Below are 141,466 nucleotides of genomic sequence, written 5' to 3'. Positions count from 1 at the left end.
TGAAATTTTATAATATTATACTAGTTTCAGGGGTATAGCATAGTGATTTAAAATTTTTAATAGATTTTACTGCACTTGAAGTTATTACAAAATATTGGCTCTATTCCTTGTGCTGTACAATATAACCTGTAGCTTATTTATTTTATGCATAGCAATTTGTACCTCTCAATCCCCTACCCCTGGATCTTGCTCCTCCCTGCTTCCCTCTTCCCGCTGGCAAACACTGGTTTGTTCTCTACATCTGTGAGTCTGTTTCTGTTTTGTGATATTCAATTATTTGTTTTATTTTTTAGATTCTATGTGTAAGTGATAACGAAACAGTATTTTCTTTGTCTGTCTGACTTATTTCACTTAGCATAAATACCCTGTAAGTCTATGCATGTTGTTCCAAATTATAGAATTTCATTCTTTTTTATGGCTGAGTAATATTTCCTGAGAAATATATACCACATCTTTTTTATCTCTTCATCTGTGATGGACACTTGTGTTGCTTCCATATCTTGTCTAAATAATGCTGCTGTGAATATTGGGGTCCATGTTTCTTTTCAAATTCTTTTCAAATTAGTGTTCTTTTTTCTTCAGATATATATCCAATAGTTGAATTGCTGGATCATATAATTTGATTTTTACAATTTTGAGGAATCTCCATACTGTTTTCTCTAGTGGCTGCACCAATATTTGGTGCAATACATTCCCACCAACAGTATACTGGGGTTCCCTTTTCTTCACATTCTGGCCAACATTTGATAAGAGCCATTTTGACAAGTTTGAGATGATATCTTATTGTGGTTTTGACTTGCATGATTAGTGATGTTGAGCATCTTTTTATATACCTGTTGGCTGTCTGCATATCTTCTATGGAAAAATGTCTATTCGGGTCTTCTGTCCATGTTTTAACCGTTTTTTTTGATACTGAAGTGTTTGAGCTATTTATATATTTTGGATATTGACTCATCAGTCATATCATTTGCAAATATTTTCTCCCATTCAGTAGGTTGTCTTTTCATTTTGTCAATAGTTTCTTTTGGTGTGCAAAAGGTTATAAGTTTAATTTGGTCCCATTTGTTTATCTTTGATTTTGTTTCCTTTGCCTTAGGAGACAGGTCCAAAAAGGTATTGCTACAATTTGTGTCAAAGAATATTCTGCCTGTATTTTCTTCTAGGAGTTGTATGGTTTCAGGTCTTATATTTACATCTTCAGTGCATTTTTTTTTTTTTTTTTTTTTTTTTGGTGGTATGCGGGCCTCTCAGTGTTGTGGTCTCTCTCGTTGCGGAGCACAGGTTCTGGATGCGTAGGCTCAGCAGCCATGACTCACGGGCCCAGCCGCTCCGCGGCATGTGGGATCTTCCCAGATTGGGGCACGAACCCATGTCCCCTGCATTGGCAGGAGGACTCTCAACCACTGCGCCACCAGGGAAGCCCAGTGCATTTTTTAATTGGAGTATAGTTGCTTTACAATGTTGTGTTAGTTTCTGCTATATAGCAAAGTGAATTAGCTATTTGTATACATACATCTGCCCTTTTTTGTATTTCCTTCCCATTTAGGTCACCACAGAGCACTGAGTAAAATTCCCTGTGCTATACAGTCAGTTCTCATTAGTTATCTATTTTATACATAGTAGTGTATATATGTAAATACCAATCTCCCAATCCATCCCACCCTGCCCCTTCACCCCGTGTTACCCATACGTTTGTTCTCTACATCTGTGTCTCTATTTCTGCTTTGCAAATAAGTTCATCTATACCATTATTATAGATTCCACATATATGTGTTAATGTACAATATTTGGTTTTGTCTTTCTGACTTACTTCACTCTGTATGACAGTCTCTACGTCCATCCATGTCTCTGCAAATGGCACAATTTTATTCCCATTTATGGCTGAGTAATATTCCATTGTTTATATGTACCACGTCTTCTTTATCCATTCTTCTGTTGATGAACGTTTAGGTTGCTTCCTTCTCCTGTCTATTGTAAATAATGCTGCAATGAACATTAGGGTGCATGTATTTTTTGACTTATGGTTTTCTCCAGGTATATGCCCAGGAGTGGAATTGTTAGGTCATATGGTAGTTCTATTTTTAGTTTTTTAAGGAACCTCCATACTGTTCTCTATAGTGGGTGTATCAATTTACATTCCCACCAACAGTGTAAGAGGGTTCTCTTTTCTCTACACCCTCTCCAGTATCTATTGTTCTAATGCAATTTTAGATTTTTTGGTATATGGTGTGAGGAAATGTTCTAATCTCATTCTTTTATGTGCAGGGTGTCCAATTTTCCCAGCACCAAATATTGAAGAGACTGACTTTTCTCTATTATATATTTTTGCCTTCTTTGTCATAGATTAATTGACCATATGTGCATGAGTTTATTTCTGGGTTCTCTCTACTCTTCCATTGATCTATGTGTCAATTTGTGTGTCATTACTCTGCTGTTTTGATTCCTGTAGCTTTGTGGTATTGTCTGAACACAAGGAACACAATAGCTCTAGCTTTGTTCTTTGTTCTCAAGATTGCATTGACGATTAGAGTTTTTTTGTAGTTACATACAAATTTTAGGATTACTTATTCTATTTCTGTGAAAAATGTCACGGATATTTTCCTAGGAATTGCATTAAATTTGTAGATTGCTTTCGGTAGTATGGACATTTTAACAATATCAATTCTTCCAATCCATGAACAAGACCTTTCTTTCTATTTATTTGTATTTTCTTCACTTTCCTTCATCAATATCTTATAGTTTTCAAGTATAGGTCTTTCACCTTCTAGGTTAAGTTTATTCCTAGGTATTTTATTCTTTTTGATGCAATTGTAAATGGGATTGTTTTATTAAATTCACTTTCTGATATTTTATTATTAGTGTAAAGAAATGCAAGACATTTCTGTATATTAATCATGCATCCTGCAACTTTATTGAATTCATTTATTAGTTTTAATAGTTTTTTTTGGTGGAGTTTTTTGTATCATTTTCTGTATATAGTATCATGGCATCTGCAAATAGTGACAGATTTACTTTTTCCTTCCAATTTGGATGTCTTTTATTTCTTTTTCTTGTCTGATTGCTGTGCCTAGGACTTCTAATATATGTTAAATAGAAGTGATAATAGTGGGCATCCCTGTCTTTTTCCTGGTTTTAAAAGAGACGCTTTCAGCTTTTCACTGTCAAGTGTTATGTCAGCTGTGGGTTTGTCATAAATGGCTTTTATTAAGTTGAGATATGCTCCCTCTATACCACCTTTATAAGAGTTTTTAAAAAAATCATGAATGGATGTTGAATTTTTTCAAATGCTTTTTCTGTGTCTATTGAGATGGTCATGTGATTTTTATCCTTTTTTTTGTTGCTGTTGTTAGTGTGGTGAATTATATTCATTGATTTGTGGATATTGAACCATTCTTGCATCCCTGAAATAAATCCCACTTGATCATGGTGCTTGATCCTTTTTTATATATTGTTGAATTCAGTTGGCTAACATTTTGTTGAGGTTTTTTGCATCTATATTCATCAGAGATATTGGCCTGTAATTTTCTTTTTCTGTAGTGACCTTGTTTACTCTTGGTATCAGGGTAATGGGGACCTTATAGAGTGATTTTGGGAGTGTTCCCTCCTCTTCAATATTTTGAAATAGTTTGAGAAGGATAGGTATTAGCTCTTCTGTGTATGTTTGGTAGAATTCCCCTGTGAAGCCATCTCATCTTGGACTTTTGTTTGCTGGGAGTTTGTTGATTACATATTCAATTTCAAGACTAGCGATCAGTCTGTGCAGATGATCTATTTCTTCCTGATTCAGTCTGGGAAGATTATATGTTTCTAGATATTTATCCATTCTTTCTTGGTCGTCCAATTTGTTGGCCTATAACTGGTTGTAGTATTCCCTTATGACTTTTTGTATCTCTGTGATATCAATTGTGATTTCTCCTCTTTCACTTCTTATTTTTTTTATTTTGGTCCTCTCTCTTTTTTACCTTGATGAGCCTGGCTAAAGGATTATTCATTGTCTTTATCTTTTCAAAACAGGTCTTGATGTGCTGGGGGATTGATTACTTCATGGCTTTGCATATGAAGGGAGAGGTTACCATGCTTCCATCCAGGTCTCTCCCTCCACTTGTCCACTTTGCCTCTATCCTTACAGTGTCTACAGTGAGTGGGCAGCAAGGGCTTTGACGGCTTGGTTGGATGAAGGGAGTGCAGTGTGTTGTGTGATGTTTCTTACCTGGAGGCACCAAGCAGGTTACTTACCATAGACTTTGCTGAAGCCCAACTCATATCTGCAAACAATTTCATCCTTTCTTTTTCGATCTAGGCCAGTTGTAAAAAATGTCACTTCGTAGGCTTCTGCAAGGGTAACATCCAAAGGTCTGTGTTAGGAGGGGCTGAGTGCTGTCTTCCCTCTGATCTCACAGTTACAGAAGGTCATCCAAAACTGAACTCCCAAGTGACTCCTATGAGGAAGCAGCTCTGTCTGAACCAATATCTGTGTACCTCCTGTGCCAGATCCTCTCCTGGTGTCACTGAGGGTCCACACTGAGGCTGCTGGACTGGGCTTTGAGCACTCAGGTTGCTGCCACAAACCTCTCTGAACTGTTGAGCACATTAAAAGACACCCAGTCTCCTACCCTCCATAGGGGCAAACCCAGGCTCTGAAGTACCACAGTCTTCCCTAAGAGGTACAGGTAGTGCTCTCCACCCTAAATGAAAGAGGAACAAAGACAACACAGGCTGAAGACAGTCCTGACACTTGTCTGAGCTGAGCCCACAAGCCTGGGTGCCTGTGGGGCTTTCTCACACTAGGGGGTCTGCTCCTCCTCCTTGTCTCTCTCTCTGCCTATGGAAGGCTGGAGACCCCAGGAGCAAGGCCAGGACCTGGGTGAGGCAAGGAGGAAGCGAGGACCCTGCCCCGGAGAATCCCCCATGGAAGGTGAAATCCTGTTTTAGCTGTGGTTCTGAAGTCTGCAACGAGTGCTCTTCCCCTCCCTCTTCCTGCGCCTTCATGTGCCTCATACAACCCCCCATGCCCACCACAGGGATTCACCAAGCACTTCCTTTGGCCCAGGTGGGAGACACTGATAGGCAGCTCTGGGCCGCAGGGTCTCCCCAGGCTTCTGGTTGCCCACTGATGCTTCCTGACAACTGAAACAAATACTAGGGGATCCAGAGAGGGCAGCTAGTGGGCCTGGCCCCTGGAGCTGGCCAGGATAAATTCAGATTTTCCTGCTGAAAGTCCATGGTCTTTAGCCTCCACCCCTGCCTCCTGGCCTAGGCCGGCTAATGCCAATCCCAGATACTTGATTTGCCCAAGGTCAAGTAACTTGAGCAATATTCCTCAGAAATGCCAGCACAGCCTTGGACCTGGCAGTGCTGATTCTTTCTGCTTCAGATCTTCCTGTGGTCCCCTCAGATCAAGGTGGAGTTTACAAATTCTCTTTTGAAGTAAACAGATCCTTGGGCTGTGGGCTGAAGCTAGCCTGCTAACATGTTTTGATAGGCTTTTGGAAGCAGAAAGCCCCCACAGAGGACCTGGCAGCCCCAGCCTCATGGTGGAGATTGGACTCAGCCTCCTCTTCCACGTAGCTGACCGGAGGGAGGGTGGCAGCCGAGGGCAGGACCGTCTGATAGCCCAGCGCACAGCATGTGCCGCATCCTCAGGAGCAGCGCACGCTGCCCTCCGCCTGGACACCCTCCTTCCTCCTTGTGTCTCCTGCTGCCCTCAGCCCCACTCGGGTGCTGCTTCACCCCCTGTGCCCCAGGCACTGTGCCCCAGGCACTGCCGCTCCCAAAGGGGGGCTTCTGAAGTCCGGCAAGTCTCCAAAGTGGAAGGTAGGGTGATGGTTTCAATATTTCAGCAAAAGACTTCCAGGTAAATGATTTTTGCTTTGTCCAGAAAGCTGCTCCTTTTGCTTCCCAAACCCCTCCCCCTGCACCCCAATTCCTCCAACAGTATCAACCACAGGAAGGAAATGAAGTCACAGGAAGGTCTAAAATTGGCTTGCGGGGCTGCATGTCCCATGTACAGTCCACTGTCCACCAGCTCTCAGGCAGCAGGACGAACAGTCCCAGGAAGGGAGATGGATCCTTTCTGGAACAGAGAGCTTTCTCTCTGGAAGAAAAGTTGTACACCAGGCCAGCCGGGGGCTCCAGAGAGAGGAGCTGTGGAGGCAGGCGTCTCCCTGAGACGGCTGGTGGAGCTGAGCATGAAACGGGCATCTAGCCTGCTTGAGACTGACACGGGCGCACAGGTGGACATGACCTGCCCTGGGGCGGGTGGGTCTGGGAGCACCACATGCTGCTTGGGACAGTCACTTTGAGAGAAACTGGACACTGACCAATCCCTGGACCAACTGTGACCAGGGATTGTATGGGAAGGGAGATGAGGGGACTTTCTGGGGGCAAATGTAGTGCTGTGACTCTCCATGGGGTTTTTGGTTACACAGGTATTATGTGCATCTGTCAGAACTCATCAAATGATACACTTAAGTTTGCTGAATTTCAAAAAGAGAAATCTTAACAAAAATTGTTTCCAAATTCAAGATACATGGTGCGGTTGCCTGATGACTATAATTTATTTTGAAATGCATCAAAAAATCAGATCGACTGATGAAGACAGTGAGACAGAGAAAGAGAGCTAGATACATTCATATGAAAGAGAATACAGTCAGATATTAAGTGCGAATCCAGGTGGTAGAGATAGGGGTGCCCACTGTACAATTGTTTCCACTTTGCTGCAGGTTTGAAATTACCCATAATAAAAGTTTGAAAGAAAAAGAATTTACTGATCAATAAAAATAAAGACATGGACACAGCTAAGCAGAAATCATGGTTCCTACTGGGTGACAAGTGACTAATGACAGGAACAGAGCAAAGGCTGTGGGACGCCAGGGGGCAAGCTGACCAGGAAAGACTTTGGGGTTGAGGTGCTCTGAGGGTGAAGTCTCAAAAGGCTGGGTAGGCTGGACCCTGTAAAGCTGAGGAAGGTTTTGCAGGGAGCCCAGTCCCCCCAGCCCCCAACCTCTGCAGCAGGTGGGATTAGAGTAGAGGCTGGGCCTTGGAGGGTCTGGTTGTCTGGCTCAGGGGCCTCAGCCCCATGGTCAGGCTGGGGTAGGGAAGTGGACTTCTCTGCCCCTCAGGCCCTGTGCAGAGGATGGCTGGAGCACAGGCCTGGAGGCAGGGAGGCCAGCAGAGGCCTCTGCCTAGTCCTGGAGGGAGGCCGAGAGGCTGAAGAGGCCACGTGCCTCATGCTCCCCACTCCCGGCTTCCTCATACCCGGCGCACTGACTTATTCATAACAACAGCCTGATGAACAGCTTCTTCTACTTTATTTGGGGTCCAGGTTCCTGCCTTGAGCTTTCCCTCCAAGTGACAATCATGCTGTGTGGCAGCTTTTGACAAGATGACAGCAGCTGTAAAGGTCAGAGCAGCAGTGCTGGGCCACGCCTGCAGGGGGTGTGCAGTGGGCACCTGTCACCTCAGCTGGGCGACCACAGGGCATGAACGACAATGGGCATCTTCCTCTATGGTTTTACAGGCCTGTGTATGTCTCAGGGACATAATCAGAGAATTGAAGCTGTCAGGGTGCTGCACGGCTCAGACGTGACACCAGAGAAGCAGTGACCCATGTCCCCACTTCGCACTGCAGGTCACAGTGTGGGATTCAAGAGGAGTCACACAGCTGCCACCCACAGGGGGCTCAGCTGGAGACGCTTTCATCCTGATGTTCTTTAACCACTTCCCTCCCCACCTTGGGCTCAGCCCGGGGGTGGGGGCAGCACCAGGGGTCAGTGATGGAAGTGTTAGTGTCAGCTCCTGTTGGTGAGTGCCATCGGCTTCTAGATCCTGTGCCAGTCACTGTGAGCTCCACTGCATCTACTTCTCACTGCAGACCTGATAGTGGGTGTTGCTGTTTCTACTTCTTGGCGACAAAAGTGGAGCTCACAGGTACTCAGCATTTTGCGCCGGTTTCATGCTCGTGGGCAGCAGAGCTCAGATATAAACACTGCTCTGTGTGACCCCATGGCCTATTGCATGGTAGCCTTGCAGTTCAGAGCACCGTGGCCAGGCCCAGCTTCCTGGGTCTGCGTCCAGCTGCATCCAGCTGTGTGCTGTTACCAGTGGGAGCGTGTGCTTATCCACCCACCTCAGCTCCACAAATCCCAGTGATGTGGACTCATGAGCCGGCACGCACAGAGCTCACTGAGAGAGAGGGCTTCTTCCAGAAAAGCAACTGCACAGGATCCTCCCCACACTGATGGCAGGGACCCTTCTGGGGGAGAGAGGGCATCTTTGTCAAGTTCCAGATCTCAGTTAGAGGCCGACCCCATTGAACCAGTGGGTGTAGTGTTGGCTGTGAGTATGTGTTGGATGTCTTTGTCAGACTTGAACTGTGTCCAACTTTTTTCTTCATCCATTGATATAATCATGTTTTCCTTCTCCATCTTCCTGATGTGGTAAATTACATTGATATTTTATATACAGAATCAGACTTGCATTTCTGGCTTGATCTCTAATTAGGTTTTTTTTTTTTTTTTTTTTTTTTCCGGTTCGCGGACCTCTCACTGTTGTGGCTTCTCCCGTTGTGGAGCACAGGCTCCGGACACGCAGGCTCAGCACCCACGGCCCATGGGCCCAGCCGCTCTGCGGCATGTGGGATCTTCCCAGACCAAGGCATGAACCCTTGTCCCCTGCATCGGCAGGCAGACTCAACCACTGCGCCACCAGGGAAGCCCCTAATTAGTTTTGATGTATTATATTTTTTATGTGTTGTTGGACTTCATTTGCTAAGTATTGTTGAGGGTTTTAAAGTATATATTTAATTTTTAAAAGAAATTTTTGTTTTAGTTTTATAAATTAAATTCATTTTGGTCACCTTTTTGCAATATATGTATTCAAGTCAATACCATTATGTGGTATACCTTAAATTTATCCAGAGCTATATTTCAAATACATGTCAATAAAGAGGGATGATAAAAGTAATTACACATGCCTATCCACACACAACTCCCAACATGCACGCGTCATACAATGACACACTGACATATATCTGCACACTCATGTGTTGGACAGATTTCCATACAATCACCTCGTACACACACACAGACACCACACTCATAGACACCACACACACATACCATACACACTCACTCCACTCAAACCACACATACGTCACACACACATAATCACACCACATACAGAAACACACCATGTACATACACCCCACAGTCAAAACACCCACATACCACCCAAATGTGTCACACACACACACACATAGAGACACAAATTTCTGTATAGATATGTGACTCTGGCTCCTACCTCCTAAACAGACAAAGTAAGTGTCCCCAGCCATCACTTCCATACAGGAATTTTCCACCAGCTGGAACAGACAGTGGGGTGGCAGGGTCAGGGAGACTGATGGCAGAGGCATAGGGAGAAGACACCCCATCTCCCCTCTCACGTTTAGCCCACACTCACCGAGGTAACAAGCTTTTCTAGGGACTTGAATTCGTCTATCCCATACATTTGGTCTTTTCTTTCTACAATATCATGCAGCTACAAGGGAAGTGGAGATGGTTGGCACACAGCCAGGGCTTGAGGACACAGCAGATCCTGTCCCAGGAGACTGGCTCTTGCCTTCTACTGTGTTGGACTCCAAGGGCCACATCCTGGTGTCTGCCAGCAGCCCACCCTTAGCAAGTGGAAAGCTCCTCCATCCACACCTCTGGTGTGTAGGTTTACACAACACTTGCTATTCATTGGCTGTGGCTACGTGTTCTCCAAACACCTGGGGTGGGTAGAGGGCCATCCTCTGGAGGTCTCTGGGATGGCTGCCTTTGAAAGTTTTCCCCATCTGGGCTCAAGAGTGGCACCTGCTTAGCTGAACACCTGTTTAGCTGTTCTGCATTACCTGGCCTTTCTTATAGTCTTTCACACCCAGGGAGTAAACTTTGGCCCCCATATCCCGAGCTTTGTCAGCCTAAGAGGGAAAAAAAGGTTTGAGTAAAAATACCCCAATACATGGAGCACAAAGCTGGTAATGATGGACAGGACTCACTTCACTCTTAGTTCTCCGTAAAGTTATTGGCAGCAGTGGTCCAGCGGTCAGAGTGATAATCAGACTGGAAGCACTGCTGTCTGCAGAAGAAGCAGGGAGTGGCCTGGTCAGCAAGGCACCTGGAGTGACCTGCCTCAGGCTGCCAGGCCCACAGCACTGCTCCCACACTTCCTCCTCCTGGGGAGAGGTCACCCTGACCCGAGTACCCACCACCCAGAACGCCTGGAGGGAGAAGGGGCCTCAGCCCAGGACCCACTTGACAGACGAGGAGCCTGAGACCAGATCAGAACCCTTCCTAGTGGACCCTCACTATGGGCAGGTGGCACAGCGTTTGCCCTGAAAGGCAACTGCAGCTACTTCACGGGACGAGGACAAACCCCTCAGGTGAGCACAGGGAGGAGCAGCCAGAATGACTGTCAAGGTGCTTGGGCAGCAGCCCCCGCCCAGCTCCCCGCCTTTCCCCAGCAGCCCATGCATCCTTCCTGACAAGGGCTGCAACCCTACAGTCTCGGTGCAGGGGGTCTGGGCCAAGTACAGCCATTTCCACAGTCGGAGGCACAGTCACAGGATGAGAGTCAACCGGAGGGAAGAGGCTCAAGGGAAAGGAGGCAGAGCCAGAACTGTGGTGGACAAAGTGTGGACAAAGTGTGGGCAGCCAGGGGGACAGTCTCAGGAACAGTCTCTGTTCACTAAACTGAACCCTGTCTGCTCGCCGTCCCTGGAAGTTCTCTTTTCTTTTTCATGCACCCCAAACATAGGTCAAGCACTTAATATCTAGTAAGAACCAGGAATGTAATGCATGATGCCATGTGGTTCTCGGAAGCATCCCTGGGGGTGGTTTTCATCCTCACTGTGCAGAGGAGGAAGCTGCAGCACAGAGAGGACAAGGGACTTGCTCCGAGGGTCAGCGCTAGGAATTGGCCAAGGGGGTCTGCACCAGCCCTCGCTGAGGCCCGCGCCTGGCTCTGTCCCACCTGAACACAGTGACATCAGCAGGCAGCTTACTTTGGGAGTAAACCCTTTCAATCTGGTCATTTGCCTGCAACAAAATGAAGGAGTGTTGGGGGAGGGCAGTGAGATGACACAATAATACTGTAAGAACTTCATAAAGCAGAATAAAGTCTTAGAGCTGTAGGATCTGTACCTTTTTCAATCCTTCCTGCATGTGTGTGGCTCCTGTAGGTACTATATTCTGAAGTCTGCTAAGACCATCACGAATTTTATTTCTGAAAAAAAATAGTAAAGGAGGTTGAGGAGGAATGAGGGTCAACTGTTACAAAACAGACCAGCTGTCCTGGTGCCATTTAGCGCTGTGGAGACCTGCCTAGACCAGAGAGGACACACGTGGCCCTGTGGTGACCTTTCTGCCTGTGTCTTTGACACTGACAGGCCTTTGTCAATGCTTCTCTGTCCCCTATTCAGTGAGCGTGGAGGATGCTGCTTTGCTGGTCCCATGGGTAGGGCCTGACTTTCAATGTGCTCATCTCTGTCTCAGGCATGCAGACCTCGGGGGACTCAGCAAGGGCCCTGCCTTGACTGTCCGTGGTGAGGGGGGAGCACCCATGGATGCACACCTGTGAATTCATTACCCCCAAAGTGATGGGCGGTACTGCTGGCACCTAAGGGGTCCCTGCTGAGGGCACATCACCTTCCAACAGGCAAGGCTGAGTGTGGAAAGGTACTCTGCTGATACCCCTGCCCTGTCCCCTCCTCCTCTGCCACAGACCCCTGAGGTGGACTTGGACCCTCCAAGCCACTTCCCCTTCTGGATCGGTGCTAAAGGAAGCAGTCAAGCTGCTCCGTTAAGTCTAGGGCTCCTTGGCTTCATGTGCTCCTGAAGAAATACACCATAAGCTGGAAAAGAGGCCCGAGATGCGTCCATGTGGGAGGAAGAACAGTGACCCCCGGCTGCCATGGGGATGGGCAGTGGGCCTCTGTTAAAGCAGAGAGCAGGGGATGGGACTGGGACACACCAGGGGTGGGGCTTAGGTTCAGGCTAATCCAGTGTGATGGGCTGAGCAGTCACAGCAAGTCTAAGGACAACGTGGTCCCTGAAGGCTGGCTCTCGCCTTGCGCAGAAGGGATTCTGCCGTGAGGTGCAGTCTGAGAGCCCCAGGTCCTGCCCTGCCTGACCCAGCCCAGGAGCTGAGGAGGCTGTGACCCAGGGCCAGTGGAGGCCAAAACAGGCCCTGCCCACCCCAGCACAAACAGCCTCCCCTCTTCCTGACACTTTTGGGAAGATTTCTGTTTCCTTGACAGCACCCCCAAACGTGCTGGAGCTCTCATCTCTCCGCAGCCTTCGGCCCGGGACTGAGCTTGGCCAGGAGGCTTCACTCCTGCCTGAGCGGGCCTTTTTCTTGGGCTGCCCCGCCCACATCCTTACTCCCAGCTCTGTGCACTAGGCTGCTTATGCCCTCATCAGGCCCTTCACTTCTTAAGATTCCATCCCATTTTTCACTCCCCTGAGCCCACTCCCACTTATGACACCTTCCCTTGAGGAAGACATCATCACCTCCACTTTCCGGAGAGGACCCCGGAGACCCTCAAGAGCCTCCCCACAGCTCCCTTGGTTCAGGCTCTGAACCCCTGTCTTGGAGAAGGCAGTGATCCTCCTCTCTCCCACGGGCAGCTCCTCCCCCAGAGGCCGCCACCCAGCCCCCGCCTCTCTTTCTGCCACCTGCCTGACAGCCCCCCACTGACTTGCTGTCTTCCACCACAACCTCACTCATGTGTCTCTCTCTGAAATGCAGAAGCCAGGGATATACAGAACCACGCCTTCCCCTAGCTCACCTAACAGGAAGCACAGCCCCTGCTCCCCCTGGGAGCCAGGCATGGGGAGTGCCGTGTCCATGCACTGGCAGCAACACACTCCCTGGGCTCCGGTCATTTGCATCATGAGCATAGCAACCTCCCAGCTACTCAGGAGCTCCATATCTTCCCACCTCCAGGGCTTTGGGCACATCGCTGGGCCAACTGAATGGTCCACGTAGGATGCTGGTGTGTCATGCTTCCCTCCTGCACCCCAGCCCACACTCATGGGCTCCCTTGTCTCAGACCCTCCAAGGCACCAAGCTCCCCTCCACTGAAGCTCCAGCACTTCAGCACTGCCCACCCCTGCCTCCTGGTTCTGACTGTGACTCCCCTCTTCCCCCACTGGCCCAGAGCAGAGAGTGACACACAGAGCAGGTGCCCAACACAGGCCAGTGTTCACAAAGGGCCCACACATCTGCTCCAGCACATCCCAGGAGTCCTTGCAGTGAGCCAGTTCTCAGAAAAGGGAAGAGCGCTGAGAGGACACAGGCCAGGCGGAGGGCAGGGCTTAGAGGGGGCGGAGATGGTCTAGCAGTATGGGGGTCTTCCAGGGCCAGCACAGCCAGGGGTCAGTGGGAGCCAGGTAGCCGGGGCTGGGGTCAGAATGGACACTGAGGGGAGCCCAGGACGGCCCAGCCTGCACCCAATCGGTCCGCATGAGGTCTCAGGGAACCCCTCAGTTCCCTGTTTTCCCTTGTGGCCACTCCCACCCGGCCTGCCTTGGGGGATTAAAGCAGTACTTACCTGTCTGAGGTGAGTTTCATGAGGGTTTGACCCTGTGTGGAGTAGGTGATGAAGGACATCCGCAGGTTAGGGCTGGAGAAGTATAAAGATGAAGTCAACAAGCAACCAGGAAGGGGGTGCATGTCAATTTCCCTGCTCCCATTCCAAGTGTTTTGCTTTGGGGACCCGTTTCCTGAACACTGGAAGTTCCTATAACTTAGTAAAGGATTCTGAGGCCTGTGGAGGTGTGGGGCCTTCCTGCTCCCTCCCTATACTTCCAACCCCCCAAAATCACTCTCTCTCTCTCTCTCTCTCTCTCTCTCTCTCTCTCACACACACACACACACACACACACACACACACACACACACAGAGGCATGCACAAGAAGATAGATACTCATGCACTTCTGCAGGAGGCTCCCAACTGGCCTCTTTTCTACTATAAAATTCTTTGAGACTCACCCCTTTTCTCTCCTTGCCCACCTCCCCATGTCCTGCCCATCTCAAAGAAATTATTCTACCTCTTTTCAGCCTTTCACACATCCCTCCCTTTTCTCTCCCTCCACTGTCTTCTGCTCCATTGACCCTCATTATTTTTTCTCTTAATTGCTACCATAGGTCCCTAGCTGTGCTCTCTACTGCTCTTGGCTCTTGTTACAAATCATTTTAACCAGTATTATCAGACTTTTCTACCTGGAGGACCTCATGTATCATAGTAGACACTTGCTCAAGAATCATCTATAGCTCCCAATTACTCACAGCGGAAGTCTAAGCCTCTTGGCCTGGCATTATGAGCCTCAGTGGTTTCGGCTCCACAGTGCTCTGTCTAGACTCATCTCTCACCTTCCCTGAGTTAACGCTACTCTCCAGTCAAATAGACCACTCACTCCACAAGAAATCTCCTTGATCGTTCTTCTACCCTTTTTTTCCCATTCTTTAGGCTCTAGTTCAAAATCCCACATCCCTTAGAAAGTCATACTTGACTTAAAAAAAATAAGAATACTTGCTTTTTCCTTAAAGTTACAAGAAATTCTTTCTCGGTTTTCTTTTAGCCCTTGGCACAATTTAACTCGGTGCTTGGTTACTGGTTTGCCTGTTTATGAATCTTGCGGTCCTGAAGGGCAGACTGTGTCCCCTACAGTGTGACCTGACCTCAGGCAGGAGCCAAGAAAGCTGCTGAGACCTGATGGAACCAGTGTGATCTGTCCTTTCTGCTTCAGAACACCCCCCTGGACTTTGTGCTCCTTACAAAGGGACTTCTGTGACCACTGAGTCTAAAGAGCTATGTACCCTGCCCAGCAGAAGAAAACACTAGCCGTACTTTGTGTACTTCTCCACTATTTCATCCACTAATTCGTAAATGTCCTTCCAAATATCATTCGCCTTCTGTGACCTGAAAACAAAGAAGACCTGAGTCAGAGGGATGAGGCGCATCCATCCAGTGGGCAGAGTTTCTCCCTCTCGAGCTTCCAGCAGACACTTTGGCAAATTCCGTGGCGAAAGGCTGCCACACTCCCTCAGTGACCTCGGTGGGTCACCCTGGTGGTGACTTTCATCCTTGTGAGTGCTGGGGAGGGTAAACAACCAGACCCACATGCAGGGGGATGAGGGTCTTTGGGTGGCAAACCAGGATGGTTGATCATTTTACTTGGGGCTTTAAGACAAGGAAAGAGGGAGAATTCGTTGGTTAGAAACACCTCCAGCGATTCTGACACGTTGTCTGTCGTTGTCCCTCACGTATGGACACGCAGAGGTACCCTGGCCTCAGGACAGGGAGCAGGTGTTACTCAGATTGTTTTATTACCATTTTTTTTTCTCATCAACCTGAAAACTAGGCCTGGGACACTGCTGTCGTGACATCATGATACCCACCAGCAGGGAAAACTGAGGCCCTTCTTGGTCTCCTTCAATTTTTTTGCTCCCATTGTCTTTAGCTTTAGTTCCAGGATGGAGACTGAGGAGCCTGAAGGGGGTGAGGGTGAGGAGTGTGCTGTGCCTTCAGATAAGCCTGGCCTATCCCGCTGTAGCCATGCTCTAGGCTTACTCCTCACTGATGGCCTGGGGACGGGAAATGGGTGCATAAGGCCCATTCTTGGAAACCTTCAGCTCCTCTTCCCCCTTGCAGAATCCAGCAAGACTCAGTCCTGTCACACCCACTAGCCTCTGGGCTACTTCATCCAATGTCTAGGAGCTTTCCCCCTTTCCAGTTGATGGCATAAGCAAATACCTTCCCTACTCTACCTCCCAGAATGTTTTGAGGATGACAGACGTGCAGTAAAGGGCTCCGGGGACCGTAAAGTGCTTCAGTGATATTGGGAGCCATACCACTGTTACTACTGAATGAGCAAAATTTATCCTCAGCCCCACGGAGGAGTTGAAAATGGAACCAAGGCAATCTGTCCAGTCTGAGGACACGCCCCTCCCTTTCCTTCCTTGAGGGCCAGAAGGTACAAAATGCACAGCCCTGGTTTCCCAAGGCCACATGCAGACAGACCAAACTGTTCATCATGTGCACACAAACTGTAACGTGGGTCTCCAAGTTGTTAAAGAAAGAAGCAAAACATTTAGAACCGGCAAAGCAAAGGACTTTCTAAGCAGTGAGACTATGAGAATGCCTAACAGATGACATAGCGATCTCCGTGGGGCCCAGGAAAAATAGAGGTCATTCGGGTAAATAACAAAACAAAACAAACACCAAACAAACCCAGAAATCACAGTGAGCTTCTTCCAAGTGCTGACAGGACAGCTCCTAGCAATCACCTGCCCCTCCAGCTGTTAAGGGACGTGCAGGTCACAGATCCAGGTCAAGCTGATGGAGAGACTGACAACCATCCAGAAACTCTATGGTGTTTTGTTTACTTTCCAAACATAAATGTTCCCGGGAACAAAGGCCTGGGGCACTAATTCTAACTCAGGAACAAGGAGGCCACAGAGGTGTACTCCACTCCTGGGGTCTAATCAAGACTGTTCTTGTCTCCACTATCTCAGAGGCTGGGTTCCCTTGGACTACTTCCTGTCATCAGTGGTCCTGTGGACAGAGGTGCCCTGAGGAGCACCCGGGCCAGGCGCGAGAGCCACTCACGCGTCCACTATGAAGTACATGTCAAAGGCACCCTCGCAGGATTTCAGCTTCTCCCAGTTGTTTCTGTGATGGCTGGTGCCCAGGTGAAAGCTTCTGTGGTTTGGGAGGTGGTGCAGGAATCTCCCTGGGCTCAGCTGTAGAAGCTGTAGCACCACCATTAGGAAGAGCATGGAGCCCAGCATCCCGGGCCCAACATTCCCCATATTCTTGGCCAGCCCCCGTGGTCCCACTGGACCCAGGCCACTTCAGGCCACCTCAGGCTGGGGCATGTGCTACCTCCGCTGGTTCCCAGGGACCACCACTCCTCCAGCCCTTTCACTAAGGTGCACTGGTGCTGTAAGCCTCCACTGGTATCTGCCCTGAGGGCAGAAGAGGCAAGAGGCTGGCCTCGGGGGATGTCCTCACTACCTGCATAATCCTCCCCTGTGATGTCCCTTATGATGGACAGGAAGGTTGGCATGGTGACTTTGTGACCCGCAGGTGTCTGCTCAGTGTCCTGCTGTTGACAATCCCAGTGGGGAGGCATGGGTGGGAGTAAGATGAAGTGTCCATTTGTTCTTTATCCCAATCCCTCTCAGGTGGCCATTAAATTCCTCGGGAAACCCTGCCTTTCTGTCAACTGAAAGAAGGCGGCTGAGGTGGCTTAGATGAGGACATCACTGTTGGGTCAAGGAATTGGGAACCTAGAGTGCTGCAGTGGTCACTCGTGTGACCCAGTGGATGGAAGGGTCTAGAAGTGGAAGAAGGCCTGTAAGGATGTCAAAGGCCTTTGTGAATGAGGGACATTGCAGTTATGTTCTTCTGTGTAGCAAATCACCCCAAACTCAGTCGCATGAAACAAGAACTATTTTATTATTCTCCTGGGTTCTGTGACCAGAAATCAGAGAAGGCTGAGTGGCGATGGCTTGTCTCTGTTCTATGTGGGCATACACAGCTCTAAGTCAAAAGTGATTAAAAAGCCAAGACTGTGAATGTAAAACTTTTTAGAATACCTTAACCAATTGATTTTATTACCTTCATTTTTATATGCATAAAAGAAGAGTGATATATGCTAAAATCCTTCTCTAGTAAGTTTAGATATTTCAATATGTAAAACATAAATTGGAAGTGGTCAAAAGCATTTTGGGAGTGGTATTGAAATAATGGAATATTTTAAATAAGTGGTGTTTTGGAATTGAGACAATCTGGTGTACTTCTCCCAATAGCCTATGAGGTTTTCCCTGCTTCATATGCTTCATGACTCTTGGTATTGTCCTCTTTTTATATATTTTCCTATCGATTCATCATCTCTTTGTGGTCTTAAGTCACATTCCTCTCATTACCGATGGGATTGGTCTTCTGTTCTAGAGACTTAGGGTCCTTTCTGAAGGAGGTAACAGGTGTCAGGGCCTGTTCCAATTAATTCTTGAGGTTTATGTGCTTGGTGAGCTAGGAATGTGAACCTACATGTGGTCAGCAGCCTTTGACAGAGAATGTTCATGTATAGGAACACCATGTCTTGGTACCCAGAGTTCAAAGTCCCAGTCATGACTTTTCTTACACCCCTGTCCTCATCAGACACTTCTTGATGATTCTGAGAGTCGGCTTCCATCAGAAGAGCAATTGCACAGGATCATCCCCACACTGATACAGGGACCTTCTCGGGGGGAGAGAGGGCATCCTTGTCAAGTTCCAGATCTCAGGGAGAAGCTGTCCGCATTGAACCACTGTGGGTAAGGTTAGCTGAGAGAATTTGTGCGGATGCCTTTTGTCAGGCTATTCCTATTATGATGCTGGACTTGAACTTATTCCAACTTTTTCTTCATTCATTGAGATAACCATGTTTCCCTTCTCCATTTTGCTGATGTGGTAAATTATATTGATATTTCAAACCTGAATCAGACTTGCATTTCTGGGGTGATCCCTAATTGGTCTTGATGTATTGCCCTTTTTATACATTGCTGTATTTCATTTCCTAGTATTATGTTCAGGGTTAAAAAATATCTTTTCTTATTTCTTAATTATATTTTTGGTTTCGAGTTTTAAAAAAGTAATTACTCCAGCTTCATCCCAGCTGGAGTCATACGCTGGTAGATTTGGAAAGGACCGCGGAGGTAATTTAGCCCAACCGCAGTTTATTGGTGGTAAACTGAGGCTGAGAGAGATGAGGTGGTCTGTTCAGGGTCACTCACTGGATCGATATGGCCACTTCTCTCTCTTCTAGGAACATTGGCTGTCATTAATCTCTCATGTCAATGGCATCTCCTTTGAGGAATCAGTTTGGAAAGGATGTTAGGAGAGGCTCAGTAGTCCCTGGTGGCACAGTGGACATCCTTTCAGGATAAAACGGCAAATGAATCCCAGGGTCACACAGGAGTGGGATGAAGGGTAACACTGGCGTGTGTTTCCTCAGGAGCTGTTGAGAGCTCAGAGGTTAGACAGAGAATCTGACTTTTTGATGGGGTAAAAGTTTGGGAGAAGTTGGAGAGGAGGCAGGAAAAGGAGACCTAAACCCTCAACATGCCCTCATTTGGTGTTTGGGTCACATGGTTGACTTGGTGTTTACCTCTGGGGGCTCTGGGAGGGCGACATGGCCAGTGCAACCAAAGCAGGCTTGGGGACACACACTTGGGTTTCAATCCCATCTGCGCCTCATCCTTGCAGGCGACATGGGGCAGGATGCTTAGTATTGCAGGACATGGGTCTTCTTCATCTGTGAAAGAGGGTGATGACCCTCCAGGTGTGTTGAAGATGGAAGGAGGTGACATATGCAAAACATGTGTGACAGACTCCTGTTGCCAAGATAGCGAGAAGGAGGGCAGGCACCTGTGCTTCCTTTTACAGGTGGGTCAGGAGGCAGGGCGAGAGGGACGAGCTAAATTGAACTCGAGTGATGTTCCTGTGAGGAAGGAGCGGAGCTATACCCTCCTCACGGTCCTCCTGGGCTCAGGATACATATCTGTTAATGATGAAAACTCGGAACGCTCAGCTGAGTGTGGTCCAGCAAACCTCTCACAAGCTGAGGGGGCGCTTGAAGATGGGTTTGCAAGCCTCAAGAACTTGCTGGTGGAGCAGATCAGGGAAGGGCAGGGATGAATGTCTTCCAGGAAGTGCTGATGGCTCCCTTTCCTCCTGGGTGCCACCCTCAGTTATGGCCATTGTGTGTCTCCCCTGCAGCCGTGAGCACCTCAAGGGCAAAGCAGAGGCTGATTCACCTGTTAGTGCCCAACAGGTTGTCACAAGAGGGCATTTGACAGTTGACAGGTGAGCAGAGGAGAAGCAAGTGGATGAATGTGTGAAGAGAAATTGTGGTCACTTCAGGAGAGTGGAGAGGGAGACCCACACTTGGTGCAGGGGCAGGGCCTGGTGGAGAGATGGCTGCCCCCAGGTGTGGGAGCAGGGAACAGGAACAGCTCCAGACCCAACCCGCCATGTCTGGATGTTACTGTCCAGCTTTTACCCTCTGGTCACCTGTGCTGCAGCAGCTCCCGTGTCCAGGGGTTTAAAGTGTCCAAGCACATCTGATGATTTGTGAGGAAAGCTGGCATGCAGAGCAGCAAGGAAAAAAATCTGCTGTGAATCAGTGTGCAAACATACTAGAATTGTCAACCAAGTCAAAACTGACTGGTGGAAGCCTTGTGTCAGTACAGCAGCTGCTGCCTGGATGCTGACAGAGGGGGGCAGTACTGAGCCTGGCCTCTGGCTGGCAGAGTTGTGCGGTGTGGTCCCTCCTCTGTGATGGAATCCTGAAGGTGAAAGCAGGTGGCATTGCGCTCTGAGTCAGGGTGAGTTGCTGCATCTATAGCACTCTGGGTTCTTTAGATACCAACAACAAAGACCGGCTCTGGCCACCTTAGTCAAGAAGATTAGTTAGAAGGTTTTGGTGAGGGTGAGAAGCGATGGGGGAGGAGAGAATAGATCCCGGCATCAAAGGGAGGACTGGAGAACTAATCTTGGAAAAATACAGGGATTGAGCTGCTTCAGAGAGTCTGGTAATCCCCTCAAACTGAAATTAGGTTTGCTTAGGAAGGATGCTGGCAGCATAAATTCAAACCAAACCATCGGATGCCTGCTTTACTCTCATAGTCATCAAGTAATCCTGCCTTTCCATTTGCTGGTTTGAGAACCTGGGTACAAAAGAGTGCCCTTAAGTCCAGTGCAGCCAACACTTCCTGAGAGTGTGCTACTTGCCACCTCATGAAGTCCTGTGGGATACACAGATATATAGACACGCAGTCTTTCTCTAGCAGGAGAGGGTCAGGCTGGGTAATAGCAAGGACAGTGTTGGGGCCCCAGCAGGCTCCACACACTCTGAGCTTTGGCTCTGCAACCTTGACAGCAAACCTGGAAGTCCTCACACAGGATAAATTTGCTAGCTGTGGAAGGGCATAGCACTGGATTATAATTTCTATTGGGGATAAAAGTAGTCCTCTCTCAGCCTTCAGTTTAGGTACTGGCCCCCGGAGTGTGGGCAGAACTTCTGTGAGTCTCTGCACTGGGGATCAGGACCCCTGACTTACACCCCTGCTCTACCTGCTCTATCTGGCAGGCGGGGCAAGTATGAGTACCTCAGCCCACCATCTGGACTGTGACCCGGGCAGGGCATCAGATGGGGGGGGTGGGTGCGTGCTCCCACCTCCCAGGGTAGCCTGAGGACATGAGGGTTAATGAAGGTAAGCTGTTCTGAGGTCTATAGAGAAAGGAGCTGTGCAACTTGATGGCTCTTACTGTGACCCTCTTCCTTTTCCCTCCCCTGATGCACTCAGTGGGGATGGAGTCACAGGTGGGTCTGGATGGCTTAGTATGAATAGAAGGGTATCATTTAGGGGTGGCTCTGCATCCTACTAAACTTGTGTCTCTCAACCTTTTCCTCATGACTGGAGGATGCCTAGACCTTCTTTGCCTGTGCTATTTTCACCATTGCTTCTTGGAAAACTCCTATTGATCCATCAAACTCCAGAGCTAATGTCACCTCCTTGATGAGGCATTTCTTAGGTAGCACATGATTAGTGACTATTCATCCCTGATCCTGCAACAGTTTTCTCACACCATTAACACAGGCTTCAACCAAGTAGATCCTAATATAACTAGGCTTTCTTCCCTCTTACTGAATGTGCAGTAGTGGCTCCACTGTATTCATCTTTTTATCTACAGGATGAGCAGAGGTTTGTATTTGTTGAATAAATGAATGAAAATCACCCCTAAGAGATATGGAATGGGTTTCTGTGTCTAGACCATATGCCTTGCTCATAAACAGTCCTTGCAAAACACTCCTGATTTAATTCTTACTTTTTAAAAACTGCGTTGCACCTGCTTTTGCAGTTCCCTCTGACTTCTCTTTTTGTATTCTGTTTTCTTCCTGCCCTTTGGAGGATTTCCTGCACCCTTTCCAACACCAGAAGGGTGTCTCTGGTATTCCAGTGCCCAGAATTCCAAAGCATTTGGGTCTCATGGGTGGTGTGCTGGTAAATGTTTAATAACTGGCTCTCAGCATGTAGTTCCAACAGGAACTACATGGCAGATGGTATTTTCATTTGCGGTAAAGTTAACATGAAAATGAAACAATGAAGACAGCTGTCTACATTTCACTTGTTTCTCAGTGTTTTGAGTGATGTCTTTTTCAAAATAGAGAATAGTTTAACAGTTGAAGAATATTCTTTCAAATTTTTGCACTAATCACAATGGAAAGAATTCAGACAGGACGTAATTTTTAGTTTAAACTGAATTAACTTTTCCCCTCACATTCTTATGTCCAGATAATCAGTGAACCAAGAAATGAAGCCCCGATTTATAGCATATGCTATAGATGCCCCCATCATGGCTGACTTGATGTCATTAGATGTGGAGTTGGGCAGAAATGCACAGGAGCAGGACACCACGGCCCACATACAGACCCAACAGTTGCGGTTCCATCCGCAGCAAGATATTCAATAGTGAAAACTAGTAAAAGAATTAGGAAGTGCTGAGTTTGGGATATTTATTGAGTTTATATAATTTATTAATACTTTACTTAATATGGTTTTTGATGATGGCTGTGTTAAAACAGCTAGCTCACAAAATTCCTGAAAATCTCACAAGGCACTATGAGCTGGCTCCGAACCACTGCAGACCACATGCCACAAAAAACTCTTTACTCAAAGAGAGTTGAGTGGAGAGAGGACACTTTTGGGGGACAGAGTTGCATGTATGTGTCCCCTCAGCCTCTTCATGTGGTGAGCTGTACTCAATGCCACAGTGACAGGTTCTGTCTGTTGGTTCAATCAACCTCTGTATGTCACCCCTTCTACTTGGCTTTCCTGCACTGTAGTGGTGGAAAAGCTAAATGTACATTTGTAGACCCCTTGCAGTGAGGACATGGGCTTTTGACACGGATCCCTCCAAGCATCTCCACCCATCAGTGCAACTGGATAGGAATTCTAAAAGGTGTGAGGTGATATCTCATTGTGGTTTTGATTTGCTTTTTCCTAATGAGTAGGATGTTGAACATCCTTTAATGTATTAATCTATCACATTTATTGTTTTGTGTATGTTGAACCATCCTTGCATTCCAGGGTAGAATCCCACTTGATTATGGTGTATGATCCTTTAAATGGTTCACCAGTACTTTGTTGAGATTTTTTCCATTATATTCACCGGGAATATTGGGCTATAGTTTTCCTTTCTTAAGTGTCCTTTCTGGCTTTGGATTCAGGGTAGTGCTGGCCTTGTAAAGTGTCTTTGGTAGTGTTTCTTCCTCTTCATTTTTTGCAGAAAAGTTTGAGAAAGATTGTTGTTCATTCTTCTTTAAACACTTGTAGAATGTATTAGTATAACCATCTGGTTCTGAGCTTTTCTTTGTTGGATGTTTTTGATTACTAATTGAATCTCCTTACTCATTATTGGTCTGTTAAGATTTTCTGTTTCTTCAGGATTTAGTCTTCGTGGGTTGTACTTTCTCGTACTTTCCCCGTTTCTTCAATATTGTCCGATTTGTTGATGTATAGTTGTTAAATAGTGAAGTTTTATAATTAATTTAATTTTGGTAGTATCAGTTTTCATGTCTTCTCCTTCATTTATAATTTTATCCATTTGGTTTCTCTTTCTTTTACTCGCTTAGTCTAACTAAACTATTGTCAATTTTGTTTATGTTCTCCAGAAAACGAACTCTTCATTTTGTTAATCTTTTATATTGTTTTCTATTTCGCTTATTTCTGCTCCAATCTTTATTAGTTTCCTCCTTCTACTAACTTTGTGCTTTTTAAAATAGTGCCATAGGTTGAAATATTTTTTTCCTTAAAATATGCATTTACTTATATAAATTTCCTCCTTAGAAATGTTTATGTTGCATACTGCATGATCTGGTTTACATACTGTGTTTGCCTTTTCAATTTTCAAGATATTTGTTTCTTTTTAGAAAAGTCTTCTCTGGTCCACTGGTTGCTCAGGTATGCGTTGTTTAATTTTCATGTAATTTAGCATCTTCCAGCTTTCCTCACGATATTCATTCCTAGTTTCATACAATTGTAGTTGGAGAAAATGCATGGCATGATGTCAGTCTTCTTCAATTTATCGAGACTTGCCTGTGGCCTAAAATATGACGTATCCTAGAAAATGGTCCATAGGTGCTTGAGAAAATTGTATATTCTGCTGCTGTTGTATGAGATGAAATGTGTATATCTTTTAGGTCTCTTTTGGTCTATAATTTTGCTCAAACCTGCTGCTTCCTTATCAATTCTCTATCTGGATGATCCTTCCATTGTTTAGAGTGGTTGTTGAAGTCCTCACATATTACTGTGTTATTTTTTTGCCTTTTGTTCTGTTAATAATTGCTTTATATAATTAGGTGCTCTGATATTGAGTGCATATATATATGTGCAATTGCAATGTTTTCTTGATGGATTTTTTTTATCATTATATAATGACCGTCTTTGTCCCTCAAGCATTTTTAGCTCAAAGTCTTTGTCGTCTGATGTAAGTATAGATATCAATGCTATACTCTGGTTACCATTTACTTGAGTATCTTTTTCCATTCCATGACTGTCAGTCTTTGGGTGTCCTTAAGGGTAAAGTAATTCTCTTGTGGGGAGCATATTTCTGGACTTTTTTTTTGTCCATTCAGCTATTTTATGTGTTTCTATTGAATTTAATTTTTTTTATGTTTAAAATAATTATTGATATGTAAATACTTACAATTGCCATTTTGTTAATTTTTTCAAGTGTTTTTTAGGTCCCTTTTTCCTAGCTCCTTATCTTGCTGTCTTTTGTTAGCAGATGACTTTTTGTAGCGGGTATGCTTAGTTTCCTCATTTATAATCTTTTTTCTATCTACCAGAGGTTTTTTCTTTGTGGTTATCATGAAGCACACCTAAAATATATTTATAACATCCTATTCTAAGCTGATAACAACATTGATGGCTTACATAAATTTTCCCTTTATTTCTCCATCCTTCACATGTTAGGTTATCAATATGACAATTCATGTACTTTTATGTTTCATATCCAATAAGGTATTATTGTAGTTATGGTTGTTTAATACATTTTAACCTCTTAACTAGTGTTCTAAGTGAATTACACACCAAAATTACAATATTACAGGGTCTGATTTTGACAATATGTGTCATTAGTGGTGAGTTTTACAAACTTCTTATGTTTTCACAATGCTAATTGTTATGCATTTATTTCTGCTTGATGAAATTCCTGCAGCAATTCTTGTACAGCAGGTCTTCTGGTGATGAACTCTTTCAGTTTTGTTTGTTTTGATGTATTTTCAATCTCTTTCTTCATTTCTGAAGAACAGATTTGCTGGGTACAATATTCTTCTTTGACAGAAAATTTTTTTCTTTCTGTACTTGAATACATCACCCCTCTCTCTCCTGGACTACAAAGTTTGTATTGGGAAGTCCCTCTAAATTCTTATGGTGGTGACTTACATGTGGTGAACCGTTTTTCTCTTGTTGCTTTCAAAATTCCCTGTGCCTTTGACCATAGACAATTTACTTACAATGTGGTTTCCCATAGCCATTGCAGATTCAACTTATTTGGTATTCTTTGTGCTTCATGAATTTGGATGTACATCTCTCATTCCATGTTTGGTAAGTGTTCGACTCTTTTGTTTCAAGCATACTGTCTTTTTCTCTTCCTCTTCTCATATGGGACTCCCATAATTCACTACTGTTTGTTTGTAATGTCCCATAGTGTTTCTTCACTGTTAAATTAAATTTTCTTTTCACTCCTGTGGCAGGATAACTTAAAATGACCTATCTTTTAGTTCACTGATTCTTTCTTCTGCATGCTCGAGTTTGTTGTTGAATCTCTTTATTATATTCTTCATTACAGTCATTGTATTCTTCAGCTCTAGTTTCCAGTTGTTCTTTTGATGGTTTCTATTACTTTGTTGAACATCTCATTTTGTTGATACATTTTTTTCTTGAATTTCATGAAGTTGTGTGTCTGTGTGTATTTCTTGTATTTCACTGAACTATTTTAAGAGGATTATTTTGATTTCTCTCTACAAGAGTCGATAGATCTCTATTTCTTTAGAGAGTTTATTCTTTTCATCATCTCATGTTTCCTTGATTCTTCATGGTCCCTGATTTGTTGCATTGGTATGTGCACTGGTATTTGAGTAAGCAGTCTCTCCTTCCCTTCTTGGACTTGTGGTCCATGGTGTTGCTTCATCTTCACATATATAGTCTGTGATTTTCACAGTGAATTCTTGCCTATTGACAGTTCTCTAGCATGTAAGTGTGGAAGGAAACCTGATCATGTCTTCAAAGTATTCTTTAGGAGGGATCTGAAAAATTGGGAGGTCTGTCTCTGTCATCAGAGGAGCTGATGGGAAATTGGGACCCTGCAATTAACTTAATATTATGAGAAATATTAAGGTACAAGAAGGGAACTTACATTTCTGAAGGAGGTAGTAGGTTTGAGGACCGTTTTTTGACAGTGTCTTGGAGATTACATGGGTGGTGGCCTTGGATGTTAACCTACATGTGGTCAGCAGTTTACAGAGAATTCTCAAGTGTGGCAACCCCATGTCCTGGTATCCAGAGCAGAAACGCCCAGTCATGATTTCTTCTAACACCTTGGTCCTCACCGCACAGTTCTTGATGTCTCTGAGCTCATCATCCTCTCCCTCCCTGGGGCAGAGGGAGAAGACATTAACTACTGGGCCCCTGAGTCTTTACAAGTGACCTGACCCTGTTCTGAGCATACTGTAGCAGTTACTATCACCCTCATGGCACCCTGTAGAGGAGACACCATTATCCATCTTTTCAGTGAGAAATTGAAGCACAGGGAGATTAAGTAACTTGCCCAGGTGATTATGTAGCAGCAAGTGAGTAATGGACACCAGACTGTATTCATACATCAAAGATATCTTGGGCTTTTTGGAAAGAGCCTATTTTGGCTAAAACCCCACGTATCTCAACCCATGGTGACAGATGAAGACCTGTCTGTGGGGAATGAGACTCACCATGTCTACATCCACAGGACACCAGGGTGCTTTGTCCTGGCAGGAGCAGTATAGCTGCATCTCATACAGTGGAGCAGTGCTCACCAGGTAACAAGCTCTCTTGCTAATCAACAACACATCCCAACTCCTTTTGACTGTAAACCAAAACACAATATATGTGTCCAAATCAGTACAAAAGGGGCTCTTAACAATTTTGTGTTTTTGGTGCTTTAGATGTTGGGCTATGGGGGTGGGAGTGACAAAGTACTTCTGCAGAGCTTCCGGGCAGTAGGAGGGATCAGCGGCAGCATCCTGGGAGTGACTGAGAGCATATGGGTGGGAGATGTTGACCATGTGAACAGCAGCTACTGAGGGGGAAGCACTCCTGGCTGGGTTGAAGGCAGATCTTTGGGCCACAGAGCATTTGTGTGCAGTGTGGATTCATTAAGGTGAAGTTGATGCACCTCCCCTGTGTGAAGAAGAGTAGAGAGAGAAGGTCACTGAGAAGCCATTGGAATTGGGAGCAGAAGGCTGTGGTTTCCTTGGCTCAAGGGGATTAGGCTCAGTACCTGTCAGGATCCCCAGGGTGAGCCTTTGTTGATGCCCTTCCTCTCCCTAGGTGCTGGCCTCCAGCCTGTGCTCCTAATTCTAGACTCTGTTCAGATATTGGACATCTGCCCTCCCTTCCCTATGGAGCCCCGTTGTTCTGACTCTGGACTCCCTTTACTCTGGTGTTGAACTTGCCTGCTCCCCTCTGCACTGGGAGCCTGGTTAGCAAGGACAAGGGCTTATTGCCACTGTAGCCCCAGCATTGCCCAGGCTCTCTTGATGAGTATGTGCCGAAGGGATGAGTTCTCACTACAACGCTCAGGCTGGGGTTGAGTCCACAGTGCAAAGGCAGGTGATGGTGCCCTCAGATGGGTCACGGGCTCTGGAGGCAGCAGCACATACGGACCGCTTGGTTTGGGTAGAGATTGATGCAGACCCTTTGGGACACCATAATCTGTCTGCAGCACCACAGGGAGGGTGGTGAGCACACTGACCAGCTGAGAGCATCTCTGGGCAGCCCTGGACTGGATCTGTCAATGGGACTCCAGGACCTCTGGATTTTGAGTTATTCGGACTCACCTGGACACTTTCTTAGCCTCACCAAAAATTGACCTAGCGTTCTTCATAACTGCATTGTTTGTTCAGTGGCATTTTATTATTTTATCCCTGTTTTTGTTAAAAAGAAAGGTAAGGCCTGGAGCGTCTCAGAAACTAGACTAACTTCGCAGATTTAGTAACAGGTTGAAGTCAGTACTTTCCTACAATCACTCCTGAAAATGGCAAAGGCACCTCTCCCCATCCCTGCACAGTGCCCTGCAAAGCAGATTTTTCTGTGCCCTATCTTGTCAGATCCAAAATGCCTCCTTGTGTCACGGAAATGACCTAAAGCCTCCACGCAGGAGCACGTGTAACTAGAAGTGCCCATTCATTCATTCATCATCAGAGGGCTCAGTGTGTGTGGACCACATGCAGTGGAACAACTGGATTTGGTGCCCTTGCAACACTCTGACCTGCAGGAATGGCGTGCCTCTGTCCCCCGCACCCTGTGGGGTGACACTGGGTATCCTGTGAACATCTTGACCATTGGATTGATGCGGACAGTACTTGATTTCCAGCCTTTCAATTCACCAAGCCCTACAGCCCCAGGGCATATGCACTGGCTGTTTCCTCCGTTTGGAAGGACTTCTCTGGATTTATTTGTATCAGTTATTTCTCAGCTTAACTGTCACTCTCTCACAGATTCTGATCTGGCCAAACAGGCACTCACTGAGATATTCATGACTTTCAAGTGTCTAGAGAGCTGTCTAGAGACAAGTGGAGAATGGGCCTTCCGTGCAAGCAAGGCTGGGACTCAGAGCTCGATTCAGACCAAGAGCCGGGAGCCCAGCTGCAGAAGGAGCCCCAACACCACTGTCACCAGACAATGTCTCTGCTTGGTGTGAGCATGCCTCATGTGTGTCACCAGCAGTGTCCAGAGGCTTTCAGGCCTATCCAGAGCTTCTAAATGCCCACCTGCCCAGCCACCAAGAGCCAGTGTTTTCCTGATTCTGTGAACGTGGTCAGTACAGACCTCACTACAGATCTTGGGACTGCAACATCCTCCAGACTCCTGGTCCGGTCTGTACAAAAGGTCTGATAATAGGGACACTCGGGAATATGATGCCCAGGCAGGTGCTTCCCAAGAGAACAAGGAGCAAGGCCCTCCTCGGATCTGGAGGCCTGAGAAGGGCAGCTCTGTGATGGTTTGGGGGTAACCATCATGAGACCATGAGTGCTGAACCGAATGGGGGGCAGAGCAGTGAGAAGGGTGGAGCCAGGCTCAGAATTCAAGTCCCGCTCTGCTGCTCCCATCCTTGGTGAGCTGGGACAAGTCACTCAGCCTCTCTGTGGGTCAGACCCGCCTCTATAAAGCTGGGATCTACCAGTACAGTAGTATCTACCTGTACATTTACTGGGAGGATTAAAGCAGTGAAAACATGTAAAGTTCTTGAGCAACTGACCCACAGAAAGGACGCAATGAAATTATCTATCATTATTATTATTAAATAACAAGGATGACAAGTGGAGAAATTGGGCTTCTCCCCACTGTCACAGGCACCAACACAAGGAGGGCATCTTTACTGCCTGGTAAAACCAGTCAGTGTTGACCAGACAACATTGGGAAGGGGGTGTCACCATGTCCTCCACCACTCCTGCAGCTGAGTGAGCAGCCCAGGAGGGTCTCATGGTTGGGGTGCAGCCAGCAGTCCCACAGGGTCAGGTAGGCAGTGGGGAGGGACCATGGACGGGAGTCCAATAGGCCTCTGCAGCCCTTTTCGCTTAAGATTGGAATTGCTGGGCATTGCTCTGGAGAAGAAAGGTCCTGACATCCTTGAGACAAGGACGCAGGGGAAATGCACAGGCGCCATGTTGAGAATCGTCTGGAGGCTCATGAGCTCCAGGCCTCCACGCCTTGCGCGTTCCTCTCGACAGACGCCCAGAGAGGGCTCTCTGACCCACAGTCCAGGGGGCAACTGTCACGGGCCAAAGCAAGACCCCAGCCCACGGGGAGCATCGCTGTGCCCTGCTTACCATGTCCCTGGGCGGACACCACATCAATGGCAGCTGGCTGCAGTGCTGGACAAAGTCGTACAAAGTATCCAGTTTTCCCTGAAAAGCAGATGTGTTTGTGAGGAAGCTACAGGCACAGACGCTGCCTCCAGATGGGTGGTGTCCCCTCTGTCTCCCATGGCTTCCCAGGGCTGTGTCCCCACAAACTGGGTGAGACAGCACTGCAGCCATCACCTGGGGCAGGGACCTTAAGAGCCTTCTGTGTTTGTTGGGAGCTCGTCACTGTGGGTCACAGATTGTTTGGATTCTGGAACGAATCAGTACTTCTGGTGTAGGAGAAGTCAGGGCTACTTTTGAAAAAAGTGTCAAAGTTTGGAGGAGATATGCAGTAGCCAAGGAGAGGTCCTCAAGGAGAAAGGTGAGGCGGGCATGGGGACTGGGCAGGAGCTTGAAGAAGAGGGAAGAGGGCCTGCTTTTGAGGGGCTGAGAGGGAGAAGGCAGAGAAGAGACCCAGTCCCTGCTCAGGGGGAAGGGTCCTGAAACAGGGGGGTAAGAGAGTGATGAGGAAACCAGAGAACCGGTGAAAACGTGGACGTGATGTGAGCGGAAGGTGGGGCCGGGCCTGCGGCAGGAACGAGCCCCTGGCAGGTGCTTCCTCCCTCTGTGGAAGGTGAGCTCTGGCTTCTCCGTGCCCTCACACTGACTCTCAGGGGAGATGCGGGGCCGGCCCTCCAGCTGCCATTTGAAGCTCCCAGGAGGACCAATGGATCCCACAGCGACAGAGGCAGGACCAGGGGGAGGAGGGCAAAGCTGCTCCCAGAGATGGTGGGGTCTTTCTTCCTCACACCTGCCACCTGCGGCCCTCTTTGTGCCTGTCATCTCTCAGCTCCCTTTCAGCTGGGATCTCAGTCACCTGGGGGAGGAAGTGTCCTCAGGCCCCCTCCTCCATGTGGCCCTTGTCACTCCATCTCAGGGGCCTCAAGGACAGTGCAGTGAGCTCTCCCTCCCTCCCTGAGCAGACGGGAGCCATAGGACTCCCGGGTAGCTTAATGCTGGTAAGATCTTGGCTCAGAAGTTTCTTTTCTTTTTCATTTTTTTTCCCCTGACTGGTGTGTGTCTGTTTGTCATTGTATATTTTCAGTCATCAGTCACTGGCCAGTGAAACCCAGGACATTGCCAGAGCTGACGACAGCCTCTGTGAGAATCAGGAATTGGCCGGCTGTGAGTCAGCCCCCAACATCCCGAATCCTGGGCCTGTTCCAAGGGGAGGTCCCTGGTGCTGGGACTGCCTGGAGGCAGGGGGCACCTGAGCCTTCAGCTCTTTGTCCTTCCCTGGGCCATTAGGGTCGGGAGGGCCTCTGGTTTTTCTCTCTCACTGAGGGGTGGGAGACCAGAGCCCATAAAGCTCATCTCCACCCAAGGCAGGTGTTTTAGGCCCAAGTCTGTGTGCATTGAACTGGCTCCTCCTCCTCCAAACCCCCAGCCTTGAGGGGCTCATCCCTCCCTTCCAAAGGGTGCTTGTCACCTCCATTTGTTTTATCCTGTCTTCTTGGCACCCACAGCAGGAGACAATCACCCTGGTCTGTACAGGGCATGGCTTCTAGAAAGAGAAAAAAATTGTAGGCTTTCTTGTCTGGCAGCTCCTGGGTGCAGACACATGACATCTGTTGCCTGGGCTCCTGTCAAGTACTGGCCTGTCAGCAAATGTTTCTTGGAGAATCAAGGACAAATGAGCAGCACCCGGCACTGTAAGAGAGTGGCCTCCATGTGAAAAACACACCAACTCCTTTTGGTTTACAAAGATGGCTCTTTTCCAAATAACAACAAACTCTACCCTGTCCCCTTGGTTCCTGGCGGCCACCCTTGTAGGAGAAGCTGGGCGTGAGGCTGTGCCATGTGACGGAGGCTGGCAGGGGTGCGGGCATTAGCAGGTGACAGGGCTGTATTCACCCGACTCTGGCAGATCCAGCCTCCCCAGGTCACAGTGCAGCCAGTGTAGACGTCAGCCCTGGCATTGATGCTGTTTCCCACCAGATCTGAGGCCCAGGTCCCCCTGCCTCGGGACATGGCACCCCCGCTCTAACTACTTCTTATGGGCCCTGGGTTGGGCCCCACCCCAGGTCAGTCCGGCCTCCCCACCTGACCCTTGCCCTGTGATCACCTGCTCTGCGCCTCCCTCAAAGCTCAATGCCCGGTAGGAGTCCCTCCACCCTCCTCAGCTCCCCAGTCCCTAAAGGCCAACCCTGCCAACACCCTCTCCTTGACATGCGTCAGGGATGAAGACCAAGGTGATGGAGCCCAGCATACATCAGAGCCCGGGGAGGGGCACCAGGTCCCTGCAACCTGAGGATCCTGTTCCAAATGCTCGCACGAGTCCTGAGAAGGATCAGTCTACAAAGAGTCTTTTGGGAATTGAGAAAAAGACCATTTTTATCAGGAGGGATCATAGCTGTTCCTGAAATAGGCTACCCCATGTTGCTGATTCAGTGATAAAGGCCCTGGTTCAGGCTGTCTTCGGAGGTGGGGAACCCCTCCGTGTTGTCTGGGTGACATTTTGTGAGTCTGAGGTCCTCTCTGGGATCCCTCCCTGCCCTCTCTCACCCTCTTTCTGCCACCTCTCTCTGCCCAGGTAGGTAGGAGCTGGAGGGGCGGGGGAGGGCATCTCCCCATACACGTCAGAGGGCGTCTCTGTGCAGGTCAGTGTGCGCATCAAGTATGTGACAACATCACAACAAAACACACCACTCACTTTTTCTGGTTTCTGCGCTGGTGGTGGCTCCTTGACGATCTAGGATGTTAAAGAGACATAAACACTGGCTGGAAGGGGCATGGAAGGCTCTGGCTCAGCTATGCAGACAGGAGGGGACCCTGCTCGGCAGCAGTAAGGGATCAAAACATGGGCTTTGGGGTGTCAACCTAGGTGCCCGCATCCTGAGGGTGTGTGGCCAACAGGCTCCACCTCCCTGAGCCTCAGTCTCCTCAGTCAGCAAAGGGGAATCGTTACCTCCGTGGAGGGTCAAGGGGGAGACAGGCAGACTGAGGCCCCTGGTCCCTGGTAGAGTTTTCAGCAGCAGCCCTGACATAATATGAAGACAAGAGAACACTCCCCACATCCCTCCTCCTCTCCCCTTCCCCCCGCTCCCTGCAGCCTTCCCTGCCTCCCAACCCTCAGGGATGACAGTCCACCTCCCTCTCCCCCACCCTGCTTTCTCTCCTCACTTCTCGCCCTTTGCAGAAATCTGACCTGCTGGCTTCTATGCTGCTTTGCTTGTCCCTTCTCAGCTCTGCTTGTTCCTCTTCTTCACCCACCTCTGGCCTGCGTCCTTGCAAACCCAGCCGGCCAGCGCCTCTGCCTTCCCTCCCACCCGGGGCCAGTCTCTGTCCTTTATCATTATCAGGGCACCTGCCGCACCCTCTGAAGGTGACATTTACCCTCAATGCCCCACAGCTACCAATACCAGACCAGACACCAGATGGTGAGCGCCTGTGGGCAAGGGTGGCGGCTGCTTCACTTCTGCCCCTGTGTGCCCAGCACGGGGCCCTGCACATCCTGGTGACTTAGTGATGACTGATGAAGGAATGACGGAAGGCACCAGAGATGGACAGGGATCCATGCTGTTTCCAAAGACGCAGCTGCCCCCAGGGTTAGCGCCCTCCCGGTCAGCATCCTTCTCCGTCTGGACCATCAGTGCCCTTGCAGACCCCTCTTTGTCCCCCAACAGCAGAGACTCTTGGGGCCTTGGTCCACCTGAGTCCTTCGGAAGCCTGACTGCTGTGGGGCAGCCCTGGTCTCAGGAGGCCTGGGGTCCTTTTGCCCCAGGGGCTGGGACAGCCCATAGGCCACCTCCCTGTGAAGGTGAAAACACGAAGCAGGTGGCCCCCTAGAAGCCCAGGCTGTGTCTATGCCCGGGACGGGAGGACAGAGTCTGTGCCTTGTTTGCTGGTGTGAGGACCCCAGAACTGATGGAACCTGCCCACAGGCAGAATCATGGGGCAGGCATGGGGCTGGTCCCTCAGGGGTCGGTGAGGGCTGGATGCAGGCTGTGCGGGCAGGGGTCACTCACCCTCTTGCAGCAGCAGATGCAGACAAGCAGCAGCGGTATCACGACCAGGGACGGGATGAGTGTAGGGTAGAAGAGAGGATTGTTGGGAACTGGGCTCTGGGTGACAACCATGGGCACTGTGGTCTCCTCCTCTGTGACAACTGTAGTCACTGTGGTTGTTGTGACAACAGTTGTCACGGTAGTTGTTGCCATGGTGACGGTGGTAGACACTGTGGTCTTCGTTGTCATCGTTGTTGTTGTCGTCCTTGTTGTCGTCCTCCTGGTACTGAGAGTGGTAGGCCTTGGGGTCGTCGTCGTCCTTGTCGTCCTTGTCGTCCTCCTGGTACTGACAGTGGTAGACACTGTGGTCTTCGTTGTCATCGTTGTTGTTGTCATCCTTGTTGTCATCCTCCTGGTACTGACAGTGGTAGGCCTTGGGGTCGTTGTCGTCCTTGTCGTCCTTGTCGTCCTCCTGGTACTGACAGTGGTAGGCCTTGGGGTCGTCGTCGTCCTTGTCGTCCTTGTCGTCCTCCTGGTACTGACAGTGGTAGGCCTTGGGGTCGTCGTCGTCCTTGTCGTCCTCCTGGTACTGACAGTGGTAGGCCTTGGGGTCGTCGTTGTCCTTGTCGTCCTTGTCGTCCTCCTGGTACTGACAGTGGTAGGCACTGTGGTTACTGTGGTTGTAGTTGGGACAGCTGGGGGCTCCACAGTCTCTTGCTGTACAGGGCACACATGCCAAAGTCCTGGGGTTGGCCTGGGTGAGCTCTTCCCATGAACCCAATATCCACTTCCCACACCAGACCTCACAGTTCCCCTTCTCCTCAGGTTGCCTCATCCAGAGGGACCACAGTGGGGTGAGGAGATCATGGCTGGTACCCAGAGAGCCACTGTGGAGCCCTCGGCCACAGACCCCACCACTGGCCCTGCTCAGAGGCTCTCCCCAGAGCCCTGTCAAGGAAGCTCAGTCCTCCAAGGAGTGACAACCCAGCCCTCACTGCCTGCCTTGGCTGAGAGCACAGGGGTTTAGTGAGGACCACAAAATGCTACGACACACAGATGGGTGCGGGAGGGGCTCTGGGGGCCCAGAGAGGTGAGGGTGCAAGAGCAGAGGCAGGACACCCTGCTCACCTCCCAGTAGCCTCCCTCCCCTACTTCCCCGCTCTGCAACCTCGGGCCAAGCTGCCCCCTCTCTCGGAGGCTCCGTTTGCACATCTGGAGTGAGGAAGTGAGCGGGCACTTGAGAGCATTAGAGAGCGGCTATAGAGAGCCCACACACAGGCCAGGTCCACGTGGGGGATTAAGGAACGGGCTCTGTTCTCTTGTTGTTGTGCATAACCAAGGGCACGTGTGCTGCATCCGTGGACCCGTGCTGCCCAGCCCTTCCCTACATCCAGTCTCTGCTTGAGAGAAGCAGGGGGGGAAGGGGGCAGAGAGAACCTGTGCCCAGGAAACAGGGAGGCCGAAACGAGAGGCTGAGTGGGGCTGAGGGTGACCCTGTGCTGGGCCTGGAGCCACGGGCAGCTCCCGAGTTCTCAATGTGCCTGTGGACGGGGGCCGTCCGTTGGTGGGACTCCTGCTGGGAAACGTGGCGGTTAATCTCGGGTCTTGAGGTGGATGTGCAGGGACCAGAGAGATAGACACACAGGGGACTGTCACGCTGCAGGAACCCTCACCAGCTGGGACTGGACACAAGGGCGGTGGCATTAGGCACACGCGTCCCTCCTCCCAGGGAAACCTCACTCCAGGCTAACACTCTCTGTCCCCCATGGCGGGCTGCCCCAGGCTAAGGGGCCCGTATGCTGTGGAGCTGGGAGAAGAGGGTCCCTGGGAGCAGCACTTTGTTCCCAGCTTCCTCTCCCTGAGCTGAGCCCCGCCCTTCCCACTGGCCCTGCCAGCTTCCCAGCAACAGAGGGGAGAGTCCCCCTGCAGAGGTCAGAGCCAGTTAGCGGAGAGGGGCAACTGAGGAGCACAAGAAAGGAGGAGAGGCCGTAAGGAGGTTGATGACATCTGCAAAGTGACAGCCGGTGTTCCCCAAACAAGCGTGGGAGGCCAGGGCTGTGATAGTCATGAGAGGGTCCAGAGCCCTGCCTGCTGCTACACCAGCGCAGTGCAAACACACTCTGACTAAGCACGGCCACAGCTGCTCCCACCCTCCTGACCCCTGTGCCGGGGACCCCAACTTGGAGGGCCCAGGTGTCCCAGAGGCCCTGGACCCTGTCCCCTAGTACACAGTGCCCCAGCCTCTCCCGCTCACCCCGGCTGGAATCCAGGATGGAGCCTTGAGTTCCCCACCACAAGGCTGGGGCCCGGGGAGGTGGCATGGTGGGTCCAGGGTGGGCTGAGCCTCAGCACTGTTTCTGAACTCTGATTAGATCTCGAATTGGTCCCTTCCACATACGTTCAATGATACCTTGGTTCACAGAGAGGGCAGAGTTTCTGCAGGACCTGGGCAGCTGGCTTTACCCCAAGTCTTGTAGAAGCATTCCAGTGAATTTCACAAACCAGAGTAGGGGGACAGCCCCACTGTAAAGGACTAAGGGCACCGAGCTGGCTGTGAAATGCTACCTGAGGTGCGTACCTGCAAAGGCTACTTCTGTACTTGCTGGCCTTTCCTTGGTGATGTTATTCCCCTCCCCTGCATTCCTGGTTATCTCTCCCTCCCAAGCAGGGCCTCTGGCTAGCCTGGAGGGATGCTGCAGCCCAACATTCACTCACACAGTCATTGCTGGTGATTTTCAAGCTTCTCTCACTCCAGGTATTGCCCAGGTCCAGAGAGTAATCAACAAAGACCACCCTAAAGCACAGAAAGGGCAGATGGTGACCCAAGAGACAGGATAGACACAGTTCTTGCACTTGGCTCTATCTGTAGCCCTAGCTCTCCTCACGGTAATGGCTTTGCACTTTAGGCATTTGGGGCTCCTCAAATGCAGGCAGCAAGGGTAAGGGGAGCCCATCCCCAGGCACCATGAGATTGACCTCTGCAATGAGGGCTGACCAGGCAGTGAGGAGCCCTGCATGGGGTCAGATGCCCTCAAGACCAGGAGCGAAGTGACCAGGGATGGCGGTATGGTGGCACCATCCCGACTCCTCTGTATGTACATGGTACGTTGGCTTCACTCGGAAAAGCTGCCTGGAGCAAAGGTACCAGCCTTGGGGCACACCATCTCCCACATCCTGTCCTCCTCAGCAGAGCCTGGGCCACCGCGGATCCCTGAGCACCTAGGGGGATTGTCAACCAGGGCAGGTGCAGAGGATGCCCTGAGCCCTCCCAGAGACAGACATGTGCTGCCCCAGTAAAGGGGGCAGTCCACATTCTGGACTCCTCATGGTAGCGACACCTGCCCAAATGGCCCCCAAACCTAAACACTTACTGTCCAGCCTTAAGAAAAATATGTCCTGGGCAAATTAGTTTTTCTCTAGTCACTGAGTCAGGTGGTTTAGCTGAAAGACAATCACATGAGAAGAATGTCAGTGGACTTGTCCACCCACCCGCCCCTCCCCTTCTGCCTGCCCTTGGAAGCAGAGCTACCACTTCGGCAGAAGCATCTTCTCTTCTCTGCCTTCTTCTGACACCTACTGTGCACCAGGCACTGTCAGGCCTCTGGCGTTTAATGGGAACAAGGCAGGCAGAGGCCCTGCTCTCAAGGACCTGACATTTGTGGGACTGGAGAGGGAGATAGACAATAAAGTAACAAACAATGAACAAAATAAGCGCCAGAGTGAAAAGTGCAGTGATATCAATAAGCAAGGGACAGGATAGAGAAGGGAGGGGAAAGGACAGCTGTTTAGGAGCAGGTGACCTGTCCTGTCCTTTAGAGACTCAATTTCTCTTTAAGAGAAAGTGAAATATTTATACAGGACATGATGGGATGTCTGGGATTTGATTCACAATAATCAATGGTGAGAGTATCAGCAAAGCCAGATTGGCCAGGATTGATACTTACTGAAAATAGGGGAAGGCTGCTTCAAGGGCATTATACAAGTTTTGCTACTTTTGTATGTTATTGAAAATTCCCATTAAAGATAAGGTCTCTCTGAGGCGGTGTTCCTGGAGCTGAAACCGGCTGAGGGGAAAGGCAGGGAAAGGTCTGGGGAAGAGGGTCCAGGCTGTGGGAGCCTGTTCTGAGGCCTGAGGCATAACTAGCTGAGCTTGTTGTGGGAAAGAGGTGAGTGAGGAGAGGGGGCGGGGCCTCGTGGGCCCTGGGAAGGGGTTTGGGCTTTATTCTAAGCTCAGTGAGCCTGTTGCGTGGCTGGCCAGGTTTGGGTAAGTTTGGACACGGAGGTAGCAGGGCCTGCAGGTGGACTGGATGTGGGATGAGAGCAAAGAGGAGTCAAGGACTTCGTGCAGGTTAGTGAGTGGAGCGCCTGGGTGGGTGGTCGTGACATTTATGGACACAGGGAAGCCTGAGGGGAACAGGGATTCTGTGTTCGTGCTTGTTCTGTAACTTTGTGGGAGCTGGGAGGTGGCACTCCGGAGGCTAGGACAGTCTGTAACTAGTAGCTGTGGAACCTTCTCTCTCCTGAGCCCTAAATCTTCTCACACCCCGACAGTGGCCACAAGTCAGGCCTGTTACCTACAGATGGTCCCCTTCCAGGTGACCAGCTTTCGGCCATAACTGAGATGTCAGATTAGCTAAGAACTTCTGAACTGTGTTCCCCTTCACTGGTGCTGATATTGAAAGTAATCACCAGCTTTCTTTCAGGGGAAGGATTTGTGTCTGAGGGGTAGGGTGATTGGGATTAGTGTGAAAAAATCACAAGGAAATGTGTTGTAATCTCCATAGTATTCACAGAGCAGGGAGACTGAGGTGAAGGCAGGCACCTGGCACACTGAGGGCGAAGAAAAGCATGGTTGACTGCAGAGGAGCTTTGAAACCAATATTAACCGATTAAACCAAATATTTCCATTGCTGTATTTTAAAGATTTCTTAATACGTGAAATCATTATACACTAAAATAGATAACATAAAGCATACTGAAGTATTGGTTTAAAAATTATTCCTTGTTACGCTTTTCTATATATATGAAAGTGTTTTCTCAGATGTTTTAATCAGAGGAAAATACAGTTAGAGACAACCACATCAATCCTCATCAGTGCATCGGGGCTCATGGCAATAAACAGCCCTGATCCTCCATTTCTGGTCAGCCTCCGACCACGTGCAGCATGGCGGTCAGCAGAGGAGTGCAGGACATGTGAAACCCTAGTGCTGGTCCACCTCAGAGAGCAACACAGGTGACAGCAAGGGTGAGAAAACAGTACAGCCACTGAACCCAGAGGAGGTATCTGAATACACTTCTTGGAGGATAGGCTGTTCCCAATCTTTTTCAAGGACTGTCATCAGCAATGTCAAAGTCCCAGATTATGCAATCAGGTCACCTGTGTCTACTTTCTAGCTCTTGCTGCATCAGCTGCATACAAAACAATAACACTAGGTCTTTTGAGAATTAACTGGGGTAGTGCATGTAAGACACTTAGCACACTACCAGATGTAATAAATATTAGCTCTCCATATAAATGTGTTACTCAGTCCTAATCTATTCTGAAGTATAAACCAAGAGATATCTAACTCCCTGAGGCCATCTACACACTATATGGTGAGTGGCAATGGCAGAGCCCTGCGCATTCTATGCACCCGTGGAAGAAGGAAAGATGGCCCAGAAGTGTGATGGGGCGAAGGCTCACTCTGGGTTTACCTAATGGCCCTGGAATAAGAAGTCATTGAAAATAATATAATCATATTAAATCCATGTTTCAAGGGGCTAACTGGGAGAGTTGAGGAAGAAGAGAAAGTCCCACTGTCCCCAGGCGCTCTTTGTGGGAGATCAGGCCCACCTCAGTGCTGAGGGCACATCTGCCGCCCCAACTGTGTGCTTCCTCAGGCCTCTCAACCTTCCTGGAGGGACACCTGGTGCCTGAGTATTTCCAAACAATAGCTTTGCATATGTGATAGGGCTTACTGCACCTACCATACTGGCCCCATTTCACAGTACAGATAATAGAGGCTGAGAACAGAACACTCATTAGGTCAAGATCACACACGTAATGTGGGCCAGAGCCAGGGTTCCAGGGCCCTGGCCTGGCAGTTGGCATCCTCTCTCAATCCCAGGTGACCACACGGTCCTGGGAGAGCTCAGTGTACCTGGCCCAGACTCAGGGCCCTGGGGCCATCTCCACTTCCCACCAGCAGACTCGTGAGATTCAAGTCCTTGTCTCTCAAGGGAAGTGAGGGCCGAGGAAAGTGTGGGGGAGTGTAGCAGTGAGGACAGACCCAGCATCCCCAACGCAGCCTTGAAAGGTATACGCCCTGACCCAAGATGCTCTTGATGTGCTGGGGATTGATCACTTCCTGGCCTGAGATGAAGGGAGAGGTGGCCACTCTTCCCAGCCAGGTCCCTCCTTCCATTGTCGATGCTGCCTCTATCCTCACAGTGTCCACACTGAATGGTCAGCAAGGGCTTTGAAGTCTTGGTTGGCTGTAAGGAATGCAGAGCAATGTGGGAAGTATGTTACTTGGAGGCACCAAGGTGGGTACTTACTGAAGACTTCGGTTTTCTCCAACTTATATCTGCAAGTATAGTCTTTCATTCTGTCTGGACTTAGGTCATATGCATAAAACCCAAGTTGGTAGGATTCTGTAAGGGCAACATCCAAAAGTTTGTGTTAGGAGTGGCTGAGTGCTGATCAGTTCCCTCCGATCTCACAATTATTGCAGGCTACCCCATAACTGAATTCCAAGGGGACTCCTCTGAGGACGCAGTTGTGTCGGAACCAACATTTGTTTTCCCCCTGGGCTCACCTATTGTCACTGATGGTCCACTCTGAGGTAGCGGGGCTGGGCTTTGAGCAATCAGGGGGCCTCTCACCACCGCCTCTGACCCATCAAGCTCATTAAAGGCACCCAGTGTTGTCCCCTCCACAAAGGCAAACCCAGCCATGGGTTTCCGATCCAGATGGTCCAAGGTCTTCCCTAAGAGGCACAGGCAGTGCTCTCCACCAGGCCCTCCCTTACATAAATGACAGAGGAACCATGATAACACAAGTTGAAGAAAGTCCTGACTCTTGTATGAGCTGAGCACACAAGCCTGGTTACCTGTGGGGCTTTCTGACACTTGGTAGTCTGCTCCTCCTCCCTGTGTTTCTCTCTGCCTATGGCAGGCTGGAGACCCCAGGAGCAAGGCCAGTACCTGGGTGAGGCAAGAAGGAGGCGACGATCCTACACAGGAGAATCCTCTATGGAAGGTGAAATCATGTCTTAGCTGTGGTTCTGAAGTCTGCAATGAGTGCTCTTCTCCTCCCTCTTCCTGCCCCTTCATGTGCCTCACACAACCCCCCAGGGATTCACCAAGCACCTCCTTCTGTCAGGGTGGAAGACATTGATTTGCTAAGATACAGTTTTGGGCCATAGCCTCTCTCCAGGCTGCTGGGGATTTCTGGCCCCTGAAGCAAATTCTAGGGGATCCAGATAGGGCAGTTATTGGGCCTGCCCCCCGGGGAGCTGTCCAGGATAACATGCAAGTCATCCTGTTGCAAGTCCAATGTCATTAGCCTCCACCTCTGCCTCCTGGTCCAGGCTGGCTAATTCCAATCCCAGATGCTTGATTTGCCCAAAGTCAATTAACTCGAGGAATATTCCTCAGAAATGCCCACACAGCCTTGGACCTGGCAGTCTGGTTCCTCCTGCTTCAGGTCTTCCTGCAGTTCCCATCAGATCAAGGCAAAGTTTGCATTTTCTCTGCTTGCAGAAAATAGATTCTCAGCCTGTGGGCTGAAGCTGGCTAGGTGACATATTTTGTTAACTTTTCAAGTGTCTTCAAACAATTGGACCCCACGTTTAAAAGTCTGCATACTTTCTCAACACAAAATAGCCAAAAATTTCTTGGGAGAGTACAGAGCTGGAGGTATTATGCTTCTTATTTTCAGACTATATTCCAAAGCTACAGTAACCAAAACAGTATGGTACTACACAGAAAAAGACACATAGATATAGAGAGCCCCAAAGTAAACCCATGTACATATGGTCAAGTGAACTATGACACAAAAGGCAAGAATATACAATTGGGTAAAGACAATCTCTTCAATAACTGGTGCAGGCAAAACTGCACAGCTACATGTAAAAGATGAAATTAGAACATTTTCTCACACTATGTACAAAAATACACTCATTTTGGATTAAAGAACTAAATATATGTCTGGAAGCCATAATACTCCTAGAAAGGAAAGGAGGCAGAACACTCTTTGTCATAAATTGTAGCCATATTTTTTTGATTTGTCTCCTAAAGAAAGGGAAACAAAACCAAAAATAAACAAATGGGACCTTATTAAACTTAAAAGCTTTTGCACAGCAAAAGAAGTCATCAACAAAATGAAGTCAACTTAATGAATGGGAGAAAATATTTGTAAGTGATATGGCAGATAAGGGGTTAATATCCAAAATATATAAACAGGGAATACACCTCAATATCAAAAAAATGTAGAACCTGATTACAGAATGGGCAGAAGACCTATATAAACATTTTTTATCCCAAGAAGACATACTGATGGACAACAGGTACATGAAAATGTGGTCAACATTACTAATCATCAGAAAAATGCAAATCAAAACCCCAACGAGATATCACTTCTCACCTGTCAGAATGGCTATAATCAAAAAGACCACAAATAACAAATGTTGGCCAGAATGTGGAGAAAAGGGAACCCATGCACACTGTTGGTGGGAATGTAAGTTGGTATAACCACTATGGAGGTTCCTTAAAAAACTAAAAATAGAGTTAGCATATGATCCAGCAATCTTACTTCTGGGCATATATCCAGAGAAAACTCTTAATTCAAAAAGATACATGAGGGACTTCCCTTGTGGTTCAGTGGCTAAGAATCCGCCTTTCAATGCAGGGGATGAAGGTTTGATCCTTGATCGGGAAACTAAGATCCCACATGCCACGGGGCAATTAAGCCCACGCGCTCTAGAGCCTGCGTGCCACAACTTGAGAACCTGTGTGCCACAACTACTGAGCCTGTGCACTCTAGAGCCCACGTGCCACAACTAGAGAGTAGCCTGCATGCTGCAACTAAGACCCAATGCAGCCAAATAAATAAATAAATAGATATTAAAAAAAAAAAGATACATGCAACCCAATGTTCATAGCAGCACTATTTACAATAGCTAAGACATGGAAGCAACCCAACTGTCCATTGACAGATAAATGGATAAAGAAGATGCGATACATATGTATATATGTGTGGAATATTACACAGTATGGAATATTGCTCAACCATAAAAAATGAAATTTTGCCATTTGTAACAACATGGAGTTGGAAGGTACTATGCTTAGTGAAATAAGTCAGACAGGGAAAGATAAATACTGTATGTTATCACTTATATGTGGAATCTAAAAAAATTAAAACAAAAATGAATATAGCAAAACAGAAACAGACTCACAGATAAAGAGAACAAACTAGTGGTTACCAATGGGGAAAGGAAAGGGGAGAGTGACCAGATAGGGGTAGGGGATTAAGAAGTACAAACTACTATGTGTAAAATGAATGCTCTACAAGATATATTGTACCTCACAGGGAATATAGCCAATATTTTATAATAAATTTAAATGGAGTATGAGCCATAAAAATTTTGAATCCATATGTTATACTCCTGAAACTAATACTGTAAATCACTACACCTCAATATAAAAAATAATTTTTAAAATTTTCAAAAAATGTAATAGTCTGCTAGTGATCTGGATAATAATCCAGATTACTGGATCAGTGGATTTGGCATCAGTGGATCAGTGGATTTGTATTTCTGCAGGGCTACCATTGACTGGGCTAGAGGCCACTGCCCTTCTCGGATCGGAAAGCTCCATAATGGCCCAGCAACCAACTTCCCTCCAGGACCCCTCTCACTGCAGTCAATCGTCCTTGGCTTGGCCTGGCCCACTCCTCTTACTCGTGGTATATGCCTGGCCTCCAAGGGCACCTGATGGCAGTGACCCTGCCCTTGGAAGAATCTAAGTACATGGGAGAATGGGGAGAGCACTGAGGTTTGGAAAAAGAGCAAGGAAGGTGAGCTGATTACCTTGTGCTAAGAAATCAGACGTGTGGCCCACTCAGGGCAGCCTTGATTTCCCTAAGTGACACACCCCATGCCATGCCCAGTGGCCAACAGTACAATGCTGCTTCTGAACCCAAATCTGCCAGGCTGCACCCTCACTGCTCACACTTCATAAAGGCCCTGCTCACCGTGACATGGGAATCCGTATTTGTCCTGGAAAAAGCAGTTGGGACTGTGTCCTGCATATGCACCTTTGTCAGCACAACTTGGTCCACCCTGAGCAGGGCTGCTGCCCCTTAGTCTCACTTTAGGATTATTTTTGCAATTTACATTTTAGGATTTACAATTTACACTTTAGGATTATTGCAATTTATACTTTAGGATTATGTTTTGCAAAGAATCATAACTCTAAACTAATAAGCCATATTGTAAATAGATACAGGCAGAGAAGGGAAACCTCAGCTGCCTGAATATGGAGAGGTCAGGCTCTAGATGAGGCAAAAAGAGCCAGTATAGCCTTCCTGCCACAAACAAAAAGCCAAGAGGAACCAGAAATGGGCAAATCTGTGCTAGGTCAAGGCATGTACCCTGTGTTCATCCAAAATGACATTCCCGACAAGCAATCATCTACTGTGCGCCAATCAATCTTTACACTTCCTCCCTTAAATCTCCTGAACCCATGAGCTAGGCATGATCTACTATTCCAGTTTTACAGAGAGGGAAATTGGAGCTAAGATAGGGCAGGAGGTACCCCCCAACCCTGGCAGGTTCAGGGCCAGGATCTGATCTTGAGAACCCAATCCAGCACCCACTTACACCTCCTCCACTCCTGTCTTAATTCCAAACATCTATCACCCTGCTCTCCGGGGACATGTCCTGATACCCTGATATGTGGTTTTTCAGCTCACTGGGCTGTGAGTTGGAACCAGAAAGCCCTGATTAGGGACGTGGCCGGTCCCAGCCTTACGGTGAAGATTGTATGCAGCCTCCTCTTCCATGTAGGTGACGGGAAGGAGGGCGGCAGCCGAGGGCAGGGCCGTCTGATAGCCCAGCGCACGGCCCGTGCCACATCCTCAGAAGCTGCGCACGCTGCCCTCCGCCTGGACACCCTCCTTCCTCCTTGTGTCTCCAGCTGCTCTCAGCCCCGTTCGGGTGCTGCTTCACCTCTGCAGCAGAGCCCTCTGTGCCCCAGGCACTGCCGCTCCCAAAGGGGGGCTTCTGAAGTCCGGCAAGTCTCCAAAGTGGAAGGCAGAGTGATGGTTTCAGATTTTTGAGCAGAAGAGACTTCAGAATATAGGAATTTTCTTTATCCAGGTAGCAGCCTCTTCTGTTTCCCGACATCCCATACCCAATTTCTCCAACAGTTACAACCACAGGATGAAAATGAAGTTGCAGGAAGGACTAAAATCAGCTTGCAGGGCTGTATTTCCCATGTACAGTCCGCTGCCCACCAGAGGCAGAAGGACCAACAGCCCGTGGGATGCTGATCCTTTCTGGAACAGAGAGCTTTCTCTCTGGAAGAAAAGTTATACACCAGGTCATCTGGGGCCTCTAGAAAGAGTTACTGGGAAGGCAGGTGTCTCCCTGAGAAACGCGGTTGGAAACCCGGATGGAAATGAGCATGAAGAGGGCATCTGACCTGCATGAGACTGACACGGGCGCACAGGTGGAAGCGACCTGCGCTGGGGAGGGTGGGTCTGGGAGCACCACATGCTGCTTGGGACAGTCACTTTGAGAGAAACTGGACACTGACCAACTGTGACCTGGGTGTCCCTTTAAGGCTGCAATTCTACTTCTGGTCTTGACCCCAGGGATATTCTGACCCAACGGGTGTAAGCATCAGGACAGTCCCTACAATGTGAGTTGTAGTATCAACTTATTAGGAACAATCTGACTATTGATTAAGGGAGGCCCATGAAATAAACTGTTCCATCCATGCAATGGAACACTATGTAGATGGCTGGAAAGTACTATGTACTGCATGATCCCATTAATGTAAAAATATCCTTGTAAGGTATACTTAGGTAGGTCTTTACATATAAAAGCTGAACTCTTTGTGGTTGTTGTCTCTGGAGAGAGTAGGATAGGACAAGGGGGGACCTTATCACGGTGGGGGGACAGCCTGGACCCAGGCTGGTTGCAGGAGTGTCCCCGTCTGCGCAGTGTGTCCTGCCTTCATCCCGCAGGTCCTCCTGCCCCGCCTACCCCCCCCAGAGGGTCTCTGGCCATGCCTGCAGAGCTGGATGCCAGACCTCAGAGGGAAGCCCTGCTCTGCACTGTGTCCTCCTATGGCCACCACTGCTGGGCCCCACCTGCTGGGCTTCCTGCAGACACTCACTCTGGCCTAGTCACATACAGGAAAAGGAGTGACCAGGTGTCGCCGCCAGCCTGCCTCTGGGATCCAAGCCCCGGGCAAACCCAGCAACACACAGGAGGGATGAATCCCCAAACCACTGTGCCGAGTGCCCCAGGCCAGGCCCCGCGCTCATCCCCTGTGAGTCCCTGAGGAGAGGTTCTAAAGCAGCAAACTAGCCTGTGGAGGAAGAAATCAGGGAGTAGCTGCCTCCAGGCGGTGGGACAGGGATTGCCTGGGAAGGGAGCTGAGGGGACTTTCTGGGGGCAAATGTAGTGTTCTAAGTCTTCATGGGGTTGGGGGTTACACAGGTGTGTGCATTTGTCAGAAGTCATCAAATGATACATTTGTTTGTTGCATTTCAAAAAGAGAAATCTTAACAAAAATTGTTACCAGGTAAAGATATGCACAATGAAGGGTTTGGAGGTGAGGTAGCCCCATGATAAATGATAAGAGAAATGTTGTCAAATATAAATTGTAAATCCAGGTAGTGAAGAGAGGGGTGTCTATTATACAATTGTTTCCACTTTGCTGTAGTTTTGAAAATTTCCATAATAAAAGGTAGGAAGAAAAATATGAGGTGAATGATAAAAATTTAAAAATAAAGCCGTGGACACAGTGAGGCAGAAGTCATGGTTCCTATTGGGTGACAAGTGACTAAAGACACGAACAGAGCAAAGGCTGTGGGAAGCCAGGGGGCAAGCTGACCAGGAAAGACTTTGGGGTTGAGGCGCTCTGAGAGTGAGGCTGTGTGGGCTGGACCCTGTAAAGCTAAGGAAGGTTTTGCAGGGACCCCAGTCCCCCCAGCCCCCAGCCTCTGCAGCAGGTGGGCTTAGAGCAGAGGCTGGACCATGGAGGGCCCAGTTGTCTGGCTCGGGGGCCTCAGCCTCCATGGTCAGGCTGGGGTAGGGAAGTGGCCTTCTCTGCCCCTCGGGCCCTGTGCAGAGGATGGCTGGAGCACAGGCCTGGAGGCAGGGAGGCCAGCAGAGGCCTTTGCCTAGTCCTGGAGGGAGGCTGAGAGGCTGAAGAGGCCACGTGCCTAATGCTCCCCACTCCCGGCCCACTGATTTATTCAGAACGACAGCCCAATGAACAGCTTCTTCTACTTTATTTGGGGTCCAGGTTCCTGCCTTGAGCTTTCCCTCCAAGTGACAATCATGCTGTGTGGCAGCTTTTGACAAGATGACAGCAGCTGTAAAGGTCAGAGCAGCAGTGCTGGGCCACGCCTGCAGGGGGTGTGCAGTGGGCACCTGTCACCTCAGCTGGGCAACCACAGGGCATGAATGATAACGGGAATCCTCCCCTGTGGTTTGACAGGCCTGTGTGTGTCCCAGGGACATAATCAGAGAATTGAAGCTGTCAGGGTGCTGCACAGCTCAGACGTGACACCAGAGAAGCAGTGACCCATGTCCCCACTTCACACTGCAGGTCACAGTGTGGGATTCAAGAGGAGTCACACAGCTGCCACCCACAGGGGGCTCAGCTGGAGACGCTTTCATCCTGATGTTCTTTAACCACTTCCCTCCCCACCTTGGGCTCAGCCCGGGGGTGGGGGCAGCACCAGGGGTCAGTGATGGAAGTGTTAGTGTCAGCTCCTGTTGGTGAGTGCCATCGGCTTCTAGATCCTGTGCCAGTCACTGTGAGCTCCACTGCATCTACTTCTCACTGCAGACCTGATAGTGGGTGTTGCTGTTTCTACTTCTTGGCGACAAAAGTGGAGCTCACAGGTACTCAGCATTTTGTGCCGGTTTCATGCTCGTGGGCAGCAGAGCTCAGATATAAACACTGCTCTGTGTGACCCCATGGCCTATTGCATGGTAGCCTTGCAGTTCAGAGCACCGTGGCCAGGCCCAGCTTCCTGGGTCTGCGTCCAGCTGCATCCAGCTGTGTGCTGTTACCAGTGGGAGCGTGTACTTATCCACCCACCTCAGCTCCACAAATCCCAGTGATGTGGACTCACGAGCTGGCGTGCACAGAGCTCACTGAGAGAGAGGGCTTCTTCCAGAAAAGCAACTGCACAGGATCCTCCCCACACTGATGCAGGGACCCTTCTGGGGGAGAGAGGGCATCCTTGTCAAGTTCCAGATCTCAGGGGGAGGCCGAGTCCATTGAACCAGTGGGTGTAGCATTGGCTGTGAGAATTTGTGCGGATGCCTTTGTCAGCCTGTGTTCCTCTTATGATGCTGGACTTGAAGTTTGTCCCATTCTTTTTCTCATCCATTGAAATAATCATGTTTTCCTTCTCCATTTTTCTAATGTGGTAAAGTACACTTATATTTTATTTTAAATTTTTAATTATTTAATTAATTATTTATTTTTAAAATTTATTTATTTATTTTGGGTGCACTTGTTCTTAGTTGCGGCACGCGGGATCTTCTCTGTGGCATTCGGACTCCTTAGTTGTGGCATGCACGTGGGATCTAGTTCCCCGACCAGGGATCGAAACCGGGCCCCTGCGTTGGGAGTGCAGAGTCTTACCCACTGGCCCACCAGGGAAGTCCCTACACTGATATTTTAAATAATGAATCAGAGTTGCATTTCTGAGGTGATCTTTAATTAGTGTTGAGGTATTGTCTTTTTCATATATTGTTGGACTTCATTTGCTAGTGTTCTGTTCAGGGTTTAGAAGTATTTTTTCTTATTTCTTTTTTTTCTTAACAGGATGAGGCACTCTGTGCTTTATTTTTCTTATGTCTAAATAAAGCTTTTGGTTTTGAGTTTTAAAAAGGTGATTACACTAAACTTACTGGGGTAATTATTTCCTAACATATGTATGTCAAGTCATTTTGTGGTGTACCTTCAATTTACACAGAGCTGTATGTCAAGTATATCTCAATAAAACTGGAAGAAAATGTAATTACACACAATATCCACACCACAATCTGTGGCAGACATGCCTCATACAAACACACACTTACTTATATACTTAATGCACAATAACATACCCAACATATTTCTGTAAAAACACCCCATGCACAGCACACACTCAGACACCACACACACACACACCACCCTCAAACAGACACACTCAGGCACATTCACTCCATACACGCACAAATGCCATTCAGTCCAAAACAGTGATTCCAGCACGTACCTCTTACACAGGCATAGAATGTGTCCCCACCCATAACTTCCTTACAGGAATTTCCCACGAGCTGGAACAGACGGATGGGTGGCAGGGTCAGGGCACGACAGGCGTGACCGTGGTGAGAAGCCCCCCCTCCCCCTTCTCACATTTAGCCTGCACTCACCGATATAATAAAGCCTTCCTTATCACTGGATTTGGGCACATCATACACGTGGGTCTTTCCTTGTACAATCTGAATCAGCTACAAGGAAGAGGAGATGGTTGGCACACAGCCAGGGGTTGAGGACACAGCAGATCCCATCCAAGAAGACAGGCTCTTGCCTCTTGCCGTGTTGTACTCCAATGGCCACACCCTGGCATCTGCCAGCAGCCCACCCTTGGCAAGTGGAAAGCCCCTCCACCCACAGCGATGGTGTGTAGCTTTACACAACACTGGCTGTTCATCTGCTGTGGCTACCTGTTGTCTAAACACTTGGGATGGGTAGAGGGCCATCCTCTGGGGATCCCTGGGACAACTGCCTTTGAAAGCGTTCTCCAACTGGGCTCAAGATTGGCACCTGGTTACCTGTTCTGAATTACCTGGTCTCTCTGATAGTCTTTTACACCCAGGCAGTAAACCTTGGTCTTCATATTCCGAAGCCTGCTAGCCTAACAGAAGAAAGATTTTGAGTATAAAATACACAAATACATGAGGCAAAAAGCTGTTAATGATGGACTAGACTCACTTCATTCTTAGCACCCCGTAATATCGATGGCAGCAGTGGTCCAGCGGTCACAGCATAAACTAGGCTGGCAGCTTTCCTGTCTGCAGAAGAAGCAGGGAGTGGCCTGGTCAGCAAGGCACCTGGAGTGACCTGCCTCAGGCTGCCAGGCCCGCAGCACTGCTCCCACACTTCCTCCTCCTGGGGAGAGGTTACCCTGACCCGAGTACCCACCACCCAGAACGCCTGGAGGGAGAAGGGGCCTCAGCCCAGGACCCACTTGACAGACGAGGAGCGTGAGACCAGATCAGAACCCTTCCTAGTGGACCCTCACTATGGGCAGGTGGCACAGCGTTTGCCCTGAAAGGCAACTGCAGCTACTTCACGGGACGAGGACAAACCCCTCAGGTGAGCACAGGGAGGAGCAGCCAGAATGACTGTCAAGGTGCTTGGGCAGCAGCCCCCGCCCAGCTCCCCGCCTTTCCCCAGCAGCCCATGCATCCTTCCTGACAAGGGCTGCAACCCTACAGTCTCGGTGCAGGGGGTCTGGGCCAAGTACAGCCATTTCCACAGTCGGAGGCACAGTCACAGGATGAGAGTCAACCGGAGGGAAGAGGCTCAAGGGAAAGGAGGCAGAGCCAGAACTGTGGTGGACAAAGTGTGGACAAAGTGTGGGCAGCCAGGGGGACAGTCTCAGGAACAGTCCCTGTTCCCTAAACTGAACCCTGTCTGCTTGCCGTCCCTGGAAGTTCTCTTTTCTTTTTCATGCAGCCCAACTGTAGGTCAAGCATTTGATATCTAGTTAAGAACCAGGAATGTAATGCATGATGCCATGTGGTTCTCGGAAGCATCCCTGGGGGTGGTTTTCATCCTCACTGTGCAGAGGAGGAACTGCAGCACAGAGAGGACAAGGGACTTGCTCCAAGGGTCAGCGCTAGGAATTGGCCGAGGGGGTCTGCACCAGCCCTTGCTGAGGTGCGCGCCTGGCTCTGTCCCACCTGAGCACAGTGACCTCAGCAGGCAACTTACTATTGTAGAAAACTCGAAATCTCCTCCCTTGCCTGCAACAAAATGAAGGAGTGTTGGGGAAGGGCAGTGAGATGAGCCAATAATTCTTTAAGAACTTGACAAAGCAGAGTAAATTCCCTTAGCCGTAGGGTCTGTACCTTTCTCAATCCTGCCTGCATGTTTCTGGGTCCTGAGGGCACTACATCCCGAAGTCTTTTAAGACCACGTTTTAGCTCATTTCTGAAAACAAAATCAGAAAAGAGGGTTGAGGAGCCATGAGGGTTGATTGCTATAAAACAGCTCCAGCTGTCCTGGTGCCATTCTGCCCTTTGCAGACCTGCCTGGGCAAGAGAAGACACTAGCCACCCTGTCATGACCCTTCTGCCGGTGTCTTTGACACTGACAGAACTAACCCTAATCCTTCTCTGTCTCCCATTCAGTGGGGGTGGAGGATGCTGCTTTGCTGTTCCCATGGGTAGGGCCTGACTTTCAATGTGCTCATCTCTGTCTCAGGCATGCAGACCTCGGGGGACTCAGCAAGGGCCCTGCCTTGACTGTCCGTGGTGAGGGGGGAGCACCCATGGATGCGCATCTGTGAATTCATCACCCCCAATGTGACTGGCGGTACTGCTGGCACCTAAGGGGTCCCTGCTGAGGGCACATCACCTTCCAACAGGCAAGGCTGAGTGTGGAAAGGTCAGTCTGCTGATACCCCTGCCCTGTCCCCTCCTCCCCTGCCACAGACCCCTGTGGTGGACTTGGACCCTCCAAGCCACTTCCCCCTCTGGATTGGTACTAAAGGAAGTAGTTAAGCTGCTCTGTTAGAGTCTAGGGCTCCTGGGCTTCATGTGCTCCTAAAGAAATACACCATAAGCTGGAAAAGAGGCCTGAGGCGCGTCCATGTGGGAGGAAGAGCAGGGAACCCTGGCTGCCATGGGGATGGGCAGTGGGCCTCTGTTAAAGCAGAGAGCAGGGGATGGGACTGGGACACACCAGGGGTGGGGCTTAGGTTCAGGCTAATCCAGTGTGATGGGCTGAGCAGTCACAGCAAGTCTAAGGACAACGTGGTCCCTGAAGGCTAATTTCTCACTGTGGGCAGAAGAGATGCTCATGTGTGGTGAGATATGAGAGCTCCAGACCTACTCAACCCAGTTCAGGAGGAGAGACCTGGGACGAATGGCCAGGGCAGGCCAAAGTAGGCCTTGCCTAGGTCAGCATAAATACAGGTCTTGGTGCTTTTTGGAAGATTTCAGTTTTGTCGTTCGCACCTTGCAATATCCTGAAACTCTCAGCCCTCCCCAGCCTCCTGCCCAGAACTCAAGTCACCAGGCAAAGTTCTCACCTGAGTGGCTCTCCCTAGTGCTGCCCTCCCAGCTCTTCTCATACAGGGACACCAGGCTCCCAGCACCCTCATCAATCCCTCCTGCTCTTAAAATACCCCTCTCATACCATAAGAGCCCCTTCCACCTCTTCCCAGTTCTCACCCACCCCCGCCATCACCCCTGGGGCTTCCTAGCCCTGTGCCTTCTGGCTTCTCCAGCACCCAGAGCAAGCCCTGAGTGGACTGCGCCATCCTCAGCCTGCTCCCCCTAGCGTCAGGGCTCAGAAAGCACCATCCCTGGTCCCAGTCCTGGCCCCATACGCTCTGCAGACCCACCAGAGTCACACCTCGTATCAGATTCCATCGGCCACTGCTGGACTCACCCTGTACACCAGGACCCACCCCAGCCCTCTGCCACACCCTCCTAAACTCCTAGGGAGTTTTGGGAATGCCCAATCTCGGGCTGAGCCTTGCTCTCAGCAAGGTTCTGTGGGCTCCTCCTGAGCTGGAAGCATCAGGGCCATGGTTGATTTTGAGCTATCCTCCTAGGTATGTATCCCAACACACACACACATAGAGGATTTCATATCTTTTCCTCTCCCTTGAGCCCCACTCCCTCTCCTGAACCCTCTGTCATGGAAGACTTCCTCTCCTACACTCTCCAGAGAGGACCAGGGATGCCCTCCATGAGCCTCACCAAACCTCTCTCAGTCCGAGTCTTGAGCCTCCTGCCTTGGAGGGGGCAGTGGTCCTCCTCTCCCCCACGGGCAGCTCCTGCCCCTGAGGCCCCCGCCCAGCCCCCGCCTCTCTCTGCCACCTGCCAGTATCCCTCCCCATGGACTTTCTTTCTCCCACTTCAAACCCACTCTGGTCTCTCTCTTCTAAACTCAAACATGCACCAAACCACGCCTTCCCCTAGCTCGCCAAACAGGAAGCACAGCCCCTGCTTCTCCAGGGGGCCAGGCGTGCGGAGCACTGAGTCCTCGCACGGCACCCGCACGCTCCCTCCCCTGCAGCCTTGCTGCTCCTGCTCACCTGCTGCCCCGGCTTCTCCCCAGTTTCCCAAACATGGCTCTGTGCCGCTCACCAATCCTGGACCCACTCCATTCTAAATGTCCTCAACCTCTCTTTGGTATTTCACCCACTGAACTGGGTTCCGCTCATTTGCATCATGAGCATCGGAACCTCCCGGCTACTCAGGAGCTCCATATCTTCCCACCTCCAGGGCTTTGGGCACATCGCTGGGCCAACTGAATGGTCCACGTAGGATGCTGGTGTGTCATGCTTCCCTCCTGCACCCCAGCCCACACTCATGGGCTCCCTTGTCTCAGACCCTCCAAGGCACCAAGCTCCCCTCCACTGAAGCTCCAGCACTTCAACACTGCCCACCCCTGCCTCCTGGTTCTGACTGTGACTCCCCTCTTCCCCCACTGGCCCAGAGCAGAGAGTGACACACAGAGCAGGTGCCCAACACAGGCCAGTGTTCACAAAGGGCCCACACATCTGCTCCAGCACATCCCAGGAGTCCTTGCAGTGAGCCAGTTCTCAGAAAAGGGAAGAGCGCTGAGAGGACACAGGCCAGGCGGAGGGCAGGGCTTAGAGGGGGTGGAGATGGTCTAGCAGCATGGGGTCTGCCAGGGCCAGCGCAGCCAGGGGTCAGTGGGAGCCAGGTAGCCGGGGCTGGGGTCAGAATGGACACTGAGGGGAGCCCAGGACGGCCCAGCCTGCACCCAGTGGGAACTGTCATCTCCCTGGGCTCTCAATGGACCCCATCCACCAGCCCTGCCTGGGGGATTAAAGCAGCACTTACCTGTCCGAGGTGAGCTTCATGAGGGTGTGACCCAGTGTGGAGTAGGTGATGAAGGACATTCGCAGCTTAGGGCTGGGGAGGAAGCATAGGCTCATAAGAAGCCATGCACACTGGTCAAAATGAACATCAATGAGCAGCCAGGGAGGGGTGCATGTCAATTTCCCTCCTTCCAGCCCAACTCTTTTGCTTTGTGCATTTCTCGCATCCTGGAAGTTTCATTCCTTTTGTGAAGGATTCGGAGGCCTATAAGATGTGTGATCTTGCTGCAAGTGAGTGCTGAGACGGCATCATGTTCCATCCCTACACTCCCAACACCCCCAAAGTCTCTCTCACACACACACACAAGCACACACACAGAGGCATATGCACACGCTCCCTGCACGCACAAGAAGGCAGGCACTTATAAACTCCTGCATGAGGGCCTCTCTTCTAATGTAAAACTCTCTGGACCTTCCCACACTTCCCTCCTCTCCTGTCTTCCCTGCCCGCCTCTTATCTCAGGGAAATTGTTCTACCTCTCAGCAGCCATTCACATACATCCTTCCCTCTTTCCCCCACTGTCTTCTGGTCTCTTGGCTCTCATCTTGTGTGAAATTGCTGCAGTAGGTTCTTGCTGGGTTCCCCACTTCTCCTGGTTCATGTTCCACCTCATTTAATCCATAATTATCAGACTTTTCTCCTGGAGCACAACCTTAATCATGTCAGACCCCTGCCCTAGAATCATCTATAGCTCCCTATTGCTCAGAGCAGGAAATCATAAGCCCCAGGGCCTGGCATTATGAGCCCCATGGACCTGGACCCATGCTGTCCTGTTCAGCCTCATCTCCTAGCTCTCCCTTGAAGTAACCCCACTTTCCAGCCAAACAGACCACTTACTGCACAAGAAGTCTCCTTGATGGTTCCTGTTACCCTGTCCTTCCTCATCCTTCAAGATTTAGTTCAAAATTCCACAGTCTCTAAGAAGCCATGCTTGCATTTTTTTTTTTTTCCTAAGAATACTTGCTTTTTCCTTAAAGTTGCAAGTAACTCCTTTGTTCTTTTCTTTTAGTCCTTGGCACCCTTTAGCCCAGCGTTTAGCTATGTGTTACCGATTTGCCTGTTTCCTCATCTGTGAGGTCCTCAAGGACAGACTGTGCTCCCCACGTTATAACCTGATTCTCAGGCAGGAGCCAAGAAGGATGTAGACACCTGATAAAGCCAGTGATTGGCAATTCTTTCTGCTTCAGAACACTGCCCTGGGCTCTCTGCTCCTGATCCAAAGGACTCCCATATGCCCACCGATTGTAAAGAGCTGTGTACTCTGCCTGTCAGAGGAAAACACCAGCCTTACTTTGTAAACCTCTTCAACAGTTTTTCTACTAAATTGCAAATGTCATTCCAGGAACTGCTTACGCTGTCCGACCTGAAAACAAAGGAGACTTGATTAAGAGGGATGAGGCACCTCCTTCTGGTGGGCAGAGTTGCTGCCTCCCGTTTCCAGCAGACCCCTTCGCAACTCTTCCCCACCCCAAGTAGCTGAAGGCTGCCACACTCCTGAAGCAAGCTCAGTGGGTCACCTTGGTGGTAACTTTCACCAGTGTGAGTGGTGGGGAGGGTGACCAACCTGACTTGTGTGCTTGGGGATGAGGGACTTTGGGTGGCAAACCAGGACAGCTGATACACAAGGAATAAGGAAGGATACAGCGGTTGAAGAAGCCTAAGCAATTGTGATATGTTTGCTCTCCTGGTACCCCAGTTTTGACACCACCACAAGAGCCCTGGCCTCAGGCAGGAGAGGGATGTGCTACTCAGACTATTTTACTTCACTACTTTCTTATCAGCCTGCAAAGCTGAGCCACTCTGGACACTGAAGGCCTTTCCTGGGAACACTCATGGGGAGGAACAGAACCAGGCCTGGGACACTCCTGTCTTGGTGTCATCATACCCCACCAGCAGGGAAAGGTGTGGGACCTTCCTATCCCTACTTTCATTTTCTCACTGCCATTGGCTCTGACTTTAGTACCTGAATGGAGAATGAGGAGGCTGAAAGGGGTTGGAGCCTCGTGCCCCCTCTGTCTAGGTGGGAAGAACTTCCATGTGCCCTACTGGCCAGGGCTCAAAGGTCCTTGCAATCCCACGCCTCTGCAGGTGTGCACTAGTGCAGGTTATGGAGGGCAAATGTGGGTCTCACTGGCTAAGTGTTTTTTCAAGGTTCTGCAGATGGTAGGGATGAAGCTGAGGCTGGTGCCCTGTTCTGGGCTCTTCCCCAGTGAATGTTGGCTCATGTCTTTGATGTGGATTGTAAGTCTCAGGAACCTACCAGGAGCTCCTTCCTTTCACCTCCAGTGATCACCATGTCCATAAACATCCGGAATGTCATATTTATATGTGTAATTCCCATATACCCAAAAGCATCCTTCTCCTCTCTACCATTCCTTCTGCCTCCTCTTGGCTGTATCTATAACTGTCAAGAGATGGCGAGTACACTAAGGATATATAATTCTAACAATACTATGGTTATCATTCATGGAGTACATATATACCAGACATGTTACATGCATGATTTCCAATTCCAAAAACAGTTCTATGATATCATTATTCCCATTTTACAGATGAGAAAACTGAGGCTCTCACAGGTCAAGGAATTTGCCAAAATTTCCATGGACCTGAACCCAGAACTAGCTGCAAACCCCAGGATTTAGCCCCTGAACTTGGCAGATGTGGGAGACACTGCTGTGTGTGACAACTGTGGGTGGCAAAGCATAAGACTCTGTCAACCCAACCACAATAGAGACTTCTCCTTAGGAGCTCCTATACTTAAGTGCGTGGCAACTCCCTTCCTAATTATTCATACCACATTCCACTTTCCTTCTCATTACTCCTCTCGTCTGTGTTCTCCCCCAATGAAGAGGATCTTCCAAAGGAGATATACAGGAAACAAAAGTCTTCAACCCACCCACCTTCTCTGGAAAAGGTTTCAGTGTGTGATTATTTTGAATGAAGGTCTCGATTCTAGAATGCAGAAGAACATGAGTGCTCATGGCAGTGGAAAATACTACAGGGGCCCTCAAGTCCCCCGGAAGGAGGCAGTTTGGAACAGAGCAACTACATGGGCTTCTCGCACACAGAGCTTCAATCATGATTTAGTGCCCACTCTTAAATGGGAATGGAGAGACGAGGGTCACCAGCAATTTGAGGATATCTCTGATATTAAAGCTTGAGGCCAAAACATCCTAGTGAGGTAACTATGCTGGGACATCGGAAGTGGCTGTAGCAGTGTCATGCAGGGGAGCTGAGCTATCAGAAAGCTACATTTTCCTCTCCCCCTAATAAGAACTCAATAGAGAATGTATAAACCTCGAAAAGCAGGAAATAGCAGTCGATATAAGCACAGCATTGGAAACATGGTCACATTATCAGAAGAAAAATCTGGAAGATTTGTAAGTGGCTGCCTCTGGGAAGTGAGATCAAAAGTGGGGAGGAAAGGGTCAGGGGCCTCAAGATTTTTGTTGTGAACAATAATAGTGTTTGATTTAAAATTTATGTTCATTCAGTTTCTCCTAAATGTGAAAATAAAATTGCAAACAAAAACTTGTAGCATGAATGATGCCACCCAAATGGCAGATCTGAAAATCTAAGCCCTCGTTCCCCCATGGAGACATTGAACAAACAACCATAAGCTGTCAGCACCAACTTTGTAGGAGAAAACAAAAAAAGATTACAACAATAAAGCAAATGTGCAATCAAGAAATAGCTATTTTCAAAATGGTAGGAGTTTTGTTGCATATTTCATCACATTTCTCCCACACCTTCTCTGGCATGGTGGCAGTTTTGGTCTTTATCACTGGCCCAGTCCCAGGTTGTCCTTGATCTAGAGGGAGCAGTGTCGACCTTACTTATAAATTATTGTGTAAAACTCTCCTTACCTGGCTGGAGTCAATTAGGATGTTTAAAATCAGCTGTGGGCACAGGTGAATTTAAAAACAGACACATATGCTCAGGCCAGGAGAAAGTTCAGGAAAGTCTTGAGAAGACCTTAAGTTTCACCTTAGGCTGATCCCTAGGCTCAGTGGTAGTCTAGCTAAGTGTTAAAGGAATGTCCCAGCAAAGAAACATTCTGCAAAGAATGGAAGAGGTGGCCTCTCTCTGCCACCCCAGGTCTTTTTACAATTTTGTAACGGTTTTATGTTTGTTTCAGATCCTGGCATTTGAGAAATCTCTGTCAATACATTCAGTGAATAAGAGTTCGTGGAACAGAAACTCCAGTGATTGCACACAACAAGGAATATTCTTTGCAAAAGTAGTTTGGAAAAGTTTCAGAATAAACGGACTACTACACAAGTCTACATTAACAGATAAAAGCAAATACAACCCAGTAAGCTGTGGTGAATTCTACTTTCTAGAGATACCACATTATAGTAATAAAAATCCTAATTTTCAACAAAAAAAAACGTGAAACATACAAAAAAACAGGATCATTGTTCAATCAAAGGAACTAAATAAAATTACAGAAACCATTCCTGGAGAGGCCAAGGCATTAGACTTACTAGACAAACACTTAAAAGCATCTTAAATATGCTCAGAAGTAGGAAAATAAAGACAAAGAAATAGAGGAAATCAGGATAATGACATATGAGCAAAATAAATATCACCAAGAACATAAATTATCAAAAAACCAAGCAGAAATTTGGAGCAGAAAGTAATAATAAATTGAAAAATTCATTAGGGTGGTTCAATAACAAATTTTACTAGGCAGAGCAAGGAATCAGCAAAGTGGAGGATACGACAGTTGCTACTGTTTAGTGTTGGGAGCATAAAGAAAAAAGAATGAATAAAAGTGGTCAGAGTCTAAGTGACCTGTAGGATACACTTAAGCAGACCAACAAACATATTGTGTGAATTCTTGAAGCAAATAAGAAAAAGAAGCAGAAACATTATTTAAAGAAATAACATCCAAAAATGTCCAAAATTAGATGAAATACATGATCGTACAATTCCAAGAATCTCAACTAACTCCAAATGCAATAAAATAAAAAGATCCACATCAAGGCACACTATAATCAAACTGTTGCAAACAAAGTCTAAGATTCCAGAGTTCAAATTCTGGATCCGTGTATTCTATACGGAGGCTTTGGTGTGTCATCCCCAGGCCTTGAGCTACCTCCTTGCCTCTTCTGTAAAATAGGGATAATAATACTTATTCACATAATGATGAAGACATGGTAATGAAACTGCTTTCATCTCCTACCCCTATCCCCAATCTAGGGACACACCTGGCTTCCCCCCCATCCACACTCTCTGGAATCCTGTGGCCTCTAATTTCAAAATAGCTCCAGAATCTGTCCACTCATCATCGCCACCCATACCTACTGGTCCACACCACCATCATATCCTCCTTGGATCCCTGCACCAGGCCCCTCACTGGTCTCCCGGAAGGCTCTATTCTTGCGCCCTTCAACTGTGACCCTTTTAAACATGACCCAATCACACACCTCCTCTGCTCAAAAATCACCAAAGCCTCCCCCACACTGCCCCAGTCTGTCAGCAGAGCCTTTCCTGAGCACCTCTTCAGCACTTCTGATCCTCCCTTGGCACTTCTCATCCTCTTGTCCTGATTTTTCCCCGGTCCTGATTTATCCCCATCTAATACCCTAGTTCCTCTTTGATTTATTTCTTGTCTCCTACAATGAAAGCTCCAAGAGAATGAGGACTTTTTCAAGTTTTGTTTGCTGCCTTATCCCCACTGCCCAAAACAGTGACTGGCGTATAGAAGTTTTCCAGTAATTATTTCAGTGAGTGGATGAACAAGGGAATGAGAGAATGGATAAGACTGCTCACCAATGGATGAAAGATCCAGAGAACCTTGGGAGTGCCACCAGCAGAGGGTCTGACCCACACCCCACCTCCCCACAAAGGGCACATGCAGAGAGAGTGAGCCAAGCAGTCAGGGCTGGATCAGGGGCCCCTGCAGTGCTGGGGAGTTCCCAGGGTGTGTGACTCTGCCTTCCCTGTCAGTTTATTTTATGCTTATCCTCCGCGACTGCATCTGACACATGCTGGGCAAACCATATAAACTCCCCTTCATCCCCATCACAACCTGGTGAGGTGGGTATGAAGGCCCCATTGTACAGATGGGGACACTGAGGCAGAGAGAGGTGAGGCGACTTGCCCTAGGCCGCATGACTGATGAGTGGAGTCTGCCTGACTGCAAAGCTGGGGCTGCCTCCTCAGTGGTCATCATTCCCCTCTCCCCAAGAGTAGCAGGGAACATCAGGAGGGAATTTGTCCTCAACCTCCAAATATTCTCATCAAGATGGTTTCGAAGACAGCAAGGCTTTCTATAACCGGACTGAGTGAGCACAGTTCCCAGAGAGACAATGTTATTTCTCTGGAACTGAGGAATTTGCTGTGGTTTCAGACAAGCCTGGCCTGGCCCACTATGGCCGTGCTGTAGGCCTACTCTTCTCTGATGGCCTGGGGCTGGGAAATGGGTGTGTAGGTCCCTTTCCTGGACACCCTCAGCTCCTCCTCCCACTTGCAGAATCCAGCAGGATTCAGTCCTGTCACCCCCACCAGCTTCTGTCATACCTCATCCAACCTCTAGGGGCCTGTTCCCCTTTCCAGGAGATTGCATATGCATATACCTTCCCACTTTACTTCCCAGGATTGTTTTGAGGATGACAGATGTGCAGTGATGGACTTTGGAAACCATAAAATATTTCAATGATATTAAGAGTCATGCCACTGTTACTACTAAATAAGTAAACTTTATCCTCAGCCCCACAGAGGAGTTGAAAATGGAACCAAGGCAATCTCTCCAGCCTGAGGATTCACCCCTCCCTTTCCTTCTTTGAGGGCCAGAAGGTAGTTAATGCACAGCACAGGTTTCCCAGGGCCACACTCAGACAGACCGAACTGTTCTGAAAGTGCACACAAATTGTAACGTGGGTCTCCAAGTCGTCAAAGAAAGCAGCAAAGCAAAGGACTTTCTAAGCAGTGACACTATGAGAATGCCTAACAGATGATACACCAATCTCTCTGGCGCCCAGTAAAAACAGAGGTTATTTGGGTAAAAAAAAAGAAAAAGAAAGAAAGAAAGAAAGAAAGAAAAGAAAAGAAACCCAAACGCACCGTAAGCTTCTCACAACTGCTGAGAAGGCAGCTCCTAGCAATTGCCTGCCCCTTCAGCTGTTTATGGGGCACACAGGTCACAGACCCAGGCCAAGTTGATGGAGAGACTGAGAGCCATTGAGAAACCTTATGGTGACCTTTTTCCTTTCCAGAAATAAGAGCCCCAGGAAATAAATGCCTGGGACTTTCTTTCTGTACAGGAACAAGGAGGCCACAGAGGTGTGTTCCTTGGGTCTGAACAAGACTGTCCTTGCCTCCCCTCTCTCAGAGCCTGGGATTCCCCTGGACCACTTCTTGCCATCGGTAACCTTGGTGACAGTGGTGCCTTGAGAAGCACAGGGGCCAGATGGGAAGGCCACTCACGCATCCAAGATGAAGTAGAGGTCGAAGACACCTTTGCAGTCATGCAACTTGTTTGCTTTGCTCCTGTGATGACTGGTGTCCCCGTGGAAGCTTCTCCAGTCTAGGCTGAGGTAGCGGTGAATGGTTCTCCAGTCAAGGTCAAGGTGGTGGAAATTTCGCCAGTTCGGGATGCTATTCCGGAAGCTCCCTGCACTCAGCAGTGGAGGGGGCAGCAACAGGAAGAGCCCAGGGCTGGGCATCCAGGGCCCGCCACTCTCCATGTACCTGGCTGTACCTACAGTCCCGTTGGACCCTGGCCACTCCAGGCCACCTCAGGCCGCAGCCTCCACCCCTCCAGCCCTCTAACGACAGGGCACTGTGAGCCTCCCCTTGTACCTGCCCTGAGGGCGGAAGAGGCAAAGATGGATGGCCTTGGGGGATGGCCCACTACCTGCTCAGCCTGCCCCCAGCCCCAAGGAGGCAGAATTCCCTGTGATGTCCCTTATGATGGACAGGAAGGTTGGCATGGTGACTTTGTGACCTGCAGCTCTGCTCAGTGTCCTGCCTGTTGACAATCCTGGGGGGAGCCAGGGGCTCTTTGGAGGGGCAGTAAGATGAGGCCTCCATTTGTTCCTCATCCCAGACCCTCTCAGGTGGCCATTAAAATCCTGGAGAAATCCTGCCTTTTTGTCAAGTGAAGGAAGACAGCTGAGGTGGCTTAGATGAGGACATCACTGTGGGGGAGGAGGTCCAGGAACTGGGAGTGTAGAGTGTTGCAGTGGTCATTCGTGTGACCCAGTGGATGGAAGGATCTAGAAGGGGAAGAAGGTCCTGCAAAGATGTCAAAGTCCCTTGTGAATGAAGGGCATGCCAGTTATCTTCTGCTGTTTAACAAACCACCACAAACCGAGTGACATAGAACAAGAACTTTTATATTATGCCCACAAATTCTGTGACTAGCAATCAGAAAGGGCTGAGCGGGGATGGCCTCTCTCTTCTCCATGGATCAACATTGGGCGTTAACAACTTTGAGTCAAAAGTGTTTCAAAAACTCAGGCTGTGAATGTAAAAATTTTTAGAAATACTTTAACCAATTTATTTTGTTTTCTTTTGTATGCACAAAAGAAGAGTGATATATGCTAAAAGTCATTTGTAATAAGTCTAAAATAGATCTTTCAATATGTATAATGAAAATACAAAAATTACAAATGGTAAAATGCATTGTGTTGGTGATTTTTGTAGTTCTTGTTGTTTGAGTGACATATTAAATAATGGAATATCTTAAATAAATGATATTTGGAATTGATGAAATCTGGTATACTTCTCCCTAGAGCCTATTAGGTTTTCCTTGCTTCACATCCTTCATGACACTTGCTATTGTCATATTTTTATATATTTTTCTATTGATTCAACATCTGTTTTGGTCTTAATTTGCATTCCCCTCATTACTGATGGGATTGGTCTTCTATTCAACAGATTTCAGGTCATTCATTTTCCCTCCTTTGTGAAATGCCTGTTTCTGCCTGTATCCATTCTCCAATTCAGTTGTTTCTCTTTCATATTGATTACTTAGCATTCCTTGTATATTTAGGATATTAATCTTTTATCAATTGTTGCAAAGATCTTCTTCAGTGTGTGGATCTTTTTTCACTCTATTTAATGCCTTTTAATAAAACAGAGTTCTTAATTTTTTATTGCAGTATAGTTGATTTACAGTGTTGTGTCAGTTTCAGGTATACAGCAAAGTGATTCAGGAATACATATATTTACGTATATGTATTTACATATATGTATTCCTGAATATGTATGTAAGTATATATATATATATATGTTCTTGTATTCTATGTATATATATATGTATTCTTTTACAAGTTCTTAATTTTAATGACAAATGTTGAATTTGTCACTTTTAAGTGAAACTGTTAAGATTTGCACTGTTTGTATCTTATTTAAGAAATACTTCCCTTTTAAGCTGAAACAGATTTTATCTTAAAAGTTTTAAAGTTTTAAAAGATTTAAAGATTTTATCTTAAAAGTTTTAAAGAGTTCACACTGATGTCTTGAATCCATCTGGAATTAATTTATAAGTCCGATTCTTGCCAGGGATCTGATTTCATGTTTCCCATATTTAGAGTAAACTGTCCCAGCATCATTTGTTGTCTATTCCACTTTTTCCTTCATGATTTTTATGTCACCTCTGATGTGTTTCAAATTCCATATAGTTGTGGGCCTGGTTCTGTGCTCTCTGTTCCATCGTCTTTATCCGTCTATTGGTTTATATTGAACGTGTTGAAACCACACAGTCTAAATTATTGTGTGAACGATTGTATTACTGTTCCTCACTGTCCCTTCCTCTTGCAGAGGAGGACTGCTTCCCTGCCACATGCATGGCAGGCTTGGACTTGATTCCACCAAGGAAACGTTAATAGAAGTTACACGTGCCACTTCTGGACAGAATCTTTAAGAATCCAGGTGTGACTCAGGTGAATCCAACAGCCTGGTAGCTGAGTAACTGTGATGTGCTGCTCCCTCTTGGGAACCTGGGATGGACATGTATATGTGGGACAGTGAGATATATGAGTGGGAAATAAAGTTTGTGCTTTTCAGCTGATTAGATTTGGTGGGTTTTCTTACAGAAGCCAGTAGAACCAGATATGCACGGCGTTCAGCTACCTAACCTAACATACGCAGAGTGCTACAGCAAGCCTTGATAGTACAGGGTAAATCACCCACCTAATTTTTCTTAGGGTAATTGTTGGCCATTTGCTCGTTCATGCAAATTTTAGAATCAACTCTTCAAGTCTCCACTCCACCAAAACCCTCTTGATATTTGTTTATGATATCAACATATATACAGATACATTTGGAGGGATTTGAATCTGCAATCAGGACTCCTCGTATCAGTGAACATGGCATTGTCTTCATTTATTTAGGTCTTTTTCAATGCTTTTCATTTATATTTCCCTATGAAGATCATCACTTCTTTTGTAAGTACCTTCTCTAAATACCTTATATTTTTGCTACTAGTGTAAATGGCATTTTAAAATAGAGTTTTAAACTGTTTATTGGTATTGTGAAGAAATGTATTCATTGGTTGATATATTCACTCAACTTGCTAAGCTCTCTTATTCTAAAAATTTAACTGTAAAATCCATTGGGTCAGTATAAAAATTAAAAAAAAAAAAACAACTGTCTTGATTACTTCTTCAACCAGTAGAGCTATGATGGAGGCATTCTTGATTTTTTTTTTTTTTTTTTTTTTTTTTTTGCGTTACGCGGGCCTCTCACTGTTGTGGCCTCTCCTGTTGCGGAGCACAGGCTCCGGACGCGCAGGCTCAGCGGCCATGGCTCACGGGCCCAGCCGCTCCGCGGCATGTGGGATCTTCCCGGACCAGGGCACAAACCCGTGTCCCCTGCATCGGCAGGTGGACTCTCAACCACCGCGCCACCAGGGAAGCCCGGCGTTCTTGATTTTAAAGAGAATGCCTCTAACACATCACCATTAAGAATGATATTTATTGAAAGCTTTTGGTAGAAATCCTTTATCAGATAAGGGTATTTCACTAATATTCTTGGTGTGCTAGATATCCTGAACAAGTCCTGAATTTTATCTAATATTTTCTGTATATTTTGTGTGTATATATTTTTCTCCAGTAATCTATTAATATGGCTAATTAAATTAATGCATCTGAAACAATATTAACATATTGTAAATTGACCCAAATTGGCCATGATATTTTTTAAACACTGCTGGATTGAATTTAGTATTAGTTTAGATTTTTTTGCCTACGCTTAGGAGAGAGGTTGGCCTGTAATTTCCTATTTTTGTGCTGCTCTTATCTGGATTTGATATTAAGTAAGATTAGCCTCCTGAAATGCACTTGGGAGTGTTTTATGTTGTCTTTGGGAAGACTTTGAATGTGATCACAATAGTCTGCTTCTTGAATATTTGGTATGATATCTCCTATATGTGGTGTTTTCTTTGTGTGAAGTCTTTAAACTACTGATACAATTTATTTAATATTTACTGAATGCTATGGACTGAATTGTGCCCTTCCTCCCAAACTCATACATTGAGCCCTAATCCTTAATGTAACTGCACTTGGACATCAGGCCTTTCAGGAGATGATTAAGGTTAAGTGAGGTCATAAGTGTTAGGCCCTAATCCTATAGGTCTAGTGTCCTCATAAGAAAAGGAAGAGACACCAGTGCTGTCCTTCACACAGTCACAGTGAAAAGGCAGTGGGGGACATAGAAGGAAGGTGGCCACTTGAAATCCAGGAAGTGAGGTCTCATCAGAAACCAACCCTGCTGACACCTTGATCTTGGACTTCCAGTCATGGTTTCTTGACACTCTCTCCTTTCATCTGGGTTCAGTTTCCTTCCTTCTGAAATACATTCTTTAGTGGTTCCTTCACCAAGGTTGTGAGGGTGTTCAACTTAGGCTTTGTACCTCCGAAAATATCTCTGTTTTGTGTTCACTCTTGAATAACAGTTCAGTTAGATACAGGATTCTAAGTGGACAGATTATTTTCAAGGTTTGTCCTAGACATTCTATAGTTTCACTAAGGCTGAGTGAGCGGCACACTTGGGATTTGATCTCTCATGTCCATATTCATTAATGTGTTCTCTTCACAGAAGAAAATTTTTGTTTTGGGGGACTGTTACTCAGAGCTTTAATGTCTGTTCTGAATCTCACTTTGCCCACCTCAGACTCATCATAATTTTGTTCCTTTACAATCTTATCTGTGTAATATATGCTCCCAACCCTTTGGGAAAAGCACAGAACTTTGTCTCCTTATGTCTCCACACCATCTCCTCTCAGGGGCATCCAGAACAGTTACTGAGTGACTGAAGGAAGGAAGGAAGGAGCGGGGACTCAGGGCTCCCTCTCAGTCCCTCAAGGATTCTCTCTTCCCCTATCTAGCCTGCTCTGCCCCTCTTCTGGGCTCAAACAATGTGACTCATACACCTGGCTGCCACTGCAACAATTCTGGTTACCTGAGACCCCACTCCTATCTCCTCTCACCCTCACTACAGGGAAATGTCCTAGGTAGTCCAAGACCTGGCATGAATGTAGTCACTTAGAAGGCATTCCCTCCTGTCCCCACCCTTTAGGGCCTGACCTGTCCCACCCTCCCTGGGTAGTTAAATTCCCTGTCACCTTTGCATTCTGTGAAGTCACAGAACTCACCATTATCTGGCACAATGCTGCCATTTCAGAACTGAGGAGGCTCAGGAAAGGCTGAGAGGCCGAGGGATCAGCTCCAGTGAAGTCTGGAAGTTTCTCAGTGCGCCACAAAGATGGAGCTTGCGTGGCCGCTCAGCCTGGAGGCGGAAGGAGAGTCCAACGCGCGGATGGGGTCTCTGGGCAGCACGGAGGATCCGCAGTCGCAGGACACGGAACACCTGCACTGACAGCCAGGCTGTTGCCCGGGTCCCCGAGACCCAAGAGGGTAGAAGTCGCGGCGCACAGGGCGAGTGAGCAGCGGCAAGTGCAGCCTCCGCCGTGGCCCGAGGGCCGACTCCAAAGGCAGGTCCGCGCCAGGGCACCCTCCTCAGTCCCGCACCTGGGCTGAACCAGCGGGGACGGCGGGCCGGGGTTTGCGGAGCTGGACTCGCGGGAGGGCCGGGCCCAGCCGAGGCCGCGGAGCCGGCGTGCGCTCCGGGGTCCAGATCTGCTGAGGGCGGTGCCTGGGAAGCGGGTCTCCTAGGCGCCCCTTTCTTTGGGTTCAGCCCACTCACAGGCCCTCCCTCAAGGCCCGCGTACCCCTAGCAACGGGGCGGTGCCCGAGGCCCCGCCCCAGAGGCGGGGGCAGCTCGGGAAGGCGGAGTCTGGCCGGCCCCCCAGGGCTCGCGCGCCAAGTTCCGACTCGCGGGGCACTGTCCCGACCTGGAGGCGGCCGGGGCTGCCAGCGCGTCCCCAGTGCCCAGCGCCGCGCGAGAGCCGAGGTGAGACGCGCTGTCCTGTCCCCCGGGACAGACCCGCGAGTGGGCGTGGGGGTCGGGAGTCATCTCATTTCTACTGGCTTTTCCCCGGGGCAGGTTCTCAGTCCTGCCCTTGACTGCCCGGTTCTTCTCTTCCCTCTGTCACCAGCTTTCTCCATCGTTCCTTTTTTTTTTTTCCTCCCGTGCTACTCCTGTCCCTGCCCTCTGCCTCTGTCTTTTGTCTCCTTGCCTCTTCTGTATTTTTCTCTCATCTGTCTCACTTTTTCCTACCCATCTTTTTATTACTTGTGTCCCCTGTCCTTCCCTTTCTCTCTTTTTTCTTCTTCTCTCCCTCTCTCTCTCCCTCTCCTCGCCCCTTCTTCCCTTTTTCCTTCCCCCCATCAAGAATTACACCTTGGATTTTTGTTTTTTTCTGCTAGGTCAACTTTTTGGGGCTGCAATTCTTTTAATTCATCCATCCACCCATTCGCCCACCCTGTGCTGCTCCATTATTCTCAGCCAGGGCTTGTACTGGGCACGAGGATAATAACGATGCATTTGCCCCAGATACTTTCTCCAACAGATTATATCCAAAGATCTGGGCATGTAACCTGTTCAGTGCCTGTTGTGGGAAAAATACATGAAGGATCAAGTTGTAAATCTCTGAGTTTTCAGGGTGAGCTGAAAGAAATACTTGGCTTTAGAGACAAGGCATTGAATGAATCCTTTTCTTGGCACTTTGCCTTTAGTTACAGACACAGACAGCACCAGGAAGCTAAATCTTGCAGGATCATTTAGGGAACATGGGGGCCCACACCATCCTTCTGTGGAGGCAGTGCAAAGCTAGGTTTGCGGGGGAGAGTGAGGGTTGGACTCAGAGATCAGTTGTGGGAAGACAATAGGCCGGGGCTTTGCATGTGAAACATTTGGGTGAGAGTTGAAATAAGAAATTAACTATAAATTTCTAAAGTATATACTTGTCAATGCTGGTGGTGTGCAAAAACTAGGTTCCATAATTACTGTTAACTGATTCAGACTTTTTAATAACAATTATTGTGGTATTGGAAATTAATGTTTTTGTGTACACAGTGAAAATGTTTCATCATCATATCAAAGATTGTCTTAGATACATACTAAGTGAAGAAATATAGAAAAACAAATCTGGTTCATTTGTGAGAAATAAAGTAGAAAGTATTAAATAGCAAAGCAATTTTTTGCTTCTTAAAAATATAATCTTGTCAGAGAGACATGATTTCATTATTTGATGGTATTCTTATGTCATGTATAGCTGTATGTTCAAACACACACACATACACATACATAATATATATATATATTAAGTCGGAAAAAGAAAACTTGTTTGGTTTTAAAGCTGCTAATTACTGCCCAACACTTGAAGCTTTTTGTTCTTATAATTAATTTAACCTGTCCTTTGAGTTTGTTATGATTTTTAGTGATAATTCAGCTTATTTAACTTTTTGGTTGATATGCAAAAGGAAATTTGTCAATAGATAAATCACACAGAATTGAACAAAAATTAAAAATGATGGAAGAGGATTTCAGTGTGTTTATTTAGAGAAATTTTTTCCCACTTTGTATCAAAGAACGTTGGACACATTCATAGGTATAAGCATGGCACTTTGATTTGGGAGACTGTTCTCTGGATTGAAGAGTTAAGTTGTCTTTCACATCATTTAACCACTGACTTCCCATGTATTAGAATTTTGGGAGGGGAGGGGGAGGGGATGCTTTTCCAGTGGTTTAGAACCATCATGCCTGCTTTGCTTAGCAGATATCTTTTTCAAAAAATAGGAGGTGACAACTTTTCTTTAAAACAGATTATCACATCTTTTTTTTTTTTTTGATTCAAGGCTAAGTCTTGAGCTGCAGTGCTTTTAGATTTTTTTTCCTTCTTCAATAGGCTACATCTCTTCTTTCTAGCTAATGATGCTATTGTAGAGTCTGTCTGAGTAGTCTGTTGTACAAACCATGTCCTTTTCCTCTGAAGGCTGCCACAGGAATTGGTCCATGTGGCCAAGTTGTGTTAGGGCCACAGCTGACCTCACAGTGGGCCTGGAAGCTGGCTACATACTGAGAATCCTGCATTTGGTTTTGCTTGGACATAGCAGGCATTGCTGCTAGAGGGATGTGGGCATAAATGAACATGGAGCCTTTGAGGGCTGGCTGGGAAGTCTTCTTTCCCACCTCATGGCACCACCAGCCAGCCTCCAGGAAGGCCTGGACAGCTCTGCAATTTTTCATTTTCTCAGGGTTCTAGGATTAGGAGGATGTCTAGAAAACATGTGTGTTTTCCTTTTTGGGAAAACACAGCACCTCACAATACACATGGAGAAGATGTAGATGGATGATTATCCTTAGATAATCACACCAAAAAAGGAGTGAGAAGCATCTCCAGAGTCTGGGGAAACCAAAGAATTGGGGCGCAGGAGATTTTTTTCTGTTCTCATTTGTTTTAGCTGAAGAGGAAGGCAGCGCAGGAAGGCACTGTTGGTGTAGATGGTGTCACTAAATAAGACCTAATTTCTGAGCTACATCTTGGGATAGCTGGAGGCTGACCAGCTGACTTGGGGTGGTAAGTATCTGCAGACATCTCAGTACCATGCTGTCGTTCAGTTGTTTGCAAAGAGTTCTGTAAATGGAGGGGGAAGGAGGAAACTGCCCAGGCCATTTGGTCACTTGTTAAACACTCTTGTGCGCTGGTCCCTGGAGGGGCATGAATGGAGGGTAGGCAACCCTGAGGCTGTCTCTAACCTTCAGAACTAGTGCGATAATAAATTGATGCTACCTAACATTTATTGAGCCAGGCTCTTTAGCACTCTAGACATGTTAATCCATTTAATCTTCACAACCACCTGATGAAGTGGGCACTAAGGTGATCCATGATGAGAAAACAGAGGCAGGGAGAAGATCAGCACCTTGCCCAAGGTCATGTGACTGGTAAGAGCAGAGCTATATCTGATCCAGGCATTCTGACCCTAGAACCCACACACTTAACCTCTATGTGGATGTGAGGCCGGAAGGTTCCTGGTACGGCCTGGTTAGAACATGAACAGAAAGGTAGAATGTGGCCAGTGCTTCTCAGATGAAGCAATGATTCCTATCATCTAGGGATAGATAATAAACAGAGAAACAAGTGCTTTTATGCTATGGAGTGGGTGAGGTATCATTTCTCAGAGAACTTCATGTTTTGGTCAGTAGAATCATGGTTGGTGGCCCAGGAGGACTGAACCCCGAGGAAGAAGTATCCCCATTGATAGGGAAGATTGGGCATGGTCAGACACCCTGTTGACTTGGGGAGCTCAGTTTCAGAAGGTTGCCAAGGTCATCTAAGGGCTGGGAAACTGTTCAGAGCCTGGAATTGAAATCAGGCTTTTTCAATAGGAAGACCATGGGTGGTACTGAAGGATGTCTGTGTGACTCAGAGGGTTGTCTTGCTGAGCTCAGACTGAAAGAAGCAAGGAAGACAAGAAGAGTCCCTTCTCAGGACACTCACAATAGAGCGACAAGGATGAGTAAATAGTGTCAGGGAGTGAGAGCCCAGAATGAACTGAGGCTATTGAGGGGAGTGGAGGACAGCAAAGGTCTTTTAATACTGGATGGGAGCAAAAGAACAAGGGCTGCATAGATCCACTCGCTGCCAGAACCGCTGGTGTCTGTGGAGGGAGAAAGAGGAGGGAGCATTTCTGCTTTGCCCAGCGATTGTCTGGACAGAGAACCAGCCTCCAGTTGCAAAGGGCGTTGGTAGGTCCATGTAGGAAAGGGGGGCAGAGGCAGCCCTGAGCAGCTGTGCATGTCGTCTCCTGACCCAGAACTCACTGTCCAGGGCCAGGAGTGACCCAGAGATGACCTCACACATCTGCAGAGGTCATCTGAGAGGAGTTGAGGACCACGGCAGAGGTGCATGTAGCCTGGAGCTGGATGAGGCTCAGAGTCTGATGTTACCCCTGGGAAAGAGCCTGCAATCTCTCGACAAGAGGAGATGAGCATTAGGAGCTGGCAGGGCTCGCCAGGAACAAGCCACGGCAGACTCACATCATTTTCCCTCTGAAAGACTTCCATCTGGTGATGGTCGCCGATGGAGTGGACTGAGGTTAGATGGGGCCACAGATGGAGTTTGGTAGGACATTCTTTGCAATTTGCCTGAGTGATCTTACCCAGCAGCGCTGGTGCCTGTGAGAGTGGTGACCCGCAGGGAGGGCGGGCAGCATGCTAAGGTCCCTTGTCAGTTCAGTGCCTTGGTCTCCTCCTCTTCTTCCTCTTCCTCCTTGTTCTCATTATACTTATTAAGATTTGGATGATAGCATTGACAGAAGCGATTTTGGGTGGATTCAGCAGTTGGCCAGATCTGCATTAAGCTGGAGCAGCACAGAGTTTAGCAATGTGGCACTTGCAGGTTGGAGATGAACACATTTGGATTGAGACCTGCAAATTTCCTCACGTGGTTGTTGTGAAAACTCCATGAAATAAGGTGTGTTAAGCTCTTGGCATCTCTGGCATGTAGACACTTACATAGTCAATAAATGGTGAGTTGCATATTTATATCATGAAGCATCCTGTTAGCAAACATTCCGTCCTGAAGGAAGACCACATGTTCCAAATTTTACCCCTGAGAAGGGATGTCCCGTCTGTGGTTCAGGGCACTCTGGACGGTTCTGTCAATGAGGTCTACATGGCTGTGGTTGGACAAGGTTGCCTAAGCTGTGAGGGTAGTGCAGCGGGGCTGTGTGCAAAGGGATGCAGGGGTGCAGCTGGACCAGGGTCAGCAGGGCAGCCTCCTGCCCAGGCGTGGGGATACATCAGGTGGTTCTAAACTGTCATCTGGAGAACAGTGAGAGACAGAGAGCGAGAGAGTGAGAGAAAGGGGGAGTTTGTGTGATGGTGTATGTGCATTTGAGTGTGTGATAGTATGTGTATGTGTTTGAGTGTATGTGAATGTATGTGAGTGTATGTGTATATGAGACTGTGTGTATGTGTTGTGAAAGTGTGTGCGTATGTGAGGGTATGATTGTGCCTGGGTGTGTGTGTGTCTTTATGAACTCAAGGAAGCTCAGCATCAGGGCTTCAAGCAGACCAGTTATTCTTTGACAAAGGGGAAGAAGTGGCTTCATCCCAGTTGGAGTCAGACACTGGTAGATCTGGAAAGGACTGGGGAGATGATTAAGCCCAATCCCAGGTGATGGGAATTCGAGGCTGAGAGAGGTGGGAAGGACATCTCAGGGTCAGCTGGTGGAGTGATGTGACTGCCTTTTCCTCTTCAAGGGACATTGGTGGGCACTAATCTCTGATGTCAGTGGCATCCCCTTTGAGGACTCAGTATGAAAAGGATGTTAGGAGAGGCTCAGCTCTCCCTGGTGGCCAGTCTTGTAAGTCCATTCAGGTTGGCAAAGCTCGAGACCAGGCTCACAAAGGAATGTGCTGAAAGGTAGGGCTGGCATGTGTTTCCTCAGGAGCTGTTGAAAGCTCAGAGGTTAGACAGAGAATCTGACTTTTTGATGGGGTAAAAGTTTGGGAGAAGTTGGAGAGGAGGCAGGAAAAGGAGACCTAAACCCTCAACATGCCCTCATTTGGTGTTTGGGTCACATGGGTGACTTGGTGTTTACCTCTGGGGGCTCTGGGAGGGCGACATGGCCAGTGCAACCAAAGCAGGCTTTTGGGGACACACACTTGGGTTTCAATCCCATCTGCACCCCATCCTTGCAGGCGACATGGGGCAGGATGCTTAGTATTGCAGGACATGGGTCTTCTTCATCTGTGAAAGAGGGTGATGACCCTCCAGGTGTGTTGAAGATGGAAGGAGGTGACATATGCAAAACATGTGTGACAGACTCCTGTTGCCAAGATAGCGAGAAGGAGGGCAGGCACCTGTGCTTCCTTTTACAGGTGGGTCAGGAGGCAGGGCGAGAGGGACGAGCTAAATTGAACTCGAGTGATGTTCCTGTGAGGAAGGAGCGGAGCTATACCCTCCTCACGGTCCTCCTGGGCTCAGGATACATATCTGTTAATGATGAAAACTCGGAACGCTCAGCTGAGTGTGGTCCAGCAAACCTCTCACAAGCTGAGGGGGCGCTTGAAGATGGGTTTGCAAGCCTCAAGAACTTGCTGGTGGAGCAGATCAGGGAAGGGCAGGGATGAATGTCTTCCCAGGAAGTGCTGATGGCTCCCTTTCCTCCTGGGTGCCACCCTCAGTTATGGCCATTGTGTGTCTCCCCTGCAGCCGTGAGCACCTCAAGGGCAAAGCAGAGGCTGATTCACCTGTTAGTGCCCAACAGGTTGTCACAAGAGGGCATTTGACAGTTGACAGGTGAGCAGAGGAGAAGCAAGTGGATGAATGTGTGAAGAGAAATTGTGGTCACTTCAGGAGAGTGGAGAGGGAGACCCACACTTGGTGCAGGGGCAGGGCCTGGTGGAGAGATGGCTGCCCCCAGGTGTGGGAACAGGGAACAGGAACAGCTCCAGACCCAACCCGCCATGTCTGGATGTTACTGTCCAGCTTTTACCCTCTGGTCACCTGTGCTGCAGCAGCTCCCGTGTCCAGGGGTTTAAAGTGTCCAAGCACATCTGATGATTTGTGAGGAAAGCTGGCATGCAGAGCAGCAAGGAAAAAAATCTGCTGTGAATCAGTGTGCAAACATACTAGAATTGTCAACCAAGTCGAACTGACTGGTAGAGGCCTTGTGTCGCTGTTAAAAGATAGCAGCTGCTGCCTGGAGGTTGACAGATGGGGGACAGTACTGAGCCTGGCCTCTGGGTGGGAGCATTGTGCGCTGTGGTCCTTCCCCCTGATGGAGACCTGGAGGTGAAAGCATTGTGCTCTGAGTCAGGGTGCATTGCTGCATCTGTAGTAGTCAGGGTTCTTTGGATGCAAAGGACAAAACCTGTCTCTTGCCAAGTTAGCCAAGAAGATTAATTAGAAGGGCTTCTTGTCTAACATCGCACAGCTGAGGACTGGCAGAGCCTGGACTCACATGGACACTTGTCTGCCCCGAGTTCATGCTCCTATCAGCACCTGCCCTGAGACACCAAGGTCCCAGGTGAGAGAAGGCTTTCTATACGTTCCTACAACCTGCGTGCTCCTGTACGTCCCTGAGTGGAGAGCACACTTCTCACTGCCTTTTGCTTCCTCTCTCTGCAGAGCCCTGTGGTCCGAGTGTGCCGACCCAAGCACCAGGGGAGCCCTTCAATCTCACAGCCCCTCCCCGGGCCCAGAAGCCTCAGAGATTGACAGCTGTTGGAGCATCCACCTTGCTCAGCTGGCCCAGGCCCTGCGGTCCCCATGGCTGCCGGGAAGGGAGCTCTGCGGAGCCCTTCAGCTGAAAACAGATGGCAGCTTAGTGAACCCGAGCAGGGCTGGGGCCACAAGCCAGTGCTGCTGGAGAAAACAAAATGCCTGGGCTCTGAGGCTGCCCCGGGCAGCGGTGGCCGGGGCGAGGCCTGTGCCAAGATGGCACTGTCAGCAGCCCCGGGAAAGCTCCGGCTGGGAAAGCTGATGCCCCGGAAGGCTTGCTGGGAACAGGGGCAGAGCGCCTTCATGGAGGTGCCTCGGCTCAAGAAGAGGCTTGGGGGCAGGCAGGCCCAGGAGAGGGTGCACAGTGGCCCTGCAGGCCAGCCTGGCCCCCAGCAGCTGACCCTGGACATCCCCAGGGACCCGGCTAGCATCACCTGCTTCTCAGTGTGGCCCAGTGGAGCCCACGGGGAGCAGAGAAGTGCCTTCAGCAAGCCAACCAGGAGTCCAGCAGGGAGACCGGGGCCAGCCTCTGTCTTCCAGGCAGGCGGACCTGTAGACGCCCTGGGGGAGCTGCTGGGACTCATCGACACAGTAGATGTCAGTTGCTGGGGTCGACTTTCCAACTCCAAGCTTTTGGTGGGTGATTTCTGGAACCTGCACACGGTGCCACCAAATGCTCCTCTGTGCGGCACTTTCCTGGGTGACCCCGTGCTGTGGCTCAAGCATGCCACGGCCCGGATGCCCACACCTCCGGCGTGCTCCTCCACCGCCACTTGGGCCCTGCTGCCCCCCACGCTCACCTCCCTGGGCCTGTCCACCCAGAACTGGTGCGCCAAGTGCAACCTCTCCTTCCGCCTGACCTCCGACCTGGTCTTCCACATGCGGTCCCACCACAAAAAGGAGCACGTGGGGCCCGACCTGCATTCCAAGAGGCTGAGGGAAGAGGCCCTCACGTGCCCCGTTTGCCACGAGTACTTCCGCGAGCGCCACCACCTCTCCCGGCACATGACTTCTCACAGTTAACAGGTGGTTGGGAGCAAGGGTGTCCAGCACGCGGTCGTGAGGCTGAGAAGGCTCACGGGGCCTTCCTCCGAAAAGACTGGTCACAGTTGTCCGCAGGGCCGTCTCCTTGGGTATTTGAGGATGAACAGCTCAGTCATAATTGGAAAAAGTCAACCCGCCCCCAGGACGTGCTTTAAAGGAAGTAAAGTCGTGAAATGATGCGCTTTGCTAATGGCAGGGTATGGTGATGGATAGGCATCAAGCGTTTCTGACATTTTCAAGAGTGAGGGCTCTGCTCCTGTCACGGCAACTCTTGTTCCATGTGGAAGCAAGTCTGGCACCCAGCATGGGCTTTGGAGGCAGACAGACCTGGATTGGGATCTTGGCCCTTTCACATACTGGCCCTGAGCCTGGGCAAATTGCTCTAACTATCTGAGTCTCGGCGTTCTTCTCCGCAAACTGGAGATGGTGACACCTGTGTCTGAGGGATGCTGTCAGGATTGGATGGAAAGACGTGTGGGATATGGCCAGCACGTGCCTGGCAGCGTCATCAGAGTAAACAGTACTATTAGCACGATCCAGATTAGTCAACTATTGTTAAGTGACAAAATTTCAGTGGCAAACAATGCAGAGCCCCTGTTTCTCAGTCATGGGCCTGTGGGTTGGCTGGGGTTGAGCTGGGCTTGGCTGATCTTGGCTCCAAGGTTGCTTTCTCTCTCAGGACTGTTGGGCTGCCCAGTCATGCTTCTCTCATGGTTACGCCAAGAGCACAGCAGGACAAGTCCAAATACCCAAGCACAACTCAAGCCTCTGCTTGGCTCACTTCCACTAATGTCCCCTTGGCCAATACAAGTAGATGGCCAAGCCCAAAGTTAAGGGGTGAGGTGTGCATATGGCCAATGGGGAAGTCATGAGTGAGTGTATAATCCTACAGGGGCCGGCGGAATTGGGACCAATAATTCAACCAACACCTGGTCCCTGGTTCTTCACATTCTGAATATGTGAAAATGGGAAAATGAAATAACGCATACAGGCACACATACATGCACACACCCCCCTTAACTCTCAGGAAGTGAGCATGCACAAGACCTTAAGGCTTGAGACATTGTGAAGATTGGGAGAGTTCTGGGTACCGTTTATTATCTGATGCATGTTGAGTTTCAGTACCTATGCTGTTTATCCACATTTGTCCTTATTCCTAACAATGCAAACCTCAGGTCATAAACGCTGCTGTAACACAAGCCAGTCTGTGTGAAAGCCCTTTGTTGGAATTTCTTTCAAGTCACTGCAGTTCTTTTGAGTGGTTTCCACCTCACTTTCAAGATTTGTTCATTTGACCTGCAGTTTCCAACCCCTCCACTGGGGCCTTGGTCACAGAGTTCAGGCTTGTGGGTGGGAAGGAGCTGGTGGGGGTCTCAGCCAGCAGCGAGCCAGCCATCCAAACACCCGCAGACTCCGCTTCCCCTCTCCATCTCCACCCACCTTGCCCGAGGCAGCTGCATGTCCCACCCTGGCCCAGCCCACACCTGTCCCTCTCTCTCCCACTCCCCCTCCCTCCCACCCATTCTCCACAGCCAGCGGTGTATATTCATTCATTTCTTGGCCTCCCTGGGCACCCGTGCTGTGGCAGATGGTGTGCCAGGCCCTGCTGGGGGCACAGTGAGTTCAACCCACTGTGAATCGAGCATAGTCCTTGTTCAGGGTGTGAGATGATTAGGGTGCAGCGCGACAGATGCAGAACAGAGGCCTGTGCCGGGGTGCTGGGCACGTCGAGGGGCATGCCCAAGTCAGACCTGTGGGTAGGGGAGGAGGGTACCCCTGGAGGCCTCCTGAGGTGTGGGGATGTGAGCTGAGCCTCAGAGTCCAGCAGGAGCTGGTGATTCAGACAGGGAGGGCAGTGCTGGGGAGAAGGTGGTCCTGAGCTGTAGTGTCTGAGGCTGCTCCAAGGCCCAGGTGGGGCAGACTTAGTGGGGAGGTGGGCCTCTGAGATGGAGACATAGGAAGGCATCGAAGGAAAGGAGTTCGGACCAGGGACCTGGAGGGCCGGCTCCAAGAAACCCTTCCAGGGGGCCTCTGGCTGCTGCAGGAAAAGTGGGTTGGAGGAGAGGAGATGGACGCCCTGAGCCGTTTCCTCTGCATCTGGAAGGAAGCAGTAGTGCTTCCCAGAGGCACCAAGGAAACACCCCCATTTCTACAGGGAGGCTTGGAGGCCCCACCATCCCTGAAGGAGGTCAGGAACCCTGCAGGCCGGGCCCCTTTGGGAGCTGCGTGGGGCTACAATTTGCCCACCGGGAGGCTGTGCCCAGAAGGGGGCTGAAGATTTGGAGAGCCTCCTTCTCCTGCCATCCCATGTGGGGAAGAAGATTAATTAGAAGGGCTGCCGTCCCATGTGGGGCAGGAGAGGGCACCTCATGGGTTTGGAATCTGAGACTCCACACCATGCACTGATGTATGTTATGTCATTTAATCCACATGACATGCTCAGGAGGTAGATACTTTTAAAAATTAATTAATTAATTAATTGATTGATTTTTAATTTTTGGCTGTGTTGGGTCTTCATTGTGTGCGGGCTTTCTCTAGTTGCGGTGAGCGGGGGCTACTCTTTGTTGTGATGCACGGGCTTCTCATTGCGGTGTCTTCTCTGTTGCGGAGCACGGGCTCTAGGCTCATGGGCTTCAGTAGTTGTGGCATGTGGGCTCAGTAGTTGCAGCACGTGGGGTCTAGAGCGCAGCTCAGTAGTTGTGGTGCACGGGCTTAGTTGCTCTGAGGCAGGTGGGATCTTCCCAGACCAGGGCTCTAACCCGTGTCCCCTGCATTGGCAGGAGGACTCCCAACCGCTGCGCCACCAGAAAGGTCCCGCAGGAGGTCGATACTTAATTCCCGTTTTACTACGGAAGAAACTGAACTCCAAGAGGTCAGCTGACTTTCCTAAGACCAGGGGTTCTTGAGAAGCACTACAAAAATAAGACCCCAAGACTGCCCCACTGTGCTCACATCCTTCCCAGCCTGCCATGCATCTGCTCAGCCCAGCCAGGTTGTGTGGCATTGTGGACGATGAAAAAACTGGGGCTTAAGACAGGCATTGACTCCCTGTCTACAATTTCAACTTGTACCCTTCTTCTCCTCCCCAACATTTTCTATTGCCCTTCTCTTGAGCACTTTTCACCGTTTTGCTTACTCTTTTTACTGATTTGTCTTGTTTCTTGTATTTTCCATCACTAGAATGTAAGTTCCATAAGGGATTTTTTCTGTTTTGTTCGCTGCTGTATCCCCAGCAACTAGAACAATGTAGGCAAATAGGCATTCGACAGACCTTTGTGGGAGGAATGAACAAGATGCCTGGTTCTGGCCTCATTCCTGACAAACCAGCTTCGAACAAGGGTTTCGACATCTGTTAAAATGGATGCACAGCTGTTCTCCTCTGACTTGTTGGATTGCTCTATAATTTCTTTGAAATCAGTTTGACAGGCATAAGTGCACTATACTAAAACAATAGAAATTTAGAATTGAAAGGGATTCTACGTTTCTAGTCCATCCCCTGACTTTATAGCAGTGAGCATTGAGGTCCTTGATGAGCTGACGTGCAAAGCAATGAAGGGCAAGAGGTGGTGAGGTCAAGGCTAGGACCCCTGAGATGTCTACACTGGTGTGTCTTCCCTGGCCCACCCACACTTCTCTGGGAACCTCGGCTATGGCTGCAAACAGAATGATTACTAATAGTGACCACGTCATTCATAAGCAAGAGAGACATTTTGAAAAAAAATTAAAGTTAATTAGTTTTATGAAGAAGCACAAGAAAACATCTCCCAAGTCAAGTTTTTAAGATGGAGTTCATTTTGGTAAAAATTGATGTAGATGCAACTTGCTTTGTAGCCATTCAAATTGACAGACGCCAAGATGACTTATGGAGGTGATGACTTACAGTTTATCAATGTGGCAGTTCCTACTTGTCACCAGGCTGCGTTCCCAAAGTCCCCATGGCAGTTGAAGCCTGTCTCGTCCCTTTTCTCTCCTACCCTCCTATATCGACTGGAGATCAGTCACTTTTAATCATGACTTTGCCCACGCTCTCTCTGCCACCTTCCATCCCAGTTAAGAATTGGCAGATGATGTTGCCACAGAACATCACATCAGCAGGTATGAATTTTACTCGACAATTCTGGGGTAAGAATCATCACACTCCTTAACTTCTCTATATCTAATTTAATCTGTTCTCTACCGTAATCCTATTCTGGTAGGATAGGCAGTCTGTCTTTTTAAAATCCCTCCCCTGTCTCTCCAGTTTACAGAACATTCCCCAGCACCTCCCACCTAAGAATATCCTCTCTTAGCATCAAGCAGCATCCCCATGCCATGTTGGTGTCTTTGCCTCTATCCTCCAACGTGCTCTGCATCTTTTCTCAGGATCTCAGCCCTGGTGGTTTTTTGGCAATACCATCATTAGGCAGGTAACACAGGAGCCACTGAGCCAATAAACAGAAAGTCTTGGCTTGCTTTTTGGACAATGGAAGAGAAAATACCTAGAGTGGCTGGAAAAATAGCAAATTATATATCAATATATGACTTCCCAAACAGCAGCCATTCCATTAAGATTTCTAAAAGTCCCCCAAATGTGCTCATGAGGCTAAAATGAGACATTCTGAATTCAGATCCATTTGAGTTCTCAATTTTAACCAAGATTTGCTTTTCTTTCTGCTTTTATCTGGAAGAGGAGTAAAACCTTAACAAGGCCAGGGTCCTAGGTCCATATCTACTTCTGGCCAATTCCTGAATCTTAGACAGCAGATTCTACTCAAAAGACTATATAATTATGTTAATGAAAGTGTGTGTAGCCCACTGGGCTTGGGGAGAGTGGAGAGAAGAGGAGGTGAGGGTCGCCCTGACACCTGGAGCTTATGTGTCCTAGGTAAAGACTCCTTAGTGCCAGGCCAAGGGCAGCTCTCAATAGAGGCCGGAAATCAGGTCTGTATGTGGAATTGTCTCTCTAAAAAACTGATGGCCAAAATGGCATGGACTTAAGGAAGCACGTTAGTGGTGGTGGTGTGGGGAGGGGCAGGAACCACCAGCTGGAGACCTCTAACTGTTATGCTCCCAGCATTTGAACCAACTGCGTGGTGGGCCTGGCCCTGCTAACCTCACAGTACTGCCCTGTTCCTCTAGGCACAGGGAGAGACCCTATAGAGGGGTGAAAGTCAGCAGGCGTTGTCCTAAGGTAAACCTCCAGCCTTTCTTTCCTTGGGAGGTGCTACCGCCCCCTGGTGGCAGCATGCCTCCCCTGCAGTCCACTTCTCTTCAGAGAAGGGGTTTTACATGCCCTACCTATATGTATAATTTTGTTTTTGTTTTTTGTAGAAGTCATGTGTGAGGTCTAAACATCATATAGTAAATATGAAATACATAGAATAAAACTTTTATTTTAAAAACAAATTATTCTCCAATGTGTTTTGATTTGTGCCACGTCCTAGTAAAGAAGAATTTTTGGAAAGCGATTTTGAATGGGCACTGGGGAGACCGTGCATTCTGGAAGGAGGGTAGCCGTTCTTGTTCTTTAAATGTAACTTTTTCTTCCCCAGTCATCTTATGTTTTCCTGGAGCAGGAGACAGGAAGCCAGTAGCCTCTGATACCCTTGCTATTCTAAGCTGCTTGGATTAGGAGGCTATTTTCACTGCCAGCCACCCTGATCTGCAAGGTAGCAAGGAGGTCCTTAGGCAGCTAATCCTATAGAAACCAGGAAGTGTGAGTTGAGCGCTCTCCACTGGGGACCTTGGAGGCAGGTTTCTTTGCCCACAGCTGTGATTCGGGCTGTATCCTTTTTCTTTCCAAGTTGTATCCTTTCATTGCATTAAAGCAGTGTGGGTGGCCATGACCCTCACTGACACACAAACGGGGCCGTCTGCTTCGTGTTGGGCTGTTTGGCAGATGGAAGCACACAGGAAACAGGAGGGTGAGTGAGATGGGAGAAGAGCTGGGGTCCTACCCTCTCGTGCTCCAGCATGGTGCCTGAGAGCTGGGTCAGGTCTCCAGCAACGATCCTTATGGTGAAGGTCCAGCCTGTCTGTGGCTGGGGATACCCTGGGAAAGGGGGTGTACAGCCTGGTCCAGCCCCTCTCACAGCACATCAGTGGGTGCCTTGAGGGTCCTCAAGCAGGGGGACATGGGAGAAGATTGCATGGCAGAGCAGCGGCCCTGGCTACAGGCCGGAACACAGAAATGGGGCAGGAGGCTGTGGTGGGGATTTAGGTACCGAGCCAGGACCTCAAGACAAGGCAGGGGGGATGGACGGTGCAGTTCATTGTAAGAAAGCAAAGTCTGTGGCTGGCTGAAGTGGAAAAGGATATCTTGAGAGGAGCCAGGGCTGCACCCAGTGTTGGGTGGGCAAGCAGGGGGCCCAGGCTGAATAGTAGGCAGAAGCAAGGAGCTACTCAGCAGGACCTCAGCTGTGGTCAGGCAGGGGAACCACCTCTGGAAGTTGCTGCCTCTGCCCCTGATAAGTCAGGGCGTGGCCATGCTGCCCTGCACACTGGATATCTGGCCATTGCTGCTACCAAGTTTCCCTGGGTCACTTGCTCCAAAAAAAAAAAAAAAAAAATTGTCCTGCACAGGGGCCTCTGGATGGCCCAGGCAGAACCACGTGTCCATACCCTACAGCCAGGGAGCTAGAAAAGTGAGCATCCAGGATATCTGGTTTCATGGTGGGGGAATGGTTACAGCTGACATTGGCCAAGCACTAGATTAATCATTTAATCTACACAGCCCCCAAAGTGCTATTATCTCGCCCATCACATGGATGAGGAAACTGAGGCACAGAGATGTGAAGTAAGTTGCCCGGAGTCACACAGCCTGGAAGTGGCAGGGCTGGCCTTCCTATCTGGGCAGTCTCCAGCTGGAACCTGAGCTCCTAACCACCTCTCTGCTTCTGAGTAAGCCTGTTCCCCACAGGTTCATATGGGGAGCAATTCTCTGAACATCCAAAGGGGGTGCAAATGCTGGTAGCCTAAAGGAGGGCAAACATCCACTGTGTTAGATGTGTGACCGCCAGTGAATAACTGACCCTATCTAAGGCTCTGGGCGGAGATGACTCTGGTGGAGATGGTAATAATGGGTGTCCATGTGGTGTGGATCTCAGAAGAGAGATCTGTGTATGTCACCTACCCTAAACTGCTCCGCCCCTTCCCCTGTTTAAGACCCACCAGGGTATTTGCCATCTGTGACCCCACAGTGCCTGTGGGACACCTTAAACTAATTAAGCTGCAGGAAACACCAGTGGTGCAAATCAGGGAAATCCAAAAGATGAGAAAGGAAAACCCATAAAAAAATGAACAACCACTAATGATCACTAAGGTATAGATAGTGAGTCAGTTATATAATTTATGTTACCTTATTTATTATATTTTTGGAATAATCCTGGCTGCATTTGAAAATAATGATATATGCTAATTATAAGGATTTAAGAAAAAGAGAAAGTATAAATAAGAAAGTTAAAACATCACCTCAAATGCTACCATCTAGAAGAAACCATTGTTTGATTTAGGTAATCATCTCATAGCTCTGTATATATATATATATATATATATACACACACACATACATATATATGCATGTATACATATGTATGTATCTCTTTGTGGGTGTGAGAGAGAGAGAAAGAGGGAGGAGAGAGAGTCCCAGAGTGTAAGCATATAATGTGGTCACACATCTGCCTGGATAGCAGTAGGTTTAATGAAGAAAAATGTGAGATCACAGTATATATGGTATCTACTAAAATTCGATCATGCCATGAATCTTACTTGAATTTAGCAGGAGGAAAAGGAGCTGGAGAGAAATCTTGCTTTCCATCAGGGCTTTCCAGTTTAGACAGGGTTGTTTTGAGGTATTCTAGTGGAGAAACCCCTAGGGATGGTGGTGGCCCAGATTCCCCAGATCTCTGAGGTCTAGGGAGGGTGCTGATGAAGTCCAGGCCATGCCTGGTGCCCTGGGGAGTTGCCTTGGGCAGCTGCAGCCTGGACTCACCAGAGGGCCAGGCCAGACAGGACCAGACCTTCATCCTCACCCCGGCAGTCCTGGAGCCTGGAGCTCTGGGAGCAGGGATTGTGCACTGGGATCTCCCCACCCTCCTGGCCTCTCCCCACCATGACTTTGGGCAGACCCTCAGAGGTCTCTCATTTTTGGGTCCCTGTGACTCTAGCAGAGCAGAGTTGCATGGACCCAGGGCACAAACTGGGCGCCTCTCATTCCCCCAAGTTACCCCTGGGCTCCAGGTCTCCTCCCGGGGCTGGCCCAAATCCGAGGGAGGTCTTGGGCTCTGCCTGCCTCAAACTTCTCACCCTGTTAGGAGTCAGCTTGGTCGCCAGAGCTGGCACAGTGACAGGCTGCACTTGGATGAGCAGGGCAGGTCCCCAGACCACCACCCAGGGCCACTCTCCCCTCTGGTAGCGACGCTGCATGGCGGGATTCTGCGTGGCACCGGAGCTCACTTTTGGGTCCCTGGCAGAAGCAGGATAACAAGGTCATGGAAGGAACGTGAAGGAAAGATAGACTTGCTGTGTAGAATTGGATTGGGAGGGTTTAGGGCAGGGAGGAGAGGGTTCTAAGTGAAACTGAACTTGTCTTCATGTGTCTGAGGGCTGCCACTTGGAGGAAGACATAGTTTTGCGGCTTGATAGGCATGTGTGTTTACTGTGTATCCACTGCCTGTGTCAGGTGCCATGCCAAGTGCTGGGCACTAGGAGACGAGGATGCATAGGACGGTTTCCACCCCTGAGGGCTACACACCATGGCGGGGACAGAAATGATCCCAGGGCAGAGTTGGAGTACACTGCTGGGGAAGATGCAGGTGCAGGGAGGACAGAATGGGGACAGTGTAGCGGGAGAGTGGGGCTCCTGACCTCTGGGCCTGCACTGTCCCACGTGGGAGCCACCAGCTGCAGGTGGTTGCTGTGTGCTAGACATGTAACACATGCCAGTGGAGATGTCCTGTAAGCGTGGGACACACACCGGATCTCAAAGACTTGGTGCAAAAGCATCTCATTCATAACATTTTTGATATTGAATACGCATGGAAATGATACTGCTGTGAATATAGTGGGTTAAATAAAGTATACTTTTAAAATTAATTTCACCTGCTTCTTTATGCTTTCCTTAACAGTGTAAAGTGACACATGTGCCTGGCATCCATGGCTCATGTTATGACGTTATTGGACAGAGACGCTCTAGTTGACAGCATGAGGACCAGGGATTGGTGATTAAGAAGCGTGGGTAGGGATAGATATGGACTTCACTTCCCTGGAGGGGGTTGAGCTTCCTGTCCCGAGGTGTTCCAACAGAGAGGATGCTGGCAATTGGGAAGAGACCAGATATATGAGCTCCAAGGGTACCTCTGATTCTCAAGCCTAACCAGAGGGCATCAGGCCCCTTTTCTGCCCTTTGGGGGCCTCAGTCGGGACCTCATGCCTGGGTGCCCCTTGGATGTGTCCCAGAGGTCCCGCCCTTTTCTGGCTCTGACTACGGTGGCCCTTGCGGCGGCCCTGCAGGCGTGGGCTCCGCCTCGCCCTTAGCAGAGTGTGCTGGAGCATCTCCTTGGCTCGGGCGAGGGCCGCTTCTGCAGGGACAGCCACGTCAGGCACCACGCCCACCCCTTCCCAGGAGCTGCCGTCTGTGGCGCCCACCGAGCGGGCAGTGGGGATGGTGATGTACAGGTCGGTGTCATCCACGTGGTAGGTTTGCGGCAGCTGGCAGCCCCCACTGGTCACCTCCCCGATGACCAGTGCCCGGCCCAGCCTCTTCAAGATGTAGGTAAATTCCTCTGCGGCGCCAGCCGTCAAACTGCTGGTCAGAATGACCATGCTCTTCTTGGAGCCGTAGCGTTCACCTGCAGGGTATAAGGCCCTTCAAAACAGGGAGTCAAGTCCCCACCCCGGGCACCTGCCTTCTCCATACTGCTTAGACTCCAGAGGGGAGGGCCAGGGATTTAGTTCTGTGTCCTTGTGTCCACAGGCAAGTCACCCCACCTTTCTGAGCCCCAGTTTCTGCATCTGTAAAATGGGGATAAGGATGTGTGCTGGATCCTGAGCATGCCAGTGCTTGAGAGATTTTATCACCAGTGATGGGAAGAGGTTGGACTAACTTACCCGAGAAAACGGCTAACCTGACCAGACTCTCTTCACTTTGGACCCTCAGAAGAGCCAAGTTTGTCACTTAATGACGATAGCCCTCTAGGACAGTGATGTCCAGTAGAAAAGCAACACGAGCCCGAATGCAAGCCACATATGTCACTTCACGTTTTCTAGAAGCCACATTAAACAAGTAAAACAAAATTGATGAAACGAATTTTAATACTGTTTTCTCTAACTCAATAAATCCAAAATATGTTCCTCTCCAAATGTCATCAATAAAGTTATTGAGATACTTTACATCCTTTTTTTCATAAAAAGTCTTCCAAATCTGGTGTGCACTGAACACTTTATGCATCTCAATCTGTGTGTGGCATGTGGCTTCCATACTGGACATCGCAATTCCAAGACCCCATGATCTGCAGATCTGTTTTTAGCTACTGGTCTTGAATGTCTATTTGAATTGAGAATTCATCTGGTCCTGATTTTTATTTATATTTTGCAATATTATTGAATGTATATCTTGGAAGTTTCCCTCCAAATGCTTCTGTGATAAGGAAGTATGCAAATGAAAACTGCAGGGTGCTTTTCTGATCGGAGGAGGCACACCCCCCCATTGGTTTCCCAGCCCCCTCTTTTCAGATGGATGCGCAGGTTCCTTGGTTTTGCAAGCTAGGCAAGGGAGATGGAGCAAGGCTATCCACCTGGGATGTGGCTGGAGAGCCGTGGCTCTGTAAAGCGCAGGGCCTGTACTGCTTCCTAAGCGCAGGGCCTGTACTGCTTCCCCTGGCCACTGCTCTGGGCCCAGGGCAGGTAACAGAAGCTCCATCAGCGTTATGAACTTCCTTTAGGTAGGTGTGCTGGGAAGCTGCTGAGAGTTCAGGTGAGGTGGAAAACCACTGGAAATGCTGTGGGATTTGGTGATGGCCCGAGGACCCTTCTAGGTTTATATTTGTCTTGCAGGCTGATGGTTGCTGTGGCAGGAATGGCAGGCACTTTAGTTTTAGACAAACCAGTGTTCGAGTTTGGGAGCTATCACTTATTAGCTGAGTGACCTTAGACAAGCTATTTGACCTAGTTGGGACTCATTTTTCTCATCTAGAAAATAGGTATAATAGTACACGTTTTGCAGGGATTAAAGGTCTTATGTACAGAGTACATGGCATAGGACGGGGGCTTTATATTCTAGCTACAATTTTTTCTAGCTACTTTTACCCGAACCCAAACTGTCTTTCCTTGATTTCCCAGAAGCTTCTAGAATGATAATAGGAAGGAACGGCTTCTGTACCCACCTTCGAGCTGTGCGTGGGTCCAGAGCTCGCTGACAGAGTCATTGGGCCGGTTGTAGATTTTGTCCAGCAGAATAGGTGGGCCTTCGTCAAAAAAGTAGGAGCATATGGCGGAGATGGAGGAGGTGGGACCACCGATGTTGAACCTGAGGGAAGGGAAATGTTGCCCACTGAGGGACGGAGCCCACAGGGAAGCCCTCGGTGCCCCTCTGGGTGCCCTAATCCTTGCCCTGTGGAGGGTTCTAATTCCAGGCAGCCTCAGTCTGGTGTCCTTTCTTCCTCCTACAGAATTCTTTGGTTGGCATTTCTCAGAGTACAAGATTCTTGAGAACCAGAGACTGTGTGGTCAAATTCATTTAGAAAATACTGCATAACTTACCCATCCCTTCTGTTCACACATTAATACATTATGTGATACATATTGTATATGTTATATTAAAGGCCCTAAGTCCTGCAGTGCGGAACTTGTTGATAAATTTCCCCAGCTTACTGACCGTGGACTGCTCCCACGCACCCATGCTGCCTGAACATTTTGAGAGCACTGTCTTCCCTAGTTTCATGCTTGATAATTTCACAAAACCCACTAGGTATCTTAGTTGAGGTGTCCTAACATAGCTCTTAGCGTGGTGGAGTGTTCAGAGTTGTGGAACTGCATTGGGGGTGAGGGATCCTGTGATCATTCCAGGCTATTTGGATTCGTCCTGCTGTGTGACCTCGCTGGGCCCCTGTCTCCTTATTTGTGAAACGAGGAATCCTGGGCTGGCAGTGTATTAGGAGTCTCTTCCAGCTGATGGTCTAGGATGGCCCGGATGGGTTCAGGGCCCATGACTTCAGCATCTGAACGTCCAAACCTTGGCTTGGAAGGATCTTTAAGAAAAGCACACCTGTGGGCTGGGTCTCCTCTTTAGAAAAATGTGGATGACACAGTTAAGCAGAAAGGGACTTAGCATGAGGGTCATTTGGATGTTCAATAGGGCGTTTGAAGAATAAAGTCATCAGAGGTGCCACAGGAGTCCCCAAGCTCAAGGTCTGTGTATACCCAAACCCAAGCCCTGGGAGATGGGTCATCTTCCAGGGAGGAGAGTCTGCCTCTGGGATCCAGTGCCACCTAGTGGCGACTAAGAATCACAAGAGTTTTGCAAGCCAGAAACCAGAGCTCCCTCTCAGTCAATCCAGCAGCTGGGGATGGGCGGGGGTGGGGTGGGGAATTGTCCAATTCCCAGGGGAGCTGGCTTCCCCCTTCCCAGTGTCTATGGAAGGCGCCCAGGGCATGTCTGCTGATGGGCCCGGGAGTGACAAGAGGTCTGGTCACTGAAGGGCATTCTTCTACCCGTTACCCTCGCAAGTCCCCTCCCCCAGCTCTCGGAAGGAAACTCAACCTGTTGAGGCATGCCTTCACAGAAGCAGATGAGAGGTCTAGCTGAAAGCATCCCCCCAACAATCACTTTGTAGTGTAAAGAGTTCTTTTTGCAACAATAGTGGCTAAATGGCAAATTCTCTCTGGGCCACTGGCTTTATGATTCTCGTGACCGGGGTTGTCCTGGGCTGATTTCGTGAGATGTGAGACACGAGCACAGGTGGAAGCCTAGCTGTCCCAAACATGGCTGATCATCAGAGTCACCTGGGTGATGCCTGTTAAATATACAGATCACTGGACCTCACTCCTGGGGCTTTGGATTCAGCAGGGCTGGGAGGGGTCCTGGAATCAGTGTGTTTAAGGTCACCCTTCCCCTCTCTCCTCGCTGAATCCTGTGACTAGATAAGTTTGGAGACCACTGGATTAGCTCAGTGGTTCTCAGCCTCGGTCATTTGAGCTTAAAAAAACCAACAGCGGTGGGGCCCCACCTGGCTAATTAAACCAGAACCCCCAGAATAGCTGGCCAGAGCCCTGAGAGCCAGGCGGGCTATTCCACTTGGGTTCTGCCCGGCGTCCCAGGGTCCTTTCTTCCCTACTAGACTCATGGCTTTGACTGTCTTCCAGCAGCTGCCCCAGCCTTGCTGGGAACTGCTGGGTCCCGCCCACTGACCTCATGTCGACAATCAGGGCATCCGTGTGTACAATCTTCATCCAGACATGCTCCACCAGCAGCTCGGAGACCTGGGTGAGCAGCTCACAGTCCCCAAACATATCAAACCTCAAGTAGCCAACGTTGCCCTCAAGCACATTAGTATGGAAGGAAAACTTGATCAGGTCTTCAAAGACTTCAGGGGAAGGGATCTGAAAGAGTGGGAGGTAGGCTCCGTGTCAGGAGAGGAGAGATTTGAAAGCTCAAATTTTTTTTTTTAAGGTTCTGAGTATCTTTATTTCATTATTGATCATAGTACTTAAGTGGACAATTAACTCTGCTAAAGAAGGAAGTCCAGATCAAACTCTCCCATAGCCATGTTTCCCTGTTCTCCTGCCAAACCGTGCCCAGCATCCACCCCCTGTCACTTCTGCCAGATACAGTGAAAGGTCAGATTTGAAAGTGGGTGTCACGGAGGTCCTTTATATCATGAGATATATTGAGCCCACGGGAAGGGAGCTAACATTTCCTAAGGAGGTTGTAGGTGCCAGGGCCTTTCCTGATGGTATCCAGGAGGTTACATGGGTAGTGGGCCTGGGATATGAACCCCAATGAGTGGTCAGCAGCCTCCTTACAGGGAATGCTCATGGGTGCCGACCTCTCACCCTGGCGTCAGAGCTGAAAGGCCCAGGCATGGTCTCCACTCTGACTCCCCTGGGCTCCCCAGACACTTTTTGTCTCTGAGCTCATCATCTAAAGACATCATCATCTGAAGACATGAACTACTGGGCCCTTGAGTCTTTACCAGGGATCTGGCCCTGTGCTGAACATGTTGTAGCAGTTAGTGTAGAGAAGACACTTATTATCCCCATCTTTTTACTGAAAAAAAAACTGAAGCACAGAGTGATTAAGTAACTTGCCCAAGGTCACACAGCCAGTAAGTGGAAGAGCCAGAATATGAATCCACACCAGGTGACTCCAAACCAGGAACACCCCTGCTGACTAGGACACCCGGCCTCCAGGCCTTGTTCTGACCTCAGTCACAAGCCCTTTGGCCAGGGGCCACTCTTCTCGGTTACCCCTCCAGGCCTCAGTTCCTCTTTTTGTAAAATGGGGTAACAGTTCACCAGTAGATGCTTTTGGTGCCCTCAGCCCTCCTCTGATTTCAGCCACAGCTTGACCCAGGCTGACAGGGCTTTGCCTCTAGCATACCCTTGTTTTTTACTCTCTACTTCAGGACCTTCTCCAAGCTGCCCCAGAATCTGAGAGAGTTCACGTCCCCAGGGGGACCTTCAGCTAACAGAGAGCGGGAGCGGCGGGGTCACGTTTGCAGAGGCATTCCTCACACTTGTCAGGGTGCTGTTGCAATCTTCAGAAGCAACAGGCTCAACGATGCGCCCACACTTCCTGCCCCCCTTTCCCTGCTCCCTCACTCCTGCTTCAGTGACGACCTCCCACATCAACTGACCGCACCTAAGCCCCTGTCTCAGGTCCTGGCTTCAAGGGAACCAGGACAAATGCTGCCCTGCCTACTTGTTGTGATTATGCAGTTATATCATAGATGATAAACACCATGGAGAGGGGTTGTAAAGGTGCTTTAGATCCAGCTCTTCGCTGATGGGAGTGCTTGGTGAGTCCCACGGTGTGCTTTGGCCCTTGATCGGGAGAATTTTTCCCTCATCTACCCTGCAGCAAAACTCCTCAGCCTTGATTTACCTTGTCAGTGTTCCCTAGACCTGCAGTGCTGGCTTCAAATATCTTGACCACACAGCCTGGTCCAGAATTTCCCATTCAGTTGGCCCTTGTATCATGGTGCACGCCCACCCAGCGCAACTCCTTTGGGAGACAGTACTTGGCATTGGGGGAGGGGAGGAGAAGGCAGTCGGTGCCTAACCAAGGCAGCCTCACTGCAGGGGTTGTCCAGGCTGTGCATGGGCACTTCTGGACCTGTCCCCAGGCTCCATGCTCTAGCTCCAAGGCAACTGTGATGCCAGGACCTGTGCTGATTCCCTGTCTCCATCCGCCTGACTCATTCACACAAACTGCAAACCCCTGAGGCAGGCAGGTGATGTGGATGCACCCAAACCCCACATTTCCAGAATAGGTAATCACGGGGACCTCATGTGACTTATCAACCTCTTTCTCCAACCCTGACAATGAGAAGCCCTACAAACCCTTGCATTCTACCCAACCAAGAGTGAAGCTCATTCTATACTAGCACTTTTCAAACTGAGCTCCTGTGGGTACCAATGTTTTACTGAGGTGCTCAGGGACCTCATGGGCACATGAGGGACCGGAGGACAGGGTGAGAGAGAGGAAAAGATGTGACTGGTGAAAAATTTAACATGAAAGCACGTCTGGAAGCCGTTGCCTTGCACCCTGCACAGAACCCTGGATGTGCGGACAGTTGATTGACTCTCTCCTGGGACTGTGCTGGACCAAGTCTCCCTTGTAACTCACCTGCATGGGTACAATCCCAGGAATGCGGTCCTTGGCATCCTCAGGGATATGGGCTGTCTTCAGGTGTGGGTCCCCGGACAGCACCTGCAGGTCAGCCTCCAGCATCTCGGCCAGGGCAGCTTCTGAGGTCACCCTGGCATAGCGGCTCTGCAGACGGCTCAGTTTGGATGCCATCTTGGCTCCCAGCTCGGGGGAGGCGTAGTTATCTGCTACGAGCTTCCCAGCTGTCTGCAGCACAGTGGGCACCTTGGCACGCAGGGCCACTATGTCCTGGGCTGTGGAGAGGGCCACGCTCATGGGCACGGTGATGTCTGGCTCTACCCCAGCCAGGTCCCAGGCCTCACCGGTGCTGGCACTCAGGGCCATCTGCGTGGGCATGGAGGCATATAAGGGGCTGCTGCCCACCTGGTAGATGCCCACGGAGAGCGCCCCTCCGGCCGTGGGCTCCCCGATGATGGTGGCGCGCTGCAGGTCCTGCATGGTGTGTGCAAAAGCCTCAGCCGCCGAGCCGCTGGTGTGGCTCACCAGGATGTAGAGGTCCTTGTGGGAGCCGTAGCGCTGGCCTGCCACCTGGGGCAGGGTCCACACCTCTGTGACCCTCGACATGGCCCTGTCAAAGACGGAGTAGAGGTGCTGGCGGGGCTCTGCCTCGAAGAAGTAGGAACAGAGCAGCGGCACGGCCGTGGAGTAGCTGCCGGGGTTGTAGCGCAGGTCGACCACCAGCGCGGGCGTGTCTACCAGCTTCTGCCATACCAGCTGCACCAGCTGCGGCCCGATGGCTTTCACCGTCTCCAGCTCAGCCATGGCGTCGAAACGCAGGTAGCCCAGCCGGCCCGGCAGCACCTCTGTCTTGAACAGGGCCTCGATGAGGTAGGAGAGCTCCTCTGGGGAGGGGACGATGGGAGGTGGTAGGGGCACTTCCTCAGCCACCATCTCGCCGGGGCTGTGGAACACCAGCAGACGGTGGTCTCCAGACATCTCCTGCAGGTCTGCCGTGAGCTGGGAGGCCAGCGACTCCAGGTCCACCGCTGTGCGGTAGGCCCCCTGGGCCAGCTTGGCTTGCAACACGGCGCCCGTCTGCCCCACGACCTCTGGCCGAGCATAGTGGGCCTCCAGCAGGTGCCCCGTGCCCTCCACCAGCTCCCCCAGGCTTCGGTGGAACTCCAGCACCTCCTGGGCTCTGTCCAGGGCTTCCTCAGCCAGCACGATGGCATCGGGGACCACGCCGCCCCCCAGCCAGCACTCGCCGTGGTTGTCGATGAAGGTGAGCACAGGTACTGTGAGTGTCAGGCCGCCCTCGGGCGTCTCCAGCAGGGGCACCGTGTGCGTGTGCAGCAGGCTGCCCGCCGTGATCTCGCCCACCAGCGTGGCCCAGCCGAGCGACTGCATGAGGAAGGCCAGCTCCTCGGCCGCGGTGGCGGTACGGTGGCTGGTGAGCAGGTACACCCCGCGCTGGGTGCCGTATGGCTGGCCCAGCAGCTCGGTCTGGCTGAAGTGCTCCTGCGTGACATTGGTGCGCCGGTCGTAGGTGGTGAAGAGACGCACGGGGCCGGCGTCGGGTCCCTGGAAATAGGAGAGCAGCAGGGGCACGGCTGAGGATGGCCCCCCGGGGTTCTGCCGCAGGTCCATGATGAGGTGCTCCGTGTCCTGCAGGGGCTCCCACACCTGGCGCAGGATGTACGGGGCCAGCACCCCCAGCACTGAGGCGTCGGCGAACCTGTCAAAGCGCAGGTAGCCCACGTTGCCCGGCAGCACGGACACCTGGAACACGGAGTCCACCAGGGCCCGCCGGGCAGCCTCGTCCTCGGGCACTTCTGAGACCATCTCCGGGGGTTCTTCAGCTTCATCCTCGGGCCCAGAAGAGGTTTCTTTGGACCTGACCAGCTGCACCAGGAGCCTGGGGTCCTCGGACACAGCCTGCAGGCCGGTGTTGAGCTTAGTGACCAGATCCTCCTCGGAGACCACCGAGGACAGGTCCATGTTGGCCAGGTGGTGCAGCAGGGCGGGCACGCGGTCCACCAGTGTGTAGTATTCGCGCAGGGCCTCCTGCAGGCGCTGGATGACTCCCGGCAGGGCGCGGCGCAGCGTGAGGATGGCCAGGGCCTTCTCCAGGGCCTGCTCGGCCGGTGTCCCCACACAAGGCAGCACCCCGCTGCCCTCCCAAGTCTGGCTGCCCTTGCCCAGGGGCCCCAGGGACCTGGACACGGGCACGGTGAGAAAGAAGTCAGACTGGCCTATCCTCAGCTTCTGGAGGTCCAAGGCGCCCCCCACAGTCCGCTCGCCCACCACAATGGCCTTGCGCATTTGTTTGAGGATATAAGCGATGTCCTCAGCCACCCCCCCCGTGCGACCACTGGTGAGGACTACCACGTCCTTATCGGCACCGTAGTTCTCTCCTAGGACTTCAGGCAGGGTCCAGATCTCAGTGGTCGTATTAGAGGGGCGATCATAGATGGTATCCACGTGCAGGACTGTGTTTCCTGGGTGCAGGTAGGAGATGACATAGGGGATGCCGGAAATGTGGCCCCCAGTGCAGTGGCGGAGGTCCAGCACCAAGGCAGAGGTGCCCATGAGCTTCCTCCAGACGTTGGCCACCAGGAAGCTCCTCAGCTTGCTCATCACCTCCTGGCCCGGGATGTCGTCCACCCGCAGGTAGCCCACATTGCCTTCCAGAACCTCATGGCGGAGGCCGTTCTGCAGCCCCGCAATGAGTTCCTCTAGCGTGAGGTTCTTGGGTGCTGGGGCTTGCCGGGGAGCCTCGAGGGTGCTGGGCTCATAGGAGATGACCAGGCGAGGGTCGTTCAAGGAACTCTGCACGCCAGCTGTCAGCACATGGGCCAGAGTCTGAGGGTCTGAGATGGCCAGGATCTCACGACTCTTGATGGCCTGCTCGATGGCTTCCTGCATCCCCATCAGGTTCTCTGGGAAGCAGTAGTTATCCAGGAGGACCTTGGCCATGTCCAGTACCAGGCTCGGCTGGAATAGGTGTGTAGGGCCAGCCAGGCTGCAGAGCAGCATGGGCAGGAGCAGGGTCCATTTTCTTGACATGGGGATCCAGAGGAAGGGCTGGCTCCCGCACAAAAGCTCTCTTGACACCGTGCGCCAGGCAACAACAGCACTGCCCTGCGCGGCTGCCTTTCTCCCGTGTCCTTCTCAGCCAGCGGACAGAAGGTCTGGGGCTAAACACGGGAGTTGGGGTGCAGCTTCCAGCTCCGGTAAGCCTTTAATCCTGTCTAATTCAAGCGCATCAGCCCTGGGGACTGGAGAGAAGCGGCGGAAGTGGTTTGACTCAGGAGGTATGTGGGGTCTCATCTTGCTGCGCCACCTCTGGTAGACTAACGTGAATAACTACCGTCTGAGTTCCTACCACGGGCCAGGCACTGTGCTCCATGCTTTACAGGCTGACAGTCTCCACCTTGCAAAGCGGAGTTATTAACCTGCAAGTAAATAGCGTTTCCCCACTGCCCTGGGTGACACACCCCTCTGGAATTAGGGAGAACTTGGGGCCCTGGTGCTGCCACCCTCTACTCCGTGCCCTTAGGGAAGTGTCTTACTTATTGTGTAGATTAAGTGACGAAATATGGGTAGGGCACTTGACAGCATCAGGGAAGAAGGAAGCACTCAATTACTGATAAGTTCTCCGTGTCAGATAGTTGCTCTGTTTTGTAGCTGAAGAAACAGAGTTCAGTAGCTAACGGAAGCCCACCATCCTAGGTGGGGGAATGTGAAGGCAGCCAGAAGAAGCCTGTGGGGTCACAGTCACTTAGACCGTGCCGAGGTTGAGTCTGAGGCTCCATCTACTTCACGGCTTGAAGTTTATTCCCCTGTCTTGCTAACACCTCCAGGGAACCTAAGTGGTTCCCCCTGGCAGCTTTCAGATGATAGGAGTGAAGTGTCTGAACTTCATGTGGGGCATGATGAACGGGCTTGGTGATTCCGGGGCAGATGAAGTTAGCGCTGAGATCTAACAAGCAACCATTATCCTGGCTAAAGAAGACCCTTGCTGGTTGAGGGCTCGCCCCCTGGCCCACTGCTTGCAAGGAGAACTGAGTTGGAGGACTTAGGTCTCTGTGGTCCGGACCCCACAGGTATCCAGATCATCAGTCCCCAGAGAACTGCTGGACTCCTGCTCCTTCGCATAGAAGTGACGTGGGTCCAGCCTGTGACTGATTTGGCACAGATTTCCAAGAATACCTACCACGGAGCCCAGACCCTAGGACCCCTGCTTCGTCTCCCCATCCCTCTGGGAGTGGGCATTGCCCTCACTTAACAGATGAGACAGCTATGGCTCAGAGTGTGGTCACATAGCCAGGGACGAGCACTGGGAGAGCCGCCTGGCTGCACTCTTTTCCCTTCGCCCCGTTACTGCCAGTGCACCCTCCTGGGACCGAGTGGCCACAGGCAGGCGCGCACGTGTGTCTCAGCCGGCAGCCGGAGGAGGTGGTCTTGGGGCCGGGGGACCTTCCCAGCCCACTCGAGAGCCACAATCCGCTCTCTGGAAATCATTATCTGAGGATGTTTACCAAGTGGCTGATGAAGGCCAAAGAGGTCAATTAGCTAAAACAAACATATTCTTAGCTCATTAGGATTTGTTTAATGCCCAAGTGACATATGGTCACATCACTCCACCGTTTGCAGCCAATCAAGTGAGACTGATTTATTATAATAATAAGGCCTCCTTAGTCCCCACTGGGAAGGCTGAGCCCTCTGCTCCACTGCCGCTTGGGGAATCACAACTCGGAACATGCCAGCCTCATCCTCTGAGGGCACTTTTCCTTCATCGCTTGAGCCCAGGCAAAGCCTCTGGACCGGGAAAGGTGCGGATGAAGATAAGCAGGAATAAGTATCTCTTTGGGGGAAGTGTTTCCCCTGGACTCATTAAAATGCAGTCTCGGGATGGGATGGCTGGAGCTGGTGTGGGGCTTTGATTTGTGTGGATGGCCCAGAGCCTCAGGGAGGATGTAGAAGCAGGCCTGGGGTCTTTTGCAAGTCCCTGAGGTGCCCAGGTTAGTGCCTGCAAGGGGAGATGATGTGTCCTCCTGTGGGTGTGGCCCGAGGCCAGTGGGAGGAAATTCTGTCCTCAGAGTTCCCCAAACTCTCCAGGAAGAAGGGATGTCCTGGCCCCCAGATGAAGGGGGCATAAGCAGGTGGCGGCTGTCTAAGGTGAGCACGTTCTGGGCAAGTCACATTGTGGGAGCCAGGAGGAGCTTCCACGCAGCCTCTGTCAGCTGTCAGCCCAGGGGCTACAGAGAGTCCCATTGTGATCTTGGGAGTTGAGTTTGGAATTGGGATGCAGTCAAAGCCCCTGCTTCCCCCTCACTTGTACAAGCAGCCATGTGGGCAGAGGTGTTAAGAGCACGGGTTCAGGAGCCAGCCCCAAACCCTACCGCTTTCTTTTTTTTTTTTTTTTTTTTGCGGTACGTGGGCCTCTCACTGATGTGGCCTCTCCCGTCGCGGAGCACAGGCTCCGGACGCGCAGGTCCAGCGGCCACGGCTCACGGGCCCAGCCGCTCCGCGGCATGTGGGATCTTCCCGGACCGGGGCACGAACCCGTGTCCCCTGCATCAGCAGGTGGAATCTTAACCACTGCGCCACCAGGGAAGCCCCCTACCGCTTTCTAAAGTACAGACCCAGATTAAGTGACATGACTGCTCTGTGCCTTGGCTTCCTCTAAAGGGAAACGGGATAAGCAGAAGAGCCTCACAGTATTGTTGTGACAGTGTCAGTAGGTATGATGAAGAAGCTGAGGTCACAGTAGCAGCTTATGAGTGGCAGACAGCCTGTAATCAGAACTCCCCGATGGGGTTGGGGAGAGAAGACCCAAGAGGCAGGGGATGTCTTAGGGACCCTGGGGGTGGGTACCAAGTGCTTCTGAAGACCCAAACCTTCCATGGGCTTCTGTGTATCTGGAGAGTCTGTACACCTGAGAAAGGCCCTGACACAGTGTTCACTCCAGAGCACACTCCAGGGAGATTAAAAGGGGGACAATGGCACAGATGGTGTGCTACTGGGAGTCAAATGGAGCACACCTGGAGCCTGGGCAATCCCAGGAAAAGTTAATCTCCTGCTACATTATGGATTCCCTTTTCGCAGTGGTCAGAGGACTTGTCTGTCTGGTTATTTATCCATTCATCTTCTTATCTATCTATCTACATACCTACCTATCTACTGTTTTATGTTAGTTTTCCCCTCAGTGTTCATTATGGTCATTTTCAAGTGGCACAGCAAATATTCATGACCTATTCACCTAGATTCTACCATTGACATTTTATTACCCTTCCTTTCTCTCACCTCGGTCTCTCTGGTCCCCTGTCTAACCCTCAAGCCGACATATTTGGGGGATGTATTTCAAAGCAAGTTGAATCTTGATTTTATTTTATTTTAATCCTTTTTCTTTTTACTTTTCTAAAAATAAAAGTAAAACATACTCATATTTGCAAGTTAAATAATTCATAAACGTATGAACAATCTTCTCCCAAAGCCTTTCTAATCCATCCAATGATAACAGTTTAATGTGTAGCTGTCCTCACTTTTCTCTGTGTTCATATGTGGAAGCACATATGTAGGAGATCTATCTGTCCGTCCATCCATGGACCTGCCCATCTATGATGCTCATCCATCCGTCCATCTACCTAGTGTCACCTCATAATAGCACACGGGATAATTTGCATTTTGTTTTACTCACTTAAGCGTACAGCAGAAACCACCTTCCAAGTTGAAGCATAAAGTTTGTTCTTTTAATGGCTGCATAATTGTCCTTGACAGTTTACTGATCTGTTTCCCTGGCAAAAGATATTTTAAGTTGTTTCTGTTTTTGCTTCTAAAAACAATACTGTGATAAGTGTTCTCAAACACATGTTCTTAGGACTAGTGCTTCTTGCTTCTGTAGAAAAATTTCCAAACCTGGGCTTGCTGAATCAAATGGTTGGACACTTGTTTATTTATATTTTTTCTTTATTATATTTTCAGTAACTTTAAAATTATATAATAAATGTGTATTTTTTCTGTTTTTATTACAACTTTATTTATGTATGATTGACATACAGTAAACTGCCCATCTTTGAAATGTACAATTTAGTGAGTTTTGACATGTGTATACACCCATGAAACTATCACCACAAGCAAGGTAATGTATCTTGCCCTTATCCTCAAATTTTCCTCATGCCCCTTTGTTATCCATCCCCTTGCGTCTCCATCTCCAGACAAACACTGACAAACAGCTGTGCTGTTGAGTGTACCATTAGGCCACTTATTTTATTGCTGAGTAGTATTCCATTGTGTAGATATATCACAATTTATTATCCACTCACATGTTGATAGAACTACAGTTCGCTTCCAAAGCGTAACTATTACAAATACAGCTGCTGTGAATATTTGAGTATAAGTTTCTGCGTGGATATATGTTTTTATTTTCACTAGGACAAGAATGCATGTTTAACATTTTAAGAAACACTCTAAATGTTTTCCAAACTTGAAATTTCTACCAGCCACATATGAGACTTTCAATTCCCCCACATTAATGCCAACAATTTGTATGCATGGTTAGACTTTTAAATTTTGACTATTATAATGGCTATATAGTACATTCTCATTGTGATTTTAATTGGGACTTCCTTGATGACTAATTGTGTTGGGCATCTGTTTGTTGACCGTTTGTATATTTTCTGTAGTAAAATGTCTGTTTAAACCTTTTGCCCATTTGTAGGGGGTAGGGGGAGGAGGCTGTTTTTTGTCTTACTATTGATCAAATAAGAATTATTTGTACATTTTAGATATGAGTCGTTTGCCTGATGTATTATTGCAAATATTTTTTCGCAATCTGTGACTTGTCTTTTCATGTCCTTAACAGTGTCTTTTGAAGATTAAAAGTTCTTGTTTTTGATGAATTCCAATTTATCATTGTTTTCTTTTATGATTCATATTCTTGGTGCCATATCTAAGAAATCTTTGCCTATTCCAAGGTCACCAAGCTTTTCTTTAATATTTTGTTCTAGAAGTTCCATAGCTTTAGTTTTTACATTTATAATCCATTTGGAGTTACTTTTGTATGTGTGTATTTATTTTATCATACGAGGAAGGGGTCAAGATTTTCTTTTTCCATGTCAATATCCAGTTGCCAACACTAGTTGTTGAAAAAACTTTCCTGTCCCATTGAATTGCCTTGGCATTAGGTCAAAAAGTGATTAACCACATATGGGTGGCTCTATTTCTGTACTCTCTGTTCTGCTGTATTCTGTCTGTTTTTTCACCAATACCACACTCTTTTGGTTACTTTAGTTTATAGTATGTCTTGAAATCATGTAGTGTAATCCCTCGAACTTCGTTATTCTTCAAAATTATTTTGGTTATTCTAGTTCCTTTGGATTTATATGGATTTATCTAAAGCCATGTATATTTCAGATACCAATAATTGATTTTAGAATCAGACAATTGATTTGGTTTGAACTGAAGCTATAGATCAGTTAGGGGACAATTGACATCTTAACAATATTGAGACTTCCAATCTTTGAAAATGGTATAATTCCATTTATTTATGTCGTCATTGATTTTTCAGTGCTGTATGGTCTCAGTATACAAATTATGTAAATATTTTGTTAGTTTTATTTTTTAATTTTTATTGTTTTTGTTCTCAAAAGTATTTTTATTTATTAAAAGACACTGCTATTTACCTACAGAATGGGAGAAAATATTTGAAAATCATTTATCTGATAATGGTCTAGTATCTAGAACATATAAAGAACACTTACAACTCAACAATAAAAAGACAAATAACCTAACTTTTATTTATTTGTTTGTTTTAAATTTTTTTGAACATCTTTATTGGAATATAGTTGCTTTACAGTGGTGTGTTAGTTTCTGCTTTATAGTCAAGTGAATCAGCTATACATATACATATATCCCCATATCTCTTCCCTCTTGTGTCTCCCTCCCTCCCACCCTCCTTATCCCATCCCTCTAGGTGGTCACAAAGCACCGAGCTGATCACCCTGTGCTATGCGGCTGCTTCCCACTAGCTATCTATTCTACATTTGGTAGTGTATGTATGTCCATGCCACTCTCTCACTTCGTCCCAGCTTACCTTTCCCCCTCCCTGTGTCCTCAAGTCCATTCTCTAGTAGGTCTGTGTCTTTATTCCCGTCCTGCCCCTAGGTTCTTCATGATGATTTTATTTGTTTTTTTTTTTTTTAGATTCCATATATATGTGTTAGCATATGGTATTTGTTTTTCTCTTTCTGACTTAACTTCACTCTGTATGACAGACTCTAGGTCCATCCACCTCACTACAAAGAGCTCAATTTCGTTTCTCTTTATGGCTGAGTAATATTCCATTGTATATATGTGCCACATCTTCTTTATGCATTCATCTGTTGATGCACACTTAGGTTGCTTCCATGTCCTGGCTATTGTAAACAGAGCTGCAATGAACATTGAGGTACATGACTCTTTTTGAATTATGGTTTTCTCAGGGTACATGCCCAGTAGTGGGATTGCTGGGTCATATGGTAGTTCTGTTTCCAGTTTTTTAAGGAACCTCCATACTGTTCTCCATAGTGGCTGTATCAATTTACATTCCCACCAACAGTGCAAGAGGGTTCCCTTTTCTCCACACCCTCTCCAGCATTTAGTGTTTGTAGATTTTTTGATGATGGCCATTCTGACAGGTGTGAGATGATATCTCATGGTAGTTTTGATTTGCAGTTCTCTGATGGTTAATGATGTTGAGCATTCTTTCATGTGTTTGTTGGCGATCTGTTTATCTTCTTTGGAGAAATGTTTGTTTAGGTCTTCTGCCCATTTTTTTTTGGCGGTACACGGGCCTCTCACTGTTGTGGCCTCTCCCCTTGCGGAGCACAGGCTCCGGACGCGCAGGCGCAGCGGCCATGGCCCACGGGCCCAGCCGCTCCGCGGCATGTGGGATCCTCCTGGACCGGGGCACAAACCTGTGTCCCCTGCATCGGCAGGCGGACTCTCAACCACTGTGCCACCAGGGAAGCCCTTCTGCCCATTTTTGGATTGTTGTTTGTTTTGATATTGGTTGTTTGTTGTTTTGATATTGAGCTGCATGAGCTGCTTGTAAATTTTGGAGATTAATCCTTTGTCAGTTGCTTCATTTGCAAATATTTTCTCCCATTCAATATTTTGTTAGTTTTATACTTAAGCATTTCTCATTATTTTCGGGTGCTATTGTAAATGATATGTTTTTCTTACAATTTTAATTTCTAGTTATTCATTGTGTATTAATCTTAAATCCTGCAACCTTGTTAAACTCATTTATTCATCCACTATGTTTTTAATAGTTTCCTTAGAGTTTTCTAGAGGGATATTCATATTGTATTTCTTTCTCTCCCATCTACAGACTTCATTTCTTAGCCTTGCCTATTGCACTCCTTAGGACCTCCAGGGCCTTGATCCTGATCTTAGGGAGAAACAATTCAGTCTTTCATCATCAGTGTAATGTTAACTGTATATTTGTTTTTGTTTTGTTTTGTTTTTTGATAGATGCTCTCTATCAGTTTAAGAAAATTCTCTTATATTCCTAGTATTTAAGAATTAAAAAGAAAATCATGTACAGATGTTAGGTATTGTGAAATGCATCTATTGAGATGATCATGTTTTTTCCTCTTTAGATTGTTGACATTGTTGATTACATTGATTGGTTTTCTAATATTTAACCAGTCTTTCATTTGTGGGATAAATTTCTCTGGGTCATTATGTATTATCCTATTATATATTGTTGGATTCAATTTACTGGTGTTTTTTTGAGGATTTTTGCATGCTCATGAGGGATATCCATATGTAGTCTTTTCTTTTGGCTTTGGTTTCAAGGTAGTTCTGACCTCATAAAATGAGTTGGAAAGGATTTTTTCTCCTCCCATTCCTTAATTTTTTTCTATTTTATGGGACAGTTCATGTAGAATCGATATTATTTTAATTATATGAAGAGCTAAGGTGTACTGCTCTAGGCAAGGAAGGGCTGGTTCTGTTTATTCCTTATTCCCACTTCCCAGCAAAGCATGTTTACAGTTTTGTGCCATGAAAGGTTGAAAACAATAACTGAAGTCCCAGAATAAAGATCATTCCAGCTGTTAACCACTCACATAAGAAGTGTTCACATAAGAAGTGTTCAGAGCCCCCAAATAACATCATTTGTCTGAGGCAGAAGAGACCTAGGGTAACTGTGGGTGCAGCTCCCACTGGCACCTCCAGGGGGCGCTGTGTGCCAGACAATGAGCCGGGCGGGGCGGGGCCGGGGTGGTGCTTTGAACTGGGATCAGTTCTGAGGTGTGTCTGGCACTCTGAGTAGTGACCAAGGTCCTAAGGGCAGTGGGAACGTCACCCACATGCTTTCTCTGCAGGGGGTAAACCTCTATGAAGCACGTGGCTGCCTTGACTCTTCCCTGTATCAAACATTTTTTGTGCAGCGAGGAAAGAAATTCAAGTTTACAGACAATGAAAGTTGTGGCCAGAACCAGCCTAAAGACAAAGCACAGGAGTGCAGGGCCTAAAGAGGTTCTGGGAACGCATGCTTTTTACAAATAAATGAGATTTTAAAAAAATTAAATCTGGAGAGAATTCATGCCTAAGCACTCATTTTTACCAGAGAGCTAAAACCATAAGAGTAAACGAGGGTCATGTAGGTTTCCTGCTACCCCAAGTCTGCAAGGCCTTGTGCAGTAAGTGTTCACGGGTGATGCCTTCATTCATAGACCTTGTTCACATCCTGCTTCTAAGGTGATTTCTCCTAAGCCATCCTTCCTCCTATTTTATGGGTGAGGAAGCTGGGGCTTGGGGAGGTTACAGAACATGCCCAAGATCACAGAGCTGAGGAGCAGTGGACTGGCCGAAGGAAGGGAGGACATTGCCGTCCTCCCTTACCTGGGCTTTGGTTCCTCCCTCTGTGTCCAAACCCCAGGCATGGACTTGTGGTGAGAGGGGGGTTTGGGGACATGAGTAGGGCCTGGATCCCTTATGGCTTTAGTAACCCCAGCAATGCCATGTCTCTGTAAGTCCAGGACAGATAGGCTGCTGGATGCTGATGTGAAGCCTGAACCCAGAATATCTCCCCCCATCCTGTGGGAATCCACAGGATAAGACGGATAAGATGGGAGTGGTGGGAATGGTGAATGGAACACAACCTTGGAAATCTAAGAGCAGGTCCTCCTGGAGCCCTTGGAACGGGTCGGGGGGCAGACCCTGGAGGGCCTGGGGCTCTGCTCAGGCCACTGGGCTCAGCTGTCCTCAACCTCTGATGTCCCTTGAGCATCTACTCTCCAGGAGGGCTGTCTCCTGCTCTCTCCTGTTCATTCCCCTCTCTCTCTCTCTTTCTCTCTCTGTCTCCCCTCTTTCTTTTTCTCTCTCTCCAGGCACTAAGAAAAGTCTCCCTTTTCTTGTGCCAGCTCTTTTCTGGAAGACCAGGGAGCTAGCACCCCTCATACTATAATTCTTCCAGCTTTCCCTCTCAATGGTGCTCTTTGGACTGGTTTACCTGTAGTCCTCTCTGTCCACTTGTGTTGCCTGGGGTGGCCTCACCCTGTGTCTGAGGTCATCGGTACATTGCTGGTGAGCAGGGCCTGCCTTCCAGATGCTGACCTCACTTTTCTCCCATGACTTAGCCGTTCTTCTTGCTTTTCTTTCTCCCAGGTTTATCAGACATGTCTGTATATGTATGAACCCCAATGATTAAGAGGCATCAGGATTTTCTCCATGAGACCCCTGGGTCCAGGCAAATCAAGGAAGTAGAGTAGAGAGGTGTCTTTGCAGTTCCCAGATGTCTGGCTACATTTCAGGTTTGGGTGCCCAGCACATGGAGGACCTCTGGTGCATGTGCATGGGGAGGACACATATAGGCAGAGGTGACTCTTGCTTCCAACCCAGGTACAGGTAGGAAGGCTGAAAATACTGGGAGAGCATGGGGAGAAATGAAGAGGAGGGAAATAAGAAAAGATAATGAGGAAAGAAATGAAGACTCAGGGTGAAAGAGTGTAATAAAAGGGAATAGTGTAGCTCCAACATTTTTCCAAATATTACTCAGAAAGAGAAGCAAGAACTTACATGAACCTTTCCAAAGTACCCAGGAAGCATTTGCATGCCATTTTGGGGGTGATAAGCAAGGACCTCAAGACTCAGTGACCATTGATGTGACCATGAACCAGGGAGTGACCTGGTCAGGACCTGAGCCCAGGCCAGGCAACCTCACACCCGGTGCTCTTCCAGCCACCCTGCTGCTCCCAACTGCCCTCTGCTATTGGCCCCTGAGCTGTCCCTGACTATGGACACCATATAACCTGTCATCCAAACAGAGGCCCTAATTTCAGTTATACATGGACAAGACGCATTAACCAGGACCATCCCAGGCAAATCAGGGTGATGGTCACTGAGCCAGAGGAAGAAGTCGGCCAAGCACTGCCCAGCAGGAGCATGGTCCAGGCGAAGGAAGGACCGTCGGGCACAGATGTGGATGACCTGGAAGGCACTGGAGGTGCGGCCCCAAATGGCCTCCCCAATGCAAGTGTGATACTGGGGTCCTGAGAGGGCCACAAAGCTCACATATTCACTGTCCAGCTCCTCAGCCCCCGTCAAGACAGCTCGGGTGTCAGGCTCTCTGGGAGGAAGGGGACCCTCATCCAGAACAGAAGTTCATGGGAGAGAGTCGTAGAGGAGCAGCCGTTTGCTGCGGGCCCAGGGACATCTTTCTGAGGACCGGAGTCGTCTGCTGATGAAAAGGGTTCCCTCGGGGAGGGGTGCTCGTCTTAGTGAGAGGTGTTCAGGGAAGCTGAGACAACGGTGTGAGATTTCTACCTGAGTTAGACGATCTGATTTGAAAAGGAAAGAAGTTCCAAAAAGTTTATTCAGTTTGGTCTCACGGAAGCCATCTGTGTGCCACCAGTGCTGCTGTCTAGTGTACAGCCTCTGGCCTCCTCTTTAAGGCACATCCGGGAAAAGTGGGATCCCCTTTGTATCAGGCTGCTCCCATGGGAGCTGCCATATAGATGGAATGGACCAGCCTTTGAGAGCCAAACAGTGTTGCTGCCTTTGGTCACAGACCAGAGAAGCCCCTGGGCCCCCTCGGCATGAGCCAGGGAGGAGAGGCAGGGCTGGTCCTTTCACTCAGACCGCGGGGAAGCTCTCAGCAGCCAAGCTCCGACACCCTCTTCTACAGGATCATGTCAGTGTCTGGGCCTGAAGCAGCCTCCAGAGTGTTCCTGGGACTCGGGAAACCAAGATGCAAACCACACACAAGCATCTAGAACCAGCTGCATTGTTTGCCGGGCCAGGCACAGAATGAAAATGTGGATCCCTTGTTTAAAAAGTGTTATGGATTTCGAGATGGCAAGAGCAGAACATGACACCAAGCGGCCTGTGGGACTGCCACTTCATATCCGTGATCATCACCCCGAGAGGATAAAAATGAAAACGCTTCAGGACACACTACAAATGCAGCATTGACTGTGGCAGTCATTGGGCAGAGGGCTGATCGGCTGCGTAACAGAGTGTCCAGAGGATGGCGCTGTTGGATTTCATTCTCTGGCTGGGGCTGAACAAGCTTTGGAGGGTCTGGTGGAAAGAACACAGTGAAATGGAAGGCAGAGGGCATTTCTCAGGATCTCCTTGCAAGTTCTGTCCCAGCACATCCATCCAAATCACTTTGTCCTGAGCCACAACCCACATCAGCCCTCCAGGGAGCGACTGAGGCCAGAGGCCCTTGGGCCTTGTCCCCAGAGGACTCGGTGCCCCAAGAGGCTCAAGATAAGAGGTCAATAGGACCCCACACAAGGCCAATGGCAACCAGGAGACAAAAGCACTGTAATGTCCCTTAGAGCCAAGAAGATCAGAATTAGAGCATCAAGAGAGGGGCCAGGGGGTGTGTGTGGGTGACACTAGAGCTGGGCCTTCATGGAAGGTGGACTTGGGCTGCAGAGCCGGGGGCGGGGCAGCCATGGCAGTCACCTGAGGGCTGAGAACAGAAGGTGGCCTTGAGTGTATCTGGCTGGAGCTGGGCGTCTGAGCAGGGATGTAGAGGGAGCAAAGGCTGGAAGAGTTGTGCAGGCCCCAGGACACCGGGCAGACAGGATTTACGGCCGGACGTGTCTCTCTGGCCAGAGCCCAGCCTCCTGCCCCTGACGTGTGGGGAGGTCAAGGAAGGCATGGGGCTGACTGTCGTCCACTTGCAAGTATCCACTTCACACCTGCTCACACCCAGGCTCGCATACCCACACACGGGCGGGCTCTTACACAGACGCATCCCTTCCCCACAACCTGCAGAGACACCGCCCACATGTGTCCACCCCTCTCCGTGACTCTCCCTTCCACTCCCCGCCAGGGAAAGAAGGGCCTGAAGGGAGGGGTGGGCAGGGTGTGGGGCTAAGGGACCATCAGGTACAGGTCTCATACTCCAGAAAGGCCACAGATTAGACTTCTGAGTTTATTTCGAAGTGACACTTTGATGCAGGCACAGAAATACACCACCGGGACTAAAAGACGTCTGTCCTCCATCCTTACAATTGAGAAACATTGTCGTACCAGGAATTAGTATTTTCTGTAACTCCAGTAATTAAACAATAATGTTTTTATTGCATTTTTGTGTTAAAGCTGTTCATTGGTTCCATGTAAACATTTAACACAAACCATTAAAAAAAAAATATTCAGGGAACTTCAACCAGTGGGAATGGCCCAGGTCTCTCCAGGCCTCCTATAGGCTCTGCTCTGGTCAGCGGTCAGAACTTCCTACTCCTCCCCATTCCATGTGTGACCTCAAGAGTCAGAGGTCCTCTTTTGCGGTCAGTGGGGAAGGAGCCTGGTCCCAAGACCCAAGCCCAGTACCCGGGCTGGACACACGTTGCTCAAGAAAGCCAGCGAGTGCAGCCAGAGCCAAATGCGGCCAATAAGGACCTGAGTTCGCCAGTGGCCAGAAGCCCTCACCCAGGAGGACTGGATGTCATCACCTGAGTACATGGAGTAAGAATAGGGATGTTGCAAATACCGAAGCAAGAGTGCATTTATTCCAACAAATTCAAATCCAGGTCTTGTCATCCATGGAGTCCTTGTGGGAGGGGAGCCCATGGTGTGTGATGCTGGTGAACTGGTGGTGCTGACTAAGTAACTGCAGAGACACAGGCCATGGGCTGCCCCATCCCTCAGGGTTAACTGTGCACTCCCTTCCAAACCATCCTGCAGTTTGAGTCCACGGCGGCGAGTGACCCTGTATGAACCAGCAGGTCAAAGTACCTCCAGCCACAGTGTTCACTGCAGCCTGAGGGCTTCCGGCCTGCCCTCTCTCCATCCCACAGTTGCTTTAGGGGATGTTTTTCAGTGACTCAGGGGTCATCTTAAAAAGCACCTGGACACTGAATCAGCACAGGCGCGGAGCAGTTAGAACACGCCCTGGATGTGGCAAGCAGCCCAGTCATCCTGCTGGGTACTGGCCGGCCTCAGTCCCGTTTGCCCCGCACTCCCCAGCCCACAAAGTCTAATTGTCTGCAGCTACCAGGTGACCTGCTAAACCTCAGTGGGATACTTGGGGAGGTCCTGGGCTTCAGAGATCGACAGACCTATGGAGACCCGTGGGTTGGAACCATGCCATTGACTGTTGCTACTTGAACTGCCCAAGTTTTGGCTTCTGCGTGTGTGAACCGGGAGTCATTGGGAGTCACAACGCCCATCTCACAGGTCGTGGGAATAACGTGGAGTGGGTGTGGCGCACACAGCCCATTCCTTTCCCCTTCACTCCCTGAGGTTATTGGAATAAACCCCATGCCTCTCACGTCCTCTAATTTCCATTAATCTCTGTGCATCTCCCGTCTATACTCCTTGGCCTCGTTTTCGCTCAGTTTTCTGCTGACTCTGGATAATTTTTCTCTTGTCCCCTTTTCTTCATCTCCCCTTCCACCCCAGCAACACTTCCAGGCCTTCCTCTTCTCCCCAAACCCCCATTGCCCGTTGGCATCCCCTCCCCTGCAGTTCAACCCAGTGGTGTGTGCTTGGGGTGGGCCGTGAGAGGGAGAGCAGGTCTTTACCGCAAGGACCTGGTGGCTCCCCTTCCTTCTCCAGGCTGCCACCCAGGTGGACTTAGTCTCTGTCATGCCCAGCGGGACACAGGACCTCTCACTAGGAGCCCCCTCCACCCTGCCTCCCCCACCCACGGGCCAGCACTACCTGCACCCACACTCGGCCACGCTCATCCCTTCATAGTGGTACTTGAGGGTGGGGACCCCCATGTCATCCTTGTAGAGGATGGAGATGGGGCTCAGTTTGGTGGGCACACAGCAGGCCTTGCCCACCTTCATGGGGAACTTGAGATGCACCAGGGTCTGCACGATGGCGTGTTTCGTCGGGGTCACGTCGTCAGCGAGGGGAAAGAAGCAGCCGCCTTTACATTCAAAGGCATCGTACTCCTTGGGCGCGATGATCCAGCTGTCCCAGCCGATGTCCTCGAAGTTCACCCGCAGGGAGGTCTTCTGACAGTGGTTGTTGGCCCCGGCACTCCTCTTCCTTCTGGCCAAAGATGAGCTCACAGCCATGTGGCTTTGCACATCCTCCTCCTCCTCGTCGTCCTTGTTCTCCCCTGCCTCCATCAGGCCGTTCTTGAACAGCTTCTTGAGCACACTCTCCTGCTCGTGGCCGATCATCTCCCTGAGCTCCAGCCTGGTCTCCTTGGTGCCGTTGCTGCGGTCATTGGAGAAGACGACAAAGAAGGGCAGGTTTTTGGAGCTGGGGGGAACACTGATATCCAGCTTGTCACAGCCCTTCCTGTGACTCTCCACTGTCACTTCCAGTTTGTTTTTGCTCTTAGTGGGGTCTGCTCGGACCCACCTCTTCACAGCACTGGACACCTCAAAGTTCTCCCAGCCCTCGTCCCGGATATCCTGGGACACCAGGAAGGTCTTGGTTCTCCCAGAAGCATCCCAGGCATTGGCTCCATCCAGAACATCAGAAATGACCACGTTTCCTTTCAGCTCGTGAGAGGAGTCCACATGACTTTGACAGGAGAGGTAGAGTCGGAGCTCGGCCCTGGTGATCTGCTCATGCCTGGGAATGGAGATGTTGAAGAGCAAGATGTGTTTCTGGAAAGGGAAGTCTTCTGTGGCAGCTATAGAGACGGCATCTGAAATGCAAATACACGGTGACAGTCATCTGCTGGGAGAGTCTGTTTTCATGACACCAAAGCTGAGACTCCTGGTTTAGATGAAAGGGCATCCGGCACGACATTGTCTATCTCTATCAAGTCTCTGTTTGGTTTCACTTAAGCCCTTAATGTAGAAGGGTATTTTAAAACGTACATTTGGCATCTTCCAAAGAAAAACAGAGGCAGGAGATGCATCACATTGAAATTGACAGCTCCAGCTGTTTGTTGAGCATTTACTACGTGCCCAGCTCTGCACCAAGAGCTTTGCATATTATATTTCACTTTTCTCTTCACACTGACCCCGAGAAGATCTAATTATTATTCCACTTTTACAGATGTGGAGACTGGGACTTAGGGTGTTTAACTGCCAAAGTGCATACATCCTGTAACGATCCTCTCTTTAAAAAAAAAAAAAAAGAATCAAATTAACAAAACAGAAAAGCACACTGTCAGCCTCAGAGTGCAGATCCTGAGTGTATGATTTTAAAGGAGAGATCATGGGAGGGGATGGTAAAATTCCAACATTATGACAATGTTAAAAATCTCAGCATCTAAATGGTATAAAAAATCATTCAGAATTGTAACTTCTGAGCAAAATGAAAGTGGATGATTTTTTTTAATGTTTGAGGGAAAAATATATTAACCTCAACGGCTTGGTCATGTTAGGCGTACATAGGGCTTGCCTTTTAGCCACACAACTGTTTCACTTTCCCACTCCCTTGGCTGACACCTGGCCATTAGCACATCTCTATTATACCATGGCCTGGTCGCAAAGAGGGAAGAGAAGTTGTGTTTTCTGAGCACCTACTATGTGCCAACATGAGGGGATACTGTGTGCTGTTGTGAAATCCGGCAGTGTCTGACAGACTGAAGTGCCAATCCTGACTCTCTCCCTTCTAGGCTTGTGACTTTGGAGAAATCCTGAGTCTCTCTGGGCCTCAGTTTCCTCATCTGTAGAATGGGACTCATCCTACCAACCTCCCAGTGTTGGTGTGAACCTTCAACAAGAAGGCACATGGAACTTACCCAGCACTGTCCCTGGTCCACAGCAGATGCTCAATCAGTATTTCTGTGTCCTCCCAAGACCGCCTTCCCTACTTGTGCACAGCTCCCCCACCGCCAAGCATGTGGCCTTTCACACAGCTCTCTGTGTCCCCTCACCCAGCATGGATGTATCAGTCTAGCTCCTGCAGCATGTGGTGAGCCACCGTGGCATATGTGAGTCGTGAGTGGGGTCCGTGAGCAGTGCATTAACCACCCGCTGTGCTCTTACTGTGGCACACCTAGAAGATGGCCCTGGGACTGCATCAGACATTTAGAGAACAAGTACCCTCCCCCTCTGAGCCATACTCAGGCCATCTGTGAAGGGAAGCATAATTGGCCTTCATAGCAGTACTGGCCACAGGCAGGGCTGGGATCAGATCAGAGCACTTGTTTCCAGGACATAGACAATGATGGGGGCGAGTGGGGAGGGGTCACTGAGATAGCTGTGAATGCTGGACTCCCAGTCTACAGGATTTGGTGATTGGGTCTAGTCAAAGAAGCCTGGCCTTTCCCTAAAGCAGAGGTTACAGACACGCCCCATGGGCATAGTGAGATGCTGGCAGTATCTGTATGACTTGCAGACCACATTAAAAAACAAAAAAATTAAGCCCTGCAGACTTCATTTTTAAAAAATTAAGGCACTGTTTTAGAAACCAGGCAAGTTCACATAAAATCCAGAATTTTCTTCTTCTTTTGGGCCATCAGAAAATACAGCCTTGCCGGGCATGCAGCATGACCACAGCATCCTTTAGCTAGGGCGTAGCCTGTTAAGACTCTGCAGGTCTCAAGCCCAGGAGGGATGAAGCTCTGAGTGCCTGGCTGGTTAGAGAGAGGCTGCAGCCGTAGGGAAAGTGAGCTGTGCAGACAGGTGGGCCTGGGTCAGAATCCAGCTGCTTAACTAATATGTGAACTGGGCAAATTCCCTCAGAGTCTGCAAGCCTTGGCTTCCCTGCTCACAAGATCATGTCACCTACATTGTGTGAATTAGTGGACATAAGCCCTAAATTGACATTTGTTATCTTCTAGTCCTCCTAAATCAGGGAAATTATTTTATATTTAGAAAATAATTAAGTTGTCCTCGGACAACTTCTTCTTATTGTTAATGCTTCTCTCTCAGAGGAATTTATCTGAATTTTAAACACCTTTTGATGAGAGAAAAATAGACTTTCCTTCGGTGCTTAAGAATATACCAGTTAGTTGGAGGCTAAATAAGTTGTCTGTGTCTAAGTAGGAAGGGGACAGTACAGGAAGGGGCAGGTAGGGAAGGGATGGAAGGAAGGGACCTGGCATTCCTTCAGCACCTACTGTGTTAAATGTGGCTCTGGGCTCAGGGAGGGAGAATCTTCTAGAGCAGAGCTGTCCAGTAGAACTTTCTGCAATGATGGAACTGTTCTATAATCTCCACTGTCCTATAGGGTAGCCATAGTCATGCATGATTGCTGAGCACTTGCATCCAAGCTAGTGAAACTAAATAAATTATTAATTTTATTTCATTTAAATTAATTTAAATTGAAACGTCAAGTCCCATGTGCCCAGTGGCCGCCATACTGGGCAGCGCAGCCTTGGACCACTGAGTCCCCCACCCCGACCCAGGGCGCCCCGGTGGAGCCGACTCTACCTTCCACGCTGAAGCTTCGCACGATATTGGATGCGGGGGTGGATGTCTTGTCGGTGGTGTATCTGTTGTACAGGTCGATCATGTACTGCGGCGGCTCGGCTCGGGTTTTGTCCTGGGAAGGGACCCCGCTCAGGTTGAGGCTGCGCAGGAAATCCACCTTCATGTTCTCCAGGAACATCCTCAGGTCGAAGGTGCCCCCCTCCCGCTCACCTCCGGGCCCGCCTAACAGGCGGCGGGCATCTGCCCCGGCCGACCCCCGTCCCCGGATCTCCAGTGGTTTCCCCTGCGCGGAGCAGGCCAGCAGGGAGAGCACAGGCAGGGCCACCCAGAGCGCCCCGCCGCACATCTTGGGATGCTCTAGCCCTGCTCCGGAAGACTGCGGCAGCCGCGGTGTGTTAGCGGGTGCGGGGAGGAGCCGGGAAGGAGCCGGCCCGCATTGTCCTGCCCACCGCTCTGCACCGCGCACCCGGGCCAGTTCACAGGCTCTCACCCGCCTGCCGTCCCCGAAGTGCCCTCCGCTTGTTCTTATCTGGCCCTTGATGCTGTGCTCAGGCCTCTTATCTAAGGGAGCTCTCTGTTAATGAAGGCTCTATAAACATCTGACAAACACACAGGGCTTGTGGGAAGGACACGGCCTGCTGCAAAAATCTGAATTTCTTCGTGGGGTTATCGCCCCCTAATTAGGATCCTTTCTCATTTCCTTGCCAGCTCTGTTCAGAAGAATCTCGAGACAGGGTGACATATGCTCCATCTCCTGGGCCACAGAAACAAAGAATCCAGGAAACAAACAAGAACGAGAAGTCCTCCAAATATAGAAACAACAACACAAAACTCCCAGAAGCCCCCTGGCTAACCACTGGAGCCAGGGTGGGTGGTAGAGTGGAGGCTGTATCAGAGTTAGTAAGAAGCCTGGTTCCTATGGAACTGGGATGTGCATTTGTGGCTCAAGCGCTCGGTGCCTTGGTTTCTCATCTGTCAAGCGAGTTCCCGAGTCTTAGAGATCATGGGTGAAGGTGGCACGTATAATTTAGTGAGGTGGTGGGGACTTTGGAGTCAGACCACATGTGGGTTCAAATCCCATCTCCCTCACTTATTCCTCGCAAGCATGACCTGGAGCAAATCGCTTCACCTCTCTGAGCCTCAGGTTCAGAAGAGACTTGCAAGGATTCAAGGTGATTATGTGCTAACCATCATGGCGGGCGCCTTAAGCCCCAGTCAGTTGGGTGGCTGCATTCTGGCTGCAACTTCTCCACCCCAGGGTCTGACTGACCTGGGAGCTGGGGAGGAAGCCCTGTGCTGGGCTGCTCTATGAAAACACCACTTACACACAGAATCCTGCTGGCCCTGGGACCCCAGAAGAGCCCTGTCACTGGTCTGGGGGGTGCGGTCTTGGCTCACGTCAGCTGGGTGGCTGCTTGGGCCACACTTGTCCGTCAGGAGAACCATGTAATCTGGGAGACAAAGGAAGAGGGAATCTCTGAGGCCAGTACATGCCCAGGAGATGTCCGCCCGGAGGAAACTGACAAGCCGTGGCCCAGTTGGGCCCTGTGAGGCCCCAGAGTCTGTGTCGTTTGAAGGGCAGTGGGCCCACACTTAGATCTGTCCATTTCCATCATGTGTGGGTTTGACCACAGCAAAGAATGAGCATAAACGTATTCTGGGAGTCTACTCGGAGGAGGATTTGAATGTGAAGTTTTTTCAAACTGGCAGGCCTCCTGGGGAGAGGGTGCAGGTTCAGGAAGATGGACAAGGGGCCAGGGCGGTCGGAGTCAGAGATCCGGGGTGTGCACCCAGCTTTTCCCCACCCCTAACGGGGGGAGGGGGGGTGGAGTGAAAACAGGAATCCCCAGTGGCCAGGCCAGGACAGAACTTGCTGTCCCCGTACTTTGGGGACCCTGCCAGGGATGATGGATGGGAAGGGTGCAGCTTCAGAAGTGCTGCTTGCAGAGGGGGCAGGAAGCATGCTGGGCTTTGAGCCAGCTTAGTGCAAGAACTCCCTGAGGCAGGGAAAAGATGGACTGGTGCACAGGCCAGGAAGCAGGACTGCAGCTTCGCAGCAGGGAGAGGGCTGGGAGGAGCTGGGGAGCTAGGCAGGCATCTCACACAGGGCTCTAGTCCCTGGAGGCAGCCCAGAGCCTGTCACATTCAAGACGTGGAGCCAAAGGATGTAACTGGGGGTGGACTGAATGTGCTCTTGAAGCTGGTGGAGTTGTTATCTGACGTTTTCTTAAAAACATGACAAATATTTTTTTCTGATTATAACAGTAATATGCAGTGCAGATAATTTGGGAAGTGCAAAGTATTAGAAAGGAGGTAAAAATAACTTGCAATCTCACCATCCAGTGATGGCCACTGTTACCATTTTGAGATTACATGCAGCTCCACAATCCCCTATTGAAAACCCTCGTGGCCAGAGTGTTTTGAAGTTCAGAAAGCTTCAGATTTGGATAATTTGGTATGGAGTGTATACTGCAATATCCCCATTGAGATTGGGGGTGATCCCCTATACTCAAACACATTGACATTTCTGCAGTGAAACACATAAAAACACAAATATCTATTCAGGTCAGGTTTTGTCATGAAAGGAACTGAAAGAAACTTCAGGTTTTCTACTTTGGATTTGGGGATCTCAGATATAGGACTGCAGACCTGTTTACATATAACATCACCACATCTGGCCGTGGAGGCTGCATGTGAACACTGCCTGGAGGTCCTGGTCACATAGACCGTGATGAGGATGGCGCCCCCAGAACTGTGCAGTACAACATGCTTCTGTATTTCTGGAATGTTCTGCCCCACAAATTCAGAGTATCAATATGTCCACATCTCCTTTATTGTTTTTAAGTAATTGCATGAGACCTCCTGATCTGTATTATTGGAAAGTCTGTTTTTCTCTCTCAGGTCATCCCTTTCCTGAATTGTCCAAGAGCCCTGTAGGTTTATTTAGTCCAAAGGAGATGGAGGTGGGATGGTATCAGTCCAACTTCTTAATGCTGGAAGCAGGAAGTGGGATAGAGGTCCTGGCAGGTCCCACCTGCTGTTGCTTCTCAGTGACACTCAGCTTTGCTGCTGGGGTGGGTGTCACACATCTTATGGCTGCTGGTGCACAGCTGCTGGGATGCCCTGGCTGGTCCAGGTTTCTGCCTGGGTCCCCCATGGTGTCTCCTGTTGGGCACCAAGGTAACAGCTTTCTTAGACATCCTCCCAGGCTTACGCTTTCTCTAGAAGGCACTCCCCTGTGGCAGGTGGCTGAGTTGAGAGAAGAGGTCAGCTGTGATCACACTCTGATCCCATCCTGCCGTCTCCCACAAATTTCTAGGTTCTTATGGGGACCCTGAGTTACCAGCCTAAACTCCCACTTTCCTCAAGGTGATGTAGAGACCTTGCTCCCTTTCTGAACATATGGGCCTTGGTCCCTCTGGACAGATCTCCTTAACTCTAGGTCTCAGGGAAGAAGGTTTGGGTCTTGTTTTGTCTTTCCCAGATGATGTGGGGTCCTCATACAAAAGGACCCCCTCCCTCTCCTTCCACCAGCTTTCCCTTCCTGGGGAAGGGCTGCCTTATTTGAGCCACAAACAATCTTATTTACCACTCCTCTCCCCCTCTTCTCTTCCCCCAAGTAGTGTAGCATGTGATGTATCAATTCCACTTCTGTGTATATATCCAAAAGAATTGAAAGCAGGGTCTCAAAAAGATATTTGTATACGTTCATAACAGCATTACTCACAATAGCCAAAGGGTGGAAGCTACCCTAGTGTCTATTGATCGATGATTGGATAAACAAAATGTAGTACATCCATGCAGTGGAATATTACTCAACCTTAAAAGGGAGGGAATTCTGACACATGCCGCAATATGCATGAACCTTGAGGATATGCTAAATAAAATAAGCCAGTCACAAAAGGACAAATATTGTATGACTCCGCTTATATGAGGTACTTATAGTAGTCAAATGCATAGAGATGGAGTGTAGAATGGTGGTGGCCAGGGGCTGGGAGGAGGGGGGAAAGGTGAGTTACTGATTAACTGTGATACAGCTGCCTTTGCAGGGTCAGGAGCCCCTTCCATCACAAGAGACTTGACTACAAGACCCCTGTCCTTCTGTTAACCTCTCAAGCTCCACTCTCACCCACACATGGCTCAGAGGAATGAAAACTGGACTGACCTTGAGGCTGTAAGGGGAGAGCATGAACCAGGCAGAGCAGCAGGTATGTCATTTCCTAGCTCTGGGCCTCACCTCCCTAAGATCCTGCTTCCTCTTGGCACATGGTAAGTACCCAGCCAACGTGCACTCTGTCTCTGGACTGTGCCCAGGTGGTCAGCACATTTATTAGAACAGTTGTTCTTAAAGCGTGGTCCCTGAACCACAGCAGTAGCAGCACCTGGAAACTGGTTAAAAATGCTAAGTCTTGGGCGTCCCTGGTGGCGCAGTGGTTGAGAGTCCGCCTGTCGATGCAGGAGACGTGGGTTCGTGCCCCGGTCCGGGAAGATCCCACATACTGTGGAGCGGCTGGCCCCATGAGCCATGGCCACTGAGCCTGCGTGTCCGGAGCCTGTGCTCCGCTACGGGAGAGGCCACAACAGTGAGAGGCCCGCGTACCGCAAAAAAAAAAAAAAAAAAAAAAAATGCTAAGTCTTGCCCCGAATCAGAAATTCTGATTCAGCCAAGCAATCTGGTCAAGGCCTCCAGGTGATTCTGATGCACATTCAAGTTTGCACATTGGTTTTAATAAAAGAGGAAATTCGTATGAGACTTCCAAGAGATCAGGTGTGTGTATACTGCCTGATATGATATTTGGCACAGGGTAGATGCTAAATCACTGAATGAATAAACAGTTCATTCATTCCTCTGCTCACCCACCCCTATACATACAGACAGGACTGCTCTGAGAGATTGGAGGAATCTAGGATTGGATTAGGCTTGGGTGAGAAGGAAAAGTAGACCAAAGCTTGAAAGAGCACCATCATTTTAGGAGTAGAAGAGAGGAGGAGACTCGGAAATCTCAGAAGCATCAGTTTATCAGTGAAGGAGATTTTATGTTTGCAGCTTTGGGTAAAAAGAAATAGCCTTTGGCTCTAACTTCAATGTTTTGGTGTACAGCTAGGAGCCAGTGCTGCCAGGCTGGTTCTGCCCTCCTAGTTTTCCCGCCGAAGCCCACTCCAGCCCACCTTGGCCTGGGCTGCCATCAAACACGCCTTGCACAAGCTGGTGCCTGCAATGGCTTTATGCCACCAGCTAAGTCCGGCTCTTCCATCCTGGTGGAGTCATCTCCACTCCTCTTCCCTGGGAGCCCTCTCCTTAAACCCTCTCACCCTAGCCCCAGACTTCTGTAGGCTTCTCCATCATGGCCCTGACTCCATCCTGGCCACAGAAGGAGCCTGAGTTACAGGCTACAGATCTGATGACATTTTTTGAGTGACTTAGACATACAGAGGCACCTATCGGGACACCTCAGGCAAGACACCTGCTAGTATCCAGATTCAGTGTCCCTGCTTGTTGAGTAAAAGGGTTGTATCCAAAGTTTTTCAAAGTTTTCTCCCAGCCTTAACGTTTCCAGCTCGCAGCTGTACAGTTTATATTTGTCACATGACCTAAGGCTCTGCCCATCCAGAGGATGTATAACTTCAGGATTAGGGCTCAGTGGCAGGCCACCACACTGCCCCCTCCATACTGACTCAGATGCAGTTAGTGAGCTCAGGAACCCGTGCACATCTGGGCTGGGTCCTGGGACCTCTTGCTCTTGTGATCATGTGATGTTGATATTTTGGTTTTAAGAGGAAAAAACGTTATTTCATACCTACATTTCTTTTTAAGCCTTGCTTTATTGTAAGGCCACTTAGGGCCATTGGGACAATCCTAACTGGCTGGTCAGGAAGCTGGGAGGGAGCACCAGTTACACAGGCCTTGAACCAGGCAGCCTTGCATGTCAAAGCTGATGTTACCTGTGGTCTTGGTAAGACATTGGTGGCCATATTACTTACTTGTCCTGAGCTTGTTTTTCTGAAGCACCAGCGGGGGAGTAAGCTGCAAGGTTGCTGTGAGGCTAACTGAACTGCTATATCTAAATGCACGATGCTCTGTAAATGTGAGGGGTCCCTGCTGACACTAGTTCCTTTCATCATATGGCAAAGGCATCACCACTGGGTAGCACCCATCGTGGCACAAGCACAAAGCTCCTGTCCGTGGTTGGACACAGGGGTGACCCTCCCAGCCCACTCCCTCTACCCTTGTAATCCAGAAAGGAGGGCTCAGAGAAGTTGTAGCCTTTCATGGTGACCTAGGAGATCTCCCAGAAATTGCAAATGCCAGAAAGAATAAGATAGAAGTATTATAAGACACCCCATCTTCACCAAAAAGTGGAAAGGGAGCCGTTGGATGAGAAAAAAATTGAGGGGGAGAAGGGAACATGAAGAATCTAATATTGAGAAGAAAGGCATTTGGAACCTTATAAAGCCCTAATGTTTTTACTTATTTTGCCAGTAATTTATATCCTGTCATATTTCAAAAAGGATTAGACATGGCAAACCAAGCCATGACCAATTTTCAGACCAATCTGAGACATCCCAGCAATCCAATGAAAGAATCATTTAGTCCCAGTACAAGTCCTGCAGGAATAAGGCAGTGTGTGCCTTAAGGACCACCCTCCTCAGCTCACCTGATCTCTGCCAAGAGGCAGGGCCATGTGCCCAGGGCAGCTGTTCACACACATGTCCCACAACCATTTGGAGCACCTCAGAGGGGATGCTGAGCATATGCTGCTGGGCCCCAGCCAGGTGTGTCCAGCATTTTTGCTGTAAACATCTTCGCCGCGAGCGGTTTTGCAGCACGACTAATTGGCCTTAAGGCCATTTTGCTGTAAAAAATCACTGCTTGACAGCTATACTACACTAGAAAATGATAACACATCAATTTTTGCAAACCCTTGGTTGAGCTAATCTAAGCCAGGTTTTGTTAAAATGCTCATCATTTTCAAGAGACTTCTACTCATCAGGAATCACATAAACATTTGTTTTGGCAGGGATAGGAGGAGCTTGATTCCTCTTTTGCCTCCAACTTCTAATACAGCATAATAAATTTGGTAAAGACAGCTTAAGAGAACAAGGTGTCATATCTAAATGAGCTAAAGAATCCATCGTTAATGCTCTCGAAGACTGTTGTTAGTAGCTGCCTCTTTTATATCTTTGATAAATCGGTAAACTTTTGGTTTTGATGGGTGGGAGGTATGACTGTGCTCACGGAAGAATTTGTAAAAACTGATGTTATATTTTCTAGTGTAATGGAACCGTCAACCAGTTATTTTATCTTTTATGGCAAAATGGCCTCATGGCCAATTAGTTGTGCAGCAAGAATGCTTGTGAAGAAACTGCTTACAGTAGAGATGTTTATGGGGAAAATACCTAGACCCCAACCCAGGTACCCTCAGCCCCCCTTACCTACCTGTTCTGGGTACTCTCTTCAGTGTTGGCCGCTTTGCCTCCAGTGGCTGCAGTTGCAGCCTTCTTCAGAGGCTGCCTGGGCTTCCTAAGCCACAGTGGCTGGTTGTGTAGAGGGCCAGAGAACTGAGAGTTTCCATCTCTCCACTGGGGGCAACCTGGGGAGGGGGTCTGAACATCCAGCATCCTTGCCTTGAAGTTGGACTAACCCAGAAGTGTAGCTTAAGTGCCAGAGCTCCCCATAGGATCCAGGCAATGTTGGGATGCTTGGCTTCTTGCCCTCCTGTCCTGCTCTACCCACTCCTTGCCTGTTTCTCCTGGGAGCACTTCCTCATCCATGCCTTGCACAGGAACCCTGGTTTCAGGAGGCTGACCTAAGACAGATGCCTTGGGCTCCTTTTCTCCTTCTAATTCCCATCCTGGAGAACTGCTCATGGCTTTTCAACCTTATCTGAGTAAGAGAAGACTGGGGGCCATGCCATCCTCTCAGTTCCCAGCCGAGGGACTGTTATACACCTGCCCCCAGTTGGACCCAGTTTCTCCTTCAGAGATGCTGGTCATTCAGCTTCAGGTACTACAACTGTAAGGCGATGTCAACTCAGGGATAAGGGAGCCACTTGGGGGAGACTATCTGGGGACAGGGATGCTGACTAGGAAGCAGGGAGAAGCAGACGTTCCAGTTCCTCAGGAGCCCCCGAATCTCTGGAGAGACCCCTGACTTCTTCTACTGAATCTCTTGCTTGAACTACCCCAAGTAGAAGCCCTCTGACCAGGCTACCATAGATGTTCCTTTAAATATCTCAAGCACCTCCCCATCACTTGATATCTCCTCTGAGGCTAAGGAGTCGAGGCCACTGTGCCTGCCTGGGCCGTGTCCTTCCTGGACGAGCCCAGGGTGGGGACCTGTGGAGTGATATGAGTGGGCAGGACTCTGGAAGGCATAGAAGTGGCCGGTGTCTGGAGCTTAGGATAAAGATGAGAGAGTGTGGAGTTGGCCTACAGGGGCCTTGGCTCCTAAAGAAGACTGTGACCCCAGCAGCCACCCAGATGTCATACTTACACATGGAGATCCATCCATATTTCGGAATGGGTGACATTCAGTTTATCAAGATACCACTGTCCTTTTAATTTATTAGCTTTCCATAAAAACACATACCATACACAATCTACAGTATAGAAAGTATAATTTACAAAAATATAAAATCTTGGTTATGTTTTAGTATTCCCGCGTATCACTGTATGGGTTATTTCAATAAGCACGTTTAAACAATGCACGCTCAACCAGCTTGATTACCTCTGTGGGGAATGGTGTCAACGCCCTCCTTTTTGTTTTAAAATAAAACATATATTAAGAAAAAGAAACCAAAATTGGTTATATGTGCATACTGTATGTATAAAAGCGTTTGCAGTGGATTTTGAGAGAAAACATCCATTTATACCATTATTTAGGCCCTGTTTTCCAGCATCCCACTGTGGCCCAAAGTGTCTTAAACTGATTATTTAAACAGAGGTTCTCTCCATGTGAAGGGAGTGAGTGCCTTCAGGTTTGTAGTCTTCGCTCCAGGTTATGATATGATAGTCACAAAACCCAGCCTGTGGACATGTCCGGTTTTCAGGCCTTCGGAGCACAGCGGACAGGCCGTGGGCAACCGTCAGGCCAGGGCTAATTCCCAGATCCCTTCAAAGGATTCGGACTGGCATTGAGGGGGCTGAGTCACCAGCAGTGAAAGACCCCAGAATGATGCCCTGGGGTGACAGATGGTTGCCTACAAGCTGTGCCCCGCCTTTGCAGCTGCACCCTGAGTCAGGTGCTCACTCCAGAAGGTTCCAAGAATGCTGCCCTGCTGTGTGCAGGCAGGGCAGGTTCTTTCCACTCCAGAGCATCTGGTCTTACCGGCAGGCACAGGTCTCCACAGACATGTTGGGGTACACCTTCAGAACCACATTCCGGTTCTCATCCAGGAAGAGGACCCCAAGAGAGTTCATCTTGTCGGGAACACAGCAAGGCTCTGGGATGCCCGGGACGATGCCCACGGCCCTGACGATGCTCTGGATGGTGGCGTGGTTGGAGGGGCGGACGATCTGCAAGGGGGAAAGGAGCATGGTCACCTCTGAACTCTGCCACCCTATAGTCCTTACCCACCCACCACACTGCCTGCATGTCCTTGACTGAGGCCACAGAAAAGGCATTGACCTAGAAGAAAAGGTGAGATCACAGGGTTGGGTACACATTTCTTCCGAAATCAGTGGCAGACTGAGTCCTAGAGACTTTTGCAAAAGGCCTTCCTGCCCTTTGGGCTCCCAGAGGGAAGGCACATCCCCTACAAGGCACTGGCCACTTGGGGGCACCTGCGTGTCGCACATCCCCGAGGAGCACCAGGAACTGGGCAGGAGCCCCAGAGGGAAGGCAGTGGAGAAGATTGGAGGTTCTGCCTGGGGCCATAGCTGCCCAGACTTTACAGTCCAGGGAGCACTGACACGCTTGCCATGTGATCACGTTCTCAGCACAGGAGGAGAAGCCCTGAGGGCACAAGTGCATCAGTGTGATGGGGCTGGAAACTCACAGTTCCCAGGTGGGTCTTACTTTGGGGTGTCAGGTGCTGCTTCACCTGCATCACCCCATTTTGTCATTGAATCAACCTTATGGGGTGGCTATGACTTTAATTTTCCTGGTGAAACTGAGGCTTAAAATGACTAAATAACTGGACCAGGAGCCCTCGGTAAGAAAGTAGTCTGGCTTGGAAACTATGCTCGCTGGGCCCACACCAGCTCTCTTCCCCTGCCTCCCCAGGCACTCTCTCACATCCAGAAGAGTCTGGGTCCCAGCAGCAAACACGGCACCTCCCACAAGATGAAGAGGACCACGTCACAGGTGCTTCAACTCACTGTCTGCCAGAGTTCTATATGCACAGTGCCTCTGGTGGGGATGTGGGAGGAGAGGGACACCGGCATTTGGGGAGTTCAGGCTGGTGTCAGGGAAGGTGGAAAGACATCCAGGCAGACTGATAAGGTAAGTGCAGGGTCAGCCAGCAGGAGCCTGCTGTACTCACCCTGCATCCGCTGGGCTGGGCCCTTCCGGCAGACGCCTGTCTCTCTGTCAGGCACCTCCCTTCCTCTCTCCTGCACATGCACAGCTTTGAGGAGAAGCCTCTTAATTCCCAAACAGGTTAATGCGGCCCCACGTCTGGGTCTGGGATTTCCCAGCTGGCTGATTTATTTATGCTCACAGTGGATTTACGCGCTGACTTCCTTTCTTGGAGAGGAAGGCATGACCTGGAACTCAGCAGAGGAGCTAAGTAGGAGGAAAGTGTGTGCTCTGTGCCGAGGTCGACATCAGCAGGCAGCCAGCCCACTCTGGTTCAGGACGTGGGGAGATGGATGGACAGAACCACGGCCCAGCCTGGAGGGAAGGTGAGCATCTGAAAACCCGGGCCAGAGCAATAAGGAAAACAGCCCCGTGCTGTGTGTCCTGCCGACTTGTGTGCAGTGAGAGCCAGCTGCCCTGTGAGTTCTGCCCTGAGTCGAGGGTGGGGGATGGACAGTCACACTGGGAAGCCACTGAGGCCAGCTCTGTGCTGGTCACAGACACCAGCGCCCTGAGATCCAGGCCAGGTTTCTAGAAGAGCCTTGGTGAGGAGGGGTCTTAAGAGACCTGACCTATATGCGGGGGGCTAGGGTCTCCTCAACCTCTGTGGATATTGCTATGTGGGAACACGCACCTAAGGAGATGGATATCCTGTTTTGCAAAAGAAAGTTTCTGATTTAAAACTCAAATTCAGTGAAGGCACAGCCAGACCCCATCCATCTGTGGGCTGTATCCACCCAACAGGCTGCCATTTTTGCACCTCTGTCTACCTATTCCCTGCCTTGAGTAGATGCGAGGTGTTATTATCCCCATTTACAGACAGGAAACAGAGGGAGGAGACAGAGGGACTTGCCTGCAGGGGCAGAGCTGAGAGCCACAATTAGCCCCGGGGCAGAACACAGCGGGGTGACCCCACACACTCTACCTTGGGCATGGGGAACTCGCAGGCTCCTGCGCAGTAGTAAGCGTCGAACGACTTGGGTGAGATGATCCATTCGTTCCACCCGATGTCCGCAAAGTCCACCTTCAGATACCTCCGGGAGCAAACCCGCGGCTCGCCCCACTGCTTCCTCCGGGCTTTCTGCATCGTCTTCTCGTCAAAGTCCAGCACCTGCGAGGAGGCCATGAACACATCCTGGCCCTTCTTCCTGCGGTCCTTGCGGCCCGGCCGAGGCTTCAGTGCACGGAAGGGGCTGGGCCACAGCTCGTGCTTGTGGTAGTGCTGGGCGTGGGGGACATGTGCCGGCCTCTCGTCCAGCCCTGGCAGCTCGTTGTTCTGGAGCGGCCCCGTGGCCTGTGTGGCCCGGCGCACTCGGGGGTCCGCTGAGCTGTTGAGGGCTGCTCCAGGCTCCGGGTCCCCAGCCTGGAAGGGGTCATATCTCTGCAGTGTCACTGCCACGCTGTTAGGCTCTGAGATGGCCAGGTCGTCAGCGTAGATGAGGATGTAGGGTACATGGGGGCCGGGACTGGGTACCCCCGGGTCCTCCTCCCCAGAATCCAGCTGGGCAGACAGGAGCAGCTCGCCATCCCGGCGGGCCGCCTTGACGATGGGGGAGATGTCCTTGGCCCGCCACAGGCCCCGTGGCGGGGGCAGCAGGGCCATGGCCCCGCGGAGCAGCCCCTGCGTGGCCATGTTCTGCGAGAGACTTCGGAAGAGCAGGCGCTGGCGTGCAGGCGGGCCCGGGGGCAGCAGGCGGCAGGATGCATTCTTGGCCCGCTGCTTGCACGGTGCCTCGTGGGCCCGAGGCCACCGCGGCTCCGAGTAGAAGTGGAATGTGGTCATGAGGATCATTTCTGAGTCCTGCATGGAAGTCAGGTTGAAGAAATACACGGTCTTCTGGTTGACCACTTCTGCGAGGGAAGGACAGACCACAGCATGTTAGGTTGTCTCCTGGACAGGCCCCCGTGCTCATAGGGTGTCCCATCCAGGAAGTGGAGGAGGAACGCCCACTGGGGGAGCACTTTCAGGCCAGCCAGGCTTTCCTCATCTCCTGTAATCCTCACATTGAACTGATGAGGGCACCCTTTGCTATTTTCAGGGACCAGATGAGGATGAGGGATTGAGGTCACAGAGGTTGGGGATTGTCATATCCCATTGCAAAGAAAGGAAGAAAAAAAGGTGGCAGACAGGGTAGACGCTCAGGGCTGCTGGACCCTGAAGCTCCAGTTCCTGCCTCTGCACTCCAATGCCTCTCAATGAACAAATGATCTCCCCCACCTTCATTCATGAGATAAGGTGGAATCAGGTATTTGGGATAGCTTGGGTTGGGTCTGAGCCCTGCTGACAGTAGCCCACCTTGTATCTGCACGGCTTTCTATTTTATGGACATTAAATGCAGTCCTTAGAGTGCCTCACGCTTTCCCAGCATTCTGAGTGGCTTCTGAGGGAAACTGGGCTTAAGAACACAGCCATTTGGGTGCCTGCTATGTATTCTGCCCAAGCCCTTTTAAACTTGTTTTACAAAGAAAAAGCACTATCAGGGTTGTACCAGGTCACTCAATAAAATCTCCAACATCCAGGTTGCTCTCCAGAGGCCAGAACCGTGATAAGGACCGGGATCCCTCAAACATCACGTCTGCAGCTTGAGAATACTCTTGACCCTGGCATGCCTGGGGCTGTCAACCACTCTTTCCTTTCTCTCTTGGTTCTACCAGGTGTACACCAGGACCCCAGGGCAGAAAGCTGCCCCAAGCCCTGGCAGCATGAGGTCTGTGAATAGCAAGCCCTCTCTAGGGTTTGGATGGGAGGGAGGCATCATCTCCCTGTGATGCTGCAGAAGAGCCGGAGACCAGAGCTGTCAGGTGGGCTGTCTCCCTCTCGCTGCCCTATTTCCTGTTGCCAGGGGTCTGTCTGCTGGGTGAAGCTGGGAGAGGTAACAGGGCTTCCAAGAGTGGGAGAGTGTGTGTGTGTGTGTGTGTGTGTGTGTGTGTGTGTGTGTGTGTAGAAAATGGGTCACGGTTTCTCTGACACCTGCATCCACAGATTCAGCTGGCATTTTTTTAACCAAAATCTTCAGTTTCAGGTTATTTGTTTCTATTGGGATGAAGGCATAATTCTACTGGGAAGAAGGCAAAATTCAGTTGGGAACTTTCGTGTACTTTTAAGGGACTACAAGAAAGAGGAAGGAAGGAGAAGTCAGAGGGCCCAATAAATGCCAGTCAAAGCTTGGGTGACTTTCTAAAGACACTACCTTGGGGCTTCCCTGGTGGCGCAGTGGTTGAGAGTCTGCCTGCCGATGCAGGGGACGCGGGTTCGTGCCCCGGTCCGGGAGGATCCCACATGCCGCCGAGCGGCTGGGCCCGTGAGCCATGGTCGCTGAGCCTGTGCGTCCGGAGCCTGTGCTCCGCAATGGGAGAGGCCACAACAGTGAGAGGCCCGCGTATCGCAAAACAAACAAACAAACAAACAAAAAACGACACTACCTTACCTAATTCTCAGAAAAAAAACCCTCAGCATGCCCACAGCAGCCCCTCAATATGTCCACACATAAAGAGAGGCACGAGTCTTGATGCACATTTAAACCTAGCTTCCCCAAACACTGCAGTCTTGAGTGTCATGGTTCTTGAGTCCTGCATTTCCCAAAGCTCAAAGATCGCTGCTTTCCTCCTCTGGAGATGCTGATTCAGAGGGTCTGGGACAATGGGGCCCAGGAATTCTTATTCTAACCAGCATTCTAAGGGATTCTAAGTTTGGGAAGCAACGATGGGCGGTGGCTGTGTATCTGCAACATCCAGCGTTGACTTGTGGATGGGGTGCAAGTGCACCAACAGGCAGCCCCTACCCCCCAAGCTGGGAAAGGCTCTAGGAACCAGGCTCCCAGGCCTCAACAGGACCATGCCTTGCTCATCTGCCTCAGAGACAACAGAATCTCTATCTCACCTGAATGCTTGGAAGATTAAATAAATAATGTATGTAATGTGCCAGGCACAAAGGGGGAATCCCCCAAATGTGCTTCTGTGCCACTTTTATCTAAATGACCAAGGCTGGCAGAGCAAGTGCCTCCTACACCAATTCGGGCTCCTCTTACTCAATGGTCCAGCTAACAGCAGAAAAAGTGTTTTTCTTTTATCCAATTCAAGTCAACTCCATTGTTCCGCTAACAGGTTCTTTGCGGGAGAACACTTAAGAGGCTCTAAAATAGACATTTCTGACTCTTTCCAAAGAACTAGCCCTTCACAGCAGGATGCAAGCATCTTTGGCTTAGAAACCTGTGGCTCTTGGTGAGAAGGAAAACAGCAGACTGGGGGAACCGAGATGGGGCTTCCCAGAGAAAAGCACCTTGGCCCCCTTTCCAGTGACAAGGTAAAGAACGAGAGAGGATATAAAGCAGGATAACTGTGACCAGCAAGGCAGGGGACAGCAGCCTTGGCTTGAGGTGGGTATGGCCCAATGAAGGTGCTGGGAGGACTGCCCCAGGGTGGCAAAACGTGTTGTAGAGGAGGACGGGGTGCCCTCCCCTGGAGGTTATTTCTGCACGGGGTGCAGGAGAGGGACAGCAAATGCTGTCCTTCCCTTAGGATGGAGAACCACAGAGAGCACGCTCAGGAACTCAGAGAGAGAAGAACCTTAGAGGTCAGGCAGCCTGATTAATTACACTCAGGGCAGGAGTCCTTCCTCCATTTGGCTTGAATGCCTTTGGCCATAGGCAGCTCGCTCCTCACAAGGCAGTCTGATGCGTGATGACTCTCCCCACTGGGAACCGTGGAGGTGGAGATGGGTCACTCCCATCTCCAGGGCGTGAAGGGCCACAGGCTGGCTCAGGTCTCTGATTGTGCCTGCATGCCTGCATTGCAGGGGGCTGCAGGCTGTGGCTGAGAGAAGGCCACCTACCCGAAGCCTCCCAGCTTGGATGAGCCCAGGTCACAAAGGAGAATCTCCAAAGAGAAGTCCCTATTTCCTATGAACTGTGCTGGTGCCTGTGGCTCCCATCTCATGGTCAGCTAGAAAAGATCCTTCCTTCCTCTCTCCTATCATTCCTCTCTCTCTTCCTTCACCCCTCCCTGCCTCCCTCCCTTTTCCAGATAAATATTTGGGAAACTCCTACTCTGGGCTAAGTGCTGGGCTGATCAGGGTCCTAGCAAAGGTGATTAGAGGCACTCAGAGGAGCTCAGCCCAGGGATGAGACAGACAGTGATGGTGGGGACCCCCACCTGCAGCGCCCGTCGCAGCTTCACAGAGCTGTGTCCAGGAGAGGCCCCCGGAGGGCTGGGTGCTTTCGACCTCAGGTCACCAGCCTGCTCAGAGCTCTCCATTGCCCCCCAAATAAAACTCGACCCTTTACTAAGGTCCTGCTTGATCTGGCCTGCTTATCTCCCGGACTCCATCTTCTCCCCACACCCCCATCTCTGCCCCAGTCACCCTGGCCTTGCTGCCCTTACAAACATGAAGCTGCCATCTCAGGGCTTTGTCCCAGGTCTTCCTTCTGCTGTCATCACTTCTCCTCTAGGAATCACTCCTCTCTCCTCTGGGCCTTTGCTCAAGCGGCATCCCCAACAAAGGGTACCACTGACTCCCTTGGCTGAAGGAACAGCCCCATCACTCTGTCTGTCCCTGGCTTCACTTGTCTTCACGTCACTTTGGGACGTCCTGATATAATATATTTCGTTGCGATTGTTTCTCTTTTCCTCTAGAACACAAACTCCAAGAGGGCGGGGCTTTGCCAGCTGTGTGCACTGCTGTATCCCTAGATCCTAGCACGAGGCCTGAGTGATCGTCCATGCTCAGAAATGTGTGCTGAATGGCAGGGGAGGGGAGGGGTCTTTGCTAGATCTGTCTGCTTCACTTAACAAAGTGGTTCCTGGCCTGCTGCCCTGGGGCTCCAGTGAACATCCTGAAAGAAGTCCAGAAAGTCTCCTTTGGAAAGATATAGCCGATTATGCAAATCCAGCTGGAGGCACTGCACAGCAGGACGTTTGTCCAGCTACTTTCCCTTGAGCCTTAGTTTTCTCATCTTTAAAATGGGAATAATATTGTTTACTGATTAGGAAGCTCCAAGTTCCAAGCATATATGCATGCTTGATTCCTCGTGTTCACAATGAGGGCAGCAGACATGGCAAATGGACAAAAAGATGGAGCTTCAGAGTGGGTACATGACTACATAACTTGCTTAAAGTGCTTAAAGTCCCCCAGCTGGTAAGGGGCAGAGCCAGTGCGTGCTTCCAGGCCTGTCTGACCCCAAGCCCATGCCCTTCCCCACCCTCCCCAACCAGGTGCTCTGGATAGAATCAGGGTCTTCCTAACAGCTAATGTAACAAAGATCATGTGCTGTGAACTCTAAAATGTTTTGCAAACACAAGTCATTATTTGGGTGATTTTGTGTTCTGATTCTCCAGGAAAGAAAGGACTGATCTTATTTAGACAAGTTGATCTCTCTATGGTCTTTGGAAATCTGAGAACCCTAGTCAGGTCCACTCTACTGGGCACTCAACCTCCTTCCCAACTCTTTAGGGATGGGACTAGAGAGGAAAGAGGTAGGGAAGTGGCCCTAGTCCAAGGGTCCCCCCAGGCTCCCTGCTGGCCAACTCTCAGGCCAAGAGGACCCTCAAACCACTCTGCTCTGTAGAAACAGAATCCAAGTCACCTGGAGATCTGTCCCTTCACTCATTGCCCCTGAAACAGCCATCAGGGTGACCAGAGTGAGAATGCCGGACTGAAGATGCAAGCACCGACATAATAAGCTGAAGGAAGGAAGTGGTGGGCCACCAGTGGTGGTGCAGAGAAGGAAAGAGAACTAATGTGTACTGACTGTCTATTTTTTTTTTTTTTTTTTTTTTTTTTTTTTTGCGGTACGCGGGCCTCTCACTGTTGTGGCCTCTCCCGTTGTGGAGCACAGGCTCAGCGGCCATGGCTCACGGGCCCAGACGCCCGGCGGCACGTGGGATCTTCCCGGACCGGGGCACGAACCCATGTCCCCTGCATCGGCAGGTGGACCCTCAACCACTGCGCCACCAGGGAAGCCTGAGTGTCTATTTTTAGGCAGGCTCCAGAGTCAGGGTTTAAACCCTGCTTCATCACTGACTAGCTGTGGGGTCTTAGGAAGTCACCCAACTTCTCTGCGCCTCAGTTTCCTCATCTGTTAATCAGGCAGAATATGTGTATGTGTCTCCTGAAGTTGTGAGATCATCTCTGCAGTGCTCTCAGCAAGGTGTCTGGCACCCAGCACATGCTCAGAACACAGTGGTCATGTGGTGTCACAAGCTATTGCTACACTCAGGACCCCACACCCCTGCTCCCTGTCCTCGTGCCCAATGGGAGGCATTGCCACCTGTCCACCCTCTCCAGCAGGAGCCTGAGAATTTTCACAGCTTCTTCCCCCTCCGGCATGCAACTTAGCCTAGTTCCTATTTCTCCACATCCCGTTTCTCCACAACCACCCTGAACTCTGCATCTTTCCACCACTGTCTTAGCCCACAGTCTAACCTTGACCACCACTGTGACCCCAGGACACTGTTACCCTCACACCACACTCGTGCTTCACAGGGAATCATCTATTACAGATGAAGAGTTAACATCCTTCACAACCTCTACATATCAGTAGGAAAAAGACCAGAACTCCAAGTGGATGAAGTGGTTTCCACGGGAAAAATTTTGAATGGTCAAAAAGCATGAAAAACAATTCAGGATGACCAGTCATGAAAAAAAAAAAAACAAAAAACCCAGTAACTTCAAATGAGAATGAAGATATAACAAGTTTTACCTGCTGCAACTATGATCCCCTTAGGGTAAAAACTATATATAATATTCCACAAAATATTAACTCTGGTTATATCTGGATTGCGATTGGGGATGATTTCTTTTCTTTACTGTGATTTTCTATGATTTCTGGATAAGTATGCATTTCCCTTATAATCTCTTGTCTCTCCTTCTCCCCTCTCCTCTTTTCTTCTCTCCCTCCCTCCCCCTCCCCCTCCCTCACCCCTCTCTCACCATACACACTCTCTATACTGCCCCACTGCTTACAGGCCTCGGTAGCCCACTGGTTCACTTCCATTTTCTGCCTCTTTCTTCCTGTTGTTTCCTCATTGAAACCAAACGCCTCACAGTTCCAGGCACATAGGGCTCTGCTTCACTTCTATACCTGGCTAACACTTCCTGCCCTACAGAGTCTGTCTGGGGCCTCCCCTGCTCTGTGAAGGCTTCCCTGGACCCTCCCCACCAGCCCTTCCCCTGCCAGGTCAGTGCTGTCCTTTGGGGCTCCTGAAGCCCACCCCCAGCCCTTTCTCACTCCATTGTCCTACCTGTGCCCATATCCTTCTGTTTACTTCCCCCTTCTCCACGAGCCCGTGAGCTTTTCAGGGCAGGACCAATAGTCTATGCTTTTCTGTGTCCTCTGAGCTTACAGCACCTGCCACTGAATGAGGCGCTCAGGAAAGACTTGGGGAACTGACTGTGACTTCTTGCGCTCTAGACAGATGAGTATGTATTATTACTCTCATTTTAGAGATGAAGACACCAACCTTGGAGAGGTTAAGTAACTTGCCCAATATCACATACACAGGTGGAAAAGCCTAGATTTAAATGCAGGTCGTTTGAGGCTGCAGGTGTCTAACCTTAACCCTTACGGTCAGGCTCAGAAGCTCTCTCCACTGATGTAGACTGAAGCTCTCTCCACCGATGCACCTCAAGGAACAATGGAAGGGAGGGAAGGAGCCGGGTGGCTGGAGTAGTCACAGTAGAGCTAAAACATTATTAAACTTACATGTGCCAGGCACTGTGTTAAGCACTGAACATATCTCAGTTCATTAAAAAAACCCTATAAGGAAGAGAGCATCATTAGTCCCATTTTAGAAGTGAAAAAAACTGAGTCATAGACAAGTTCAGTCCCTGGCCCCAGTCACAGACTCAGGATTTGGCCCTTACCAGTCCAGATCACAGCCCGTGCTTGGAACCTGAGCTGTGCTGCCTAGAGGCAGGTAAGGGACACAGTTGCACTGTAACACGGGTGGCAGGGACCACCCCACTGAGGCAGCAGAGGTCACCGTCACGGAGCAGGCTGGTACCGGTACGATCCAGGACCAGAGCTGAAGCCCCCCACATGTGTGCCTCATCCATAAAATGAGGGGTCCCCACCCAGGCTCACACCTCCTCACAGCGTGGTCGCTGGGTCACAAAGCAGGCACTTCTGAGGGCTGGTGAGGGACTGGGTATGAACCAACTTCAGTCAGTCAAGGGAGGATAAGAGAAACCAAGCTGCCTGGGCCTACTCTCTGCCAAGCACAAACCCCAACTCATCCCATTGAATCTTCACCCCACCCCTACTATGTACACACAAAATGGATACTTGGAGAGGTAAAGTGATGTGTACCACAGCACGCATACTAGTAGCAGGTGGAGCTGGGACTTGTACCCATGGCTGTTTCAAATGGTTCCAAACAAGAGTATAGGATTTGTCAAATAGTCCTAGACTGATCCAGAATAATTCTGATCTCCCGGGATCTGTTCCATCCTCTGTCTCCTAAGTCCTGGGCTCAGTTCTGATGGAGGTTGGGGGAGGGGGCTAGCTGTGAGAACAGCATGAGCCTGACAACTGGACAGTGCCAACCACTGCCACTGTGAACAGCTTCCCCTGGCCTGGCCTCAGTCTCAGTCTCCTTATCTGTAAAATGGGAGGACTGGATCTGAAGTACTGTCACCAGATCCTTTTCAGGGTTAAATGTCGCTTGTAGCACCCCCAGCCTGTGAAGACTGAAAAACAGACTGTGCACCTCCATGCCTGGGCCTGCAGCAACAGGGTGGGCTCAATGGGTGTGCTCATCCCTTATTGCAGCAGTGAACTTGCTGGCCTTGCTTTCCTCAACTGCAAGGCTTTGGGGACTGAGTTAATGGATGCAAGGTCAAGTCTACACCCATATGAACACAAGTGTTTTGTACTCCAGGGAAACACGATGCACCAACACTTAACGTGGCCAGTGCTGGGCTTAGGGCTTACACATATCAACGCATGTCATCTTTCCTGAAATGCTACAGGGAAGATACTACCATGACCTGCCCATTTTGTGGATGAGTACACTCAAGTCCACAGAGCTTCAGTGATCTGCCCAAGATCATGGTCATGCTAGAAGATTCCTGAGTGACTTAATAATGATGCTCCAGAAATGGGCCCCAAGAGGTGAATAAAAGGTACCAGGGAGGATGGAGTTAGATCTGGTTGGCCTGGAACCCAGGAACAATGACCTAGTGAGTCTGCCCAGTAGAGGATGGGGGGAAGGGCCTTCCCTGTGGCAGGAGCTCCCAGTACATGTTTATGCGAGACCAAGCTTCCAGTGTCTGGCTCTGAGGCCACGGTGTGGTACCCTAAGTAACACAGCCAGTGATCAACAGGGAGGTGGCAGATCTGACTCCAGGCTGTCTGGCCCCAGTGTTGGGCTCGTTCCCCTCTACCTCAAGAGGGGGCCCTGCAGACCAATGGTCTTTCTCCTGATGAATGGCCTCCTCCTTCACAAGGGCTGCAGGGGACCCCTACTCACATTTTCTGCAATGGCATTCTGAGACCATGAGTAATCTCCGTGACAACCAGGGTCTTCCCATCACCCCTGCGCCTTGCCTCTGCTCACCCAGGGCCTGCAGAGGTCGCCCAGCCTGGGCGGGCAGACAGCCGAGGCAGGATTCTGAAATGCTCTCGGAAGCAGGGCAGGGAGGGCTCGCTGCAGCTCCATCTAAGGTGTGGGTAAAGGGGAAAGGATCTGCCCAGGAGGGGCAGGGCAGGAGGGGGGCTGGGAACCTCCACTGCCCAAGCTTCTAGACCTTACCTCAAACCCCCATAGTCTGAACACTTCATGCTAGTGCCTAGCAGGCCTCACTCCCATGTACCCAAGGCTGGGCACCCAAGGCCATTCTCAGTCCACCCTGCTTCCCCAACTGCCACACCCACTAAGTGCCCCAGCTAGAGGGGCACACCCCCTGCCTGAGCCCAGTGCCTGGCACTTCCATCAGGGCTGCACTACACCCACCTGATGGGCTGTCTTCAGTGCCTCCTTCATCTGTCAAGAGCCAGCACAGCTGAACGCTGTGACATGGATCCCTACCCCCCGAGCCCCGCCACACACACACAGTGAGCTCCCCCGGCTCAGTCCCATCTCCACGCTGTGCTTAAAGCCTTGTGGATGGGGTCGTCTGTGTCCGGCAAGTGTGACACCCTCCGAGGTTTGGTGGCACCCCAGGGGCAGGAATTCTGTCACTCTGTGCCACTTCGGCGTCCCCACGGGAGGCTCAGGACCTGGCACAGAGTGCTCGGGGCAGGCGGCGGCGGTGGGGTGGGGGAATAGTTAATGGAAGAATGAATGAATCAGTCAATAAATAGAAGGAAGAGGCAAAGCGGAGGTGCAGGGGTGGGAGGATGGATACGTGAGGAGGACCAGGGAGGGTGAAGAGAAGGGGGCCACAGGGCCCCCTCTACTTACCCAGCCGGGCCCGGAAGCTGCGGACCGTGTTGCCCCCTCCAGGCCGCGCGCCCCTTCGGCTGTATTTCTCATAAAGCCGGAGCATGTGGACAGCGACCATGTCCTGGGTGCCGGGGCCCAGAGCAGCGGCCGCGTGCCCCGGAGACCGCTGGGGGCTCTTGTACCCCGTCAGGCTGTCGGCCGCCGCGGGCGGGGCGGCCCGGGCTGGGGCCGTGCGGCTGCCGCCCGCGTCCTGAAGCAGCAGCAGAAGCAGAGGCAGCAGCGGCAGCAGCCGGGACCCCGGCCCCGGGCTGGTCCGAGCGGGGCCACGGGCCATGATGGGTGGCGGAGGCGAAGGGGTCGCAGCCGGGGAAGAGGAGGAGGAGGGAGATCGAGGGCGCACAGGAGGCTGAGAACAAACCCTGCGGCGGGAGGGCGCGCGGGCAGCACCGGCAGGCGGGGGCGCGGGATGTCGGGATCCGCGCGGGGCAGAGCTGGGCGCGCAGTCGGGCGCACGGTACGGCCAGCGGTCACGGCCGTCCGGAGCCACGCAGAGCCGAGCCGAGCCCAAGCCGGCGCACTGCCTCGGCGGACTAGCGGCGAAACTTTGCAGCCCCAGGCGCGCCCGGCTTGTCGGGTTCGAGGGGCGGGGCGGGGCGGGGCGGCCGGCTGCGCCCTCGCGGGGGACCCGGCTGCGCGCCCCGAACCGCTCCGGGCTGCCGCCTACACTGCCGTCCGTGGCCCGGCCGCGTTGAGCGTGCGCCCGAGTGTGGCGGTGTGCGCGCGCAGGGGTGTGCGCCCGATTGTGCGCCCAAAGTGTGGGTGGCGTGGGCGTGGGCCGGAGCGCTACCCGCTCCCCTGCGGAAAGCCGGAGACCGGGGCTCCGGCCCGGCTCCTGTGTGTCGGCGCCTCGGCCTGGCCGGGACTGCGTGGGGGCTGGGCGGCATTTAGGGGGGGCCCTCCTGCCGGGTTGCCCCTGTAATGGCATGTGATGATTGTGGTTGCAAGATGACAGCTCCCCCGTGAGGACCCGACGGGGGAATGTGTGTGCGCCCGGTTGTCTCTGAGCCAGTGTGTGCCCCAAATGCAAGAGTGAGGGGAACGCGAAGCCTCCTCGGCATCCTTTGAAAAGAAAAACCCTAACACTAAATCTCAGCCAACCCAGGACAACTGGAACAAGATCCTGATTAAAATTCAGAATTAGTCGATTAACTGACACTTTATCTGGCGATTATAATTCTGGTTGTTGAAGGAACACATCAAAGGTGCTTATTAATCTTTGGACATGTCCATCAGGCTTGTCCTGAAAAAAGGACATGGTTTTAAATTGTTTTACAAAACGTTTCCAAAACTTCAGAATAGGAGAAGAAAACGCTTAGCTTTCCCAAGACTGTGTCACAGTGAGGGTGTAGTGAATCCCTGGGCCACCACCCCTCAGTTTAGCCCTGGGGCAGAAGGTCATGAGCTTCATCCTTGCCTTTAGCAGGGTTTCTTGTCCATGGATAGAATTTCAGGGCATCTGTGAACATGGATGGGGAAAACTTACATCTTTATTTTCACTAACCTGTACCTGCAACTTAGCATTCCATATTAGAAACACAGGTAACCAACTACAGTGATATTAACCATTCCTGTGACTTTGTCACCAATAGCCACCAAACACAGATATTTTCATATCACATTTTCTTATCATGTTTCAGATTTCTCAAAATATCACTTCTTGCTCATCACTCTTCTGAAATTAAAGTAGTCAAGCCCGCTGCTATTTACTTAATGAATTAATTAAAAGGCACACATATCACTATGTTGCAAAGTTGTTTTAAAAAAACATTTTGATAATTCTATTTGAATGTAATTGGCTTCCTCTGTAAACCTGCGTATTAAGAACATTCTTTTGAAAAACAGTCTATAGGCTTCCTCCGATTGAGTTAGGGGTTCAAGGCCTACATAAAAGGTTTAGGAACCCTTCTGAGGGAAGGAAAGGACCTCTTCAAACCCATATTCTTCGAGCAAGGTCCAGGATACTGTCCATACTACATTTCTAAGGACTATTTGCAAACTTGCAAACACACTGTTCCCTTTACTTGGTAACTTTGGGCTCGCTGAGCCAAAATAGTTACTTTTCTTGGAGGACTCACAATGCAATAATTGAAAAATTGCTGGAGAAAACTTCCGTTTGGTGTGTAAAACACAACCCATTTGTAATTTTTCAAAATCTTGCAGTGTCAAATTAGAGGCCATCCTATTGAAAGCCTTGGAACCTCAGGCCTGTAGCTTTTGGAAAACGATAGAGAAGGATTTTATTTCTTTTGATAATTTGTACACATCACGTTCAACTTCCCGTTAGTATAGCTCCCGTTTGTTCGGTGAAACAGTTTTCAAAAACGGTGTGCCTGGAGGTGAGATGACCAGTCACAGTCTTGGACTTGATGAATCTCTCCTCAAAAATGATCCACACCAACTTTTACTGCTCCCTTCCCCCAGCCCCACCACCACTTCCCTCCTTCTCCCTTCGCCTTGGCCCCCCTCTCCTCTTCTCCCCCAGAATGCCTCTGACCTGTACCGGCTGGGGGTAACCTCTGCTCATGGGTAGTTTTGTCTCTGCTGGGGCCAAACACAATCGAGGCCTGTGAAAAGGAGTGTGAGTCCGCAGGAGGCCGGGACAAGCTGGGCTATTCGGGGTCTGTGTCCATTAAAGCCTCCTGGCTCTCCTTAACTCATTCCCGCTCCATTCAAGCCAGCCCGAGGGTCAGGCTTTAGCCGGCACTAAAACCTGTAGGGTACAGATTCTCTGACATTGTTGGGAAAGAATTAAGGCATCAGCTGGGGACGGCTAATATTTCTTGCCTCATTTTATTGCCGAACAGCGGGACTGTAAAGTCTTGAACACTGGAGCACTATGGCCCCCTTTCATGTAGCCGAGATGATGGGATAAAAATGTGTTTGGTGAAGCAATTCAGATTACCACCGGGTCACATCCTCGCTGGCTCCCAGCATCGCCTGCAAACAACATCGCTGAGACAAGAAACAATCGCTGTGCAACTTCAGCTCAGGCAGAACAGTGTTACTAGCGTGGAAATGAGGCTAACTGTGAAGCTTGCCAATGGGAATGTTTGGTTTTTAATAGCTCAGGCTGCAGCTCAAAATAAGGGTTGAGATGGCGGATGGTGGATTCAAGTCCTGAGAGCTGTGATTTCTCTCAGCTTCTTACTAAAATGATCCTGGTCCTGGGAGCTTCTGGTGCTATTTTTACCAGGGTCTCTAAGGTCTTGAACTTGCCGTCAGGGATGGAGAGTGTTCTCTCTAGGGTGATGAGAGGTTGTTTGGGGAACCTCAGTCTCCCAGGCCTATCTGCCACGTGCTCTGGGGCGGCAGGGTTTCCTTAGGCTCAGAAAGCCCTGAGGCTCCATAGTTATAAAGCTCCACACCTGAGTACAGGAGAAATCAAACTCTGGATAGTCTGGGAAGCGAGCTGATTCTGTTTCATCTGGAACCTCGCCCCAAGTAAACCCCAAAGGAAATGTTCCTGAGCAGTTGTTTCATGATATTGTCCAGTTACCTTCTGGGAGAGTCATTTTGTGGGTCTAACTAGCTCTGTCACCCTGGGACGGTCCCATCATCTCTTTGGAACCCTGCCTGCCTCCTGTTTAAATGAGAAGACGGACCTCCTGGCTGTTTCAGCTCCAACATGCTACGCCTGAGTCTGTGGACTCATGTCAACTCATTCTTGGAAATGAGAGCACCTCCACGACCTTTTAGAGTCAATTGGGATGAGGTTCATATCCCTATTTTCACCCCTACCTTGCTGTATGGCCTTAGGCAAGTTACTTGACTTCTCTGGGCCTTGGTTTCTCAACTCTAAAATGGGGACAAGAGTAGGATATTAGGAGTATAATTGGTAAGGTTTTAACATGAGATGGTACTAAATAGCGTTGATCCTTGTTAACTACCCTTTTTATTTATCATGTGTTCCAAAGAGGTTGTAGCCTATTTAACATGGATCCAGATTCTGTGAGATTTGATGAGAGGTTCAGCCTGGCCATTCCTTGTTCTGTGGAGGAAATGCATTTCTTAGTGCACAGTCCCAAGAGCTGAAAAGATAAAAGGAAAGAGAAGGTTTCCTTGTTTAGGAAGTCATAGACCTCTACTAATGTGCCTTGATCATCAGTGTCTGTGGGTCCCCATCCAAAGATAGGGTGGATGATTCCTGCCTCTTCATCCAGATTTCTTAAGCTCTTGGCCCTTTTTTAGGACAAAAGAAATGCGAGCAAATCCCTCTTCCCGTTTGGGGCAAGAGCTGTGAAAAGGCGGCTGAAGGGTTTGCTGGGGCGCTAGAGACAAGAATCCCAGGGCCTCCCCCAGGCTGCCAGGCCCAAGTGTAATAAATCTGTGAAATAACAAGCACAAAAGACTTTATAATCAATGACAGATTTTATTTTTGTTCTGGCAAAATCCATCCACGGAGTTAACATTTTATAGGGAAATAACTACCCACTTTGTGACTCCTCCCCAGCCCATATTCTCTTTCTGAAAGTTGGGAAAAACTCAGAGAATCAAAGTCGGCTCCTCAGAGGACCGTGGCAGAAGAAAGCATGACTTTCCCTGGGCGGGAACCCAACTCTCCCCTTACTTCCGAGGGTGGCTCTGGCCATTCATTTCTGTTTTGCTAAAATACCCGTGACATGTGAATAAACTAGGATTACAGAACATTGTCTCGGTCAGTAATCTGAGCCGGCATGGGCTCTGGTTTGATGAAATATGGTGCTCTCTGAGCAAACATGGGAATTGGTATTACTTCTCGTTAAAGCTGAACAGTGGGACTATTTAGAGCTGATGCATGAATGCTGCACTGTGGGGAGTGACAATCTGAAGGGAGCTGGTTTGGGGGGAGGGGAGCGGTGGTGTGGGTGGGTTGGCCAGAGCAAGCCAGTTAGGAGTTGGCGGGGAGGCAGCCAAAGGGACACTTTAGAAATCAGGACCCCTTAGGGGCTGCACCATCTCCTTACGACCCCAAAATAAGCTTCCTCGGAACCTTTGTGGGAGGGACCAAGCCTGATGTCCTTGTGCTGGCATTCAAGCCCTCATCATCTGGCTCATTTGTCTCTGTCTGTCTTGGTAGAGCCTTTCTCTAGTCGCTCTCTTCCTGCCAGTCCCCTTGTGTCCCAGAATTCAGAAGGGTCCACATGCTCTCAGTACACATCCCAGCCTCCCCTGCAGTGCTATCCTACAGACAAGCTATGGTGCACCCCCTAGTACCCCTGCCAGGACCCAAGTCCTTATCCCCCTCAGCTGCCAGGACAGTCATCTGCTGATGGCTCACAGCTGAGTCTCCCCCATACCCCCTAGGAATTGCCTCAGCCAGAGCTGTCCCCCTCCCTGGGACAGCCCGAATGCAGTGTTGAGGCCCTGAAGGATGCCTTGCCCCAAGGCAGGACTGTCTGCAGGACCATCTGGCTCCAGGACTCATACAGGCTCTGCTGAGGCCCCTGTTGCAGCTGCATGGCATTCAGCTTCTCCCTGTAACCAATCCTGGTTCCCACAAGTGGCTTGCTCATAAACCTCTATATGCATGTTTCCATCTGAGTCTGTTTCCTGCGACAGCTGACCTAAGACAGTTGGTGCCAGGAGTGATGTGAGGAACTAGGCTCAGAGATGGGATCTGGAGGCCGAGTCACCTACTGCCCAGGGGCAAAGAGGACTCCATGACAGGTGTAGCTGGAGGCTGCATAGCCCTTGGCACGTGTGCTGTGAACTGGAGGATTCAATATCTCTGATATTAAAGATTCAGGGGAAATGATCATTATAGAGACAATGGAAGTAGTTGGCTCTTGCTGAGTGAGATGGAGTCATGGGAGATAATGAAAGGTTGAGGGTGATTAATCATGAATTTAAGGCAAAGTGTGCAAATCAGAGGGCCTTCCTGGCAGTGTATAAGAAACCCTCATCTCTTGCAGTGGGGGCAACTGAGGATCAGGCCCAGAACGTAAATGTGAAGGTAGCAGGGCTTCAGAGATTGTTGAATTCTCAACCCCAGCAAGTCTGTTATGCCCAAGTCAGGACGCTGGTTAGGAAGGAGTGGGAACCTGAGATTGGGATGGGGACAGCTTGGTTGATACACTAAGAACCTTAAAACCCTATACTTGTAGCTTGGTGCTTTGTGTCTAAGATGCTTTGTCCACCCTAGAGGGGTGGGATAGGGAGGGTGAGAGTGAGAAGCAAGAGGGAGGAGATATGGGGATATATGTTTATGTATAGCTGATTCACTTAGTTATACAGCAGAAACTTACACACCATTGTAAAGCAAGTATACTCCAATAAAGATGTTAAAAAACACTCAAAAAAACCTATACCTGTTTACATGCTCAGGGCCTGGAAAATGGCCCACACCCCGCCTTGCTTGAAGATGATGCATACATAACATGTGTCCCTCTCATAATCTATCCATACCTCCCTTCCTGGTTGCCAGATGAAAACCGGAGTCATGGCCTCATACAACCCAGTCAGGGAAGTGCTGGGACCACTAAGTGGGGAAGGTTCTGTAGTCTGGAATATCTTAGTACAGAGTCAACATGCACCAGCAGGACATGGGAGATTATGATTGGGACCAGATCCTGAGGGGGCTGGATTGAGGGGGCTGGGATATAGAGTTGGATAAGGGAGAGTTTAGCAAACAGAAGCACTGTCCCATGATGCAGGGTTTCTACCATGGCAAGGACCCCAGTAGATGGGGATAATATGGGTTGGCTTTTGGATG

General features: G+C 49.6%; 5 protein-coding genes across 6 annotated transcripts; 1 reads left to right on the top strand and 4 right to left on the bottom strand.

The window, feature by feature from the left end:
- Positions 1 to 39,232: 39,232 nt before the first annotated feature.
- Positions 39,233 to 67,761, bottom strand: LOC136793690 (anthrax toxin receptor 1-like). Of its 2 annotated transcripts, none has more exons than XM_067027463.1 (7): positions 67,182 to 67,761; positions 54,536 to 54,607; positions 50,421 to 50,500; positions 50,275 to 50,343; positions 49,859 to 49,936; positions 49,702 to 49,762; positions 39,233 to 40,682 (listed from the first exon to the last, which is right to left on the bottom strand). In XM_067027463.1, the coding sequence occupies exons 4-7, from the start codon at positions 50,323 to 50,325 to the stop codon at positions 40,633 to 40,635; spliced, it is 240 nt and encodes a 79-aa protein (XP_066883564.1). In that variant the 5' UTR covers positions 50,326 to 50,343; positions 50,421 to 50,500; positions 54,536 to 54,607; positions 67,182 to 67,761; the 3' UTR covers positions 39,233 to 40,632. The 2 variants fall into 2 exon arrangements, with proteins under 2 accessions (XP_066883564.1, XP_066883565.1); XM_067027464.1 differs by lacking the exon at positions 39,233 to 40,682 and adding an exon at positions 42,094 to 42,168 and having other exon boundaries at positions 67,182 to 67,417.
- Positions 67,762 to 67,884: 123 nt separating this feature from the next.
- Positions 67,885 to 76,771, top strand: ZNF488 (zinc finger protein 488). The gene is made up of 2 exons (XM_059053710.2): positions 67,885 to 67,939; positions 75,069 to 76,771. The coding sequence occupies exon 2, from the start codon at positions 75,210 to 75,212 to the stop codon at positions 76,182 to 76,184; it is 975 nt and encodes a 324-aa protein (XP_058909693.1). The 5' UTR covers positions 67,885 to 67,939; positions 75,069 to 75,209; the 3' UTR covers positions 76,185 to 76,771.
- An 8,782-nt stretch (positions 76,772 to 85,553) lies between these two features.
- RBP3 (retinol binding protein 3) lies at positions 85,554 to 95,076 on the bottom strand. The gene is made up of 4 exons (XM_059053083.1): positions 92,029 to 95,076; positions 89,590 to 89,780; positions 87,566 to 87,708; positions 85,554 to 86,032 (listed from the first exon to the last, which is right to left on the bottom strand). The coding sequence occupies exons 1-4, from the start codon at positions 95,074 to 95,076 to the stop codon at positions 85,554 to 85,556; spliced, it is 3,861 nt and encodes a 1,286-aa protein (XP_058909066.1).
- A 14,102-nt stretch (positions 95,077 to 109,178) lies between these two features.
- Positions 109,179 to 113,160, bottom strand: GDF2 (growth differentiation factor 2). Its single transcript, XM_059053095.2, has 2 exons — positions 112,815 to 113,160; positions 109,179 to 110,131 (listed from the first exon to the last, which is right to left on the bottom strand). The coding sequence occupies exons 1-2, from the start codon at positions 113,158 to 113,160 to the stop codon at positions 109,179 to 109,181; spliced, it is 1,299 nt and encodes a 432-aa protein (XP_058909078.1).
- An 8,191-nt stretch (positions 113,161 to 121,351) lies between these two features.
- GDF10 (growth differentiation factor 10) lies at positions 121,352 to 135,347 on the bottom strand. Its single transcript, XM_059052750.2, has 3 exons — positions 134,734 to 135,347; positions 124,259 to 125,184; positions 121,352 to 122,330 (listed from the first exon to the last, which is right to left on the bottom strand). The coding sequence occupies exons 1-3, from the start codon at positions 135,047 to 135,049 to the stop codon at positions 122,139 to 122,141; spliced, it is 1,434 nt and encodes a 477-aa protein (XP_058908733.1). The 5' UTR covers positions 135,050 to 135,347; the 3' UTR covers positions 121,352 to 122,138.
- Between the last annotated feature and the right edge of the window lie 6,119 nt (positions 135,348 to 141,466).

This window comes from Kogia breviceps, chromosome 2, assembly GCF_026419965.1.
Source record: "Kogia breviceps isolate mKogBre1 chromosome 2, mKogBre1 haplotype 1, whole genome shotgun sequence".
Lineage (NCBI taxonomy): Eukaryota > Metazoa > Chordata > Mammalia > Artiodactyla > Physeteridae > Kogia > Kogia breviceps.
Note: the sequence above shows the minus strand (reverse complement) of the source record. Positions and strands in the feature narration are given on the sequence as shown.

Coding starts and splice junctions, on each gene's coding strand:
- GDF10 (XM_059052750.2), bottom strand. CDS start 135,049: ATGGCCCGTGGCCCCGCTCGGACCAGCCCGGGGCCGGGGTCCCGGCTG. Junction 125,185..134,733: donor CAGCTTCCGGGCCCGGCTGG/GTAAGTAGAGGG, acceptor CTTCCCTCGCAG/AAGTGGTCAACCAGAAGACC. Junction 122,331..124,258: donor GCGAGTTCCCCATGCCCAAG/GTAGAGTGTGTG, acceptor TCCCCCTTGCAG/ATCGTCCGCCCCTCCAACCA.
- LOC136793690 (XM_067027463.1), bottom strand. CDS start 50,325: ATGAAGACCAAGGTTTACTGCCTGGGTGTAAAAGACTATCAGAGAGAC. Junction 49,937..50,274: donor AAGACTATCAGAGAGACCAG/GTAATTCAGAAC, acceptor TCTTCCTTGTAG/CTGATTCAGATTGTACAAGG. Junction 40,683..49,701: donor ATTCTATGCCTGTGTAAGAG/GTACGTGCTGGA, acceptor CATTCCTTACAG/CCAACCAAGACTTCAAAGCC.
- RBP3 (XM_059053083.1), bottom strand. CDS start 95,076: ATGTCAAGAAAATGGACCCTGCTCCTGCCCATGCTGCTCTGCAGCCTG. Junction 89,781..92,028: donor CTGGGATTGTACCCATGCAG/GTGAGTTACAAG, acceptor CCACTCTTTCAG/ATCCCTTCCCCTGAAGTCTT. Junction 86,033..87,565: donor GACCCACGCACAGCTCGAAG/GTGGGTACAGAA, acceptor TATACCCTGCAG/GTGAACGCTACGGCTCCAAG.
- ZNF488 (XM_059053710.2), top strand. CDS start 75,210: ATGGCTGCCGGGAAGGGAGCTCTGCGGAGCCCTTCAGCTGAAAACAGA.
- GDF2 (XM_059053095.2), bottom strand. CDS start 113,160: ATGTGCGGCGGGGCGCTCTGGGTGGCCCTGCCTGTGCTCTCCCTGCTG. Junction 110,132..112,814: donor GCGAAGCTTCAGCGTGGAAG/GTAGAGTCGGCT, acceptor TTTGCATTTCAG/ATGCCGTCTCTATAGCTGCC.